Source organism: Aplidium turbinatum, chromosome 4 (genome assembly GCF_918807975.1).
Source record: "Aplidium turbinatum chromosome 4, kaAplTurb1.1, whole genome shotgun sequence".
NCBI lineage: Eukaryota > Metazoa > Chordata > Ascidiacea > Aplousobranchia > Polyclinidae > Aplidium > Aplidium turbinatum.
The window spans coordinates 81,196-225,374 of record NC_137475.1 but is presented as its reverse complement, the minus strand read 5'-3'; the positions used below and the strand labels follow the sequence as shown (position 1 = coordinate 225,374).

At 40.3% G+C, this 144,179-nt stretch overlaps 3 protein-coding genes across 4 annotated transcripts in view; all 3 read left to right on the top strand.

The window, feature by feature from the left end:
* Window positions 1-603: 603 nt before the first annotated feature.
* On the top strand, window positions 604-3,118 carry LOC145769289 (elongator complex protein 2-like). The gene has a single exon (XM_082580878.1). It carries the CDS (start codon window positions 617-619, stop codon window positions 2,960-2,962), a length of 2,346 nt encoding a protein of 781 aa, XP_082437004.1. The 5' UTR covers window positions 604-616; the 3' UTR covers window positions 2,963-3,118.
* Window positions 3,119-45,286: 42,168 nt separating this feature from the next.
* Window positions 45,287-106,859, top strand: LOC145768407 (2-oxoadipate dehydrogenase complex component E1-like). 2 transcript variants are annotated; one of them, XM_082579892.1, is made up of 14 exons: window positions 45,287-45,547; window positions 66,177-66,355; window positions 66,849-67,043; window positions 74,464-74,622; window positions 82,855-82,966; window positions 83,073-83,213; window positions 83,443-83,545; window positions 91,623-91,761; window positions 92,463-92,705; window positions 93,216-93,476; window positions 93,662-93,818; window positions 93,893-94,035; window positions 95,352-95,437; window positions 105,250-106,859. In XM_082579892.1, exons 1-14 carry the CDS (start codon window positions 45,289-45,291, stop codon window positions 105,602-105,604), a joined length of 2,532 nt encoding a protein of 843 aa, XP_082436018.1. In that variant the 5' UTR covers window positions 45,287-45,288; the 3' UTR covers window positions 105,605-106,859. The 2 variants fall into 2 exon arrangements, with proteins under 2 accessions (XP_082436018.1, XP_082436017.1); XM_082579891.1 differs by having other exon boundaries at window positions 93,539-93,818.
* Window positions 106,860-136,746: 29,887 nt separating this feature from the next.
* LOC145768279 (myoferlin-like) overlaps window positions 136,747-144,179 on the top strand; it is a 71,614-nt gene continuing 64,181 nt past the window's right edge. Inside the window, exons 1-3 of the mRNA XM_082579758.1 lie at window positions 136,747-136,834; window positions 141,721-141,773; window positions 142,257-142,348. Of these exons, the coding sequence (XP_082435884.1) occupies window positions 136,747-136,834; window positions 141,721-141,773; window positions 142,257-142,348 (233 nt within the window). The remainder of the gene's footprint in view (window positions 136,835-141,720; window positions 141,774-142,256; window positions 142,349-144,179) is intronic.

The window sequence follows — 144,179 nt, the reverse complement described above, 5'->3', positions numbered from 1 at the left end:
AACATACATCATATAATGAACAACATATATTTTTAGCGCAATTTTGGTGCCACGTTACCCCATAAAGTGTTGTATATGTCCCCCCCGAGGTAATTTTTCCCTAAGTTGGAAACCACTGCTCTGGACAGTGCTTTTTTTGCAAAGAGCTCACCACACGTCAAAAGGAAACTGCTGAGTACTTGCAACCACGGCAAGCCATTGCACACTACCAACAATTGCGATCTAGCAGACAATCAATGTAATCTACATGCTTATTGTCATGAGAAATAGGAAAAATTTCAAACTAGTCTTAGGAACACAAACCCAAAGTTATAGTGGTATAATAATGATTTTTCATGTTTTTTCGGCAAAAGCAACCAAACTATAGCAGTTGTTTCCCAAGCACAAGAAAAAAATTTTTTTTGTTACATAGTGTTATTTAAGTTGAGTTACTGTATGTAATTATTTCATTGTATTAATATTACTTTGGTATTATAGTGTACTTTTGTTTCTTATGATTTAGCAACATACTACTGTATTATGGTATATTCTGGCAGCATATGGCGCATTATTAAAAAAGTATAATACAATTCTAATTCTCCATTTTGGTTCTTTCACAGCTCTGTAGGAATGTAAAATGTGTGATGTTCCTTCTGTTGAGCTGTTGCATGTTGCTCTGTGCGCTAATAAGTCAACTCATTGTGTTGACGTGGGGCCACGTGATCTTATTAGTTTCGGATCGTCACATTCGGTTGTGCTCTACCGTCCTTGTTCATGGGTTCCTCATCACGAGCAGTTTGTGTCAACATTTAACCACCACAAACAAAATGTCAATTGCACTCGATGGATTCGTCGCTCGACCGATATATCTTGTTTATTACTTACCGGGTCTGCGGATGGGAGAATGACCTGCTGGAGACTGGACGACACTGGCACGCCCATCATCGCCCCAGTAGCTGACATGGAGGAACATGGTGGCTCTATTACATGCTTAGATGGAATTCTCGTTCAAGCTGGTAATCTTATCGCCTCGACCTCTGCTGATTCTACTGTGAAAATATGGTTGGCCGATTGTGGTTTCAACAAAGTAGATTGTTTGCAAACAATTGATTTGGTGAACGGCTTTGCGCATGCTGTGTCACTCCACGTGCTCTCCAAGCATGAACTTCCCGTTCTCGCGTGCGCCTTGGACGACTTCACCATCAGTTTATATTTGTTTGACAATTTGGAATCGAAAGAATCTGGCCAATGTCGCCAAGTGGTCAAGCTCCGTGGCCATGAGGATTGGGTTCGGGATGTTGACTTCATCAGTACGGATGCTGATGTTGTATATTTGGCCAGTTCCTCTCAAGATTCTTTCATCCGGCTCTGGAAGATCAGTCCCGAAAGCGACGATCACTCTGATGACTTGGATTTGAAACAAGAGACCTTCATCACTCAGCCCCGGGAGGGGGAGAGTTGCACCTTCACTGTCGCTATAGATGCTGTCTTGTCTGGCCATGAGAACTGGGTCTACAGTGTGAATTGGTGGAAAAGTAAGACAGGAGAGATTCACCTTGTTTCGTCTTCAATCGATAAAACAGTCGTTATATGGGATTACGATGACAATGAAAACGTTTGGGTTGATAAGGTCAGGGTGGGAGAAATTGGGGGAAACACTCTGGGATTTTATGGATGCCGCTTTAGTGGCGATGGACAGCATGTGGTAGCTCATAGTTATAGTGGAGCTTTGCATGGTTGGGACAAAGTGGGCGGTGTCTGGCGGCCCGCGGTTATGATTGGTGGCCACTCATCCGTGGTCAATGATATTGCTTGGGAACCAAAGCTGGGTCGTTACCTCGTCAGTGCAGGCGAAGATCAAACGACCAGATTGTTCACGTTTTGTGCCAAATCATGGCACGAGGTGGCTCGGCCTCAGATTCATGGCTACGACGTGCAGTGCTTAGCTCTCATCAGCAGCACTAAGTTTGTTTCCGGCGCTGACGAGAAGGTCATGCGTGTTTTTGAAGCTTCGAAAAATTTCATCGCGAACATGGAGACTCTGTCCGGCCACGTCATCACCTCTGACAATCGCGAGGCAGCAGAGGGCGCTACAGTGCCTGCTCTGGGACTTTCTAATAAAGCTGTCACTTTGAAAGAAAAGTTTGCTTCATCTGATCGTAGTGAGCAATATATTGAAAACCTTTTTATCCCTTCAGTTCTTCATAATCCCCCTCCCGAGACATATCTCCTCCAAAACACGCTCTGGCCAGAATCCCGCAAGGTTTACGGGCACGTTTACGAGATATTCAGCTTGGCTTGCAATCACGCTGGCACGCTTGTTACTTCAGCCGCAAAGTCGTCTCAAGCTAAGCATTCTGACATCATAGTGTGGGACGTGAAGTCATGGAGCCGATTGTGCAGCCTGGCCGGTCACTCGTTGACTGTGACGCAAATGGAATTTTCACCTGACGACCGGTACTTCCTGTCTGTCTCCCGCGACCGGTCCTGGATATTGCGGCGAGTTGTTGATGCAGAATTTCGGGTGACGGCTCGTAGCGACAAACAATTCGGTCATGCTAGAGTGATTTGGTCGTGCTCCTGGTCACATGACAGCCGCTACTTCGCGACAGGCTCCCGCGATAAGAGAGTCGCTGTTTGGCAGGTTGACAGTGACGTTGTTGAGCGGGTTGTGGTTGTCAGCTGCGGAGAGGCGGCAACAGCTGTCGCGTTTGCGCCTACAACGAACTTGATGCGAAGTCATGTGCTCGCGATTGGTTGTGAAAGTGGAAAAATAAAGATCGTATCTGTCTGCGGGGGTCACGAAATAAAAGACTTGATAACTTTCGACTCGAACTTATCGCATTGTTTGCACGTGAAGAGGTTGCAGTGGCAACCGCGTGAGGACCAACGCGACGAACAGTCGACCATTCTTGCGTCATGCGGCCTCGATCATCAAATCAAATTTTTTCAGTGTAATTTTGATCGCCTTCCAAATAAGTGAAAGTATGCACTGACGCTGGGTTACAAGTGGCGAACTCTAAGCGTTCCTATGAGACTCTCGAGAGCATGTGGACCTACAAAGAGTTTACAATTTTGCTCGTTATCCAAGTGTTACTAGTTGCATGGTGAATAGATTCTGTGAAAAATACAATATGGCCAGGGGAATGACAGTAAGATTCAAGCGGTTTTCATTGTAAATATTTTTTATGTTAGCTTCAATAGGTCACCTAAGTGGCCAGGTACAAAACAGCGAGCAGCTATTTCGGGGGCCCAAGTCTAGATTGTTCTTCAATAGGTAGCCTAGGGCTGAAAAACTCCATGTTTTATCCCAGACCTCTCATTCACCACGAGTGGCTGCCGTCGTGTGGACGGAAGGACCAAACCTCTCATTCATCACGAGTGGCTGCCGTCGTGTGGACGGCAGCCACATCAGTGGACCTTACGTTTCCATCACCACAGTTGCCCCTCCCCCACATGTGCGGCACCCACGGCCCAGGCTCCAGTCCATTGATGGTTGGTTTTGAATCTTTGTCCTCGGACTGACAAAGCCTTGGTTGGTTATTCCTGGTAGTTTCGCATCCTTGTAGAGGCTTTTGACTCAGGGCCGGTCACCGCGATTGGCAGAGTGAAGTTTCCGATTGTTGAAGTGTTGTTGCTGGGAAATTATTCCATTCACTAGGTGCCGCTGAATAAAGAGCAGTCCTTAACGTGCGTTGCTCAAGCGCACACCCCGAGAGTCGAACCAGCGCCGCTTGATCAAAGCGCATAACCACTGAGCAAAAGGGGAAGATTGATCAGACCAACCACTCCACAAATCTTGTCCCCAATTTTCTATTTTAAATACAATTGCAAATCCTGATTGCCAATTTACCTTCTAGCTCAAAATTGCGCAGCTAAACACTAAATGACTGAAACGGAACTTTTTCCCAAAATATCTGCGATACGGCCTTAGCTTATAATCAAATGTCTTGCAAGAGACCACACTTATTAGCTCCAGATCGGTTATAAAGCAGCCAATTGAGAGGTTCCAGGCATCAAAATTCGAGTAGGTGTTTATATAGGGAGACGAAAGTGCACGCTCTTCATGAGTTACTTCGAAAAGTAAACTATCATGCCCTGCCGGAAGATGTCCTTTGTCAGAATGGACAAGGGTCATCTGGTAAAAAAAGCGAATTAGTTCTGTTTTTCCTCACGCAACTGCAGAGTTTAAGCTTAGTTGCGAGGAACAACAATTCAGTTTTTATTTCTGATCATCACAGCAAAAAGGTTACATGCCAACAGAGCAAAGGTCTAAAAAATAGAAGAAGCAACCAAAAGACGCGCACGGCGCTTGAACCACACTTGGTCAATCAGATAAAAGTGAAGGTTTTCGTTAAAAACTTCTGGATGAATGTAGCCTAAAGTAACTTATCACTAAAACCTCTGATTGAGGATTGGATGCACTAACAATCGATATTTTAAGCGGCCGACTAAGCTAACTTTCTGATTAAATAATAAAGAATCTGCGCAAACTTTATTTGTAGATCAGTAGGCATGGTCAGATTTGTGGTTGATCTATCACTGTTCGTGAAGATGACGCAAAACAAGTCATCATCGCATTATACGATCAGAGAGAGAATTACTAACGCAGTAGCCAACAAACAGACACCCGCTGTTACGGACAATTTTTAAATCAAACGTCACATAAAACCGTTGTCTACTGAACCTGACGTCTTACATCATGGACTGTTGCTAGAAATAAGCAAAGATTGCATCACCTTTGTCACACCTGTTGAAACATTACATCTTTGTTAAATCTTGAATTACAAGATATGGTGTAAGCTAGGGCTACCATACGTCCTCTTTTAAGAGGATTTGTCCTCTTTTTTTAAGAAAAATGAATTGTCCTCCGAGGACACAAAAAAATGCTCAAATGTCTTCTTTTTTGACAGTTTGGGTTTTCTTGCTTATATTTTTAACGGGATTATATTGCTTGATGACGTTTCAGCGACGGCTTGTAGGCTATTTGTCTTCAAAACATTTTGCATAGGCTACCAATGTAACATGCTGATTTATAAACTCTACAAGAAATTGGTGTATTTTATGGAACTGTTGTTGAACGTTCATTGCCTGGTTCACTCTAAGATATTAAACGACATTATAAAGCCCATGCTCAGTTTGCTCACACTTTTACAAAAAAATTATTCTTTTACCTACATAGGCTACGTTTTATAATGATTAATGATACAACGCTTGTAGACGTTGTTGATTATCAACTCTGTTTGGTTCGTTTGTTACTTGAAACAAATCGAAACGAATGTCTAAAAGTGCAATGTGTATAACACCTAACCTACAGCAAAAGAAGTTGCGGCATGGATAGACCTACAACTTTGCAAGGAAAGGGATAGATTTTTAGTTCACGCCGCTTTTAGCATCGATTAACGGTTATGTGCAGCTTACTGTTTTAATCATATTTCTTGCAAGTAATTTAACAATTTCGTTAAGGCTGACCGTTCCTTGTTGAAAAAATTAAGGCTTGGCTACCTGGAGATCGTGCCTGATTTGTCACATTTTGCAGATTTGTGCGATCATGGTTGTCTGACTGAAACTGTCAGAAATTAGGTATTTTTTTCACTTTTTGCTGACTCTTAATTATATAAAACCATTTGTTGTCTTAAAGTGCCCCTGACAGGTTGGTTTCAAGTATAGTAACTTTTTAAAGCATTTCCTAGCGCAGAATTACACTTAGCGAACTTTTTAATCTTAACCTCGTAGCTCGACTGGTTAGGGCGTAATTGAATCAAACGACTGCTCCGCAGCGCCACCACAGGCGAAACTCCATATTTCACTGCTCTGGGACGACTTTGGTGGTATTACGTCATCCTAAGTGGACGTCGTTAGCAACGGATGAAACAAACGCTTCCTAGATGTAATTGGTGGATCACAGTTTGGTCGGAGTTGGTACAAGAGGTTGCTTTTTTCGAAGATTTATTGTTTTTTGCAGTTTAATAAAACTGTACTGGATACGTTCCTACAAAACCTAAAATATACTTGAAGTGAAAAATGAAGAAATCGTACGAATCATCATTCATATTTAATTCATCATCACTATTCAAAAATAAATAAAAGTTCTCTCTCTCTCTCATAATGTTCCTTCAGATGGCCATTGAAATCCTGTGTAACTGCCATCTGGATCTGGAAAATTGTTTCGGATTCGCCAAACAATGCATGACGGCATCACAATCCAATTGTTGCTTCCGAGAGCACCACCTTGTAGTATACACTCCAACACATGCCTGTAGGCATTTTTACTTGAGTGGTATTAACAAAATCATCTTCAGTAAAGTGAACATATACGACTAGTTTTGTATGGCCCATCCCACTTTCGAACACTTGAAGAAAACTTTGACCATTTTCTTCTCAGTACCTCGTTTTGTGGGAAAGTGGGAAAAGAAAGCACACGGTCTTTGTCACTGACAATGTCACATAAACAGCAATTTGTAGGCATTGCCTCAACCATAAATTAAAGGTACTGTTTGTGAAATACTGTTGTTACACTGCAAATGGCTATAGCCAGATTAGGACAAATAAAAAAGTATGAAAATTGTAGCCCTATGAAACTGCAATTTCAATTGAATTGAGATGCTGTTTGATAAAAGTAAACTCAACCTATTTGATCGAAACCTGATAGTAATAATAAGTTCACTTTTTCATTTCAATAATTCTTAATTTGCACATGCTTTAGACCAACAGAGCCTCACACATTCACGTTTTGCAGTAACCGTACCATACTATACCAAGTCATCACAGCGAAAGAATGTATCCTTCCCGCTTACTGTAACGTCACAGCGGTGTTGCCGTTTTTATTTTCGCAATTGAATGAGTGCCAGATTTGCGAAAGTTTGCAAGCGTGTAACTTAGTAGCCTGTTGATATTTTTTACGATTTGCTGGTCAGGGAAGTTTGTTAGTGTCATCTTTTTGGTATCTTAGGTAAATTTAGCGAATTTATTTACCTGTCAGAGGCACTTTAAGAAAGCATTAAAATTAAGAAAAAAAATAAGTTAAACGTTCAGTCAATTTGATTCTTGTTTTTTTTTCGTTAACTTTTGCTACGTAAGCCTATACTGTAATGATCTAAAATGATGTAAACGATTCTTCAAGCGTAAAATTTTACTTGCTGGCGAAACGTGTCCTCTTTTTAGGCGATCAAAATATGGTAGGCCTAGTGTAAGCCAAACTTAACAGGTGCTTGAATAGCTTCATAATGCTTATCATTATTACGTCACAGAAGCTGCTTACGTGCGTTTGAAATATTGCAATCTATTCTCGTCATTTTTTAATTTGTTGCTTGAAAAGTTGGTCGCATATTTAACTGTTTTGCTTAGTGCTTGCCAGCTGGACGAAATTTCCGTCTTTATCTCAGTAATTTGTATTGTAGTGACAAGTTTTAGTGGCGTACGGTGTTGCGTTCCAATTTCGACAGCCTTGAGGCTAATTTTACAGAAATACAATTCTTGAATAGACGTTTTCAGAAGAGTGTTTCTTTCGGTCATTATACATACAGACGAACGGATCCGGGAACTTTATGTTACAATTTTCCCACGAAGAGATTATGGTTTACTGTTGTGACCATAAATAATAAAGACGATTTGTTGTTGGTTGGTAGGCTACAGAAGCACAAGAAATAATAAAGACGTGTTGTTGTCAGTTGGGACAGAAGCACAAATAAAATTAAAGACGTTTCTTCTCAGTTGGTACTGAAGAAAATTAAAGACGTTTCTTTGTTGGTTATCAAGAAAAACAACATTGACATTCATTGGCAAGAAAAAAGAAAATTAAAGACAATCGATCTGTGCTTGCAGATTCAAGTGGACGAATCCAAACAAGTTTTGTGGAACTTTCAATAACCTAGATTGGAAGTCTCCGGAAGTGGTAGGACTTCATATTAGGGTGGAGTAAAAAAAAAATTTTTTTTTCAAATCAAAAAATCAGATTTACCAAAAGTGGCGTATGAACTTAAAACCAACTTCTGAGAAGGTTTTGGGTTTGTGCCACCTACACCCAGGTGGCCCATAATTTTTAAAGGTCATCCGAGGGTCAAACTTCATGAAAATCCCATAACTTGGAAACCGGTTAAGCTAGAATGTTGGTTCTTGGCTTAAAACGTTCAGAAGGTCCATGTTTATATATGTTATATTGCAACTTTTGTCTATATTTCAACCACATAAGCCAGAATTTGCCAAAATAAAGTTTTTGCCTTATTCGCATGAAAAACGTAGCATCCATCATCATGTTCGATTTTCAAATGAAATCTTTAACAATAGAATATTTTAATAGCAATGATCATTGATCATCCCTCCCTTTCCTTTGCCATTGCACCATGTGATTTCTATGGAACTACACTGCTCATTAGTGCTTAGTCAATAGTCATTCTGCTAGGCGCACATGGCTCAGTGCAGTTTGCAGTAACCTAGTGTAGGTGTTACTGGTAAGTTTCAGTTTGTCAGCTAATAAACCAATCATTTATTATAAAAGTGCACTTGAAATAGCCTAGAATTGGTATGTTGAGATTGCTGGCCCATATGCTGTATTTCTGTCAATGGGCATGATTGTTAGAAAAATTATGACAGTGCAGAAGTCTGGTTGTACCATCCTGCCCAATTGTATTTTGAAAATTATGTGAACTGTGTATTTTGAACGCTGCACATTTATTTTGTAAAATTCAGACCGTGAAACTATATTACTGAGTTTTGAAATAACCTTAAACCGTTGTTTAAAATGCTTACAAGAAAGGCTGTGACAAAGATTTGGGAACGTCAAGGAGAGTATAAGTTTATGAGTAGGCTACTGGTTCATTCCCTATGGGTGTTCTTCTCACAAAAAGAGATGTACTACAAAGATTGTTGCATGAACGGAACTGAAGAACAAAAGCAGCAATTGTTAACATCGCTTCCGAACTTGTTGAGCGTTGGATTCACTGTAATGTTTATTGCATCACTGTAAATGGTGTAGTTTTTAGACTTCAAAAGGTACGGTAGTTAAAGATTTTAGATACATGGAATCTCGGCCTAAAAAGGAAAATGGGCAGCTACAAAAAGTGAAAATTTAATCTTTTACTCAAAGTTTATTTCCCTAGCTGGTTCCAAATCAAGCTCTAGAGCAAGATTACTGATGGGCCAATAAATTTCTACAGTAGCCTATTGTTGATCGTGTGGTAAAGTTTCCACAGAAAAATGTACGAGATATTGCATTGAAAGTCCTTCGAATAAATGCATATTTTGCGCACCATAAAAATGTTTTGTTGGCAATGCTGGACAATGACGATGAAAGCGTTCGCCGGCTTGGGGTTAATAAGGTGCTTAATTAGCATGTGACGAGCAGCAGGACAGTATGTCATTGAAAATGAGGCATTCAATTGTGTTGATGATGGCAGCGACCTTCAAGAATTGGCAACCACTGAAGAGTTTGGTCACAGTTCAGATCAAAAAGTAGGAAAGTTTCAAATTCCAAAAATTAATCCAACTGCTAAAGTATATTATAAATTATTAATTATCCAGTTTGAATCTGAAAGCCATGTACGAGCCACCTGCATTACAACAGTTGAAGAATGAAGATATTGAAGATTTTAAACAGAACAAGTTAAAACTCAAGCACCCATGTCACAACCAAGCCGTTGAAAGGCACATTAAGTTGGTAACCGAAGCTTCATCAGCTGTCGCCAGATTTGAAAGAAGGGACGGTCAGATACGTCAGAAAGTAAGATCGCGAAAACTTATGAAGAGATTCAATACAGAGCAACAGTTCGCTACATAGCCAAATTCTTAATTTAGTGTTTAATTAATAAACAATCAAGCGTGTATTTTCATAGGATGTTTAGAATAAGCTTAAATTGTTAGGAACCAGTATCAACAAAACTAATATATTTTGCTTTGCTAGTTATTTCAATAAATTTGTGCTGTGTATTGCTATTGGATACGTGTAATTACAAATGAGTTGATGTCATGGTTTCTGTAACACTCATTGCAAACAGTGGTGGATTAAGGTTGGCCAGGGTCTTTACCAAAACCCAGTCAGCCTTGCCCAAATTTGCAATGGATCAGAGTCGAAATATATTTTTTCTGATTTTGATAGTTCTGATGTTTTCAGGTTGAAGGTTTTCAATATTTTTTCACCACATGATAATTTTTATAATGCGACCCTGATTGTAAGTAGTTTCTTATAAACTTCATGGAAACCAAAAATGTAAATTTTGAAAATTAATGTCAAATAACATTGTAACATTATTGCATATGAGTCTTTGCTACATTATTTTTGTCGTTGACTTTTTGTCACATTTCCATGATTGTTGCTTGCATATCCTTTGTACTAACTACTTAGAAAATATTTTAAGCAGTACTTAGTCAGTTTGTACCTATTATGCCTTAAGACATAACTATGGGTGCAAACAGTTCAAATATAGCATTTTCACTTCTTCACGTTACATAGCTTTCAAACTAAAACGTCGTTTTTTATTATTATCAGCTTATGTAGTTAAAATAGAGATAAAAGTTGCATTAGAGCATAATAAACATGGACCTTCTGGAAATTTTAAGCCAAAAACCAACATTCTAGCTTAAGTGGTTTCCAAGTTATGGGATTTTCATGAAATTTGACCCTCTGATGACCTTTAAAAATTATAGGCCACCTGGGTATAAGTGGCGCAAACCCAAAACCTTCTCAGAAGTTGGTTTTAGGTCCATACGCCACTTTTGGTTAATCTGATTTTTTGATTTAAAAAAAAAATTTTTTTCACTCTACCTTACTTCATATAGCCTACTCCTACAACTACGGTATTGTGCATTTAAATTCTTGTGTATTTTTACGGTCTTTGCAGTTAAGTCTTTTATAACTACTGGAATATTTTGTGTGTTTGTGTAACTTAATTTTTTAATTGTTAAATTTAGCCCCAACATTTAATATGTCTACACTCACACTCGGTGGCGACAAGGACTCGACCGCCGTCGACTCGACTGAGTTTAAGCCTGATGATGTTCTTTGCGGTCGGGCAGGCCAATCTGGGGAGGAACTCAGTAACGATAAGGCCAAGTCAGTTCGAGAGGCCCGGCATCTTAGAAGGGATATTTTGACTCAAATTGGGGAACTTTTTGAGCCCTAGGTTCTTTGAGTGATAAGCAGGAACTGTTAATTTTTCGATCTAACTTATCTACGCTAGAAGAGGATTTACGGCATTTCCATGCTCTTTTGACTAAAATTTTCAACTCTGCAATTATGGTAGAACTTCGTAATAGAGTAGATTCCGAATTTAACTCGTTAAGAAATAACTTCGAACAAAAAGTAAGTGAGTTCTCAGATATGTTGGATGCTGACATACATCCTGAGGATATAGCGCCTCAAATGTAAGCACTAGGATGTCTAGGAGCTCGTCACGGATAGTTGCACAAGTTAACCTGCAGCTAAGACGAGAGGAGCTCCAGATAGGCTACAAGCTGAGGCCGAAGCAAGAGCTGCTGAGGCCGAAGCAAGAGCTGAAGCCATACGAACTGAGGCTGCCGCGAGAGCTGAGGCCGAAGCGAGAGCTGCTGAGGCCGCCGCAAAAGCCAAAGCGAGAGCTGCTGAGGCCGCCGCAAAAGCCAAAGCGAGAGCTGCTGAGTTCGCACTCAAAGACGCTCAGTTGAGGGCTGAACAACGTAAAGAGGTAGTTTTACCTGAATATCGATCAGAGTTGGGCTCCCGGCGTAGTTCTAAGAAAGGCTCTTTTAGCCATTCCAGAAGTGGACATCAATCGTAGTTTAGTTTACATAACCTTTTCCAGACGCCTGTTCAATCCGTGAGTGAACCAGTGCAATCCACACGTTTTCAAGTTGTTTCTGGAGGTCTCGGGGCCGCGGCTAAGGGTCTTCCGAAGGCTCTAGGGCCAAGGCCTGCAAATTATAACCGAACTCCTCCCCCAGAGCGTACAGGTCACGGGGCCGCCATTAGCAGTAATGTTTTGCCCCCTTCACGGTTTTCTGCGCCGCTAGTTTTTGATCGCCCAACTACACGTAATTTGGGTGGTTGTGAGAGGCGTATCGCGTCTCCTGATTTTAACGTGTGTGAGGATCGTGATCGGGCTGTGCATGTGACTGAGCCCCCTCAGCCCCCTAAGGGACATAGCTTGTCTTCTCCCGCTAAATCGAGTTCTCAACAACAGGATTGCTTTTTTGAATACCAAAATAGTAGGACGTTTTTCGATAAGTCGGCCTTGATTGGTTACGATGGTAATAATATGCCATTTATCTACTTCAAAAATCGTGTTACGGCCTTGATGGCAGCTTCGCCTTTTAAAGGAACTCGTTTGACTTTGTTACAAGCAGCTTGTGTTAGAACAGCTGCGCAAACGATTGCTAATTTGGTTTCCGACACTCCTGGCTTGTCAGAGGAGGACAGGATAGAAATGTCGTTAGATCGCTTGTCCCAACGTTTTGAAGTTCGTGGAGGTCTTTTTGCCGAACCAGAAATTAGAAAGTATCGCTATGGTTGTTCCCGACAATTTTCACCAAATCAAACGTCATATAAAAACCGTTATGGTCTACTTAACCTAGCTGGCATCTTATGTCATGGAAATTGCTAGAAAATGTCCAAATATTGCACCATCGTTCGTAAGACCTTATGAAATATTGCATCAGCCGCTTTGAACACCTGTTTGAATGACTTCATAATTGTCTTTCATTATTGCGTCACAGTACTGCGTACGTGAGTTTGAGATATTGCAAATCATTCTGGTTATTCTTAAAATTGTTTGTTGGAAGTCAGTCGCATATTTAACTGTTTGCTTGGTGCTTACTAGCTGGACCAATTTTCCGTCTTTTATCTAAGTAATGTGTTCTGTAGTGACAAGTTTTAGTGGTGTACGGCGTTACATCCAATTTCGACAGCCAGGTGGCTAATTTTACAGAAATACAAATTTGAATAGACGTTTCGAAGGAGTGTTCCTTTTTCGGTCATTACATGCAGACGAACGGATTCGGGAATCTTACGTTACAATTTTCCCACGAAGAGATTACGGTTTACCGCTGTGACCATAAAAAAATAAAAGACGTGACTTGTTAGCTGGTAGGCCAAGAAGCACTAGAAGCACATAAAAAAAATAAAAGACGAGTTCTTGTCAGTTGGTAGGTCAAGAAGAAATTAAAGCAAAATAATAAAAGAAAATCTTGTTGGTTGGTAGTCTACAGAAGCAAAAGAAAATTAAAGACATTTCTTCTCAGTTGGTACTGAAAAACTTCAAGTTAAAAATTAAAGGCGTTTCTTTGTTGGTTCTGAAGAAAAAACAACATTGACATTCATTTGAAGAAAAAAGATTAAAGACAATCGATCTGTGCTTGAAGATTCAAGTGAACGAATCCAAGCAATTTGTGTGGAACTTTAGAACTTTATATACCCCTACAACTACGGTAATGTGCATTTAAATTCTTTTTTGTATTTTTACGGTCTTTGAAGTGAAGTTTTTTATAACTTAATTTTGTGTGTTTGTGTAACTTAATTTTTTTAATTGTTAAATTTAGCCCCAACATTTAATATGTCTACACTCGGTGGCGACAGGGACTCGACCGCCGTCGACTCGACTGAGTTTAAGCCTGATGATGTTCTTTGCGGTCGGGCAGGCCATTCTGGGGAGGGACGCAGTAACGATGAAGCTAAGTCAGTTCGAGAGGCCCGGCATCTTAGAAGGGATATTTTGACTCAAATTGGGGAACTTTCTGTAGCCCTAGGTTCTTTGAGTGATAAGCAGGAACTGTTAATTTTTAGATCTAAGTTCTCTATTTTGGAAGAGGATTTACGGCATTTCCATGCTCTTTTGACTAAAATTTTTAACTCTGCAATCTTGGCAGAACTTCGTGATAGAGTAGATCCCGAATTTAATTTGTTAAAAAATAACTTTGAACAAAAAGTAAGTGAGTTCTCAGATATGTTGGATGCTGACATACATCCTGAGGATAGCGCATCAAATGTAAGCACTAGGATGTCTACGAGTTCGTCTCGGATAGTGGCACAAATTAACCTGCAGCTAAGACGAGAGGAGCTCCAGATACGAGCTAAGGCTGAAGCGAGAGCTGCTGAGGCCACCGCGAGAGCTGATGCCATACGAGCTGAGGCCGTACGAACAGAGGCCGTCGCGAGAGCTGAGGCTGAAGCGAGAGCTGCTGAGGCCACCGCGAGAGCTGCTGAGTTTGCACTCAAAGACGCACAGTTGAGAGCTGAACAACGTAAAGAGGTAGCTTTGGCTGAATATCGATCAGAGTTGGGCTCCCGGCGTAGCTCCAAGAAGGGCTCTTCTAGGCATTCCAAAAGTGAACATCAATCACAGTTTAATTTACATAACCTTTTCCAGACGCCTGTTGAATCTGTAAGTGGACCAGTGCAATCCACACTTTTTCCAGCTGTTTCAGGAGGTCTCGGGGCCGCGGCTAAGGGTCTTCCGAAGGCTCTAGAGCCAAGGCCTGCGAATTATAGCCGAACTGCTCCCCCAGAGCGTGCAGGTCACGGGGCCGCCATTAGCAGTAATGCTTTGCCCCCTTCACAGTTTTCTGCGCCGCTAGTTTTTGATTGCCCAGCTACACGTAATTTGGGTGGTTGTGAGAGGCGTATCGCGTCTCCTGATTTTAACGTGTGTGAGGATCGTGATCGGGCTGTGCATGTGACTGAGCCCACTCAGCCCCTTAAGGGATATAGCTTGTCTTCTCCCGCTAAATCGAGTTCTCAACAACAGGATTGCTTTTTTGAATACCAAAATAGTAGGACGTTTTTTGATAAGGCGGCCTTGATTGGTTACGATGGTAATAATATGCCATTTATCTTCTTTAAAAATCGTGTTACGGCCTTAATGGCAGCTTCGCCCTTTAAAGGAACTCGTTTGACTTTGTTACAAGCAGCTTGTGTTAGAACAGCTGCGCAAACGATTGCTAATTTGGTTTCCGACACTCCTGGCTTGTCAGAAGAAGACAGGATACAAATGTCGTTAGCTCGCTTGACCCAGCGTTTTGGGGTTCGTGGAGGTCTTTTCGCCGAACCAGAAATTAGAAAGTATCGCTATGGTAGCAAATTGACTTCGACCTCTTCCAGTGATCTGAAAGAGTTTAAAGATGAATTGTCGCAGTGTCTGCTTTACGCGCAAGCTTATGGTCAGCATGACAAATTGGAAGGACGTTTTGTTTTGGATTTGGCTAAGCGACTCCCGTTTGACGCTAAACAACGCTATATTTTTAGGTGATCAGTATGGTGGTACTGATGAGCCTACTTTTCAGAGTTTGTTTGAATTTGTAGTACGGGAGGAAACGAGCAAGTCGACTGATTTTAGCATTATGCTAATGGGCGATTCTGGTGAGTCGCAGCAATTTAAAAAGTTTGGCAAAGGAATATTGCCTTCATGTCCGGTTAGGCAGACGTCGGTAAAACCCCATGATAATGTGATTTCAGGGAGTTCGCAGTACTCGACTGCTGTTGGCGCACCGCGCGGTGGTTTGGGCAGACGTAGTGACATACCGGCATGTTTTTATTGTTCGTCACGGGGTCAAGTTGAATATCATTTTTTTGTCTAATTGTAAAAAATTTTTGCGCTTGACACTTAAAGATCGGAGAGATGTCATTGTGAAAGCTGGCAAATGCTTGAATTGTTTGCGCCAGCATATGGTTAGGGATTGCGTTCATGCAAACAACTGTCGTCAATGTGGCCCTAACAACGATAGGAAGCACTATTTTCTTCTGCATGATTTTTATGTGACGTCACGTGATTCTCTGGATTCGGTCGGTAAAGATGATGTTGGTGCCAGAGTTCCTGTGCGTGATGTTAAGATTGGAAATGTTAAAGCAGCCTTTAACCGCGTTACTGCTGCTCGTGTTTTGAATCCAATGACTGGCAAATCGAAGTTGGTGTATTGTCAGCATGATCCTGGTTCGCAGTTGACTTTTGTTTCGAATGATTTGGTCTGCGAACTTGACGTTAAACCGTATGACAAAGCGTCGTTTAAAATGGATACTCTGGCTGGTCAGAAACCTACTTGTGCTGACCTTGTTAAACTCAACATTCAGTCGTTAGAGACGAATGAACTGTTTTGTGATATAACTTCGGTGGTTAACCCAGCTTGGGCTGACAATGTTAAAACTTTACCACATAAGCAGGATTTAAGTAGTTTCCATCATTTTCATGACGTGAATATGTTTCATTTGAATGATTGTAGTACTGTAGATGTACTGATTGGCAACGACAACGCTTATTTGATGTGTGCTAAAGAAGAGCGTGTTGGTGAGAATCGTAGTGAACCACATGCTTTTCTCACTCCTCTCGGTTGGTTGGCTTGTGGTGGTAAGTCACTCTTACTTAGATGAAAGCGTTGCTAACGTGTGCAGAGTGCAAACGTCTTCAGAGTCGGATGTCATCTCTAGCTTTCAGCGTAAAATTGAGTCTCGTGATATGGAAATAGCAGACCTGAATAAAGTCATTCAGGATTTCACCTTGCAAAATGAAACCTGTGATTTGTCTCGCAATGATATTTTGGCTAGAGAACTTGTTGAACCGAATATTGAGTTGAAAGATGGTCGATTTGAGACACCTGTATCGTTGAAGGAAGATATTGATTTACCTAACAATTTTGTGTTGGCGTCAGATAGAGCTGCTGCTTTAAGGAAGAAGGCTTTAAAACAACCTGAACTTCGTGATTTCCTTACTGACACCATGAAAGATCTTAAATCTAATGGCTATATTGAGCGTGCTGGTGAAGCAGAAAATGTAAAAGGATTTGAATGGTATTTACCATACTTTGTGACGTCACAATTAAAAAAGCGTATTGTTTAGGATGGCAAGTCTGAATTTCGAGGAACTTGTGTTAATGATGTAATGTTTTCGGGTCCTGACTTGTTAAACCCTCTGGTAGAGGTCTTGGCTAGATTTCGGCTTGGTAGATTTGGTCTCATGGCTGATGTGACTAAATGCTTCTTTCAAATAAAGTTACCTGAGTCGCAGAGGGATTTGTTTCATATATTGTGGTTTGAAGATGATGACCTTGAAAATGGTAGAATGGTACCCTTTCGTTTTTGTGTACACCCTTGGGGAATAAAGAGTAGCCCATATATCGCTTGCTTGGCTACAAAGAAAATGATCGAGCAGAATCCCAGCGGTGCTGGTGAACTAACTCTCTGCAATATTGCAAATAATATGTACATGGATGATTTTATATTTTCGGCTGATAGCTTAGAGGAAGCTCAACAAATCACTCATGAATCAATTGCTTTGTTTGATAGCCGTGGGTTTAAGCTTGTTAAGTGGAGTGCTAACAAGGAGGCTATGATTATCTTGTCAAATTTGGATAATGAGATGCTTTCACTTTTGATTCGTGACATTGACTTTCAGACTGAAAATATGACTTTGCCATCAGCGAAGACATTGGGTTGTGTGTGGCAAACCGAGTCTGACGAGATGCATATCGCATGTTCCTTAAAGCCCATAGCTAAACACACGCGCCGAAGTATGCTCAGTCAGCTTGGACAAACTTTTGATCCGCTAGGCTTTGGAGCGCCATTTTTTCTAAAAGCACGTATGATACTTCAACAATTGGCGATAGACAAGTTTGATTTGGACACCGAGGTCCCTGATAGCTTTGTAAAAGAGTGGGAGTCGTGGCTTCGCTTTTTGGACCTGCTTAAGGATTTTTCGTTACCGAGATATTATTTTGCAAACTCTGGTGTGTGTAGTTCGGATGATGTTGTTTCTTATCAATTACATGGGTTTAGTGATGCTTCGAATCAAGCTTTCTCTTCTGTTGTTTACTTGCGTAGATTGGTTAATGGAGTTCCTAGTGTGTCTTTCGTTTTGGGTAAATCTACCATTGTTGTAAAAAATCAGTTTTCTTGGCCGATAGCTAGGAAAGAGCTTGTTGCCGCTTTGAATACAACAAGACTCGTAAAGCAGGCCTACGAGGCATTGAAGATGCCTGACTGCATTAAATATCTTTGGTGTGATTCTTGGACAGTGTTGCAGTGGGTTAAAAACCCTGATTTACGTTTGAATAAGTTTATCACGCGTCGAGTTGAGCATATTTTATTGTTGTCTGGGGTCCAGGATTGGCGTTTTTGCCTTACCGATATGAACCCAGCTGATGTTGGCACACGGCCAAATCTTATTACTAAGAGAGAATTTCGAGAGTTGTGGTTGAATGGTTCTAGTCTTCTCTATCAGTGTGAAGAAATTCCATCTGTAGAAAATGCCACTCCAGTACCTGTCCATAGCCTATATCTTCGTGACGAAGTGGAGTCGCTCGACGTTGGACGGGATGGCCTTCACAGATTGATCGAGACCGCACCTTCTTTGTATGTTATGAAAAAGAGAATCGCTTATTTGGTTGCTTTTGTTGAATTTTTGAGCTGTAAAACGAGAAAGCGTAGCTTTGTGATGCCAAAACTGGACGCTTCTTATCTTAATAGAGCCTTAGACTTAACTGTGAAGTTTGTTCAGAAAAGCGTGTATGGCGATGTAGTACATTTAATGACCAAACGATCGCCGGATGCCCTTGAGGAAGTGATAAAGCGGGGTAGTGTTGGCGCTTCGCAACGTGAGAAGGAACGCTTGAAAGAATTGCGTTCACTTAAAAAGTACAAACCTTGTGTAGATGACGCTGGTGTAATCCGCATTGAAGGGCGCTTAAGTAATTCTCCTGAGATCTCTCTTGAAGCAAAGCATCCGATTGTTTTGCCTTCGAAACACCCCTTCACTAGGCTTGTTGTACTGTCGCATCATAATGGAAATGCGCACTGTGGAGTACAGCACACTTTGTTGTCCACGCGACAGAAGTTTTGGATCGCTAATGGTAATGCCTCCGTGAAGAGGTATCTTAATGACTGTTGTGTATGCGCGATTGAGAAAGCGCGACCTATAAGGCAGCTCATGTCTGATTTACCTTTGTCTCGCACAACTGCGCATAGGAAACCCTTTTTTGATTGCGGCTTAAACTATCTTGGACCATTGACCTTTATTGAAGGTAGAAGTCACAAAAAAGCTTGGGGACTCTTGTTCACATGTATGGCATCTCGCGCTATTCATGTTGAGCTGGTTACGTCATTGTCGCTGAGTGATTTTTTACTTGCCTTTACTAGGTTTACAGATTTACGTGGGCAGGTTAATGCTATCTATTCCGATAATGGAAGCACCTTTCAGGCAGCATCTAAGAAGTTACCCGAGTTGATAGAATCAGCTGAATTTCACAACGCCCTGAGACAGACGGAGATAAACTGGGAATTTATATCTCCGTATGCTCCGGCGCAAGGTGGCGCCTGGGAGGCAATGGTAAAACAATTTAAAATTGCATTTTTTCACATTTTGGACTCTTCAATACGTAAGCCCAATTTTATTGAACTGCTTACGTACACCAGCAGTGCCGTTCGGATCGTGAACGAACGCCCTTTGGTACCTTTGAGTGACGACCCTAGAGATTTTACTGTCATCACCCCTGCCTCACTTTTGACCCCATACTTAGACCCATACTGTGCTGTTGGGCAGCCACATGATCGTGACCAACTAAGGAGGGACTATCGGTTCAATTTGTCACTTTCTCAGCAGTTTTGGAGTAAATGGATCGATTTTTACTTGCCAGGGCTTCAGGGCCGGAAAAAATGGTTAAAAATGGCCGAGAATTTGGAGCCTGGTCAACTTGTAGTGGTGGGTTCTCTCCAAGACATTGGTAAACGTGGGAAGTATCAACTTGGGAGGGTGCATGAGGTAGTTCCACAAATTAGGAAAGGGAAGCCTGTGGTTCGTAGAGCTAAAGTTGCCGTCTGCAACTATGATGAGAGTACGGGGGAAGTGAAAGTAGACTACGTGTTGAGGGATATTTCGTGCCTCGCCGCCGTAAAGAACACCTAAGTGTTAGGGTTTGAGCTTGGTTTTGTCTGCGGTGGCCGACACTTGTCTGAGCCCAGAACAGTCGGTTATTATCGCAACCATTGTATATAGCGTCAGTTTAGCGTGTACCTATGGTACCAATTTCATGTATCGTCGTGCATTATTCGTATTGTTGTTCATTCTTTGCATGCCCTTTGTATTTACGTGTTAACATAAACGTGAGTGATTCAAACAATTTGTGTATCGTGTGTTTTTATTCATTGGCTCACAATTGTCGTCAATTCTTTTTTAGTTATGCCATGTCAAACTGTCATAACTAGGGGCCGCTATGTTCCCGACAATTTTCACCAAATCAAACGTCATATAAAAACCGTTATGGTCTACTTAACCTAGCTGGCATCTTACGTCATGGAAATTGCTAGAAATGTCCAAATATTGCACCATCGTTCGTAAGACCTTATGAAATATTGCATCAGCCGCTTTGAACACCTGTTTGAATGACTTCATAATTGTCTTTCATTATTGCGTCACAGTACTGCGTACGTGAGTTTGAGATATTGCAAATCATTCTGGTTATTCTTAAAATTGTTTGTTGGAAGTCAGTCGCATATTTAACTGTTTGCTTGGTGCTTACTAGCTGGACAAATTTTCCGTCTTTTATCTAAGTAATCTGTTCTGTAGTGACATGTTTTAGTGGTGTACGGCGTTACATCCAATTTCGACAGCCAGGTGGCTAATTTTACAGAAATACAAATTTGAATAGACGTTTCAAAGGAGTGTTTTTTTTTTGGTCATTACATGCAGACGAACGGATTCGGGAATCTTACGTTACAATTTTCCCACGAAGAGATTATGGTTTACCGCTGTGACCAATGGTTGCAAATTAACTTTGATCTCTTCCAGTGATTTGAAAGAGTTTAAAGATGAATGTCTAGAATGCGTAAATTGGACATCATCAACAATGAAAAAACTCCTATACCTTCCAAAATCACATCATGACAAGCATGACCAACAAAAGGTTACTTGATCACACAAAAATAGAAGATCTTCTAACTATGACAAAACTACATCCAATTGCAGCAATAATAAAATCAAGAGTTTTAAAACTGTTCGGCCACACTAAAAATCACAATTCGGAATCAGCAAAGTTTGCACAGAAGGCAAAGTAGAAGGAAAAAGAAAACGTGACAGACAACCAAAACGATGGCAAGATAACATTCAATCATGGACTGGACTCCACTTGACGACACTGGGCGAATTGGCTCAAAATCGCCATTCTTGGAAGCAAATAAGCCATGTTGATGCGCAATCTGCCGCAGGCGGAGATAACGACTGATGATGATGAAAGATGAATTGTCGAAGAGTCTGCTTTACGCGCAAGCTTATGGTCAGCGCGATAAATTGGAAGGACGTTTTGTTTTGGATTTGGCTAAGCGACTCCCGTTTGACGCTAAACAACGCTATATTTTTAGGTGATCAGTATGGTAGCACTAATGAGACTACTTTTCAGAGTTTGTTCGATTTTGTTGTACGGGAGGAAACGCGTAAGTCGACTGATTTTAGCATTATGCTAATGGGCGATTCTGGTGAGTCGCAGCAATTTAAAAAGTTTGGCAAAGGAATATTGCCTTCATCTCCGGTTAGGCAGACGTCGGTAAAACCCCATGATAATGTGATGTCAGGGAGTTCGCAGTACTCGACTGCTGTTGGCGCACCGCGCGGTGGTGAAACCAGACGAAGTGACCTACCGGCATGTATTTATTGTTCGTCACGTGGTCAAGTTGAACATCATTTTTTGTCTAATTGTAAGGATTTTTTGCGCTTGACACTTAAAGATCGGAGAGATGTTATCGTGAAAGCTGGCAAATGCTTGAATTGTTTGCGCCAGCCTATGGTTAGAGACTGTAATCATGCAAACAACTGTCGTCAATGTGGGCCTAACAACGATAAGAAACACTTTTTTCTTTTGCATGATTTTTATGTGACGTCACGTGGTTCTCTTGATTCGGTCGGCAAAGACGATGCTGTTACGGCCAATCTCTATACAAATCAAACGTCATATAAAACCGTTCAGGTCTACTGAATGTTACGTCATGGAATTTTTCCTAAAAATGAGCCAAAATTGCACCATCGTTCGTAAGACTTGTGTCAAACCTGTTTAAACATGAAATATTGCATCATTACCTTTGAACACCTGTTTGAATTGCGTGACAATGTCTTTCACTATTACGTCACAGTACTGCGTACGTGAGTTTGAGATATTGATATCTATTCTGGTCATTCATTTTAAAATTGTTGCTTGAAGAGGTTGGTCGCATGTTTAACTGGTTTGCTTAGTGCTTGTCAGCTGGACGAAAATTGCCGTCTTTTATCCAAGTAATCTGTTCTGTAGTGACAAGTTTTAGTGGTGTACGGTGTTGCATTCCATTTTCGACAGCCAGGTGGCTAATTTTACAGAAATACAATTTTGAATAGACGTTTCAAAGGAGTGTTTCTTTTTCGGTCATTACATGCAGACGAACGGATTCGGGAATCTTATGTTACAATTTTCCCACAAAGAGATTACGGTTTACCGCTGTGACCAGATGCTTGTGCCAGAGTTCCTGTGCGTAATGTTAAGATTGGAAATGTTAAAGCAGCTTTTAATCGCGTTTCTGCTGCTCGTGTTTTGAATCCAATAACTGGTAAATCGAAGTTGGTGTATTGTCAGCAAGATCCTGGTTCGCAGTTGACGTTTGTTTCGAGTGATTTGGTGTGCGAACTTGGCGTTAAACCGTATGATAAATGGATACTCTGGCTGGTCAGAAATCTACTTGTGCTGACCTTGTTAAACTCAACATCCAGTCGTTAAAGACGGATGAACTGTTTTGTGATGTATCCTCGGTTGTTCACCCAGCTTGAGCTGACGGTAGGCACTTTAACGTAGTACACTGTCCGAATTCCATAACGCAATCATGCGTGACGTATATGACATCACTGGTATTTCAGTCACAATTTTCCTTATTAACTCCATTGATTGCAGTCATTAAGATTCTTCTTGCACTCAGTTCAGTTGCAGAAGAAGAAATGGTATTAGCAGAAGGTGGGATTTGAACCCAGGCAATCGAAATTACTACTCCTTTGCCCTAACCCACTCGGCCACGCAGGTTGTGGGGATGCACTCAGTTAAATTTCTTTGTATCAAAATTTTTCGATAAAGACAACCAGATAACCACGTGTTGAGTCACATGACTGAAGTCAGCTGATTTGCGTGTACATTTTTCGAAGAGTGTACTACGTTAAAGTGCCTACCTGGGCTGACGATGTTAAAACTTTACCGCATAAGCAGGATTTAAGTGGTTTCCATCATTTTCATGACCTGAATATGTTTCATTTGAATGTTTGTAGTACTGTAGATGTACTGATTGGCAACGACAACGCTTATTTGATGTGGGCTAAAGAAGAACGTGTTGGTGAAAATCGTAGTGAACCGCATGCTTTACTCACTCCTCTCGGTTGGTTGGCTTGTGGTGGTAAGTCACTCTTACTTAGATGAAAGCGTTGCTAATGTGTGCAAAGTGCAAACGTCTTCAGAGTCGGATGTCATCTCTGACTTTCAGCGTAAAATTGAGTCTCGTGATATGGAAATAGCAGACCTGAATAAAGTCATTCAGGATTTCACCTTGCAAAATGAAACCTGTGAATTGTCTCGCAATGACATTTTGGCTAGAGAACTTGTTGAACCGAATATTGAGTTGAAAGATGGTCGATTTGAGATACCTGTACCATTGAAGGAAGATATTGATTTACCTAACAATTTTGTGTTGGCGTCAGATAGAGCTGCTGCTTTAAGAAAGAAGGCTTTAAAACAACCTGAACTTCGTGATTTCCTTACTGACACCATGAAAGATCTTAAATCTAATGGTTATATTGAGCAAGCTGGTGAATCAGGAAATGTAAAGGGATTTGAGTGGTATTTACCATACTTTGTGACGTCACAATTAAAAAAACGCATTGTTTACGATGGCAAGTCTAAATTTCGAGAAACTTGTGTTAATAATGTAATGTTTTCGTGTCCTGACTTGTTAAACCCTCTGGTAGAGGTCTTGGCTAGATTTCGGCTTGGTAGATTTGGTCTCATGGCTGATGTGACTAAATGCTTCTTTCAAATAAAGTTACCTGAGTCGCAGAGGGATTTGTTTCGTATATTGTGGTTTGAAGATGATGACCTTGAAAGTGGTAGGATGGTACCCTTTCGTTTTTGTGTACACCCTTGGGGAATAAAGAGTAGCCCATATATCGCTTTGCTTGGCTATAAAGAAAATGATCGAGCAAAATCCCAGCGGTGCTGGTGAACTGACTCTCTGCAATATTGCAGATAATATGTACATGGATGATTTTATATTTTCGGCTGATAGCTTAGAGGAAGCTCAACAAATCACTCATGAATCAATTGCTTTGTTTGATAGCCGTGGGTTTAAACTTGTTTGCTGAAGTGGAGTGCTAACAAGGAGGCTATGATTGTCTTGTCAAGTTTAGATAATGAGATGCTTTCACCTTTGATTCGTGACATTGATTTTCAGACTGAAGATATGACTTTGCCATCAGCAAAGACATTGGGTTGTGTGTGGCAAACCGAGTCTGACGAGATGGGTATCGCATGTTCCTTAAAGCCTTTAGCTAAACACACGCGCCGAAGTATGCTCAATCAGCTTGGACAAAATTTTGATCCGCTAGGCTTTGGAGCGCCATTTTTTCTAAAAGCACGTCTGATACTTCAGCAATTGGCAATAGACAAGTTTGATTGGGACACCGAGGTCCCTGATAGCTTTGTAAAAGAGTGGGAGTTGTGGCTTCGCTCTTTGGACCTGCTTAAAGATTTTTCGTTACCGAGATGGTATTTTGCAAACTCTGGGGTGTGTAGTCCGGATGATGTTATTTCACATCAATTGCATGGGTTTAGTGATGCTTCGAATCAAGCTTTCTGTTCTGTTGTTTACTTACGTAGACTGGTTAATGGAGTTCCTAGTGTGTCTTTCGTTTTGGGTAAATTTACCATTGTTGTAAAAAATCAGTTTTCTTGGCCGATAGCTAGGAAAGAGCTTGTTGCCGCTTTGAATACAACAAGACTCGTGAAGCAGGCCTACGAGGCATTGAAGATGCCTGACTGCATTAAATATTTTTGATGTGATTCTCGGACTGTGTTGCAGTGGGTTAAAAACCCTGATTTACGTTTGAATAAGTTTTTTATGCGTCGAGTTGAGCATATTTTATTGTTGTCTGGAACCCAGAATTGGCGTTTTTGCCTTACCGATATGAACCCAGCTGATGTTGGCACACGGCCAAATCTTATTACAAAGAAAGAATTTCGAGAGTTGTGGTTGAATGGTTCTAGTCTTCTCTATCAGAGTGAAGAAATTCCATTTGTAGAAAATGCCACTCCAGTCCTGTCCATAGCCTACAGTATATCTTCGTAGCGAAGAGGAGTCGCTTGACGTTGGACAGGGTGGCCTTTACAGATTGATCGAGGCCGCACCTTCTTTGTATGTTATGAAAAAGAGAATCGCTTATTTGGTTGCTTTTGTTGAATTTTTGTACTGTAAAACGAGAAAGCGTAGCTTTGTGAAGCTAAAACTGGATGCATCTTATCTTAACAGTGCTTTAGAGTTGGTTGTGAAGTTTGTTCAGAAGAGCGTGTATGGCGATGTGGTACATTTAATGACCAAACGATCGCCGGGATGCCCTTGAGGAAGTGATAAAGCGGGGTAGTGTTGGCGCTTTGCAACGTGAGAAGGAACGCTTGAAAGAATTGCGTTCACTTAAAAAGTACAGACCTTGTGTACATGACGCTGGTGTAATCCGCATTGAAGGGCGCTTAAGTAATTCTCCTGAGATCTCTCTAGAAGCAAAGCATCCGATCGTTTTGCCTTCGAAACACCCCTTCACTAGGCTTGTTGTACTGTCGCATCATAATCGAAATGCGCACTTGGCTCGTTTTTGAACTTTTTTTTTTAATTCTCTCGGGGTAGTGGGGAAATGGTGCCAATGAGTGAGAAAACAACCATGACAAAATTAGAGACTTGTAAAAAATTGTCTTCAGCCTCCTCATGGGGCCCAAAAATTGAAAAATGGGGTTAAAAACGCAATTTTTTTTTTAAATAGATGATGAACTGTTTTATTTTGATCAACGACGCACGAGTACAAAATAATTGACACGACGAGAAGAACACAATAAACATAGCCAGGTTAGAGACTTTAAAGAACCGGCCTGCCACGCCCCGTGGAGGCGGGGAGCGACGTGATTATGGGGTGGCGATGCACCCGGAAGGGAAGTCCACCAGCTTAGGTTGCGGGGGCCAGGCTGGGGAGTCTAGGTACCTGTGGAAGGAAAGTGTGGATCGAGAATTTTGTGCGACTCGTCCGCAAAAGTTAGAATGGCGGAACGGGCCAGGGAAACGGGCTTTGCTTTCTGCAAACGCAAAAAGGTCAGCTCACGACGGGCTGGGCGACAGAGGTTTTATAAAGCCAGGCAGCACCCACGTCTCCATTACGTGACCGTAACACAGGTACGTTTGACTCCTATACCCGGTCTGCCCGTAGGCAGAGCGGATAAACTTTGGGGTCTCCCACGAGGAAGAAAAGCTTAGCTACAAGGACGATTTGAATACTCGTGGGAGACGAAAATTATATAAAATCTGGAGCAAAGGCTCAATTAATTGGTGTAAAAAAAAAGATGGTAAGTGGGAATATATTGTATGCTTTACTTACCGAAAAAATGTTGACGTTGAACCAACGAGCACGGATGTGCACTGGCCAGACGTTGAGGCAGGTTCACCCAGATGGGTCGGGGGGACTAGCGATCGAAGCGTAGATATGACTAAGCTACGTTACCAGGAAAAATATAGAATAGTGGGATGAAACTTTGGAGGTTGCATCGAGTTGATCAGGAAATCATGTTTATCGATGAGTTAAAAGCAACGCGAGGTTGATCCGAGCGGGAAAGAGCAGCATATCGGGAGAAGGTAGTGTGTGATAATCTAAAATATCGAAATATGAAAATACAGATCCAGTGTTGTTAATGATATTACGTCATTGATAGATGATATGAGTCCATTCACAATATGCAATATATACTTAATTCATATATTGCTATTTTATTTTATTGATGATGATTGTATTCTTCATTGAGCTGCAGCATGCTGATGAAACGACAATTGTTTACAGGTAAATTGATAATGAAACAATGGATTTAACATACTATGACGTCACACAATTAGTGGCGGGTTTTGAGGTTTGCTGTCTTGCGCGCTCGCATGCTTACTGCAGAGCTTCTGCTGTTGGGGAAATTGAGCTTCTGATCGCTGGAATCGTCTTTTCTATGACGTAGCCCCTCCACGAGTGAGCCCGGCGTTCCAAGCTTTCCAGACACGGAGGGAACCTTCGATTGAGAGGGAGGCCACTTTTCTAGCCACCTCTGCTACCCCACGAGCAGGAACACCCAAGGCCGCCAAAGCCCGAGAGCTCAACGGAGCATAGCTCCCGAGGGAGCCTACGACGAACGGAAGTGACAGGACGTCCCTGCAAGGGCGCTTCCTGTCTTCCAATATGTTTACACATAACTCGCCGTACTTGTCGTGTTTCCTGTCGGCGGCTTTTCGAAGGGAATCCGCGCCGTAGTCGAACGGGCAAGTGACGTCACATACAACCGTGACACCGTCAGGGCGTTGCAGGACAATGTCAGGGCGCAGATCAGCACCGCCCGCTTCCACATGTTGTGGAACCGTACTATCTATGGTAAGCAAGGGTTGCCATTCGGCAGGTACATGCTTCACGATCTCCCACAATACTGAATTGTGTCGTTCCGTGACAACAGGCATCACGGTAGGGCAGTGGTTCAATATATGAGGGAGAGTCTCTTCCGCTTTCCCACACGCGCGACATATGGCAGGTTTATATGGGTGGCCATGGCTTGGTTTTGATTTCAAGGGAAGTAGGTTTAGGCGGGCTTTATAAGCAAATGCACGGTTCGCGTGATCCAGGAGCTCCGGTCGCCGAGTCCAAGAGTTCGAAAATCCGGACAGACAGTGGGCACTGACCGTCTTGCCTTTGTCAGGTTTGGATTCCCACTGTCTCCTCCACCACAAGTCATTGTGTTGGTGGAGGGTCGGAACCACTTTTTTTCTTAGGGGAGGGGTGATTTTGGAGCTCCCCGCGGTCAACTCGAGACCGCTATCCGGGCGTGCGGACCAACGTACATTTAGACGACGGGTAGCCGCCGGGACGCGGCCCCACAAGCTTTCGCCTGTTGGGCACGGTCGAGAACGGGCACCTTCAGGGGGGGGGTCCTTATTCAAATAACTGGCTAGCTGGCAAGGGGTAGGATCTGGAGTGCCGAACCTCAGACTGGCACAACGCCTAAGCTGCCCGAAAGCGATGGCAGAGACACGGTCGTCAGGAGACGTCAGCATCTTGAAGGCCTGGGCTATCGAAAGCGTGTCGCTTTCGCGACACAGATTCAACACACCAAAGCCCCCCAATGCAGGCTTACAGTAAAAGAAAGCACTGCACACCCACCTGGGAAGACGCCACGCCACCTTCAAACACTGCAATACCAGTCGATCGAGCTTCAGAAGCTCATACTGTCTAAAGCGCCGCACTCGCAGATGGTATGACGCGGACGGAAGAATGATAGAATTAAGTGCCAGAAGCTTCTGGCTTGGAGTAAGGAAAGATTTTAGTTTGGGTAGATACAATATTGTTTAGATATATCTAAATAACCTATAAAAAAAAATTGAAGTCATTTGAACTATTCCTTCAGCTTCCTCACAGCTTCTGAAAGTTTTCATTTTGCTGAAAATTTTGCATTTTTGTTTGTGGTTACATAACTACAAACTTCGTCAGTGACGTAAATTCAAATAAAAGACGTCACTTTTTCCTACCAAATTAACCCAATTCTATTAAAAAATGACGCAACAGCTCAGGGCAGGTCTATAAAAAGAAATACAACGACGTTTTATAGCTGGCAAAATGTCTAACGCAATTAACCCACCCACAAAAATGCGAAATTTTTAGCAAAATAAAAATTTTCAGAAGCTGTGAGGAAGCTGAAGGAATAGTTCAAATGACTCCAATTTTTTTTCTTAGGTTAATTAGATATATCTAAACAATATTGTATCTACCCAAACTAAAAATATTTAAAAAAAAAATTGCGTTTTTGACCCCATTTTTTAATTTTTGGGCCCCATGAGGAGGCTGAAGACGATTTTTTACAAATCTCAAATTTTGTCATGAGCGTTTTCTCACTCATTGGCACCATTTCCCTACTACCCCGAGAGAATTTTAAAAAAAAGTTCAAAAACGAGCCACCCTGATGCGCACTGTGGAGTACAGCACACTTTGTTGTCTACGCGACAGAAGTTTTGGATCGCTAATGGTAATGCCTCCGTGAAGAGGTATCTTAATGACTGTGGTCTATGCGCGATTGAGAGAGCACGGCTTATAAGGCAGCTCATGTCTGATTTACCTTTGTCTCGCACAACTGCGCATAGGAAACTCGATTTTGATTGCGGCTTAGACTATCTTGGACCTTTAACTTTTGTTGAAGGTAGAAGTCACAAAAAAGCTTGGGTCTCTTGTTCACATGTATGGCATCTCGAGCTATTCATGTTGAGCTGGTTACGTCATTGTCGCTGAGTGATTTTTCACTTGCCTTTACTAGGTTTACAGATTTACGTGGGCAGGTTAATGCTATCTATCCCGATAATGGAAGCACCTTTCAGGCGGCATCTAAGAAGTTACCCGAGTTGATAAAATCAGCTGAATTTCACAACGCCCTGAGACAGACGGAGATAAACTGGGAATTTATACCTCCGTATGCTCCGGCACAAGGTGGTGCTTGGGAGGCAATAGTAAAACAATTTAAATTTGCATTTTTTCACAGTTCAGTTCAGTTCAGTTGTTTTTTATTTCTGACCATCATATCAAAACAATACACGTCAACATAGCAAAGGTCGAGAAAAGGGTAGAAGCGACAAAACGCGAACGTTAAAACGTGCTTGTCACCGAAGTAAGTTATTGAGTTGAAAAGAAAATTTGGCACGGTCGCAACACCTTCAGAAAAATTTAAGATATAAAAAGAAAATAAAAAAAGAAAATGTTACAAAACAAAAACAATTAAAATTTAGGCTATAGCTTTATTAGCCCACATAGCTTTAGCTGATATATTTTAAGATTTGTATGGACAGTTGCTATGAAGATCGGCCATGGTGCGTTATCAAGAGTGCTGATGGTCGTAAGGGGAACACGTCTTGATGCGTTTAGCTCATAGCAAAAAAGAGCAAGGCAGGCAAAGAAAACCCCTCAAAGAAATCCTACCACGGGCAAAGCCATTTCAAGCGCAACGCACCAGGCCTTGCACGACTCACAAAATAGAAAGGCTATAACTTGACGACATTGAAAACAATGACAAAAACAAATAAAACAAACTAGCAAGAACAACATCATCATCTTTCGGAAATTCAATTATACCCAGGGAAGTTATGTCTTGAAGATATCAAGCGTGCTTTGATAAAAGTTGCGTTGATAAAGCGATAATTTTAGACCCCAGTCAGCTAAACTCGTCACCTCCACACTGATTCAACGTTGGCAAACGTTGAATTAATGCAAAAACGACAGGCATCGCCAGCTGGGATGTAATAGTGGCATGTCACAGTAATATGATACATTTGGGTTACCGTATGTTTTACACGTTAAACCATAACAAAATAGAAAAAAAATCCAATTCGGCATGTTAGAAAAATAGATAAACCATCAGACAATAGCATGACGATCCAGTCCAAGATATTGATATAAAAACAACTGGTTGGAGCACATGGCCATCGCTTCACCGAAAGATGGCGATTGGTCGGAGTGGATGGAAAACTTCTGAAGACTCTGTAGAACTTCTGTGGACAAAAAACACTAGAACCAGAAGGCCAGTAGGTGTACTAACATTCTAACAACCTTACTATTTTGCTAATGAATCTACACACATTGGCCTATCATTTCTGGGCAAAAAAAAATATATATATATATTAGTATGTTTGGTGCATGTAATACTTAGATAGGATCATTTTAAGGAAGATTTAGCTTGTTCATTTTTGATTTAAAGCCTTTTACAGTTTTGCATTCATTTCTTATAGTAGGGGGAAGCTTGTTCCAAACTGTTGGCCCCATGTACCGTATTGATTGTTTGCAAGTATTAATTCTGCAATATATCGGAATATAAGGAGAATTACTTCTTGTTGTTAAACTACTTGCTCGTTTACACATAATTATATCATTGAATGTTGTGGGAAGTAGCTTTTTTGAATATTTAAACATGAAAGTTGCAATCTCTGTAGTTTTCATGTGGTTAATTGATTTTAAATTGTTGAGTTCCATTACACCTTTTATGCTTTCTCTGCGTTCAATGTTAAATACAGTACGAAGAAAGTTATTGCATGTACGTTGTAGCTTTTGCAATGTAGTTTTGTTTTCATGACACCATGTTGAGATACAATATAATATCTGACTCTCAACTAGAGAATGGTAAATGGAGAGAAGTGCTTGTTTGTTTAGGAAAGGCTTAATTTTTTTTGTCACGCAGAGTGTTGATCTTATTTTTTGAAGCAAGATTTCCATATGAGATTTCCATGACAAATGCTCGTTTACAATTATTCCCAGAAACTTTATTGAGGCAACTTGTTCTATGTTGTTTTTTCGAATATTTAAGGGTGGGTTGCATGATAGTGTCTTGCTTCCTTGACTTGAAAATAATATATGTTTGGTTTTGGTGACATTTAGAGACAATCGATTTGTTGATAGCCATTGATCTATGCATACAAGCTCTTGATTTGCCAAGTCATATACAGCAGAAACGGTTTTATTTTTATATATAATGGTGGTGTCATCTGCAAACATAATTGCAGTTCCGTGTTGAAGGCAGTTAGGAAAGTCATTTACATAAATCAGGAATAGAAGAGGGCCTAAGATAGACCCTTGTGGGACACCCAAAGATATGTTGTTAACGTTAGAAGATAGTGTGCCATTGAAAACAACTCTTTGTTTTCTATTACTCAGGTAACTCATGAACCAATCATAGGCCACGCCTCTTATTCCGAAATGATATAATTTAGCTAGCAATATTTTATGGTCGATGGTGTCAAATGCTTTAGATAAATCAAGAAAGATTCCTAATGCAAGATGGTTGTCATTGAGTATACTGGTGATACTTTCTATTAGCATTGAAGCAGCATGGCTTGTGGAATGATTTTTTCTGAAACCAAATTGATTGTTATAAAAAAATGTATGTCTAATTAAAAACGAGTATAATCTGTTGTACATGATTCTTTCTAATATCTTTGAAAAAACAGGTAGTAGGCTGACTGGTCTGTAGTTGTTTGAATCTTTGCAGCTACCCTTTTTAAAGATAGGTATCACCTTCCCCAACTTAAATGAATTTAAGAATTTTCCACTTGTTAAAGATAAATTAAATATATGAGTTAAAGCATGCAGTATATTGTTTGGGGTTGACTTTACAACTATGGATGGTATTTCATCGATGCCACTGCTAGTTTTTGCTGGCATAGCATGAATAATATTGTTAATTTCATTCAAAGTAGTTTGATAAATATAAATTGTCTCAGAGCATGGAGAATCAAGATATGTTAAAAATATTGTATTTGATTTGGGAATTTTTTTTGAAAGGGAATGGGCAGCACAGGAAAAGTGATCATTGAAGTGATTTGCAATAGTTAATCTGTCAATGACTGTACTATCTTTTATTTTGATGCCATGGTTAGTCTTAGACTGGGATTTACCTAATAAATTGTTGATTGTTTGCCAAGTAGCTTTCATATTAAACTTTTGCTTTTCAAATTTAGATTTATAAAATTCCTTCTTTTTTTGTTGAACTGTATGGAAGTATAAGTTTCTTGCAGAGGTGTAGTTCTTTTTGGAGTGAATAGTTTTATTTGATATGTACTTTTTAAACAAACGCTCTTTTCTTCGTAATAGATGTAGTAGTTCTCTATCAAACCAAGAATTATTCTTTTTTAAGGGTGTTTTTTGTAAAGGAAAATGCTTATTAAATTGACTAGTATATTCTCCTATGAATGACTCATAAGCTTCATCAGCATCAGTTTGATTTAAGCAACAAGTGATGTCCATATTTTCCAGAGCATTTGAGAAATTTTGTATGTTTGAGAGATTAAATGATCTGGTATATTGATGACATGTAACTGAGGGTTTTCCAATATTTGTACAATGCATAACTGGGAAATGGTCTGAGATTGCATTAATTAGAATTCCACACCGACTTTCATTACCTGTTTGCACATTGGACCATATTTGATCTAAGACTGTTGCACTGGTGTCAGTTATTCTAGTAGGTTTATTAATTAGTGGGTAAAAAGAATTTGAGAACATCAAGTCTGTAAAATTGCCTACATTGATGTTTTCATAATCCAGTAAATTATAATTAAAATCTCCCATTATGTAGCATTGTTTTGATGTACCTATGTTATTCATGCACTCACTAAGCAAATCAAGAAATTCCAAATTTGACTTAGCATCCAATGCAGGTGCTCGATAAATGCTACCACAGGTCACTTGTTTACCACCAACAAAAATATCAATAAAAATAGACTCAAATACTTTTTCTTTCATAATGGTTAGGTCATCACGCTTGGTATACATAATATCACTTTTTAAGTATATTCCTACTCCTCCGCCGCGACTGTTTATTCGAGAATTTGATATGAATGTATAGCCCGGTAGGTTTAAGTAAGGACCCTTTGAATTAGGCTGAATCCATGTTTCGACTACAGAAATTAAATCAGGACTGATATTTATAGACATCAGCAGGGCCTCAAGTTTGGTGAAATTTTTTACATTAACAATAGACCGAGCATTGATACATAATGAAGTGAAGACTGGCCCTAGTGAGCAGTCCATTTTTAGTTTATTGACAGTTGTTGAGTCTACATATGTTTCAGATATATTAGGCATAAAAAGGTCATCTATGTCATTGTTGCTTGTGTAAGATGTGCTAGCAAACATATCATTCAGATAGTCAGGCTTGAAGGTAAGATTTGATACACTGTGGCTTCCAACCAGTGTAGCTAATTCGGTGTTGGATAGATGGACAAAAGGAGAAATCCAGTCACTGCACAAGGTACATGTCCAATTTTGTGTGTCATGATAATTTGCACTTTTTTTACAACATTGAACATGAACTTCAATGGGACAAGTTAAACATTTAATAAATTTTTGATTTTTTCTGATTGTTTTCATGCAATAGTTACATTTTGGTTTTAATAACATGTATTATATAAACGTAGAATTGAAAAACAAAAAGGTAGGCTATGTATAAAACAGGGTTGGTTAAAAGCTAAGCTAAGGTTTAAGAGATTGGATAAAGTAAAAAGGTTCCTGAGTTTGGTTTTACAGTCATTGGTAATAATATATCATGTGATATGGTTTGTTTAGCTTCAAAAAGATAAATGAAAACTGCATAATGTTACAGCCTAACAAAATAAGTTAAGATGCCTTATGGTTTAAAACTTTAGGAATATCTGAAAAATCATCTATCACTTGCCTTTTGTTATTCCAGAAGCACCACACTATTCCTTTGGATGTCCAGACGTCCTTGAAACCAAAAGCACCTCTCGCTTGACGAAGCAATGACAGACGTCGCTTGGTCAAGGACTCTGCAATCGATAGTTTTGGACCATCATCAGTTTTTAACTTGCTTTTTAAATAAAAAATTTTATCTCTTGTCATCCTTCTAACGAATTTGATAATTATTGGTTTGTTTAGTTTTTTAGATGGCAAGGGGTGGCATGCATCAATGTCACTCATAGTAAGGCAGTTAGTTGGTTTAACTATTTCATTAATTTTTTTTACCACATATTTCGAGTAATCAACATTACTTCCCTTGTTTGGGCTGTCAGTACATCCATGAAGAATGAGGCAATTGCTTCGCCCATACTGCTCCAAGTCATCCAGCTTGCGCTCTGTTCTGTATACAGAGTGCTGGAGTTCCCAAACTTGTTCTTGCAGAGCATAAACTTGTTTAGATAGCTCCGTCAGCTCCGAGTGTTGGGCCTGCTGAAGTCCATCTGTAAAAGATGAAGACACAGCAACAGCAGGGGGTGCAGCAGTGGTTTGGACATTATCATATTTTTGCTCATACCTTTTTTGGCTTTTCATAATCTCTGCCATTCCTTTCAGTATCTCATCCATCTTTGCCTTGTCCTCAGTAGTCATGTTGCAGTTCAAATATTTCAATATTTTTTTTTTTTTTTGAATTATTTAATATGATATTATCAGTAAAAATACAGGAACCTATACAATGTCTGCTACTCCAGCATTCCCTTGTATTCAAATATTCCCTTGTAGCATTCCCTTGTATTCAAAATTTGGACACTTCAATACGTAAGCCCAATTTTATTGAACTGCCTACATACACGAGCAGTGCCGTTCGGATCGTGAACGAACGCCCTTTGGTACCTTTGAGTGACGACACTAGGATTTTACTGTCATCACCCCTGCCTCACTGTTCGAGTGTTCGTGACATGTAATCACATGATCGTGACCAATTAAGAAGGGATTATCGGTTCAATTTGTCACTTTCTCAGCAGTTTTGGAGTAAATGGATCGATTTTTACTTGCCAGGGCTTCAGGGCCGAAAAAAATGGTTAAAAATGGCCGAGAATTTGGAGCTTGGCCAACTTGTAGTGGTGGGTTCTCTCCAAGACATTGACATAAATGTGGGAAGTATCAACTTGGGAGGGTGCATGAGGTAGTCCCACAAATTAGAAAAGGGAAGCCTGTGGTTCGGAGAGCTAAAGTTGCCATTTGCAACTATGATGAGAGTACGGGAAAAGTGAAAGTAGATTACGTGTTAAGAGATATTTCGTGCCTCGCCCCCGTAAAGAACACTTAAATGTTAGGATTTTGAGCTTGGTTTTGTCTGCGGTGGCCGACACTTGTCTGAGCCCAGAACAGTCGGTTATTATCGCAACCGTTGTATATAGCGTGCACCTATGGTACCAATTTCATGTATCGTCGCGAATTATTCTTATTTTTGTTCATTCTTTGCAACCTTTTGTAATTGCGTATTAACTTAAACCTTTGTATTTGCGTATTAACTTAAACGTGAGTGATTCAAACAATTTGTGTATCGTGTGTTTTTATTTATTAGCTCACGATTGTCCTTAAATTCTTTTTTTAGTTATGCCATGCTAAACTGTCATAACTAGGGGCCGCGATGTTACGGACAATATTTAAATCAAACGTCACATAAAACCGTTGTCTACTGAACCTGACGTCTTACGTCATGGACTGTTGCTAGAAATAAGCAAAGATTGCATCACCTTTGTCACACCTGTTGAATAGGCCTACCATATTTTAATCGCCTAAAAAGAGGACACGTTTTGCCAGCAAGTAGAATTTTACGCTTGAAGAATCGTTTACATCATTTTAGATCATTACAGTATAGGCTTACGCAGCAAAAGTTAACGAAAAAAAACAAGAAACAAATTGACTGAACGTTTAACTTATTTTTTTTCTTATTTTTAATGCTTCCTTAAGACAACAAATGGTTTTATATAATTAAGAGTCAGCAAAAAGTGAAAAAAATACCTAATTTTTGACAGTTTCAGTCAGACAACCATGATCGCACAAATCTGCAAAATGTGACAAATCAGGCACGATCTCCAGGTAGCCAAGCCTTAATTTTTTCAACAAGGAACGGTCAGCCTTAACGAAATTGTTAAATTACTTGCAAGAAATATGATTAAAACAGTAAGCTGCACATAACCGTTAATCGATGCTAAAAGCGGCGTGAACTAAAAATCTATCCCTTTCCTTGCAAAGTTGTAGGTCTATCCATGCCGCAACTTCTTTTGCTGTAGGTTAAGTGTTATACACATTGCACTTTTAGACATTCGTTTCGATTTGTTTCAAGTAACAAACGAACCAAACAGAGTTGATAATCAACAACGTCTACAAGCGTTGTATCATTAATCATTATAAAACGTAGCCTATGTAGGTAAAAGAATAATTTTTTTGTAAAAGTGTGAGCAAACTGAGCATGGGCTTTATAATGTCGTTTAATATCTTAGAGTGAACCAGGCAATGAACGTTCAACAACAGTTCCATAAAATGCGCCAATTTCTTGTAGAGTTTATAAATCAGCATCTTACATTGGTACCCTATACAAAATGTTTTGAAGACAAATAGCCTACAAGCCGTCGCTGAAACGTCATCAAGCAATATAATCCCGTTAAAAATATAAGCAAGAAAACCCAAACTGTCAAAAAAGAAGACATTTGAGCATTTTTTAGTGTCCTCGGAGGACAATTCATTTTTCTTAAAAAAAGATGACAAATCCTCTTAAAAGAGGACGTATGGTAGCCCTAGCATTTATGTACTGAACTTGTCATTTTTTAAATATTCTCTTGTGTGTAGTAGCCTAAAGTTTTATCGCCCTTATTACAAACGTTAATTGAAGTTGTGGGCCTACATTGTACCATCGGCTTTCATTTTCTAGGTTTGCAGGTAGAAGCAGCTGACTCGATGACTGATATAGTCTTTCGCTGCTTCCTGTCTGTTGTGGAATCTAGATTGTTATGGCGCTATTTTCTTCATATTGTTTATAATTGTAGGCTACCGTAGGCTACTACTCTCGCAACAGAAAAAATAAAAGTTTTCTCTCTCTCTCTCCCCGGGCTGACAAAGCCTTGATAGGTTATTCCTGGTAGTTTCGCATACTTGTAGAGGCTCTTGACGCAGAGCCGGTTACCGAGATTGGGTGCAACCTAGTTCGTACCTTGAACCATTCGTACAGTCAGTTCGTACCCTGAAAAGATCGATAAAAAAAAAAAGCCAAAGTCGCTGATCGCAGTTTAATAGCACAAAGCCGAAGTCGCTGATCGGAGTTTCCCCAAACAAGTGGAAACAAACTTGAGGGTTAGGGTTAGCGGAAACTGCGATCAGCGAGGGTTAGGGTTAAAGCATAGATTACTCTATGGTTAGAGTTAGGGTAAGCGGAAACTGCGATCAGCGAGAGTTAGAGCATGGATTACTCTATGGTTAGGGTTAGCGAAAACTGCGATCAGCGAGAGTTAGAGCATAGATTACTCTATGATTAGAGTTAGGGTAAGCGGAAACTGCGATCAGCGAGGGTTAGTGCATTGATTATCTATGGTTAGGGTAAAGATTAGCGGAAACTGCGGGAAAATGTTTGCAGAAACTGCGATCAGCGAGGGTTAGAGTAAGAGCATAGATTACTCTATGGTTAGAATTAGGGTAAGGGTTTACGGAAACTGCGGAAAAATGTTTGCGGAAACTGCGATCAGCGGACTTCGGTTTTGAGCTTATTTTTCTCTCTATCTTTTCAGGGGGAAAATTTTAAAATGATCGCGGAAAGTTTCCGGAAAATGCGATCAGCGACTTCGGGTTTTTTTAATTTTTTTTCTCGATTTTTTCAAGGTACAAACTGACGGTCCGAACTGTTCATGGTACGAATTAGGTTGCATCCACCGAGATTGACAGAGTGAAGTTTTCCGTTTGTTGAAGTGTTGCTGCGGGGGAATTATTCCAACCATTAGGTGCCGCTGAATGGAGAGCAGTCGTTAGAATGCGTTGCTCAAGCGCACGCCCCAAGAGTCGGACCAGCGCCACTTGATCTTGAAGCTTCTTCTTCGTTTACGAAGTCACGCTCTGACCAACTGAGCTATTGGGGTGGACAACTGCTGAGCTATCGGATCTTGTTTCGACGCACTACATGTTTGCTGTTAACAAGTTAGGCCAGTTTGGTGGCTGTAAAAAGTACGGTACGGTCCATATGCCATAGGCCTACACAGCAGAGGTCTAGAAAAAGGTAGAAGAAACAATCTGCGGACGTTAGCCTACAGTGTAACGTGCTTGGTATCAAAACAAGACAATCAGGTTTAATAATGGCCACGGTCGCAACACCAAATGTCTAATTTCAGAGTTTTAGTTTTGCAATTTGTTTTGTTGTATTGCTGGCACCTTCATATGTTTATTATACATGCGCGACTGGACGTTTCATAAAAAGATGCGGAGCTGACGAATTAGCCTACAGCACGCTTGAGCGCATATTGAGGTCAAACGTCATGCTCGACTGAACGTGTGTAATGTACATTTAGCCTCAGCCCTCAGAGGCTATTTTCTATTTCAATAAGGACTTTCTTATGATACCACTTTATAGGGTGAAACAGGTGTACCGGTAGAGGTTTTAGAAAGTACAGTAATGACCATATTCACAATATATGGTAGATATAGCCTCTGCCTATTATTGATTGCGATTTGCTAACCATAACGGGTGCAACTACTTGTATAATTCCGTAAGAATAGCCACTGCATATAATAATAATAAATATTTGATGTTGTAAGCACCGAGATGCTTTTTTATCATTCTGATATACATAACGCATTTGCTGTTAATTAGGTTAACAGCTCGTTTAATAACTAATAACTCGAATCGTCAATAACATCTGATAACATATATAAACTTTTAGAAGACATATTAGTGGGACCAGAAAATAATACGGTGATATATACATGAAAAATACATACACAATAGTATATACACATATAGTTTTAAACTGGATGGCCAGCCCAGGGATATCTAGAGAAGGTGATGCAAAGGCTCACAGCGATTACCTTATTCTTATGACACTACCAGGGCGGTATTTTGTAGCGCGTTAAACAAGCGGTTCTTCTCAAAATTGCAGAAAGTTTTATAGTGTAGCTGGTACAGTCAGCTACAGAAGACAGTTAGTAGTAAATGCTACATAGAGCATATTCACAGAATACTTGTTTGAAAAGACAGTTGAAAAGTTACCAGTAAGCTGTTTCTCTTAACAAAGCCTTTGCAGTAGGCTAGATGTAAAGCAAGTATACGGGTAGTTGAATTAACAAGTAACCATGGGCATGCAATTAGTATCAATGACTGATGCTAGTAGCGCATTGCAGGTTATCATAACAAGATTTATTAAACTACTATCGGTGCCAATTGCCATTTTACGGTAAACAGAGATTATTTACAATAAGCAGAAACCCTTCTATTATCAGACGTATTAAAAGCCTTCATATCCCCTTCTTTAGATATCCCTGGGCCAGCCTGATGTATAAAAATTCGAAAAAAGTAGATTCTGCTAAATTATTTTCAATAATTGATGCAGCTGATGTGATAAACTATAAAATTTGCATTTGACAAGATCTAGACTACGTACTTAGATTGTCTACTGATTGAGATAAATTTAGGCAGTGGCTATTTGACCGGCTCCGGTCTTTTAATCTGAAACACTATTTGACCGGTCATGACGTCACTATCTTGGCATTTTTTTCTTTTACTCTTTCAAAGCAAAAGACTAGAGGAGAAGAAAAAAGTGCCAATATAACTTCTAAATTCAATTGTTTTATTTAACTGAGTCAGTGGCGTGTGCGATCTTTCTCGGGCTGGTGGCCGCAAGGGTATGAGTTTGATACTACCCAAAAGCGTTTCATTTTAAATTAAAATTGCCTGCTGTAAAACACTGTCTAAAAGTTAACTGAACAATGATGAAACAATTTTTTTAAAGAAGTATTGTCACTTTTTACAGCCACCAAACTAACTTGTTGAGAGCAAAAACGTAATGCGTCGTTCGAAGCAAAAACGTAACACGGTCACATCCTCTTATGACGAACGGAAACTCACCTAGAGAAATTCTCAAATTCCAGCAAATTAAAAATAACTTACTCTAACTTTATTACTTATATTTTGAAAAGACATAAAAAAGCTACTCGAATTAAAAATTGACCACAAAAAATGCAGCAGCCTAACAATTGAGTCACTTCAGGTCAAAATTTAGTTAAAAAAAAAAACCTTCCGGGCAGTGTCACAATCAATGTGCAAAGCCTCGCGTCGGGCTGCTTTGCGTCTTGACAGAATGTGCTGTTTTCATTATGGAATTCTTGAGCAGTATATTATTATCGGTCGATGACCAGTAGTAACCTCTAATTGTGAAGTCGTTGTTATGTAACGTAATTCTAGACCATTCTGTATCTGGAACATTCTGTTGTTTTCACAATTGCCAATATCGTTTGTCATGATGTCACAAGGTTGTTTACGAATGGACCTCTGATTACGAAATCTGTATTATGTAACGTGTGTTTTCTAGAATCATTTTCCCTACGTGACAATCTAGAGACTTCTGTTGTTTACATTTAAATGCTGCTTGATAGAACAATGGTTCTTTATGATGTAACCTTACGTAACCTTCTCGAAGTTACTACACCGAAACAACTTTCTATAAATAGTGGTGTAGTTTGCATTATGATGATTATTGAGTTGATTATTATGAGAGTTGTGTTATGAGTTGTGGATTGATAGTTTGGTGCAGAAATTATTGGTGACTGAAACTTGAAGTAATCGAATACAAGTAGATGAGAGTTGGTGCTGATATAAATTGTGTTCGAAATTAGAGTTACTTGAGAAGCCGTTCGTTAAAGTCCTTCAAGAGGTTAGATTATCATTTCATAGTAGAACCATTCGACATTTAATTGACTGCTTTTCGGTTATAACCCATTAAACTACGTCATTGAATCTTTCCAAGTCTTTTTTCTGGTAAGAGATAGAAAGAAATCGTGACATATTATCGTATCAAACTCATTCTCTCGGGAACACCAGCCTGAGAAAAAGCGTATGATGCACTACTGACTCAGTTGAATGAAATTGTTGAATTAAGAGGTTATATAGGCAGTTTTTTCTTCTCTTTTCGTCTTTTGCTTTGAATGAGAAAAAGAAAAAAAAATATGTCATGACCGGTCCAATAGTGTTTCAGATTAAAAGACCGGAGCCGGTCAAATAGCAACTGCCATAAATTTATAGGCTAGAAATACAAAAAGGAGTTTTAGGCATGAAACAATAGGGTCTGCTACTATTCGGCGAGTCCGATTCGGCTAATCCGATTCGGCGAGAGCCTTTTTCGGCGAGTGCCCTATTCGGCGAGTTTTTAAAATTTTATTTTTGAAAGGGAATTATCGGGTACCGTAGCCTAATTATAATTGCCGTTTTTACATCGTGAAACGTTGAAATCGTGCAGAAAGGAATAAAAATAAAATGTTTGAACTACCGTATTAAATTAAAATTCGTTATGTCAGTTCAGTTGAGTTGTTTTTATTTCTGACCATCATATGAAAAACAACATAGCAAAGGTAGAAGCGACAAAACGCGAACGTTAAAACGTGCTTGAATTCATCATATCAGTTCAGTTGTTTTTATTTTTGATCATGATATCAAAAACAATACACGTCAACATAGCAAAGGTGTAGAAAAAGGTAGAAGCGACAAAACGCAAACGTTAAAACGTGCTTGTAACCGAAGTAAGTTATTGAGTTGAAAGAAATTTGGCACGGTCGCAACACCTTCAGAAAATTTTAAGAAATGAAGAGATAATAAAAAAAAGAAAATGTTCCAAAAAAAAAATCATGTTTATATTTATAAGTTAGTACTTTTGAATAGTTAAAATGATTAGTTTGGATCAAGAAATGTGTGGCCTACAGCTTGGATTGAAAGGAAATTATCAGGTACCGTACCGTAGCCTAGTTATTCCGACCAGCAGAAATTGCCGTTTTTACATCGTTTTAACGTCGCTAAACGTTTAAATCGTGTAGAAAAGAGAACTTTGCTGACTAGGATACGTTGAAACTGGGAAACATTCACAGAAGCCCTTCGATATGTTCGAAGAACCCATTTAGCCTAACAGTTCATTTGTACATTGATTCCACGTCTGAATACATTATCTTAAAAATGCATAGCCTAATCTTAAAAATGAAACATATCGAAGGGCTTCTGTGAATGTTTCTCAGTTTCAACGCAGGCCTTAAAACTCGTGTTTTTTTCCGGCAGCCATCGTGCCCTACCGAGAGCTCCTTCTCGGCGGCCAAATCTGCGTGCTTGGAGGCCAAAATACAATAACGATAGCACAAGTAAATAGCATTAAACTTGCAACAATGATCACTTAGCGTTGTTGAAGTCTGGGCGATGTCCTGCAATAGAATCGTTGTAGGGCAAAGTGGGGCGTGTAGTCACAATTTTTGCAAATCAGCATATATCTTGTTCTGTACCAATAGTATCGAGATGCTAGATAGTGCAATTGAAAGAGGTATCATCCGACTTCTTTTTGCTACAACTTAAGTTTTTCTGGATTATTTCATCTTTACATAAATGCATGTTTAATGCAAGTGAATGGGCTGTGACAACACGCCCCCACCCCGGGGCGTGTTGTCACAGAGCATGGGGCGTGTTGTCACAAAATTTCTGCACATGCTTTATGACTAAAATATGACAGAAACCAACAAAAAATGGTTTTAATACAGGCTGAACGAATAAAAAAATATGCAAAATGCAAAAAAATTTAATTTCAACATATTGGTAAAAATTTTATGCCCATTGTCAAAAACAATAGAAATGTCATCTTGAGAATTATGTGTCACTATCGAATATATGTGTGTATCATTATCTAATATTAATTTTTATTACCTAAAAAAGCGTTGTATTTTAACAAATACGCATATTACCTCGTTGTATAAGCATAAATAATTTTTTATGTTTCTTAATATTAAAAATGCACACCACGAGGCGTGTAGTCACAGCTGTGACAACACGCCCCATGGTATGAAATCACGTGGTTTCAACAACCATGTGTACATCTCTACTTGCATGTCTTATCTGTTTGGTATGATGAAAAGAACAGGCTTAAAGCTAACGAATGGTACCTTTCCTGATCAATTATGATCATACCTTAGTTTGCCAGACCATTTTTTAATTTGGTTATAAAACCTGATTTTGCCCAAAATTCAATGGCACTCCTCATAATTTCTGCTGTGGTGACAAATTTATTAACCTTCACTGCTTGTACAAAAGAGAACTGAAAACTATGCGTTCCATTGAAAACTCGTGGTTATGCGCTTGGGTTATCACATGGAAATCGTGCTGTGACAACACGCCCCTGTGACAACACGCCCCATTTTGCCCTACCACGCATTAAATGCTTTATCGGGATTGTAATCCGGTATTGCTGGACCATCTAACGACCCTAAATGGTTTTAACTGCTCGCAGCTCAGTAAATTGTTTCAACTGCATACCGCCTTTCATAAAACCTGACCATTTATTCCGTTATGATGTCACCATTGAGGGTGTGAAGTCACTAACCCACAGCGTTCTCAACTATGAAGACACGTGTTTTACCTACGGATGTCAACTCACCTAGTTCTCCTCTTTAACAATGATTTAATGTCCGACAACATTGAATCGATATAAAAACGACAATATTGCCAGCTGATGTAAATTAGCACTTAGGATTAACACTTTGTTAAAATAAACATCGGGAATTGCAAACAAGACTTACAGCGCTGGTGATCGCAGCTGGATATATTCAATACAACAGTAGTGACTATGATGCGCTGACCTAATTCTGCGTCACTCTTTGATACTACATATTTTCGACATTTAATCCACGATCATTCTAATGCGAAATTAAATAATTGGCCAGAAGAAACCGGCTGCCAAACTTGGCCGACGGAGGAGGTAGCACAGGCGGTCATTCAAGCACTACTTAGCGGCCATGGCCGCCGGCTGCTTTAAGGCTTGCAACGTATCCTATTCATCAAAATTCTCTTTTCTACACGATTTCAACGTTTAGCGACTTTAAAACGATAGGCCACACATTTGATTAGCCTTTTCATTCTGTTACTACAATGTAAAAATGAACTGTTAGGCTAACTGGGTTCTTGGAACAAAATTTTGCTGGTAGGGATAACTAGGCTACGGTACCCGATAATTAGGCCACACATTTGTTGATCCAAACTAATCATTTTAACTATTCAAAAGTACTAACTTATAAATATAAACATGATTTTTTTTTTTTTATTTTCCCTTCACATCTTAAATTTTTCTGAAAGTGTTGCGACCGTGCCAAATTTCTTTCAACTCAATAACTTACTTCGGTCACAAGCATGTTTTAACGTTCGCGTTTTGTCGCCTCTACCTTAAAAACAACTGAACGGACATGACGAATTCAAGCACGTTTTAGCGTTCGCGTTTTGTCGCTTCTACCTTTGCTATGTTGACGTGTATTGTTTTTGATATGATGGTCAGAAATAAAAACAACTCAACTGAACTGACATGACGAATTTTAATTTAATTGTTCAAACATTTTATTTTTATTCCCTTCTGCACGTTCAGCGACGTTAAAACGATCTGAAAACAGTTAGGCTACGGTACCCGATAATTCCCTTTCAAAAAGAAAATTTTAAAAACTCGCCAAATAGGGCACTCGCCGAAAAAGGCTCTCGCCGAATAGGGAACTCGCCAAATCGGACTAGCCGAATCGGACTCGCCGAAACGGGCCATTCCGGAAACAATAACCCTAACCCTAACTCACTTTTGATCATAGCTAGGCTATGCATCGTTGTGCAAAGTTTGCTGTTAGTAAGCGATTGCATGGCCATTTGTGTGGGCCAACTGTTGCATTTTCAACAAAGCTAGATGAGAATGCTGCAGTTGCATCGCAACGCTTGGAAAGATTGATTGAAGCATACCAGAATTATGGTCATAAAGTTGCTAACGTCAATCCTCTCTATAAACTGCCTAGTGGTGGATGCAAAGAGCTTGATCCATCAATGTATGGCTTGTCAGTAGATGATGCAAATGGTTACCAAGGTATGAGGTTTTTCATTGTGTTCCACTTTTGTTGGATTATTAGTATTGTACTGAGACTACTGGTACTACGTACCCAGGGTTGGTTGGGTAAAACCTCTGGGAGGTTTTTCCCAGTTTCCCCCGGGTAAAACTGGGGGAAACCGGGTAAAACTGGGGGAAACCCTCAAAACTTCTAAATGTGTTGTTTGTGGAGTTTCTTATGCAATATAATGACTAGCCAGCTGTTTATCTGTTATCTCATGACATTTTCCATCTGAATTGCATTCATCATCATAATCCATCGTCGGTTTGTTCCCCACTAGTGGGGGTGGCCGATTGTTTCCGCGCAGCAATTGTTTTAATCCCTTTTCTCCATTTCACCCTGTCCCTTGCATCTTCCTCCTTCAGTCCGACTTTTTTAAATTCATCCTTCACTTGTTGTTTCCACGTTCTTCTTGGACGACCGCGTTTCCTCTTCCCATCCACCTTTAGATCTAGTGCCTTTCTAAGAAAACTTCCTTCCTCCCTCCTTATCACATGTCCATACCATCTTACTCCATTTGCCCTTGCCAGTTGGTCTATGGTCTCTCTCATCTCTAGCATATCCAACAATTCTTCAGTCCTTTTTTCCCTTCTCGTTTTCACTCCACACATTGCTCTCACCATTGACCTTTCCGTTCTTCTCAGGATTGCCAGTTCACTCTCTCTCAATATCCATGTCTCGCTACCATATAGCATTGCAGGCCGCACACAGCTCCGATATACTTTCCCTTTCATCCTTAGTGAGAATTTTCTGCCATACAACATTTCCCCACATTCCCTGAACTTTGCCCAGCCCAATCTTGCCCTTGTTGTCACCGCTGCTTCACATCCACCACTTCCATTTATCCGATCACCCAGATAACAGAAGTCTGTCACTGTTTCGATGCCATGGCAGAACTCATCATCATGGCCTTCCACTTCATTCCTTCCTTTACTGCATTTCCCACAAACAAAACACTTCGCCAATCTTGTTGCGGCTCTCTTGACATTAGCACATCTTGCATGTACCCACTTTCCACATTCCTTGCATTGCATTGAATTTCTCATCACTCTCTTGCCACATATTCCACAGGGATCTACTTTGCTCTCAACAACTGTTCCTTCTGCTCCACTCACCATCACTTTTGTTTTTTCAAGATTCACCTTCATACCCTTACCCTTACCCTTACCATACCCGCATTAATACTTAGATAAAATCAGGGATATCTATAACTACCTATAGATATCGACCTGTAGTTATAGATATCTGACTACCTGTAGTTATAGATATCCCTGGATAAAATAGATAAAGCTCCGGATCATAGAGTGATATTTCAGGTTTTTCTTTTGACACTCTCTCAATGTGTACTGACTCACTGTCTGCTGGCAGTACCAAGCTACCAATTGTAATTTCTTATTGAATTCAGATGGTCTACCTCCAGCCCAAAGACCACGCCAGTCAGTGTTGTGCTGTTGTGACTAAGTGCTTCAATTTAAATTGCAGCTTGCAAACCAACTGATATCTTCCAGCACTTGTCGGAAAGCAGTAGGTGTCGTCCACATAGCCTTCCCAGTCCGAGTCCCTCAGTGGCAAGCACTTTCCTAAAAGGCTTCCTCCCACAGAAAAAAAAGCCTCAAAAACGATGTCTAGTGTGCTACTCTCCTGGAAGGAGAAAAGTGAGAAGAAAAATGAATGAGAAAATGTTGATCAGTTTCAAAAATATATGACTGTCTGCAGATGAGCAAGAAACTGCACGCAACTTTGTTTTTGAAAAAGATGACAATTTCATTCTCATACTGGCAGGATATGAAACTAAGGATAGGCCTACATCTATTTTTTCAAACATCTCTTTTATCAAATCAGTGAAAAAATTGTCACCACTTAAATATTGGCAATACATAAGAAAAGTTGCAAACAAAGAGCCAGTAAAGAAGTTTTGTTCATCGATGATGGCAATATCATCATGTCCACCATACAGTGCTGGAATAGAACCCTTGTTCAGTAGCATGGCATTAATCCACACAAAGCAAAGAAATAGACTGGGCAATGAGAGGGTTGCCGAATTAGTGCATGTTTATAGACACTTTGGATGGAAAGAATCTGAAACACCAGATGAAGAGCTGTTCAAAGTGGACAATGAAGACTGTCGACATGTTATCAATGACTGAGGTTATACCGGCTCTTAATCTTTCTTTCTTTGGCTTTTGTTGTTCAATGTTGTTTACAATTTTGATCGCTGACTGCATGTTAGGCACAGGGGAGCATCTGACTTGATAACATACTGGTATGTTCATCTATGTAAACTATAATGATTGGACCTATCTATTATTAGATATTAGTAAATCACAATATTTTTCTTTTTTTAGGACGAGCACAGGAAATCTTATAGGTTCATTCAAAATATGATCTTTAAAAATTTCTTATTTTTATTTATTTATGTTTTCTTATCAATTGTTATTTGCGAGTATGTTAATGTTTTTCTCTGTAGTACCATGTGTACTGGACCAGAATACAATATTATTATTATTATTATGATGGTAATAAACATTAACTATGAGGAGTAATCATTATTTCATTCACATTTGCAAATTTTAACAACTCAAGTTTTTCCCAGTTTCTCCCAGTTTTTCCCAGTTTCCCCCAAAAGGTTTTCCCCAGTTTCCCCCAGAGTTTTACCTGGGTAAAACTAAAGTGGGGGAAACCTCCTTGGCCAACCCTGTACGTACCTATCATTGCTGGGATAATGCATTGTTGTTGCTTGCTAGGTTTGATAATAATTTCAGAGTATTTTGTGACTCATCTCGACCCTTTTGTCAAGACTGCACCTTTACATCAGAACACGAGCAAAAATAACTTTTCACAGGGATATTCAAACCGCAACATCTTTGCTTTTTTGCTTAGCATTGAGCACTTTTTATAGTATTAATAGTTTTCATTGTTTCATTATATTTATATACAGTCGACTTCGCTTAATTCGGACACTTTGGTTCCACTCACTTTTGGCCAAATTAAGAGGATAAACGGCTTTGTCCGAATTAAGCGGAAAATCAATTGTTTGTTTCATGGTATGCGTGAAGGCAGACAACGCATTAAAAATACCATTCTGTTGCGTGATAAATGAATTGCAGCTGCGATATTCTGCAGTAATTGGCACTGATCACATGAAACGCACAAGAATTATACCTTCTGGTTAGATGAACTGTACAGTATTTCGATACCAAGCGACAACAAATATATTACTGTGTAACACACACATATACAGTCTTCGAAATTAGCATATTTTTACTTCGGCAAAAACGTTGCCGAGGCCAAATGGCAAAAGTTGAATTTGCCTCGGCAATTGCTGTGAACGTTTATTACGAAAAAATTGTACCCAAACATGTGAAACGAGAAGCGAAAAATGTAATAGAGTAGTCTATCAAGACCACATTGTTTGATTTGTTGTGATGTAATAATACCAAAAATAGCGATAAAGCGAGCAACGCGATACGCACGCTGTTACGATAATTCATGTTAAATAACTCACGGGGGAGGGGGAAGTATGTTAATTTTGGGTTGATTTAACGTTCGAGTCAGCACAAATCGATTTAATTTTCCCGACCGGTTGTATTGCATAACAACAATGCCCAATAAGAAATTTACATTTGTTTTACATTAATTCGACATCTAGCAACATTGAATTATCATAAAATAACGTTAATTGCTCAACCAGGTACTGGCAATAAATTAATAAGTCCCTGCGAGAAGATTGTTTCGATTTACGTTTACACCTGGGTTTTTTTTTCGCTCAGGCTTTTCGGTCATTTGTCCGAAATGACTTGAAAAAATTTGCTTTTTTTTATTTATATCGGTCATTTTTCTGATGAAAAAAATTTCCTTTCAAGTAGCTGATACAAACCAAAATTTGCACTTCCTGACTAGCTACAACATTAAGTTTCGCTGAGAAACGTTGTCATGTTTTATCTGAGAAAAGTTAGAACAGAGATTTTGACCGAATTGACTGTTTATATTTTTTTTTGAACATTTTGACCAAATTGGCTATATTTTTTTGGACATTTTGCTAAAAAATTAGTCAATGATCGAAAAAAAAACCAGGTGGTTTACACTAACATAATTTCGGCACAATTGGAATACTGCGAGCAACACAAATACTATTTGATAAAGAAGTAGTCAGAATCGGAATCATCAGATGCTGCATAGGAGGATGAGGTTGTCTCGTCATCACTGGAATCAGACACATCAAGAGGCTCAACGCTTGGCTGTAAATCTACACTGTCTTCGTCGTTCGCAATGAAGCGGCCACGTTTTGCAGCTTTTGTGCTTTGATACCCATCAACACGCCTCTTTCTCTTTCGCAAAACTCCATAAGGGTGTTGACTAAGGAACAAATCTGGCTGTAGCATATCGACTGGGAGGAATGTCTCTTTCTGCACATCGCACTCGCATTAGTGCTCTTTGGCTATCATTGTTGAGATGCACTCTAGAGAAAAGAATAACACAGTTTCAACAACACAGCCTAACTATTTTTTATACATTTATCCTTGATTTAGTACAGTGTAAACCAAAAAGTACGCAAAAAATTACATTTCATTGGTAAATCTTTGTACATATAGATTATCAATTTATCATACGTAATTTTATTACTCCCATGTACCTGTCTTTGCTGAGCATTCTTGCAAATGAAGAAAACACACGCTCAACTTCCGCATTGGAAAGAGGCAAAACGACGCATATGGTGAAGAATGCTACTGTGGGTACTCGAAACAGCACACGCTGCAGTCTCCCCTGGAGTCAAACTTTTGCTGCTGGTGCTAGTTTCTTGAAGATGCAAAACTGCCCGTTCATGAACGCGTGATGTCATATGATCGGAAGCATTACTTTTCTTTACTGCCGAAGTATCATTTATCCAATTTTGTACTACTTTTTTAACTGGGCCCGTAGCTTTTCTAATTCCGATTTGTTTACGTCATAAAATTCTTTACAAATTTTGTAAAATACTACACTAACTTTTCCTTCTGTCCCCTCTGTTTCATAACGTATAGCAGGTAAATTCCACTTTGTAAGTGTATCTTCCTTTGCCATGATTTATATTGGCAATGACACTGGTAAAGAACAAGCATTCGATGAAAGAATAACTTTTGCGTAACAATTAAGCCAGTATTTATAAGGTTGCAAACTTTTTTTTATAGTTCACATGAGCATTGTCAGCGCATAAAATTGCACCTGTTGTTGTTACGCAACCAGACATCTATCACAAACGCAATTAACAAAGCTCACTCTAAAGGTTAAAGCGTTAACCTATTACTTACATTTATTCGACGTCTGTTGATGTTGTGTGGTTTGTTGTGAAAGCGGCGCGATTGTTTCTGATACAGCTGGACGAGATAACGGAAGGCGAAGCGCGATAAGGAATAAATGCTTACAATAATTTGACGTCTACTGGCATTGAATCAATGCAAATAGGTTGATATTTCTATAAAAGATTCAATTGTCCCAGCTCGGCACGTGTCTAAGCGCCGGCGAAGTAGAAAGTAACCCAAATAAAAACATCAAGCAATAGTAAGATTGAATCAACTTCCTAGTCTGGTGTGGTCTAAGAAAATTACGGTTATTTTTGTAATCTTGTGGTCTTTACAAGCGCTCGTGTGGCCTCAGCATTTTTATTGCCGAGGCTAATGTGCCATTCATGCATCTGCCTCGGCAATTGCCGAGGCTAATTTCGAAGACTGCATATAGGGTTGAAATAGTACAGTAATTTTTCAAATCCTGTGTCCGAATTAAGCGGAGAATTGTCCGAATTAACGTGAATTTTTTACGTGTAATTTTTACTTTTGTTCCGTACCCGAGCCTTTTAGCCGAATAAAGCGGTTGTCCGGGTTATCCAGTGTCCGAATTAAGCGGATTCGACTGTATATTATATTATACAGTGATTTCCCTAACAACAAATATTTAGTGAAATAACCCGAAACACGAATTTCAAAATGAACAGGCTAATGTTTGTTTAAACTCAAAAACTGAAATGGCACAGGTGAGAAGATTGCTATCCCTATTTCGGTACTAAAATTAGACCAAAACCGCTTTTCAGATTTCAGCAAATGTTTCACCTAGCCCAAAATCCTTTCCCAAAATAAATTGAAAACTTTCTGACCGTCTGCACTAACTTTGCTGTAAATTCTCTTCTATTGAGTAAATTTATTCCAAAATAAACATGCTATTGAAATAAACATGCTATTGGAAGATTTGTAGTATCCACGAATTTCCCCAACTGCGCAATTACGCATTAGAGATTTTTCCCTAAAACACGAAATCCTTGCTCTAAATCACGATTTTCATTGGTATGTTTAAAGTAGTTGGAGTTTTCAGCTGAAATTATTTTTTTGTAAAGTAGACGCAACTAGCTAGAAGTGATTACCACCAAAAATATATATATATTCAGAATTAAAGAGTGATTAAGTAAAGAGGAAAGAGTAAAGAGTTAAACATTTTGCCATACACGTTTCGTGCTATTTGCCACAATGGGTTTCTTTTATAGATAAAATAACCTAGACTGCTTTTAGTTGTCAACGTCTATACCAGTTGGTATTTCGCTGTATGAGCCAATTAACAATATTACACTGTTAAAAATGACTCTGTTGGATACCTGTTACGAAAGTTTTTCACATGTAGAAAACAGCCTAGTTTCTGACCAGATGTTCAGAAATACAGATGAAAAAAAACGCTATTTTAATGGAAAGGAGTTCTCTTCCAGAAGAACATTTTGAACACTGCGGAAAAATTCTTTGATTGAAGTTCTAACGCTTGGTAATCTGCATATTTCGCTCCTAATTTAACTGTGTTTGCGTGCGGGAGCCGGGTACCTGTATAACCATTTACGTACTAAGCGAGACTTAAGAGATGCCAAAGGAAAAAAATCTCGCAGTAGGTTACGCTAGCGGCATAGCCTAAGGGCTTTTTTCTTTTGCAATACTCAGTTTCGCATTTACAACATTTCTCTTCCTGGAGCAAAACAATTAATATATGATACACGTCTGGTGGGTACACAACTTAGCGCTGGATAGTGGATACTCCTTTGCAAGCACTCAATCAGCGACTCAGCGTTAAAAACTTAAGTGACTCTGACGTACATCCACACAACTTGTGTGGTAATTCACGGTCAAACGCTTCTCTGACTCTTATGACGTCATATTACTATTCCACAAACAAACGCAGAATTTTTGGTTGTTCGACAAGAAAGAAAAAATTGCAGCCCTGGCTTCAATGTAAAGGTATGGGTGTCAACATCAAAAAGACAAAGATTGCAATAAGTGGAACGGAAGGGAAAACCACAATGAGAGAAAACGACCCTTGTGGCATATGTGGAAAAAGAGTAAGGAAAAATTCTGTTATGTGTACGAACTGCAAGAAGTGGGTCATGGTCTCATGGAAGATGTGCAAAGATGAAGAGAGTGACATGCAGATCCGGATACGGCTTTGCATGAAAAAAATGCAAGATGATTGAAGAAGGAATGGTTGGTCCTGTTGAAAAGCTGAATGACGAAGTTGAATGAATGCCTTTTGCTATCTTGAAGATGGATTGAATGCCAGTGGTGGTTGTGAAACGGCACTGCGGCAGTGACTGCAAGAGTAAGGTTTGATTGGGTGAAATTCAGAGAGTATCGAGAGTTGGTTATGTGGTAGAAGATTTCCGATTTGGTGCTCACAGGAAAACATATTGGCGATTTTAAGAACTGAGAGAGCGATGGTGAGGGCAATGTGTGGTGTGAAGCTGATAAACCAAAGGAATACCGAAGAACTTATGAACTTGCTTGGGTTGAATGAGAATGTTGATAAGTTGGCGAAAGTGAATGGAGTGAGGTGGTATGGGCATGTTTTGAGAAGGGATGAAGATGATGTTCTGAGAAGAGTGCTGTTGCAAGTGGAAGGTCATAGAAAGCAAGGAAGACCCAAGAAAACGTGGAAAGGGCAAGTTGAGGAGGAAAGCAGCAAGGTGGGCTTGACAAGAGAGGACACGTTAGACAGATCGATGTGGAGGTATGTGTGAAGGCGATTGCGGCACTTGGAGGTAAATCCGGCCACCCTCAGTAACAAAGACATCAATTAAAACTGGTCTACTGCTACTAACACGGAGAAGTTTAAAGATTTGCAGACATTATGTTTTTTCAAAGAATTTCCTAAAAATTTAAATGAGTTACGTTTTTATACTTCATACAATACATACTTCATAATTTAACCTATAACTTTAGTTTTACCTTTCATAAAATTAGGAAAAATTCACTTGCACCCGTGCTGCCAGGTTGTCTCATGTTGAGTTTCAGCACAACTACTAGAATTTAATCTAGTTGACATTTTGTATGTTGCCAGTGGCAAACAGGTAGTACAACATAACGTAAAATATATATACAAACTGTATTTATCAACTACAACTCAGACAAGTAGCTTACTTTTGCAATTTAGCCACCCATCAAACGCAAGCAAGTCTGCCTTAAATCGAATTGAAAGCTTGCACGATGTATTATTGAGGCCTGTGTTGAAGACTGCAATAATTCTAACATTCTAAACTAGATACCTTGTTTCAAACGTTTCTTTATTCATATGCAGCAATGATTTTTGTCACAGGGTTTTGTTTTAACTTTCATCTTATGGGTTCACGTCTTTTAGGTGCAGACTGTTAGGCGCCGTTCAAATAGGTGCGCACACTGTGGCGTCACGGTCAGTATAAAAAAATTTCATACAAAGCACACACTGGTTTTGTACGTCGATGGATCAATCGGACTCACCGAAACAGGCCATTTGGGTTTTTTAATGCCGTTGGAAAGAAAACTGACAAATCCATATTTTACATAGGATTCCAAATAACCTTGCTTTTTGCCATAGCATGGTTGCTGGTTAACTTTAGTCTGCACAAAGCATTGTGCAAGTACTGTATATGATGGGTCTGCTACTATTCGGCGAGTCCGATTCGGCGAGTTCCCTATTCGGCGAGAGCCCTTTTCGGCGAGTGCCCTATTCGGCGAGTTTTTGAAATTTTTGAAAGGAAATTATCGGGTACCGTAGCTTAATTATAATTGCCGTTTTTACATCGTTTTAACATCGCTAAACGTTGAAATCGTGCAGAAAGGAATAAAAAGAAAATGTTTGAACTCATCATTATCAACTATTAAATTAAAATTCGTCATGTCAGTTCAGTTGTTTTTATTTCTGACCATCATATGAAAAACAATACACGTCAACATAGCAAAGGTAGAAGCGACAAAACGCGAACGTTAAAACGTGCTTGTGACCGAAGTAAGTTATTGAGTTGAAAGAAATTTGGCACGGTCGCAACACAGGGGTCGATCTTAACTTTTTTTTTCACTAGCCCACCGGACTAGTTGCTCCCCGTTTTCACTAGCCTGCACGATTTTTCACTAGTGCGGCCAGTTTACTGACTTTTCACTTGTCTGATGACGTATTAACAATAGCGATAACTACTTAGCTAACACTCAGCGTTAGACACTTTGTAGTAACGTTGAATCAGCATTTGATCATCAGGATTTGCTTCTAGTTTGCATACTTCATTCATTTAATCGTATAATTGTGCCTGTTAGCGAAAAGAGAATGTCTCTTCTTTGCTTCGCATAATTGTCTTCAATGTTCAAAGGCGAAATGAAGCAGAGGTGAGACATACGCATGCGATCAAAACAAAGACAAGTGTCTGTAATCCCAGGCCGCCATAAGCTAATAAACATCGCACTACAAAAAAAAACAATTTTCGCACAGCTGGGCTTCATTAAAACAGAAGAGCACACAAAAGGAATAATCACACTTCCCAATAAAGAAGTTTAAATGCTTTTGATGTCATCCGTAGGCGACTGGCTTTCCAAGGAATGGACACGGACAAATTATTTCGGCTTGAGAAGGAAGTGTTGGAAAGCATGTCCAAAAGTTTAAACCAGAAAACTTTGGAGAATTTTTTTTTAAATTGCTGAAAAAAAAACAGCCTACTGTTGTGAAAAGCAGTGCATAATTTCATTTGTGCAGTTTCGTTCAGTTGAAGAACATTGCAAATTAATTATTTTACCAGACAGCGCAAAAGACTTGAAAAAAAAACTTTGCGATTTCAAAACAAACAATGAGTGTGAGCTGTGTTTTCTACCATACCACTATTTTCGTAGGCCACGTTCCATACTCAAAACTTCACAGCTGGCACGGAGCTAAAAATAGCACTCTTGAATCAAAAACATCAACGTCAAAGTTGGCGTTGTGACATCACAGATATCGTTGAGATGAAAAGAAGTCCGATTGCCACAGTTTGCAGAAAAATGCTTTCATCATAAATGCTCTCCCAGTCAGCAAAGCTGGTCTTTTTAACATTGTTTCAACGTCTGCAGATAATAAATCAATGTAAAAAGGACCAGTTTTGCTGGTTGGAAAATACAGCATAGTGTTATGTAACACAGAATTAGTAAACTCTTTAAAGTTTAACCAGAATATTGTAAACAGCTGTAGGAAGTATCAGTTGTAGTGTGGCGACCGCCGACCTGGAGGCTGGCGTGCTCAATGCGAGAAAAAAGTAGTCACGTGCTCAGTTGACCTACTTTGCAGCCTTGTTCGTGCAATTTCGCCTCTGGCAAGCAAATTTCTGCAGTATTTCAGAGTGAGAGTGACCTCAGTGACGTCGCCAATCGCCATTTTGTAAATCAAAACTTTTCACCAGCAAATATTTTCACTAGCCAATCGGACTAGTACTGCAACATTTCTACTAGTCCGCGCAAATTTTCACTAGCCATTGGCTAGCGGACTACCGCTAAGATCGAACCCTGCAACACTTTCAGAAAAATTTAAGATATGAAGGGAAAATAAAACAAAGAAAATGTTACAAAAAAAAAAATAAAATAGATTATGTTTATGTCTATAAGTTAGTACTTTTGAATAGTTAAAATGATTAGTTTGGACCAACAAATGTGTGGCCTACAGCTTGGATTAAAAGGAAATTATCGGGTACCGTAGCCTAGTTATCCCGACTAGCAAAAATTTGTTCCAAGAACACAGTTCATTTTTACATTGTAGTAACAGAATGAAAAGGCTAAACAAATGTGTGGCCTATCGTGTTAACGTCGCTAAACGTTGAAATCGTGTAGAAAAGGGAGCTTTTGCTGACTAGGTACTTTGAAACTGAGAAACATTCACAGAAGCCCTACGATTTGTTCCAAGAACCCATTTAGCATAACATTTCATTTGTACATTGATTCAACGTCTGAATACATTATCTTAAAAATGCAACGTATCGTAGGGCTTCTGTGAATGTTTCTCAGTTTCAACGTATTAGTCCAGTCAAATTAACCAAAAAAACTGGCAAACCCGGAAAAAAATAGTACAAAGCTAAAATTTTGCCACAAGCATCAGTGCATGGTCTGAAACAAAATATCAAAAATCCGCAAAAATCCACCTTGGGCAAAAAAAGTTATGGGATTTTTGAAAAATCGAAATTTATAAAAAAAATTATCAAAAATGACTGAATGACAATATAGGCAAGTGATATATGAAATTGAAGCTAATGATGAGGCAAATACAATAAGGATAAATTTAGGTCAAAATGAAGTTATTTCAACGAGTTATGGTTCTTTCAACATAAAAAGCCTATACATTAAACCAGGGGTTACCAAACTTTTTTCTCTGAGGGCCGGATTGTTGCGAGATTAACAACTGCGGGCCGGATGCAAATTGCGAAAAGATATACAACTATTTAGAATCTCTATTGACTTGAGCACAATAAATAACAAAGTCAGCGGTGGAATAGCAAAGTTGTGATGAAAATCGAAAGGTTGCTGGAAAAGTTATCCCCTGCTGCGATACACTACAGGGCATCGTGCTCTTGAAAAAACATTACATCTTTCCAAATTTGGCCTAGGCTGTCCCCATTTGTGGTGGCCTAATGATAAACAGCAACGTCAGTCCTTTACAAAAAATTTGGTAACTTTTTACCTTAACAGTTGTAGTGCAGCTGTTGTTTCCGCAGCACGTGGCGGGCCAGATGAAATCAGTTCGCAGGCCGGTTCGGGCCCGCGGGCCGTAGTTTGGTGACCCCTGCATTAAACTAATAGGCCAGCAAATATTTTCGTCTTACACATTAAAGATATCAAATATATTTCTGTGTATTTCAACAGGAGTAGTAGTGTTTTCGCATTCTTCTGATTCAAGTGAAAGAGGCTCAACATTTTTACACATTCCTGTGCAAAAGGTACAGGCTGAAACACACTTCAGTCCATTCCTCTTGCAGGAACATGCTGCATTGCACCCTTTCTTGCATTTACACCTAATAATGTTCAACAACTCTGGAGGTGCTGTGGTTCCATGTCCGTCATGATAGGAAAGTATTTTCCACATACAATCTTCCACCCCCAGTTTTCAGGATTGATGACCGTAGCAGGGATAGGATGCCTCCATTGCAAGACATGTAGATGCACCCGCTGTGCATGATACTTGGCAGCACATTCTGTTGGCGGTAACTTCTCTGGACGAACACCAACAGTTGAAGATGCGACTGCAGACATGTAGCGATTGTATCGTAGCTCACAGAGTTTCTCGTCCTTACCACCATACATTAAGACAAACAACTTCTGACCTGCAGTTGAAATTTCTTCTACGTTAGCGTTTGTTGAATAGAAAAGCTGGCTTATTGATCTGATCTCCTCTTTACTTTTTACATGTTTCAGGAGTGCCACTTTGCCATGTCCAAATGTAGCCGAGGTGGTGTCACAACCACTCCATGCATGCAGAAATAAGATGTTTTTTACTATTTGTTGACCTATGCTTTCCGCAATGTCACGAATTCGGAACATCTGTAAACCAACCTTCGACTTTTTTGTTGCGTGTGAGAAAAAATATATATCATGTAGTATATCCTGCACATCCCAGTGGTGAATGAGCAATACAAGAATGTCAGTATCATCTGAAACAACCACTGTGTTATGTCCGGCAGTAGAGAGTGTTAATGCTTGTTTCGCTATCATGGTGTCTGCATCATTATCACTTTGGTACACATCATGACCATCTTGTTCCAGACCTTTCATCAACATTGCTATGAACTGAGTCTTGTTTGAGTCATTTTTTAGAAAAGCCTGCTGGTTATCTGGAACGATGAGATGTTCTGCAATCTTTGTGTAAGCAGCTGTTCGTCCACCTTCTCTACGGCTGTGCTCGTGATCCTTCGTTGAAGCTGCGTATCCATCAAAGACAACAGTAGAACCACCTCCATAATTATTTTTCATATATCCCACATACTGACTTACAACTTCCTTGTATGAAGAAGCTGCTTTCCAATAGACACGATGCAATAATGCGCCTCCATCTATAACAAATTTGGCATCTGTTAACTCGGAAAGCTCCACTGGTGGCACACCCTCTTTTAGAACGGAGGCAAGTGATGATTTCTTTCCTTTTCTCATCAGGTCATCCTTGAACAGAGAAGTTGGTATAGGAGCTAACTCATAAGCAAAAAGGGACTTAATATTGTCACTCCTTTCAACTTGAATCAACAATCTGGAAAACAGCAGCATCGGATCTATGTGTATGGTGTCATCTGCAATTTTTGTTCCTTTTCGAAGATTCTCCAGAGTCCTTACTTGGTCAGCTCGCTTAAAGGACATTTCCGTGTAAGACTTGTTGTCCATTTTCTTCTGCATCATGATTCCAACGTCTTCCACAATGTCGCAATTAATGCCGTCTTTCTCATCTGATGCTTGTGCAGATGACAAGGATCGTAGAGCCGGGTCAGTGGCATCGAATGGGTTGTGATTCTGTAACCACGTGATCATTTTGCTAATGTCTTCAGAATCACGTTTAATTCTGCTGACTCCCATTTCGGCGTGTTGTTCACTGGTGGCCACGTGCAGTTCAGTGAAATCACTCATGGAATGATGGATTCCAGCACACCGGTGCATACTATAGATCCATAAAATCCTAACCGCTTCTGTAAATCCACGTCCCCGTGTCAGTCCACCTCGGCTTTTTAGGGTTCTCATCAAGATCTGTTCTATCGCAAGGTCTGTGGAGATGCCACACCAAAATTTGTCAGACCTTCTAACAGTATGATGTCCATGAGCTATGAATTGATTGTACAGCCATGGATGACTTTTAGGAAGATCGTGCATTAGTTGTAGATACAGTCGACTAGATTTGGCATAATTGCTGTGGCCTGTCGCTGCAAACAGATTTATCATTTGTGTAGTAGCTACAAGGTGCATGTTCCAGTCGCCAGTTCTTTCTGCTCTAATAAACAATTTCAAAACGGAAATGTACTGCAAATATTGCAACCACAGTTTAGCTGTGCGCGAAACATTTGACAAATATTGCTTGTAAAGTTCAATTCCATTTTGCAAGCGGTCGAATGACGTGCACATAATAGCGTCATCAATGCTGATCGTACCCTCCATAAGTTTTTGCAAACATTCGTGTATGATTTCAATGTCCTCATATTTCAAAAATTGAGAAGTATTTTCTTGTTTCAAACACCGAGCAGCGGGGTCTTCATATAAATATGCCGTTTGTAAATTACTATCAGTAGGCCTATCTTTGACGCTTTGTGGAACAATCGCTTGTAGAAGTTGAGTCATTAAAGCAGATTCAACAAGTATGTACCCTCGAAGAGCTCTTGCAACTGCTCTTCCACTCATCATTTGAATGACTGAATTAGTGCCGTAGCATGTTTCCAAAAGTTCAGACAAACCTGATCCAGACATCATTTTGCCAACGCTACCCAAAAAACTCATTACTGTGTGGAAACCTCCAAGACGGCAAACAATATTCATTTTTTTCGAAAGGATAATTTCAACTGCCTTTACCCACAATGGTTGGTCAAACGTGATACATGGTGTTATTATATTCAACTTCTTTGCTTGATCCTCGACAAATGATAATGTGGAATATATACACGTTTCATCGGTTGACTTAAGGTCAATGAGAGGTAGGAAGAGTGGTTCAGATTTATAAAAGTCACTCCCAGCTGACAAACTCTGCATGAATCCAGACCAACATGGTCTTCTTGGGGACAAATCATTGAACACAGCAATGGAGTGCCAAATATCTTCAGAGATCACTTTCCCTGTCAGTGTATACGGTATCTGAAGCTCCACTGCTGGTTTTATGACACAACTGGAAAGAGCAGGTTTCAAGCCGGCTTGGTAAAATTTAATAGGAATTCCTTTATTTACAGTAAGATCCTTAGATCCGACAGTCGTTAACCTTTTAATGGGTTTTTGGCTGGTCACACTGCCGGTGCTATTTTTTGTGGGAGTTGAAATGACCATGACTCCCATTCCATGGAAGGAACCGCAGCCATCAATCGTAGCAAGATTATGGTCAACATTATCTGCCACCCACTGAGAGAAGCTTCCTGGAAATGCCTCAGGTAATAGCTGTTCAATGTTCTCACTTTGAACAACTGCTTGCTTGAAACGGTTAACTTCACTGTACGATATGGAGAATCCCAGTCTGAAGAGTTCGTCAATGAGCCACCTGGAGCCAAACATATGATCCGCCTCCACACCAAGTCCAAACAGTACAGGAGGTAAAAATGACCGTGGTTTTGCAGCTTTTATGATACACTGACCTATACTGATCTGTTGTTTGACATTAGGAACCAGGGCCTGCAGCGTAAGTAATAGCAGAGGTGGAAGTAGCTTCAAGCCCTTTTCAGTGTTCTGAATGTCATCATCACTTGGATACATGTCTGCATAATATGTGGTATTCTGAAGTTGTGCTCGAATTAATTTGGCAGCTGCTTTAACAATTCTTCTTGCATCATCTTCAATATTCTCCTTTTGCTCGGAATACCAGGAACGGTGCAAGATGTAATTGGCCATGTTGCGAAAACAAACAACATTTTCCTTTCCATCCAGCTCAGCAAAATAAATGTGATTACCGAAGTGTACTTCAAATTTTTGTTTGAGTCTTTTAACCGAATACACATTGGAGCTTCCCGCCAGTTCAATCATTTTGTCACGTAATTCTGCCAATGTGTATAGTTCTGAATCCCCATAATTTTCAAGCCAGTTACACAAAGCGTTGAAGTGCTCAACCATTACAACATCAGTTGGACGACCTGAAGGTGACTGAAAAGCTGCATCTGGTGATTTTCCACAAGAAAACTTCAACTGACAATTATTATGGTAAATGGCTTCTACTGCAACCAAATCTAAACAATCATGTAGGCGAATTTGAACTTCTGCTGCCCATGGGTCAGATCGCTTTTCACATGCTTCAAGGATTCTCTTTCGAAAAGGAATAGTTGTTACCTCATGAACTTGAGTGTTACGATCTGGATGCTTCCGATCGTAGTTAGCACTTTTTCCACAGAAGAAGCAATCACGCTTCCAATCAAAACCAGACGTATGCGATCGTCTCCATTTCTTGGAAGTTCCTCCTTCATCAGATGCAGTCATTCTTCTAATCCTTTTCCTGTCAGTGTAGTTTCGACGGCATTTATCATGCACAAGAACACCGGTTTCTATCTCTAATTCTTCGACCATTCTGTCGTCACAGCGGAGATGAGCGAAATGTAACATGGTCCTTTTACCCTTATCTCCAACTTGCTGCCGTTTTCCATATTCTTGGCACTCTTCCTCAAATCCTTGAAAACAGATGATGCATTTCTCATTCTGCTTTATTGCGCCTGCCATATCACAGCCTGCAAAAAAGAAAAGATTTCAAGTAGTGTAGGCTATAGTTAGGCCTATATAATAACATTTTTTGAGCACTCTCTATAAATTACGCATAGGCCTACTTACAAGTTTTAACTTGTTTAAAAGCACAAGCACAACTTCAAGACGTGTGCTTTACAATAATTTTTTATACTGTAGGTGAAGTGGCTTTGGTCTAAAGATGTACCTTGTTGCGACAAGTGAAGCAGTAACTGCAGTGATTCTAAGACAAGACGATGATCCTGTAGCTTCTAGCGACGTAATCTTGGCAGTTCCAGTATACATTTAACAGATCAAACCTCAAATAGAATATTACTCAACTTACTCTTACTCAAAACAATCTTATTGAAAGAGAAACCTAGAATCAATGAAACAGGATTAGCAGTAAAAAATAGTGGATATGTCACATGCCTATGTTGCCATTCGGTCATTTTTGATAATTTTTTTTATAAATTTCCTTGTTTTTTTGAAATTGCCATAATTTGTTTTGCCCAAGGTGGATTTTTGCGGATTTTTGATATTTTGTCTCAGACCATGCACTGATGCTTGTGGCAAAATTTCAGCTTTGTACTATTTTTTTCTGGGTCAAAACCTAATTTGACTGGACTATATCCTAGTCAGCAAAAGCACCCTTTTCTATACGATTTCAACGTTTAGCGACGTTAAAACGATAGGCCACACATTTGGTTAGCCTTTTCATTCTGTTACTACAATGTAAAAATGAACTGTTGGGCTAACTGGGTTCTTGGAACAAATTTTTGCTGGTCGGGATAACTAGGCTACGGTAGCCTACCCGATAATTTCCTTTCAATCTAAGCTGTAGGAGTGTAGGTCACACATTTGTTGATCCAAACTAATCATTTTAACCATAGGCGCCTAAGCCGTGGGGGCCAGGCCCCCACGCATATTTCCATGTGGGAGCAACTTTTTATGCGGCATTGATACATAAAACAATAGATGAACTAGCGATCGGCAGCAGAAAAACATTTTTAAATGCAAACCGCAACAGCTTCGCAGTAAATAATCACTAGAACGAGTAGCGATGCTACAATTCCACCCCAGACAAAAAAATTTGTCATTTTTACGTTGATTTAACGTCTGCAGACGTTGAATCAATGTAAAAATGACTGATTTTGCTGCCTGTGACATAGCAAAAATCTACCATTTTGCGTCGATTCAATGTCATCAGATGTTGAATGCACCCAAAAACAACATAATTTGCTACGTTGACGCAGCGTGCGTTTAACTTAATGCGCTTGCAAACAGCCTCGCTGTCGCTTTCGAAACCTCTGCAGAGAATTGTCGCGGCAGTGAATCGGTTGCTGTGAAAATGAACTTGAAGTCTCGGCCCGAGGTTACCACTAACCAACGTAACAAGGGCTGGTATAAACCGCACTGCCCACAGTCGCACAAGCGGCATAATCAACGCAACAACGAACTCGCGCAAACTGCATGGCGCACACACGTCCGTTGCCATAGAAACCCGATCAAAGGTGGGGAATATGCGCATCTTTTGTGTCATCTGCAACGCGAAAACGGGCGTATTACAGCGAATTGAAACTTGAAAGCTGGTCAGCCATGAGTTGCGATATTGTAGTGAAAAGGGAGCAATGTCAAGTCGAAAACTTAATCAAACGTCTCTCCGTAACTATTTTTCAAGGGCTGTTTACGGATGTCAGCAACTTTTAAATTTATTAAAGGTGACGTGCTGTTGAATTGATGTAAACATGAATGATTTTGCTTTCAACAGGTATATTTTCAAGCATATGATCAAGTTAGTATTTTCATTCCATTTACAGTATACCTTTTAGTAAACCTTTTCGTCTCTTGTTTCATGCTAATAAATCTAGTTCGTTGCTAAACTTTATGTTGTGCTTAGCTTAAAGAGTCGCAGTCCATCAACCGCTAGCCAACGCAGACGCATAGCATGTGTTTTGGTCGAGCTTTGTTTATAATAATTAACGGTCGAACGTAGCGATAACTCCGAGTGTGGCAAAAAGCAATCCTAGTGTGACGACATAATTACGTCATCCATCTGCGTGACATTTCGCCGAAATTACCTTGCTGCTGATAAAACACGCTTTCGCCCCCACGGCCAAAAAAATAGTTAGGCGCCTATGATTTTAACTATTCAAAACTCAAAAGTACTAACTTATAGACATAAACATTATTTTTTTTGTAACATTTTCTTTGTTTTATTTTTCCTTCATATCTTAAATTTTTCTGAAGGTGATGCAACCTTGCCAAATTTCTTTCAACTCAGTAACTTACTTCGGTCTCAAGCACGTTTTAACGTTCGCGTTTTGTCGCTTCTACCTGTTTCTACACCTTTGCTATGTTGACGTGAATTGTTTTTGATATGATCAGAAATAAAAACAACTGAACTGACATGACGAATTCAAGCACGTTTTAACGTTCGCGTTTTGTCGCTTCTACCTCTGCTATGTTGATGTGTATTGTTTTTGATATGATGGTCAAAAATAAAAATAACTGAACTGACATGACGAATTCAAGCACGTTTTAACGTTCGCGTTTTGTCGCTTCTACCTCTGCTATGTTGACGTGTATTGTTTTTGATATGATGGTCAAAAATAAAAATAACTGAACTGACATGACGAATTCAAGCACGTTTTAACGCTCGCGTTTTGTCGCTTCTATTTTTGCTATGTTGACGTGTATTGTTTTTGATATGATGGTCAAAAATAAAAACAACTGAACTGACATGACGAATTTTAATTTAATAGTTCAAACATTTTCTTTTTATTCCTTTCTGCACGATTTCAACGTTTAGCGACGTTAAAAGGATGTATAAACGGCAATTGTAATTAGGCTAAGGTACCCGATAATTTCCTTTTAAAAATTTCAAAAACTCGCCGAATAGGACACTCGCCGAAAAAGGCTCTCGCCGAATAGGGAACTCGCCGAATCGGACTAGTCGAATCGGACTCGCCGAATCGGACTCGCCGAAACGGGCCATTCCGGTATGATACATACTAGGTGAAAAATATCGAGTGCTTTCCTACTGTTGAAGCGTTTTTAATACCTTAAGGCTTAAATAGTAGGGAAACTCCAGGTCGAGGAAAGTTACTCTTTTCTCAAAACAGAAAATAATTGAAAAAGATAGGCACTGGATTTTCAGTCGTCTCGCGGCGTCCTGAAAAACGGTATGCAACCCCCATGTTGAAAACCACTGTCGTAGAATATGCATTTCAGAGATTGTGACCACTAGGAAGCATAGAAGATGAGCTTCCAGTCAAATTTGAAGTTTTCTCATTGGCATGGCCTGTGCAGTAAGGTCGTTATGGGTTAAATAAATGAAAGAGTCTATGCAAACAAAAAGCAAAATCCCTGTTAATATTACAATTACTCGATTTATTCCTTTAAATGATATTCTTTAACTGATATCTTTTAGCCGTGTGTTCTATACAACCATAGATGGTTATGTTTGAGTATGAAGTAAGGTTAACAGAATTTCATGCGGGAACACCTCAAATTGGCAATGCAATCAGCGTGTGTGTGCTGGTACCACACATTTGTTGAGCATAGTCCACAATATATCAGGCATAACAAACCATAGTGAGTGAGACGTGTTCCTAAAAGCTTCAAGTGGTTTCGAATTCCAATAGATTCGAATTCTGTATTTTAAATGTTTTATCCCAACTTTTATCATTATCATCATCGGCCATGCCTGAATAAGGTGTCGGCTACCGTGAGTCTCCACGACGGTTGATTGTCCGTAGTTCTTACTACGTTGACAAAATTTAAATATTCAAACTTTAAATATATTCTCCCAAAACTGTTTTACCATTACTTAAAAAGTTCACTAGTTATTGATTTTTTGATTCAACGGGTTTGCTTTCGATTGAATCTCTGCCTTTTTTTAAACAACTTTTTTTAACAGCTGTTAAACTGCAGCATCTACCGATGTTACTGTTCATTAATTTTGCAGGTAGTGGCAATGTGAGCGATTTACAGAAGATCTATTGTGGCCAGTTGTCCATTGAAACATTGGTTGTTGAAAAGGCTGAAGAACGGTCATGGCTTCACAATTGTTTTGCCAATGTTCTCCTGCAGTCTATTGATGATAAAGAGAGGAAGAAAATTTGCAAAATTCTTCTTGAATCTCAGGTGAACGCATTGGAAAGTCATTCTGACAAATATATGCCTTTTCTGCTTTTCAAATTTTAGCCAACATATTTTGCCTTGTTGCAGATCGGAAAGCTCATCTGTACGTAATTAGTTTAAAGTTTGGAAGAAAAGAAAGTTAAACTCTACACCACAGATCGAATAAAAATCAATACTTTGCGACCCATGTGCAATGTGCATCTTTCCATGACTATTTATAATATCTGCACTTTTTTGATGTATGGAAAACTATCTAAACGCCTTTTGAAGACAAATGTGCAAACATTATACCTCTGTGGCAAAACGAAAAAGTATTGAAATGTGGGAAAACTTAGTTTAGAGTTTTAGTATATTCATAGCAATGGCTGATTAGACTTAATTTACTATGTATTGTATGTGTGCGTGCAGTTATGGCGTCTGCATGTTAAGAACATAGGTTGGCTAGGCTACCCTAAAAGAACAAAGTTCAAAAATACAGGTATTTCCTTTCCAACAGACTTTCGATAATTTTCTTGCAACAAAGTTTCCGACATTGAAGCGTTACAGTTGTGAGGGTGCGGAGAGCATGTTGGCCTTCACGGAGCGCTGCATCCACAGTTTATCTTCCTCAGGAGTCCAACAAGTCTTCATCGGTATGCCTCATCGAGGCCGGAACAATCTTCTGATCGGGTTGCTCAAGTACCCAGTTGAAGTGAGCAAGAGTAGACGGCTTTGATGTTTACAAAATTGTTTTTTATGTTTATGTCAAATCTTCATTTGATCTTAGTTGTTCTGTTTTATTAATGCGTTCTATTCTCCGACCATCATCTCATGGTAGCAATGTTTACTGGACTGCACTGGAGATTTTAAAAGACCAGTCAATCTTTTATCTCATTACTAATAAGGAGGTATGTTAAAAGACGAATTTTGAGTACAAACTCTGAGTACCCCCCAAAATTATGCCACTGGGAGTAAAAAAACATATTAGGAAAAAAGTTTTGGATTGCCCCTTCGAGAACTCCCTGCTACCGGGGAGTTTTATGAGCGATTGTCAAAATACATGTGATTTGATACCTAAAATTTGAACCGGTTGTCATAGAAGGCTGGGACCAGTCTCAAAAGTTTCGTTTTGAAAAGTTAAGATAGGAAAGTAACTGTTTCAGAAGTGTCAGGTGTATGGACAGGCCCATTTTGGCCCAAAACGGCCTATTTGGCCTATCACAATAATTGTATGAAATTTAAAATTTTACCTCAATAAGTTTGAAACCGGGGTAATATTTTGTTTAAAACGTTATGATTCGAATTAGTACTTTTAAATAAATTATATGCATGTCTAGTTGTAGAAAATTGATTGATTATATGACGTCATTTCGTTTAAAATCAGAGACATTTTGGGTAACGTCGTAAAGATTGTAATATAGGCATACAGCCAGTCATTATAAAGCATTTTCAATTTTCTTGCCCATGTTTGCTCTTTTGGAATATAAATATAATATGTACGTGTCAGTTACCAATGCGACATATTATATATATTCAGTATTATATACTGATATACTGTAATGTATATAATACTGATAAAATAACAAGAACAGGATGCTATGTAATATTTAATGATAGTTTGTTTGTGCATTTGCAGTTTGTGTATTATTTCGTTGTTTTGTTTTGGATATGGACAGCTTTGTCTGACGCAAATAAGTATATAATAATAATAGTTATGTTTCAAAGGTCCAATGTTATGGAAGTATTGTGTAGTTCTAGATATCAAATTAGTGTTTTTTATCTTTTCATTAAGAGCTTCATTCAATAGTTGAACTGTTTCATTTGAAACACAGCATTTGATTCGGGCAGATCTGACATATGACACAGTAACAAGAAGTTCAGGATTTTCATGGAAATCCATTCCATATTTCTCCATCTCTACTGTTGCCAACCTTCTTGAAGTATGTAAGTAGTAAGGCATCATCATTCACAAATTCAACAATGTTGGCAAAGTACCAGTGTTAATAGCTTCCTTCAATCCAGATGGCAGCTACGAACTCACCAACTTGATAGGCTGGTGCTGCAAAATCAGATTCCTGGTCATTTGATGTGGAGCTTGAATTTGCCTCTGTAAGCAAATACATAGCAGAAAGCACACTTTGGAGGTCTGACATTATTATAGTTGCACATGAACGTGAATTATCTTACTAGCTGATAAGGTTGTTGGCATAGTCTTCAAATCTGGAATTTTTATAGTCTCGCTTCAGTCGGAATATTAAAGCACTTGATTTTAGGGAGAGGCATGTCTTCTTTGCATAGCGAACCTCAGTGCAAAGTCTTTTGTTCTTTATGTGATCTGTTACAGCATCATTTTGAAGGTAAGCACTCACTTCCTCAGAAGCGGTAAAAGGCCCTGGTGGATTTTGCGCTTTCAGGAAATCTAAATCAGCAAGTTTACTTTGCTCTGCTCTGATATTAAGAGCTTCTTTTTTAGAGTAACCTTTTTCTTCATAGGCTTTCATCATTTCATTCCATTGCAGTCTAATTTTTTTGCTGTCTTATTTCTGTACTGGTTTTTCCCATTTCTTTTTGTCAATCTTCTGAATATTTTCAAGTAAATCCATGCTTTTATTGAGAACTACGCTTCTGGAGACTGTATCAAGATTTCTTTCACCATAAATATTTATCTTGTAGTTCGATAATCCGACACTACTTTCTTCACCCAGGTTGTGAACTGGCAGATCATCCAGTTTCTGTAGGGCATCATCACATTTTCAACAGTGATCCTGTGTCCTCATTTGCAGCAGGACCAAAACCAAACAGAGACTCTTTTTGAGTTGCCAAGCCTTTTGCAAAAGATTGAAGGAATAGAGCAAGCAAGCTCTTAACTTCGTTATACAGTGTTCTTGCAAGCAAACATTGATCGAGCTGAGAATTGTTGGTTTAGGCAATGTCGATTTGAACATATCAATTGACGAAAAAGAAGTAACACACTCTGATGTTTGCAGGAAATGATGTGCCTGAAGTCAAGTCGGGCATATGTGACTCATGAAAAAATATTACAACCCTATCATAGCTTATTAATCAAAAATTTTAGGCCCATTGCCAACTCATTAAGGCCAATTATTGCCAAATTTTCGATTTTGTACCATCGCGGTAGGCTAAATGGGTCATTTTGGGCCAAACTTGGTTTGTACGGACCAAAGTATATACACCTGACACTTCTGAAACTGTCACATTCCTATCTTAACTTTTCAAGACGAAACTTTTGAGACTAGTCCGAGCTTTCTATGACCACGGTTCAAAAGTTAGGTGTCAAATCCCATGCATTTTGGAAATCGCTCGTTAGACCCCCCGGTAGCGGGGAGTTCCCGGAGGGGCAACCCAAAAAATTTTTCATAATATATTTTTTTACACCCAGTGGCACAATTTTGGGGGGTACTGAGATTTTTTTAATTTTAACATACCCCCCTATTACTAATCATACGTGGACTTTCTTTATTTGTGGAGCAAAGGATGGTATGGCCGCTGAAGATGTGGTATCTAATCTACTCTTTGGGCCATTCTCCCAGAAGTGGAAAATTTTCACTTCCCGGAGAAGTTAATGCGTCGCAATTGATTTATCATCTGCATTTGATGTGATCGACCAAACGACCGTTAAGTTCTTCTGCTTCTGCTACTGTACAACATTAGTTTCAAGCTTCTGGTTCACCTCTTGGATGAATTCATATTTTGTGATTCGGACACAGAGCATGGTTTTAAAAGAAGTTTTTACTCAACCACACTACGTTTTCAGGTTCCACATTGATTGGCGATCAAACTGTTGCTGTATGTGGGACATTAAGCATTGCCGTCATTTTACTTGTGTCCAAATTTGATATTATCCTCCAATTCATTGATATTGAGTTAGTTGATTAATTGTGAGAATCTTTAGTTGGACTGAGAATTTCCACACCAATTTTCAAGATACTTTTCACGGCATCCATGTGTTATCATCCATCAGTCCTTTCCTCTTCTAGCTGGTGGAGGATAGTTATTGGGGTGTCCCAAAAAAAACGACCTTCTCTGAATGTGCTGTCAGTGGTTCCAAATTGGCATTTGGGTGAAAAAATGACTCTGTAAAATTGTTTTTGAAATCCGACATTGTTTGAAGCCCTAGAAGTGAAGTCATATTTTTCAAAATTTTAGCAAAAGACAAAATTAGCTAAAAATTACGTTTCTCGAAAAGTAGCCTACTGAACATAGAGACCTGTTTGAAGGCTCATTTGAATCAGAAGATACGATTTCCTATACGACTTTAAAACATTGTAGAGGTCTAAATGCTGTCCTTGATAATGTGTTTTTGTTAAAAACTGTTTTTTCCTTAAATTCTTGTAATTTCAGTCCTTTTTCAGATATTTTTCCAATAACCATTGTTACAGTCATTTTCAAAAAGCCATTTTCATTCAAAGCGCCGGAGCTGTTCATCATGCAAGGTGGATGGCCAAGGTGCTTTACACTTTTAAGATGGCTCTTTTAACCAGTAACTCCTGGCAACTGGGTTTGCAAGTGAAAATTTTTTGACAGAAATGTTATCCTTGGCATCATTTCTTGCACTATTTTATGTGAAACACTGGTGCACAGCATCTCAAATCGCAAGTGCCCCAGTTAATGACCTTCACTTCTGGGAGGACTTGAGCATGATCAAAAGCTCTGACCAACGCACTATCAAATCATACCCTACCCTGTATTATGATTTTGCTGTATCAGCACAGAAAAAATCACAAAAGCACATGTAGTATCTCCTTGAAAGAAATGTAATGTTTTCACTTTTTAGCAACCAGGTATCCATATCAGAAAAGGTTACGGTACGATATGGAGGAAGCTGAAAGATCACAAAGTGAAGCAAAAAGAAGGCACTGTTGGCAAAGGGTTGATCAAAATGCCAGAAATTAGGCACACAACACATATTAAACATTTGATTGGTCAAAATTCATATGCAATAGCAGAATTAATCCCAAGTACATCACGCTTCCTTCAGAATCATCCCAAAGAATGGGCTCAAAATCCTGATACAAAACCACGAAAAAGCTAATCAAAAAGATACCTTGTATCAATGATGCTGCTGAAAGGGCCTTGTCGCTTGTGACAAACTAAAAAAGCATGCTGAAAATGCCATTCAAAACCGTGATGCTGCTTGTAGTAAAACGTTTCTGCGTAACTTTAACTTTTGATTGTTTTGCTCCAAAATCAAACTACATAATCTATTTTGTAAACTGGAATAAAGACTGGGATTGAGGAGGATAAGGAAAGGGTTATGATTTACTCGTACGGAAAAGCAAGAGCAATTAATATTTTATTTTTTAACACAGATTTTATCAATACTGTAGTTTTCAGATTTTATCCCAATTTACACCATAAATTTGGACTGACAATGTGAATGTTTAGTGAAGATTTATCTTATTCCTGATCTTGAGCAATCAATTGCTGCTATTAACCTTTCAGTGCAGGCCGCAGGGCTATCATAAAATCAATTTTTAGCTTTGGCTACTCTTTGTTGAAACTTGATGACTTGGACAGCAACGTAAACTTATTCGTAAATGTGTCAAATCAAATCATTTAACCGCTACACTTTGATTTTGGTTAGTTAATGGAAAAATGGCAGTACCAGTCCCAAGAAATTGATGAGAAATAGTTATTTGACAAAAACACGTAAATGAGAGCATTTAGACCTCTAAAATGTATTAAAGTCGTATAGGAAATCGTATCTTCTGATTCAAATGAGCCATCAAACAGGTCTCTATGTTCAGTACTTTTCAAGAAACGCAATTTTTAGCTAATCTTGGCTTTCCCTAAATTTTGAAAAATATGACGTCACTTCTAGGGCGTCAAACGATGTCGGATTTCAAAAACAATTTTACAGAGTCATTTTTTCACCCAAATACAAATTTGGAACCACTGACTGCACATTTAGAGAAGGTCGGTTTTTTCGGGTCACCCTAATCCTAATGGTTATTGGCCTCATTCCTTATGTGCAAAGCACCAGATGCATTGATTGATCGGTTTCGGTGACAGACTACTTGTGTTTATTCTGCTGCACATTGTGGAATTCAAGAACTAAATACACATTCTTATGTACTGGTAAACCTAGTTGCACTGAGATTTTTTTTAAAGTTAATTTTACCTTTTGTTCTGTATATATTATTTCTGTTGTTTCGTCTGATGACTGGGTCATTCCATGCCAAACCTTCTAAAAATCATAAAGATCCCAGTTTGACCCTCTTCGATTTTGTTCAAACTTGGTCACAATGTTATTTGGCATGATATAGTCATACATTACAAATTTTAGCTCAATATCTGTTGTAGTTTAAGAAATATGATGCTTTAAAGTTTTAGGTACCCCTTAAACTTTTCCGCATTCGGTTTTTTGGACTATTTTCAATTAACCATATTATGTACTCCGAAGCTTGTATAAAGTTTATTTTTGGTAAAATGGTTCACTTTTAGCTATATTACATGATTGCCTTGTCAAAATGCAATTAATTTGCAGCATAGTGGAGTAATCAAGCCTCAAAGTAGCTCTTTTCTTCACCAAAAACAAATTTTGTGCCATATTTGGAAGTCTGTAACTCTTTTATGAAAAGTAGGATGGTTATTATATTTATCGTGTATGCTCTTTCACTACCAGGCAACAACTTCACCAAGTTTGATAAGTAACATTATATTTATTAGAAAGTTACAATGCATCAAAATATGCACCCCAAGCAAAAAAGCCAAAATAACGCCATCTTGTGGTATAAAAATGCCCCCGTAAAAAAGTGTTTACAAAATAATATTTTTAACCTGTTAAAGAACATTACCTAAAGAACTTGTGTACAAAGTTTTAACTTTGTCACTCAACTATTAAGAGGTAAGTTGGGGGCCAATTTTAACTCCCCATAATAAAAAATTGGCTTCTTTGCAGAGGAGTCATTCCATGCTTAATTTAGGGAAAAAAATATTAGTACACCCATGGTTCCAGAATTTTATGATATATTGTGTTCAGATAGAGCTCATTGAGACAACTCTTTAAAAAAAAAATTAGCGTTCTATGACCTTCGGTTCTCGCGATATTGAGGCTTGCAATTTCGCCACACGAGGTGCAAATCCTGGTTACGCATGAGTGATTTTTAAGTATATTTCTTATATAGATGGTAGAGGAGTGGGGAAAATTGCTATTTGGGGGTTTTCAGGGGCACTGAATTCAATAAAAACAGTTCCAAATGGCTCAGAGCAGTAGTTTTGTCCCTACAGTTATTTTTTGCTCCTTCACTTTAACCGCTTAAATGGTCGAGTGACAAAGTCAAAACTTTGTACACAAGTTCCTTAGGTAATGTTTATCAAATGGTTAAAAAGATTATTTTGTCAACACTTTTTTACGGGGGTATTTTTATACCACAAGATGACATTATGTTGGCTTTTTGCTCGGGGTGCATATTTTGATGCATTGTAACTTTCGAATAAATATAATGTTACTTATCAAACTTGGTGAAGTTGTTGCCTGGTAGGGAAAGAGCATACATGATTAATATAATAACCATCCTACTTTTCATAAAAAAGTTACAGACTTCCAAATATGGGACAAAATTTGTTATTGGTTAAGAAAAGAGCTACTTTGAGGCTTGATCACTCCTTTATGCTGCAAATTAATTGCATTTTGACAATGCAATCATGTAATATAGCTAAAAGTGAATCATTTTACCAAAAATAAACTTTCTATCATCTTCGGACAAAAAAATATGGTTAATTGAAAATGGTCTAAAAAATCGAATGCGGAAAAGTTTAGAGGGTACCTAAAACTTTAAAGCATCATATTTCCAAAACTACAATAGATACTGAGCTAAAATTTGTAATGCATGACTATATCATGCCAAACAACATTTTGACCAAGTTTGAGCAAAATTGAAGAGGGTCAAACTGATAGGTCTAGGACGCTTGGCATGGAATGACCCAACTTTCTGATTTTGTAGCTCGTGCGAACCATTGTGGGTGGGATTGGATAGAGTTCTATGAGTTCATGCGTGTCATCATCTTCCTGCCATTTCTATTCAGTCTTATATTCACTGCTTCAATTATTTCATTATAGATGCTTAAACTTTTTGGTGAACTTCTTTGACAAAATCGATTTTCTTCAGACAATGCTACGAAAGATAAAAGGTCTAAGTGAATTTCCACCCGAGGCGCATTCGGTGGCTACGGGTGATGTACTTTCCCATCTTGGGGTTTCAACAGACCTTAACGTCGATGGGTCAAGTGTGCATGTCAACCTTCTTCAGAATTCTTCATTTTTGGAGGTGATTAGCTGCTTGAGACATAGTTGGGAGTCTTGTGAATAAAGTTCAACATTAATACTTTGCTTGATAAAATGCTCCACGTTCAGCCATGACTACGAAGTGCGAATGCTCGGTGGTTGAAGAATTAAATAAAAATTTGAATGCACGGCAACTAACCTTTGTATCACCTTCAGGCAACCTTTGTGCCCACCTTCAGGCAACTACCTTTGTGCCACCTTCAGGCAACTACCTTTGTGTCCACCTTCAGGCAACCTTTGTGCCCACTATCAGACAACCTTTGTGCCCACCTTCAGATACCCTTTGTGCCCACCTTCAGACAACCTTTGTGCCCACCTTCAGACAACCTTTGTACCCACTAAGGCGATGTGAAAATCAAACAATTTAAAAAAATCAAAAATCGAATTATCACACATGGTGACTATTGCTATGTAGAGTATTTCTGTAAAATTTCACGCAAAAATATTTAGTAACCTTAAACATGTAGTCGATTTTGTCCTTGGCATTTGTTGCCAGCACAGAGTTGCCAGGTACAATTTTTTTGAAGAAAAAACTTTGTTTATCTTTTTTAAATTGTAAAAATTTCCAACTTTAACAACCACAACAACAATTACATATGATGCGACTGCTAGTTGCCCTTTTAGGTAAAGGCTGGCGGTGTACGGTAAGATATTAAACAATCACCTGGCAACCCTATTTTTGCTTGGTCAGCAAAAACTGATGATATTAAAGCCTTTTTCACTTCCATGGCAAGAGTAGGAATGCACTGTGCATAAGATGACACTTTGGTTTTGTTGTAGTAATAAGTATTACATAATCACACAACGCACTGCATTAATATTCGATTGTTTTCGCCGATTTACATTTGTTTTTTGACAGATATAGTAACTGCAACTCTCCAATGGTAGCTTACACATCAACCAACCAACTTTATATGTGCTTGTAAAACGTGCACAAACGAATGAAGAATAAAGACAATGAACAAGAAACAGTGGTGAATATCAAAATATTATACTGCAGCCAATGAAAGAAAGTCAGATTTTGTGTCTGCTTTCGGCAAGACCCTACGCGAAGCAATTCTCGCCCGAATGAAACCATCCCGTCGTTGATGGCCAGCAATACTTCCACAGTCGTTAGTGACTTCCCAAATGAGACGCTGCACAGCCTGAGTATGGGCAGGAAAATGAGGGTATTCAAACTTTGTGTTTATCAAACCCTTTAGTTCATCCATGGTCAAGTGTGAAGTAAGGATAGACTCAGTAAGCGTGGCATGGTCTCAATCAAAGAGAACACTGAGCTGGCATCCAAATTTAATTTTGGTTGGGTAAAAGTGCGGACAGAAACATCACAAGAGTTACGGTACTGCTTTTGCGAATATTTTCTAACATGTTCACAGAAAAAGATCGCAGAGCAGGATCATCACTGAATACCGGGGCATTGTCACATTCAGATGTACCAAGTGCAGCTGGTTCGAAAGGAGAGTCAATTTCTTCATCAATTGCTGCAGAAAACTGCTGTTTTTTCCAGTTCTCTTCCTCTATCACTTGTGACTTCTTTGCTGCAGCGAAATCATCTCCTCGCTGTTGTTTGAGGTTCTTGAAAAACAAGTTTTTTGTGTGATTGATAAATGTAAAGAACACAAAATAATCCATGTAAATCAGTTCAGTTTGTTTTTATTTCTGACTGTCACAACGAAAAACAATATATGCCAAACATAACAATTAATACTCTTTCGGACAAATGGCAGTAAAAATCAGTGATAGTCAAGAAAAATCTTCTCGCCATAGCACGACTAGCTTTAGTCAAAGCACAAGCCTGCCTTTACAGACATAGAAATCAGAACATCTGAATCACTTTCCCACGACGAAATGCTTTAGGAAATCGAAAAATCCTTAAACCACCTACTATCTAGAGTTGGTTGAACTACATCTGCAATGGTGAAGTGGGGTTGTAGAATTGGCAGTAACCCATTCTCCTTCTCATATGGCTCCATTCAACAAATATAACAACAGACCAACCCCAGTACACAACATGGGACATGTCTATGCATGACCCTGTTATCAAAGAATATACTTATAAAAGCCTTCCATTTCATAGAAAATTACTAGACAAAAAAGTTTGAAAAGATACTGTATGTAAGAACTTACCTTTTTGTTAACTCTCTTTTGAAGCGTTTTCGTTGTCCTTTTGTCAAGAGGCCCAATTTGGTATAACGGTGCTTCTACTCTACGATAACGTTGGGAGAGGAGAAACCTCAATTGTTTTAGGAATGCGATCTTCATTTGAAAAGAGAATAGTTAGCTTTTCTCCAGCTTCCTGAAAAATTAATTCCTTATGAGTGCTCTCTGTCTCTGTAAACGTGCAATTAATTATTTCAACACATTAAGGTTTTGAAAACACATTAAGGTGTCTTCTAGTTGGTTATTGTAGCCTACGTGTACTGTTCATTCATGCAAGCTATATGTTAGTATTTTTAACAACTACCCTTCATCCATACGAAGATATACGAGTTGGTCTATGTTTTATGTCACTACCAAGCTTAATTAAAACCAGTCAGAGAAAAACTTGCAGTAATAAAGTACTTGAGTATCACCTTCAACAAAGTACAGAATGCAAGAACATATCGTAGTGTTGGTAAATCAGCAGTGGGAAGCTCCTTGGAGGGTCCAATGACAGAAGAGCTTTCCATGCTTCTTACTCTCTTTTTAGAACTTTTAGGCATGATTTAACAGTTAACAATGCTACCCACAACAAGGTCAGCTTTATGAACTAAAGATAATATGTGAAGAGATTAATGCATTTTTTGAAGAAAAAAAACATAGCCCACTTACAGTACGGTACACAGAACTAAGAATTTAAGTGCTGAAAACTTAGTTGTCTGAGCCTTCCGTAATACTATGAACTTTATTAGTGTCATTCTCAAAGCTACATATAAAAAATACAGAACCACAAACAGCAACTTCACCTGAATAAGCAGTTCTTATTCCAGAAGACCTGATAATTACACACACTGCCTCTTAGGCCTACTTTACACAATTTGGAAAACCTAGCCTAAACTAACTTTGAACCGAAGCCTGAATGATTATTTAACAACCAAGCATAAAATCATAGCAAACATTTCGGCTGACCACAACTTCTTATCTGAATTTTGCAGCCTTATCTTCAATAATAATCAGAAATTCAGCATCTCAAGGTATAAATCTCTCAGCAGCAGACAGCAATCGCTTGCGCACGCGTGTGTGCGGCACACAACGCGTTTTCCCTAACTAGCCATTCAGAGCGCGCTATCTGGATCACGTGGATTGATGCGTTGTGATAGTATTTTTTGTGGAATCACCTTGCAAGAATTAGAAAATACTAACCTTAAAACGCTTACATGTTTACGGATACTGGATTTTATTGCATAAAACTTCACAAAAATACTCTACACAACAGTAGTCACCCTGTGTGATAATTCGATTTTGTCCATTCAAATTTCACATCGCCTTAGTACCCACCGTCAGACAACCTTTGTGCCCACCGTCAGACACCCTTTGTGCCCACCGTCAGACACCCTTTGTGTCCACCTCCAGACACCCTTTGTGTCCACCTCCAGACACCCTTTGTGCCACCTTCAGGCAACTAACCTTGTGCCCACCTTCAGACACCCTTGTGCCCACCTTCAGACACCCTTTGTACCCACCTTCAGGCAACCTTTGTGCCCACTTTCAGACACCCTTTGTGCCCACCTTCTGACAACCTTTGCGCCTACCTTCAGACAACCTTTTTGCCCACCTTCAGACAACCTTTGCACCCACCTTCAGACAACTAACCTTTGTGCTCACCTTCAGGCAACTAACCTTTGTGCCCACCTTCAGGCAACTAACCTTGTACCCACCTTCAGGCAACCTTTGTGCCCACCTTCAGGCAACTAACCTTTGTGCCCACCTTCAGGCAACTACCTTTGTGCCCACCTTCAGACACCCTTTGTGCCCACCTTCAGACAACCTTTGTGCCCACCTTCAGACAACCTTTGTGCCCACCTTCAGACAACCTTTGTGCCCACCTTCAGACAACCTTCGTACCCACCTTCAGACAACCTTTGTGCCCACCTTCAGGCAACTACCTTTGTGCCCACCTTCAGACAACTAACCTTGTACCCACCTTCAGGCAACTAACCTTTGTGCCTACCTTCAGACAACCTTTTTGCCCACCTTCAGGCAACCTTTGTGCCCACCTTCAGACAACTAACCTTGTACCCACCTTCAGGCAACTACCTTTGTGCCTACCCTCAGGCAACTACCTTTGTGCCCACCTTCAGACAACCTTTGTGCCCACCTTCAGGCAACCTTTGTACCCACCTTCAGGCAACCTTTGTGCCCACCTTCAGGTAACCTTTGTGCCCACCTTCAGACAACCTTTGTGCCCACCTTCAGACAACCTTTGTGCCCTCTTTCAGGCAACCTTTGTACCCACCTTCAGACAACTAACCTTTGTGCCCACCTTCAGGCAACTAACTTTGTACCCACCTTCAGGTAACTACCTTTGTGCCTACCCTCAGGCAACTAGGCTACCTTTGTGCCCACCTTCAGACAACCTTTGTGCCCAACTTCAGACAACCTTCGTACCCACCTTCAGACACCCATTGTGCCCACCTTTAGGCAACCTTTGTGCCCACCTTCAGACAACCTTTGTGCCCACCTTCAGACAACCTTTGTGCCCACCTTCAGACAACCTTCGTACCCACCTTCAGACAACCTTTGTGCCCACCTTCAGACAACCTTTGTGCCTACCTTCAGACAACCTTTTTGCCCACCTTCAGACAACCTTTGTGCCCGCCTTCAGACAACCTTTGTGCCCACCTTCAGACAACCTTTGTGCCTACCTTCAGACAACCTTTTTGCCCACCTTCAGGCAACTACCTTTGTGCCTACCCTCAGGCAACTACCTTTGTGCCCACCTTCAGACAACCTTTGTGCCCACCTTCAGACACCCTTTGTGCCCACCTTCAGACAACATTTGTGCCTACCTTCAGACAACCTTTTTGCCCACCTTCAGACAACCTTTGTACCCACCTTCAGACAACTCACCTTTGTGCCCACCTTTAGGCAACTAACCTTTGTGCCCACTTTCAGGCACCTTTTGTGCCCACCTTCAGACACCCTTTGTGCCCACCTCCACGCAACTAACCTTCTTCATACACCCTTTGTGCCAACCTCCACGCAACTAACCTTTGTGCCCACCTTCAGATAGAGCTCGACCAATATCACTTTTTCAGGCCGATACCGATATTTATGAAATTTTTGGGCCGATACCGATATATATCGGCCGATATATATCAGCTACGAAAAATTTGTTACTAACAAATTTATTAAGCAACAAACCAGTCCAAGAAAGTTTATGCATTTGTTGCTGTAATGGAAAAATCATTCTTAACACTAATCACAAAAAAACATGAGAAAAAAAAACAAAAAAGAAACAACCTAGGCCTCGAAATTCGTTTTTGTTGACGGCGGACAAACGTGTCCGGTTTGAATTCTTCGCCATTTAAGAGCTATGGCTATTGGCTACGGTTTGGAAAGCTTTTTAAAATTTTAGCGAAGGTTTTCATCAGACCAACGAGGTGCGCTTGGAGAGTCACAGCGCCGTGTAGCTGCAATACGCCGCATAATTGATTAACTTCTACCGAACGAGGTCGTGTGGATTTTTGCGTCACAAATTGGACATGAGTCATGCTTTGGACACGAGTCGGAAAACTTCTACACTACCGCTACTATTTTCTGCTGTGCAAAGTCACTTGGTATTTTTCTTTAGGTATATTTTTGCGTGTTATGTGAGCAAAAGTAAATTTTCCATGGGCCTTTTCTTTCTTACTCTAATACCAAAACTTAACAAATTTTGCTTCATCTTGCTGTAATAGGCTACTCGTATAATCTAATTTAGTAACCAACCTTGCCTTATCAATATTATTCGGAGATCAAAGCCAGACATTGTGACGTAAGACTTAAACTAAGTTGCGCGTGCTCCCATCGATTCTTAGCGAAAAATTCACTTTTGTTACGTTGATTCAATGTCATCAATCGTTAAAGCAATGTAAAAATCGAACGTTTTTCTGCTTGAATGGAAAGGGATACAGTATTAACATTTTCTAGATGCGCGCACTAGAATGAGCGGGAAATTATATTCTCGCAACAATAATATTGTTCGTGCTATGCAAGCACGTATGAGCAACTTGTGTTTGTTCTTCTAAAGGCATTTATGGCTGGTTTTGAGTGTGCTTTTGCTGGCCGATGTTTATCGGCGAAAAATAGCCGATACAATATATCGGCTACACCTGATATCGGCCGATACATATCGGCTGACCGATATATCGGTCGAGCTCTACCTTCAGACACCCTTTGTGCCCACCTTCAGGCAACCTTTGTGCCCACCTTCAGACACCCTTTGTGCCCACCTTCAGACAACTAACCTTTGTACCCACCTTCAGACAAGCTTTGTGCCCACCTTCAGGCAACCTTTGTGCCCACCTTCAGACAACCTTTGTGCCCACCTTCAGACAACTAACCTTTGTGCCCACCTTCAGGCAACTAACCTTTGTGCCCACCTTCAGACAACCTTTGTGCCCACCTTCAGACAACCTTTGTGCCCACCTTCAGACAACCTTTGTGCCCACCTTCAGACAACCTTTGTGCCCACCTTCAGACAACTAACCTGTGTGCCCACCTTCAGGCAACTAACCTTTGTGCCCACCTTCAGACAACCTTTGTGCCCACCTTCAGGCAACTAACCTTTGTGCCCACCTTCAGACAACTAACCTTTGTGCCCACCTTCAGACAACCTTTGTGCCCACCTCCAGGCAACTAACCTTTGTGCCCACCTTCAGACAACCTTTGTGCCCACCTTCAGACTACCTTTGTGCCCACCTTCAGGCAAACTTTGTGCCCACCTTCAGACAACCTTTGTGCCCACCTTCAGACAACCTTTGTGCCCACCCTCAGACAACCTTTGTGCCCACCTTCAGGCAACCTTTGTGCCCACCTTCAGGCAACCTTTGTGCCCACCTTCAGGCAACTAACCTTTGTGCCAACCTTCAGACAACCTTTGTGCCAACCTTCAGACAACCTTTGTGCCCACCTTCAGGCAACTAACCTTAGTGCCCACCTTCAGACAACCTTTGTACCCACCTTCCGACAACCTTTGTGCCCACCTTCAGACAACCTTTGTGCCCACCTTCAGACAACTAACCTTTGTGCCCACCTTCAGGCAACTACCTTTGTGCCCACCTTCAGACAACCTTTGTGCCCACCTTCAGACAACCTTTGTGCCCACCTTCAGACAACCTTTGTGCCCACCCTCAGACAACCTTTGTGCCCACCTTCAGGCAACCTTTGTGCCCACCTTCAGGCAACCTTTGTGCCCACCTTCAGGCAACTAACCTTTGTGCCAACCTTCAGACAACCTTTGTGCCAACCTTCAGACAACCTTTGTGCCCACCTTCAGGCAACTAACCTTAGTGCCCACCTTCAGACAACCTTTGTACCCACCTTCCGACAACCTTTGTGCCCACCTTCAGACAACCTTTGTGCCCACCTTCAGACAACTAACCTTTGTGCCCACCTTCAGGCAACTACCTTTGTGCCCACCTTCAGACAACCTTTGTGCCCGCCTTCAGGCAACTACCTTTGTGCCCACCTTCAGACAACCTTTGTGCCCGCCTTCAGGCAACTAACCTTTGTGCCCACCTTCAGACAACCTTTGTGCCCGCCTTCAGACAACCTTTGTGCCCACCTTCAGACAACTAACCTTTGTGCCCACCTTCAGGCAACTACCTTTGTGCCCACCTTCAGGCAACTACCTTTGTGCCCACCTTCAGACAACCTTTGTGCCCACCTTCAGACAACTAACCTTTGTGCCCACCTTCAGGTAACTACCTTTGTGCCCACCTTCAGACAACCTTTGTGCCCACCTTCAGTCAACTAACCTATGTGCCCACCTACAGGCATGTCATTAGGTCTTGAGATACATGCTCTTGTCGAACCTATGTTCTTATTCGCTTCGTGCATGATCGTCATGAGTCACGTCACCACAGTCACCATGCGTCAAGTAACCACGGTCACCATGATTTAAGTATCCATGGACTCAAATATTCATGATTGCTTTGTCATAATAATTAATCACAAAGAACTATGTTGATGATAATAAACGACAGTATTGTTGACAAATAATTGCATATTTGGTGACCCCGTTGGTATTCAGGGAGTGAACCCCGTTGCCATGGGAAAGTGCCGGGCTCGCCAGCAGACTCTAGATGAGGAGAAGGCGGCTGCTTGCTTGGTCATTCATGGCGACGCCTCCATCGCTGGACAAGGTATGTTGTCACTTGTCATGACGTCACTGGACTGCCATTTGTTGCCTCCTCCGTGTGATGGTTGGCATGGCAACGATGATTTCTAACCTCAGTTTTAATATTGCAGGTGTCGTTATGGAATGCATGAACATGTCAAAGCTACCCATGTTCACAGTTGGAGGAACTATCCATTTGATTGTGAACAACCAAGTTGGATTCACAACTACGTCAGACTTGGGGAGGTCCAGCCGATATGCAAGTGACATTGGTAGGTCTTCTCCCGTTGCTATGACAACGTTACCGCGCTGAGCATTGTCTTGAAACGGAGGAAGCGTCGATTTTTTAAGTATATAAACTTAATTTGATTACTTCTTCTGGTATCATAAAATTGCAAACATAATTAGTACACGGTTGTTACATAATTATCAAATGAAATGTGAGGCTCCTTGTTGTTCGATGACGCTGGTGGGAAAGTTTAAAGTGTAAATTGTATCAAGGGAAGATGATCGGATGTCCTGTGCTCCATGTGAATGGAGATAACCCGGAGATGGTTTGGAGAGGGGCAGAAATAGCCGTCCAATATCGTACCAAGTACAGAAGGTTGGTTGGTGTTGTTAAAATCTTGTGATTTGGTGTGTTTGAGAACCGTGGATAAAGAACTGTAACTGCAAAACCCATCTGTGCGATGGTCATCAGCGTGATACTCATCAACACAATACTTATCAGTGCGATGCTCATCAGCATGATACTTATCAGTGCAATACTCATCAGCATGATACTTATCAGAACGATGCTCATCAGTATGATACTTGTCAGCATGATACTCATCAGCATAATGCCCATCACCGCAATGCCCATCACCGCGATGCCCATCACCGCGATACCCATCACAGCGATACCCATCACCGCGATACCCATCACCGCGATACCCATCACCGCGATACCCATCACCACAATTAGGGGTGTTCAATTTCGATTATTTGAATATTCGAAATTCAATTTGTTTTCGATTTCCGAATTTCGATTTCGAATGTCACAACTATTCACCTAACTGCAAAATGTGATTTTATTGAAAGAAACGACATGAAAATTCTCTAGAAAACGCGAAAAAAAGCCATGAAAATTTGCGAAAAAAGAACACAAAATAACGTCTACAGCTCCAGGCGGCCGTCTTTAAATGTAGCGAACCTAGCAAACCTCGCAAACCTAGCAAACGTAGCAAACCTAGCAAACGTCGCAAACCTAGCAAACGTAGCAAACCTCGCAAACCACAAGGTTGCCAGATGGTATTTTTTATTGTATTCTTTTAAATTTCTTGGCTTTTTATTTATCGGGTGCATGTTTTTTAAAACCCTTTTGAACAAGTTACTTGTTTAGTGTTGATGTTGCAGAAGTTCTATTCTCATCTATAAAAAGATATCAAAATCTCTGCTTTGTTGGGTATGGTTAGTTTTGATATAAATACATTTAAAGCAATGCCTTTGCGATCAACATTTGTGAGATAGCCTATTGCAAGTTAATATTAACGCAATATTTAGTAGTCAGACATTCGGGAATCAGTACTCCATCCCTTAATTAGCATGGTTGTGTGAGTTCACTAATTACTGGTTTTCTAAAAACCGGGCTGCAGACGATAAATAAAACCAAAAGTTTAATTTGAGGCTTTGTAGCTGATAATGCACACCTCAGATCGGCTTCACAATCAATAAGTTTGTTTCGATGTTTTGTTTTTATGTTCAAAAGTGTAGAAAAGCCACTCTCGCACAGATAAGTAGACGAAAACGGAAGAAGTGTGCGTATCGTGCAAATATTCAATCCAAAAATCAGTTAGTGGCATTGCTTCATAATCGTCTTTTGCAGTGGAGTTACACTTTATTTCCAAGAATTCCTCTTGCAAACCGTCGGGAAGAATGTCCTCGTTAACACGAAAGAGATTTCTTGTCATCTTCCATTCTGGAAGGTCGGTGTCACCCAAGTCTGGGAAATAGCGTTCGAATTCTTGTTTCAAAAGCTGAAGGTGAGCCTCCACTTCAGCCTTAAGCTCACCTTCCAGTTCAAGTTGCTTTTTGTCAAGTGCAGTATCTAGGTTGGGAAATGAAGCTGCATTTCCTATTTGTATTCGGTGGTGCCACAACCCCAGCTTTGCCACAAATGCTCGAATGGAATCATAGCTATTAATTCGGTCAGTATTTCTGCCCTGCAAGAGCGGATTTAAGTTATTGAGGGCCTCGAAAATGTCCACGAGGTATGCCAACTCCAGCTGAAACTTCTCCGATGAAAATGGCAGAAGGAGATCTTGCTTCCCATGAGCTTCCAAAAATAGCATCAGTTCATCTCTCATTTCATACACGCGGGCTAACATATTACCTTTCGATAACCAACGAACAGATGTATGGAAAAGGAGAGTCTCATGGTTCGAATCCATATCCTTGCACAGCTTGGTAAACAGTCTCTTATTGACGGCACTGGTTTTGACGAAGTTGACGGCTCGTATGATTACTGTAGGCCTAAGCTTATCTTTCATTGCAGCTGGTAGAGTCCTGGAGGCCAGAGCCTCACGGTGAATCACGCAGTGAGATCCAATAGCATTGGGACTTTTTTGCTTTATCCTGGCAATAAATCCACTTCTAGATGGTCAGCACGTTACAGCAATGATAACGTAACAATGCATCAATTGTTACGATTGGTTATATTTTATCGTTCGACATTTCATACCGACGGTTGCGGTCAATTGACATCATGGCAAGACTACAACCTACCGGCACTAGACTAAATTAAACTATTTCATTACGACCCCAAAATTTCATTACGCGACGTTTAGTCACATGCGTTTAGTCACATAGTTTGAGATCGCTCGCGCCCCCCTTGTGAACCTTTCGCGCCCCCCAGTTTAAGCACCGCTGATCTATTGTTTTATGTATCAATATTCAATACAACATAAAAAGTTGCCCCCACACAGAAATATGCGTGGGGGCCTGGCACCCACGCAGGCCCGTAGCCAGCCAGGGGGGCCTCGCCCCCCTGAAAAAAATTTTGCCCCCTTTGGCAAAATCTCAACATTCTCGAGCAACAGCTACATTGCTACAATTATAATGATTTTGCCCATTTAAATTTTTTCTCCCCCTCCCCCTTAAAAAAAAAGTTGCCCCCCTTGCTCTGCGGTCTGGCTACGGCCCTGCCCCCACGGCTTAGGCGCCTATGGATTCGGTAAAAAATGGATAAAACTGCGACAAAGCTCAGCCTACACTTTCTGCTATTGCACAACCTAGCTAGTAGCTATCTTCATTCTTGAGAGAAATTTGGCATTAAGAATGCCAACCTGGCATCCCTGGTGCAGGACTGCCCGTTGGACCCGCGAGAGCGTGTGGTAGTTACGTGATCGTCGATGCGCATGCGTCAGTCTTTTTTCGCTTGCAAAATGCGACAAGACAGATTTCGCGCCACTCGCGTTACTTTCAACCGCGTTCAGCCGAAAGGGCTGCTATAATTTCGAATATGTCCGATACGAAAAACGAATTTCGAATATCACCATAATCGAAATCGAATCAAATCGAAAATCGAAATTGAACACCCCTAACCAGCCCTCGAAATTAGCTTCCATCTACGACGGCAAAAACATTGCCGTCGCCAAATCAACAAACCTTGGGTTGCGGCGGCAATCGCCGTATGCTGTAATCAAAAAAAAAAAAATAGCCCAGAGCATCACACACGCTATTTTATACGCTGACAATGCTCTTGCGAACTGTAAAAAATTTGCAACCTTATAAATACTGGCTTATTGTTACGCAAAAGTTATTCTTTCATCGAATGCTTATTTTTGACCGGTGTCGTTGCGAATATAAAAAGTGATACAAAATTGGATAAATGGTTCTTCGGCAGTAAAGAAAAGTAATGCTTCCGATCATATGGCATCGCGCGTTCATGAACGGGCAGTTTTGCGTCTTCAAGTATTCCAGTGACAACGCGACAACCTCGTCCTCCGATGATTCCGATTCTGACTAGTTCTTTATCCAACAGACTTTGTGTTGCTCGCAGTATCCTAATTGTGCCGAAATTATGTTAGTGTACTCACTGTACTGTATACGTAAACCGAGGCAATCTTCTCGCAGGGAGCTATTGATTTGTTATCGGTACCTGACTGAGCAATTAACGTTATTTCATGATAATTTAACGTCGCTAGATGTCGAATTAATGTAAAACAAACATAAATATCTTATTGGGCATTGTTGTTACGCGATATAACTCGCCGGAAAAATTAAATCGACTTGTGCTGACTCGAACGTTGAATCAACCCAAAATTAACTTACTTTTCCCCCCCCCAATGAGTTATAACGTGAATCACCGTAACAGCGTGCGTATCACGTTGATCGCTTTATCGCTACTTTTGGTATCATTACATCACAACAAATCAAACAGTGCGGTCGTGATAGACTATTCGATTATTTTTTTCACTTCTCGTTTTGCATGTTTTGGTACAATTTTTTCGTAATAAACGTTCACAGCAATTGCCGAGGCAATTTCAACTTTTGCCGTTTGGCCTCGTCAACATTTTTGCGAAGTAAAAATATGCTAATTTTGAAGACTGTGTGAGTGTTCACAGCAAGTAAAATAGTCCGAGGTGAGGTCTTGGTGCGATGTTTCTGCGATTAAACTCACGCTGCGAGTAAATCAAACAGGAAGAAATTTTGAAAAATTTTTGTCCTAATCAAGTGCTCATTTTGCGACGGCATTTTTATTGCCGTAACAGAATGGCCATTATGACGTTTGCGGCGGCATTTACCACGGCAATTGCCGTGTGCTGCCGCTAATTTCGAGGACTGCCTAACCACGATACTCATCACCACGATACCCATCACCACGATACCCATCAACGTGATACTGATCACTGCAATACCCTTCAATGCCATGCTCATTGGCGCGATACTCATCACCTCGATGATCATCAGCACGATACCCATCAGAGTGATACTTTTAAGTGCAATGATCTTCAGCACGATACTCATCAGCGCGATTCTCATTAGGGTGATGCTTCTCAGCACAATCTTTACCAGCGCAATTGTCATCAATGTGATGATCATTAGCGCGATACTGATAGCTTGTTGTGGTTGATTGAGTGCTCCGACACTAAGATAGTTTTACTAATCGTTTGCACAATTACGTTATTTTAGTTTTCTTCATTATTGTGCTCAAAACGAATGATACATTGTTACTTATCAGCGTGATACTCATCAGCATGATACTCAGCTAATACCCATCAACACGCTGCACATCAACACGATACTCATCAAGACTATACTCATCAACGCGATACTAATCATTGCAATACCCTTCAACGCGATGCTCATTAGCGCGATACTCATCACTGCGATGATCATCAGCATGATACCCATCAGCGTGATACCCATCACCGCGATGCTTTTAAGTGCAATGATCTTTAGTACAATGATCCTCAGCATGATGCTTATCAGCGTGATACTCATCAGCGCGTCACTCATCAGTGCGATACTCATCAGCGCGATACTCATCAGCGTGATGCTTATCAGCACATTTTTACCATGCGCAATGTTTATCAACACGTGGTTCTCATCAGTGTGATGATCATTGATCATTAGCACAATACTGATAGCTTGTTGTGGTTGATTGAGTGCTCCGACACCAAGATAGTTTTACTAATCTTTTGCACAATTACGTTATTTTAGTTTTCTTCATTATTGTAATCAAAACGAATGATACATTGATACTTATCAGCGTGATACTTATCAGCATGATACTCATCCAATACCCATCAACACGATACTCATCAATGCGATACTAATCATTGCAATACCCTTCAACGTGATACTCATCACTGCGATGATCATCAGCATAATACCCATCAGCGCGATGCATGATACTCAGTGCGATACTCATCAGTGCAATACTCATCAGTGCGATACTCATCAGCGCGATACTCATCAGCGCGATACTAATCAGCGCGATGCTCATCAGCGTGATGCTTATCAGCGTGATACTCATCAGCACCAGGGCTGCGATTTTTGCCTTTTTCGGTGACGAGGTCACTCGACACACGCCATCACTATTCGACAAACGCCGTGCCTTACGAAAAAAAAAAACTGAGAGAGGACTAAACGTCGTCAGGTTGAGGAACAATCGGGGGGGGGGGACATCACGTGATGCAATCATAAGAGTGCTGACTTACGTAAACTTTCTTGCGCCAGGTACTTCAAAGCAAAGTCTAAAAGCCTCGATTCACACGAGAAACTCCCAAGGCGTCAGCGCCGCCATTTTCAACACTGCGGGAGAATGCTTTGATCGAAGTTCCAACGCCTGGCATCAAACATTTCGCCACACACATTTTGCGCTATTCGACACAACGGGTTTCTTTTATAGATAAAATAACCGAAGTAGGCTACTTTAATTGTCAACGTGTTTGCAAGTTTGGATTTATGTCTGACTTATGCACTTGTTGTTCCAAGATTGCAGAAATGTTTTGCAATGTGAATAAAGAATAGTAGACAGATAAACACGGCTGCAACTTGACTTCCATCCACTAAAAGGGTTTCTGTGATTACGTAATGAGCGATTTTGCATTCACAAAAGCACACAACCCAGCTGGCAAAACCCGTCGTTTTTACATTGATTCAACGTTTGCAGACGATTCAACGTCTGCAGACGTTGAATCGAAAAAATGAGAAGCGAAAAATATACTAGAGTAGTCTATCACGAGTCACGACCGCACTGTTTGATTTGTAGTGATGTAATAATACCAAAAGTAGCGATACGCACGCTGTTACGTTAAATCATTAAATAACTCAGGGAGAAAAGTATGTTAATTTTGGGTTGATTCAACGTTCGAGTCAGCACAAATCTATTTAATTTTACTGGCGGGTTACATTGCGTACCCAGACAGCAAAAATCATCATTTTTACATTGATTCAACGTCTACAGACGTTAAGTCAATGCAAAAATAACGAATTTTACTGCCTGCGTAACAATGCCCAAGAAGAAATTTACGTTTGTTTTACATTAATTCGACATCTAGCGACTTTGAATTATCATAAAATAACGTTAATTGTTCAACCAGGTACCGGTAACAAATTAATATCTCACTGCGAGATGATTGCCTCGATTTACGTTTACACTAACATAATTTCGGCACAATTGAGATACTGCGAGCAAACACGAGTCTGTTTGATAAAGAACTAGCTGTCAGAATCGGAATCATAAGACGCTGTATGGGAGGATGAAGCTGTCGCATCGTCACTGGCATACTTGAAGACGCAAAACTGCCCGTTCATGAACGCGCAATGCAATATGATCAGAAGCATTATTTTTATTTTCTGCCGAAGAACCGTTTATCCAATTTTGTACTACTTTTTTAACTTGACCCCGTAGCTTTTCTAATTCCGATTTGTTTCCGTCATAAAATTCTTTACAAATTTTGCAAAATACCACACTAACTTTTCCTTCTGTTTGATAATCTATAGCAGGTAAATTCCACTTTTAACTGTATCTTCTTTCACGATGATTTATATTCGCAACGACACCGGTAAACAATAAGCATTCGATGAAAGAATAACTTTTGCGTAACAATAAGCCGGTATTTATAAGGTTGCAAACTTTTTACAGTTCACAAGAGCATTGTCAGCGCATAAAATAGCTTGCGTGATGCTCTGGGCTACCGCCGTGTGACATGCAATGAAGAAGCGCATAAAATTTCTTTTGATTAAACATTAAAGCATACGGCAATTGTCGCAGCAATCCAAGGTGTGTTGATTTGGCGACGGCAATGTTTTTGCCATCGTAGATGGAATCACTCAACCAGCGTGCGATTAAAAACTTAAAGTAAGTGACTCTGATACCACACAACTTGTGTGGTAACTCGCGGCCAAACGCTTACAATATGACTCTTGTGACGTCATATTACTATTCGACAAACAAGCGTAGAATTTTTGGTCGTTCGACAAGAAAGAAAAAATCGCAGCCCTGATCAGCGCGATACTCATCAGCGCGATACTCATCATCGCGATACTCATCAGCGCGATACTCATCAGCACGATACTCATCAGCGCGATACTCATCAGCGCGATACTCATCAGCGCGATACTCATCAGCGCGATACTCATCAGCGTGATGCTTATCAGCACATCTTTACCATGCGCAATGTTCATCAACACGATGTTCATCAGTGTGATGATCATCAGCGCAATACTGATAGCTTGCTGTGGTTGATTGAGTGCTTCGACACTAAGATAGTTTTACTAATCTTTTGCACAATTGCGTTATTTTAGTTTTCTTCATTAACGTGCTCAAAACGAAAAAAAAATAGTGCTAAGTACTAGCTGCAACAATCGATAGTCTACCAGCACGTCAATGAGGGGGGGAAAGGTGGTGAAGCCTTGAAAGCTTTATTATGTAGAAACTAACCACCTGTTGAAACCTTGTGCTGCGAGTTCGCTGTGGTAGTAGCGGATTGCACTGGCTTTCGGATCACAGTTCTCCTGTCATGTACTATGACAAATGTTGTTAAAGCGTCAGTGTGTTGTTGCTTTATGTGGCTCTTGTTTATTTTTGAACTGTTTAGACTTTGACCAAATCTACTTCCCCTTCTGAAAGTCTTCTCGCCTTCATCTTGGTTTAAAATTGAGCCCCCACTAACCAGCACGACTCATTGCAGTGACATCATTGTTGACATGCTGTGCTTTCGACGCTGGGGCCACAACGAGATGGATGACCCCACCTTCACCCAACCCCTCATGTATAATCTGATACAAGATCGGGTTTCAGTTCCTGACTCGTACGCTTCGAGATTAACGGTACTACGACAGTTTATCGAACGACAGTTTATCGAACGACAGTTTATCAAAACGACAGTTTATCGAAACGACAGTTTATCAAACGACAATATATCGAACGACACAGGGCCGTAGCCAGACCGCAGAGCAAAGGGGGCCAACTTTTTTTAGGGCGGGCCGAAAAAATTTAAATGGGCAAAATCATTATAATTGTAGCTGTTGCTCTTGAATGTTGGGATTTTACAAGGGGGGGCGAAATTTTTTTCAGAGGAGCGAGGCCCCCCTGGCCCCCGGCTGGCTACGGGCCTGGAACGACAGTTAATCGAAAACATAACCGTAACCCTTCCTCCAACCACTAACCCCTAACCCTACCCCTTAACTCCCAACCTTTAACCCCTAGCTTCTAGCCCCTTCGATGAATTGTCGTTCGATGAACTGTCGTTTCGATAAACTGTCATTTGATGAACTGTCGTTTCGATGAACTGTCGTTTCGATAAACTGTTGTTTCGATAAACTGTTGTTTCGATGAATTGTCGTTCGATGAACTGTCTTTCGATAAACTGTCGTTCGATGAACTGTCGTTTGATAAATTGTCTTTCGATAAATTGTCGCGTCACGGAGATTAACAGTGAGTGTGTGTCATTGCGCATTCTGCGTGTGTACGATTCTGATGAACCATGGTTGTGTGCAGTCCAGTATTACATCACGTGGTTGTCCTGCAGGAGGATGGCGTCATCGATGACGACCAAATACAAACATGGAAGGATGATCATACCTTGATGTTGAACGCGGCCTTCAGGCGGTGCGAGACCCACGTCCCCTCCTCATCTTATTTGTCTCCCAATTCAAGTTGGGCCAACATGAGTATCCCCAAAAGCCATCACGTGACCTTATGGGACACTGGCTGTCCTGTGGAGGAGCTCAGGTTTATCGGATCGAAGAGCTCAGAAGTTTCTGAGGAATTTGTAAGTTCCACTATAGTTTGACCTTTCTGCCGTTGTGATGTCATTAATGACGCAACAATAATTAAACAAGCTAATAGTTGTAAGGATTTTGACCAAGAACTCCCATAGCTTCACTTGGCATTACTGCGAGCAGACTTATGCCAGTATCGCATTCATTAGTGAAGCTCGACAACCTTTTACTTACACTTTTCATAAGCTGCAAACGTGAAATCTAACCCTTTGTATCAAGAATGTGACGTCGTTTGTCCCTATTTTGTTGTTGCCCTTCAATATTTTGTCTTTGAATTACTTTTCTCAACCTTTCATGTAGCACATGATGAAACGAGAGAGGGATCTTATGAGGTCACAAGAACGCTTTATCACCTTCGTACGTATTATGAAATATTACCAATAAGAATTATACTGAAAAGACATCAACAAACACTTTTATGTATCCCATTCCCACCATGCGTTGCATTGGCAGGAAAGCTTAGAGGTTTAGACGGAAACTAACTTACGTTGCCATGACAGCTGATGCACGATCACTTGAAGAAAAGTCACGCGGACGCTCGTTTGAAGAAGATCGAGATGAATCTGACCGTGGACTGGGCGTTAGCAGAAGCGCTGGCTTTTGGGACTTTACTCAACCAGGGATTCAATGTGCGACTGTGTGGGCAGGACAGTGGGCGCGGCACCTTCAGCCAGCGACATGCCTCGTTGACTTGCCAGGGTAGTGGGCGTTTGCATCAGCCTCTCAACCACATGCACCCTAACCAGACGGCTAAGATCGAGGTACATGCCGGTTACGTTGTTGCCATTGTTCAAAGAGTTGTGCTTGACCATTGTTGTTATAGATTGTGTCCTCGCTTCTCTCGGAAGAGGCGGCTCTCGGCTTTGAGTATGGCGTGAGCATTGAGAGTCCGAATCGATTGGTCGTGTGGGAGGCGCAGTTTGGTGACTTCTTCACCACTGCTCAGGTCATGGTGGACACTTTAGTGATGTCGGGAGAAGCGAAATGGATGTACCAAAGCGGATTAGTGCTCCTCCTGCCCCACGGATACGACGGAGCGGGTCCAGAGCATTCTTCTGCTCGCATCGAAAGATTCCTGCAATCCACAAACAGCAGCGAAACAGGTGATCATCGTCTTCATCATCATCTCTTTTAGTTCATTTTGATAAAGAATCGATTCATCGCTTGCTTCCTACAGAGATCGATGGAGATGACGTGAACGCTTCAGTCTGCCACCCGACGACCGCCGCTCAAATCTTCCACTTGTTGCGTCGACAAATGGTTCGAGATTTCCGAAAGCCTCTGATTGTTGCGTCACCAAAGATGCTGCTTAGATATCAGGTATGTGCTGCCCTCTAGTCATTACGGACAGCTGTGACTCCAACATCTTTACTTTGAAACGTCACTCTGTCAATCTCGGTGACCTACGTCAGCCATTCAAGGCCTCTAGAAGTAGGCTATGCGAAACTGCCAGAATTAAGCTCTCAACGTAGCTTTTCAGTCCTAGGATAAAGATTCAGTCAATCAACCAGTGAGCTTCAAACCTTACAGCCTGTAAAATTAGCAAGTTGAGGCGTTTTTTGGCAGTGCATCGTATGGATCCGTAATTGGGCCTCTCGCACCAGTTTGCTGGGCGTGCAGTTGTTCTCTTGCGTTATATTGCCTTTTTCATTATTTTTGCGTTTAATTGATAGTGACTGTATCATTTTGATCCGTTATAGGGCAATTTTGTGTCACTTTTGTGCGAGGATGGCTTGCCTCCCCAGAATCCCTTCCTGGCGTTGTCATTCCGTTTTACTAATGTAGGCTATGACTTAATTCCCTTCATAATTTACATAATATTGTCACTACTGCTTGCAGACTAAATTTATTTGTTTCTTAGCAACCGAAAAACACTATTGTTGATTTCTTTTTAAACTTAACTGCTGCATTCTTAAATTGACCTACTGAAGATTTTACTATGCTTGTTATAAAGTTGTGCTGAAGAGAATTTAATATTCGAAATCGCGATACACAACAAGATAACTTGACATTAATTGGACTGGTCATACATTTGTCTTGAATTTATAATTATTTGGCAGTGCATCCTATTGATCCGTAATTGGGCCTCTCTCTTGCACCAGCTTGCTGTGCGTGCAGTTGTTCTCTTGCGTTATATTGCCTTTTTCATTAATATTTTAACTTTGTAAAAAAAGTTTGCTGGGTTTACTCGCTTGCTTTGTTACCTTCGTCAAAGGTTCTGTGAGTATTCTGAGCTGGTGCAACTACACTAGATCCTAAACGAATGCAAAATTAAACCAGAAGAAAACTTTGCATGAGATTACCTATGACGCCGTGAAGTGTAAGCTCAACACTTTCAATGAAAAACCATCAAGCCGCACACAATCCTAAAAAATAGCCCTAAAACTCGCGACTTCTGAAATTTTCCCTGAACTCTGAAGCAAAACTAGCCCAATTCCGAGGGAAATCCGCGGAATTGGCAACTCTGATTATAACTTTATTTGCGGTTCGCTTTGGACACTGTATGTCATTTGATTCTCCTTATTCTTTCCGTGGGGTGTGCGGATTCCCAGCATTTACGCCACAAATGTTACCAGTGGCCCGACTTACACCCCGTGTTTTTTCAAATCATCATTTTAACAATTTTGTTTTACCAGGGTGCCACCTCCCCGCTTAGTGATTTCACAGAAGGAACTCGCTTTCAACCGATTTTTGATGATTTAACTATTTCCGTACCACAAAGGTAAGAATTATTTAATATTATTTATGTCAAGAGTTTTCACGTTAAGTGTCCGGTGATGAGAGTATTAGGCTCCCTCTTCAGAATAAATGTCTGTTGAACAGCCGAACCCAAGTGTCTGAGGACGATGATGTGAAGTTTTGTGATTGTGACATCCAGTGTTTCCACAAGTGAGGGAATTTCCTTGTTTTAAGGAAATTTCGATGGTTTTGTGTTCTAAGAAAGAATTTAAAGAAAAAGTGAAGAGATTAGTGAGCCAGACGATTTAGTTGTTATTGCGAAAGTGCTGAAATAAATAAAGAAAAGGCTACAAAGAAAGCTTAAAGTTAGATTCAGATCACCGTTCTGTCGTGCGAATAACTGGATGCTTAGTTCCAAATCTCAGTCAAGAAAAGAAAGAATTTAAAGAAAAAGTGAGTTGTTCTAAAAACCCCTCCTTTTTTATCCCCACCCCCATCCTAGTTAACTATTTCCACCCCAATCAAACCCTGGGATCTGCAATTCCAGCCCGGGCTTGGTATCCCTATCTTTTCCCCCGAAGAACAAGGTTTAAGAAGAAAAGGAAAAACATTTCACAAGAAAGGAATCATATAAATCTGTAATCATTTATGTCGTGTTAATTGTATACTACAGTAATTGCTATATGTTCATTGTTTAACCTAAATTTAGCTTTATCGACTTTTAAAATAATTCCTAGCCTATTTTTCCATTTCACTTTGTTGTTTCATTTTTAACCTTAATTCTAATCAGTTAGTATCTGGCTACTTAAATTAATTAATTCGTAGACTTGTGCCTCTATTGCAATAATAAATCCATCCGAAAATCCTTTTTTTTTTTTTACCCAAATTAAACACCCTTGTTGAGTTAATTTTCGAAATCTCGGCATTCAAACTCCTGCATTGGTAACCTAGTGTTGCCAGTTGTCTGCCAAATCTTCCTTTTCTTGCATCTGAAACACGCATCTTCCATAACTTCCTTTCTCCTTGAAGTGTTCACTTGAATCATAACCTTATCTTGTTAAAATTCTATACCGTATAATTTGAACAACAATCCTCTCTTTATCTTTAAAGTATTTTGAACAATTATTTATATCGATCCTAACTAATCGTACTTCAAATCAAAGGGTCACCCTATTTGTTGGTTTAAGTTTTCAGTAGTGACGTCACAATTGACTTTTTAGTCAATTGTTCTCAAAGCATTTTTTTAACCTTCTAGCTCATCAAACTTATTTGCAGTACCGTAATTAACTGATATTCAAAGCCTAATTGCATTTAGTAACGTTGCGTCTATGTAAAAAAAAATAATTATCAAATTTTAAGTAGTAACCTCTGATTCAACCCTCTTGTAATCCGCCAGTAGTTCTTTGTTTTTGTAATCCGTTACTTTCAATTTCTAAACTTTGAGCTGTCGCTGTAAACTCCGAAACATCTTAAACTTAACCAACTTTTTATATATTATATTTATTATTTATACATTTCTACTGAATATGTCACGCCCTTTAAGTCGCACAGGTTCAAAAACTTTTCAAGATAACCTGGCCGGTGTTGATTTTACCTCCCCGTCTGCTGAGTCCACTAGTTTAGGCTGGCCGACGAGGAAGCAGGTTCCTGTGAGTGGGCACTCAGTCCCACTCAACCCAGATGGTGAAGCCTCACCGGTAAACTCTATTGCTTTCACGAACTCGTTGCTTCGTCGTGGCGACGAGTGTCCGATCCGTGATCCCACACCACACAGTGGCTTACCTGTCGCATGCCACGAGTCAGCTTTACTATATCTGAGGTCGAATAGACTGCAGTCCGTCTGCCCTATTCGCCTCACCCTCCCCAATCTATTTCCCCTTCTCTGTCCTTTCTCCACTTGCAGGAGGGCATCTCGACCTTACCGAGATGTGCAGGCGTATCAGGACCATATGCGAGCATTCCATGGTTCGCGCGCCGAGTTCCTGATCACCTGTAGCAGGTGCTGCCGTGTTCTCCCTCGAGCTTACAAGTTGGATGGGGCCTTAGAGCACTGGCGATCCTGCCCCAAGGGCCTTCAATTGCCAACCTGCCTTCCCTGGCCGAGCAATGACCCGACGCCGTCGGAGAGCCAAACCAGGCCCCCTATGATGACCAAGCCTGGGCCTTCCTACGCCTCTGTTGTTAGGCATGGAAGGCGCCGGCCCTCGACTACAGGCGCATCGGTCGAGGGGTCATCCCTTCCTTCCTCTTCCTCTGTCATCCGCTCTCAAGTCTTCTGGCGCCAAGGCCTGGATAGCACTTCCACTTTGCCCCCCCACCTGACTTTATACCAGAACTTTTCCGTACTGTTCTATCCCATTCAGGCAAGACTTCGCTCAGCCCAGCTGATGCTGACAGCTTGCCTGATCTAGATGTGCTGTTTCTTGCTCGCCTGTCTTCGGCCGGACCTGGGTCGGAAAGTGGGGACTCTTCCGACTCGTCGAACAGCAAATCTCTTTCCTCTTCCTCCACTTCCTCGCCTGATAGCTCAACCACGGACGGTTACGGCCCTACTGTCAGTGCAAATCCTTTTCTATATGCACCTCTGCGCAAGCCGACCTCCACCGGAGCCGTGGCAGTGGACTCGCTTGGTTTATCCAAGCCGGCTTCGCGCCCATCTTTTCTGCCTCGGACGGCTACCACCGGAGCTGAAGCTGGGGACTCAATCAGCTCTTCCAAGCCACCCATGCAGACCTCTTCTTCCAAGTCTCTCCAACACTACCCATCTCACTCCTCCTTATCTTTTAATCCTGTTTCCATCTCTCCTATACAATCTTGTACCTCGTTGCTGTCTGCCGAAGCCCGACCCTTTACCCCACCTACCCAAACCACCCACAATGAATTCCATTCAACTATCTCTTCCCAAACCTTGACTCGACCCCGAAGCGACACCATGGCATGCAACCAAGCCACGCATGACCCCGGACTCCCTCAGACTACCCCAGGGATGTCCATCACACCCAACACTCAACGATCCATCCAAGACCCTGTTGAACCGGTCAGAGAAAGTAAGACGAAGAGCTCCAGGCGGGCTCTTTGCAGTTTAGTGAACCTTACTTTAGCGGGTGGCATAAATTTCGACCAGTTCTGCATTGAATTGGAAGAGTGGACCGCTGGCACTTCGCCGCCCAAGAGGACACGTCCACGCTTCAATTGTGGCGCCCAGGCTTCAATCGTGGCGCCCGGGCTCGCGCGGCTCGCCGTCATTCGAACGGGGGTTCTCCTCGGTCGGACGGCGGGGGTTCACGCGGGAACGGAGCCCGATATCGTAGGGGAGTGGAGTTGCGAGCCGCCTTCTCGCGGGACGCGAAGGGAACGGTCCGTCGGATTGTTGAAGGAAAAAACTGCGACCTTCACTGCGAAATTCCCCCTCAAGAAATTGAGGAGAGATTTCGATGTGACATGACCGCTCCTAAAGCTGGGAGTTGCTCGCGGATGCCTGAGTGGATGAACGCCCACCGTTACGAGTATGGCAATGTAAACCTCTCCCTCATCGCTGACGGTGAAGGTCCCATTACGGCCCGGGAGGTGGAGGCGGTCCTCCAGTCGCTTGATGTCGGTTCCGCCCCTGGTTCTGACGGATTGTCCTACGGTTTCTGGAAGACCCTGGACCCAAGAGGGGGACTCTTGGCCAGCCTTTTCGAGACCTGCCGGATCAACCGTCGTGTACCGGACCAGTGGAGAACCAGCAGGATCACACTCATATGCAAAGACCCTGAGAGTGATCTGCACGACGTCAGCAACTGGCGGCCCATCTCCATCTGCCGAAACATATATAAGATTTACGCCGCCGTATTGGCCCGACGCCTGCAGCGATGGGCGGTGGAGGGGAATGTTATCAGCCGAGAGCAAAAGGGATTCATGCCCACGGAGGGCGTCTACGAGCATGTGTTCATGCTCGACACCATCCTCTCCGATGCACAGTCACGCAAAAGGCCTGTGTCGGTTGCGTTTCTGGACATTCGAAACGCCTTTGGCAGTGTCCGGCACGAATGCATAGCCGAGGTCCTGCGTCATTTCGACGCCCCCACAGACCTTATTGAGTGCATCTCCGACATATACGTCGCTAACACCTGCACCGTCCGCTGTGGCAATGGTGAAACCGACCGTATCCCTGTGGGGCGGGGAGTCCGTCAGGGCTGCCCGTTGTCTGGGCTGCTATTCAATTTGGTCATCGAGGTGCTCCTCAGGGGCGTCCGTGACAAAACGGATTGCGGCTACAACCTTCCTGCTAAAGAAGACATCAAAGTACGTTGTATGGCATATGCGGACGACATCTGTCTCGTTTCTTCCGATCGCGAGCAGATGATCTCCCTCTTATCTACTACCGATCCCTTCTCTTCCTGGTCCGGGCTACGGTTCAACCCACGCAAGTGTGGCACCTTATCCTATAGGAAAGCGTCGGCGTCCCGTCTGCGGGTCGACCCGGAACCTTTCTCCCTAGCCGGGGAGGAAATCCGAGTCATCCCCAAAGGCGAAACGTACAAATATCTTGGCGCTCGAACCGGTTACGCCTCGGATGCGTCCCTTACCCAACCTTTCATCTCCACCCTGGAGAAACACATTTCCTCTTCAATGAAATCTTTCCTTACTCCAAGCCAGAAACTTCTGGCACTTAATTCTATCATTCTTCCGTCCGCGTCATACCATCTGCGAGTGCGGCGCTTCAGACAGTATGAGCTTCTGAAGCTCGATCGACTGGTATTGCAGTGTTTGAAGGTGGCGTGGCGTCTTCCCAGGTGGGCGTGCAGCGCTTTCTTTTACTGTAAGCCTGCATTGGGGGGCTTTGGTGTGTTGAATCTGTGTCGCGAAAACGACACGCTTTCGATAGCCCAGGCCTTCAAGATGCTGACGTCTCCTGACGACCGTGTCTCTGCCATCTCTTTCGGGCAGCTTAGGCGTTGTGCCAGTCTGAGGTTCGGCACTCCAGATCCTACCCCGTGCCAGCTAGCCAGTTACTTGAATAAGGACCCTCCCCCTGAAGGTGCCCGTTCTCGACCGTGCCCAACAGGCGAAAGCTTGTGGGGCCGCGTCCCGGCGGCTACCCGTCATCTAAATGTACGTTGGTCCGCACGCCTGGATGGCGGTCTCGAGTTGACCGCGGGGAGCTCCAAAATCACCCCTCCCCTAAGAAAAAAAAGTGGTTCCGACCCTCCACCAACACAATGACTTGTGGTGGAGGAGACAGTGGGAATCCAAACCTGACCAAGGCAAGACGGTCAGTGCCCACTGTCTGTCCGGATTTTCGAATTCTTGGACTCGGCGACCGGAGCTCCTGGATCACGCGAACCGTGCATTTGCTTATAAAGCCCGCCTAAACCTACTTCCCTTGAAATCAAAACCAAGCCATGGCCACCCATATAAACCTGCCATATGTCGCGCGTGTGGGAAAGCGGAAGAGACTCTCCCTCATATATTGAACCACTGCCCTACCGTGATGCCTGTTGTCACGGAACGACACAATTCAGTATTGTGGGAGATCGTGAAGCATGTACCTGCCGAATGGCAACCCTTGCTTACCATAGATAGTACGGTTCCACAACATGTGGAAGCGGGCGGTGCTGATCTGCGCCCTGACATTGTCCTGCAACGCCCTGACGGTGTCACGGTTGTATGTGACGTCACTTGCCCGTTCGACTACGGCGCGGATTCCCTTCGAAAAGCCGCCGACAGGAAACTCGACAAGTACGGCGAGTTATGTGTAAACATATTGGAAGACAGGAAGCGCCCTTGCAGGGACGTCCTGTCACTTCCGTTCGTCGTAGGCTCCCTCGGGAGCTATGCTCCGTTGAGCTCTCGGGCTTTGGCGGCCTTGGGTGTTCCTGCTCGTGGGGTAGCAGAGGTGGCTAGAAAAGTGGCCTCCCTCTCAATCGAAGGTTCCCTCCGTGTCTGGAAAGCTTGGAACGCCGGGCTCACTCGTGGAGGGGCTACGTCATAGAAAAGACGATTCCAGCGATCAGAAGCTCAATTCCCCAACAGCAGAAGCTCTGCAGTAAGCATCCGAGCGCGCAAGACAGCAAACCTCAAAACCCGCCAGTAATTGTGTGACGTCATAGTATGTTAAATCCATTGTTTCATTATCAATTTACCTGTAAACAATTGTCGTTTCATCAGCATGCTGCAGCTCAATGAGGAATGCAATCATCATCAATAAAATAAAATAGCAATATGTGAATTAAGTATATATTGCATATTGTGAATGGACTCATATCATCTATCAATGACGTAATATCATTAACAACACTGGATCTGTATTTTCATATTTCAATATTTTAGATTATCACACACTACCTTCTCCCGATATGCTGCTCTTTCCCGCTCGGATCAACCTCGCGTTGCTTTTAACTCATCGATAAACATGATTTCCCGATCAACTCGATGCAACCTCCAAAGTTTCATCCCATTATTCTATATTTTTCCTGCTAACGTAGCCTAGTCATATCTACGCTTCGATCGCTAGTCCCCCCGACCCATCTGGGCGAACCTGCCTCAACGTCTGGCCAGTGCACATCCGTGCTCGTTGGTTCAACGTCAACATTTTTTCGGTAGGTAAAGCATACAATATATTCCCACTTACCATCTTTTTTTTACACCAATTAATTGAGCCTTTGCTCCAGATTTTATATAATTTTCGTCTCCCACGAGTATTCAAATCGTCCTTGTAGCTAAGCTTTTCTTCCTCGTGGGAGACCCCAAAGTTTATCCGCTCTGCCTACGGGCAGACCGGGTATAGGAGTCAAACGTACCTGTGTTACGGTCACGTGATGGAGACGTGGGCGCTGCCTGGCTTTATAAAACCTCTGTCGCCCAGCCCGTCGTGAGCTGACCTTTTTGCGTTTGCAGAAAGCAAAGCCCGTCTCCCTGGCCCGTTCCGCCATTCTAACTTTTGCGGACGAGTCGCACAAAATTCTCGATCCACACTTTCCTTCCACAGGTACCTAGACTCCCCAGCCTGGCCCCCGCGACCTAAGCTGGTGGACTTCCCTTCCGGGTGCATCGCCACCCCATAATCACGTCGCTCCCCGCCTCCACGGGGCGTGGCAGGCCGGTTCTTTAAAGTCTCTGACCTGGCTATGTTTATTGTGTTCTTCTCGCCGTGTCAATTATTTTGTACTCGTGCGTCTTTGATCAAAATAAAACAGTTCATCATCAAATTTCGATGGTTTTGTGTTCTGTAATCTTGCATTTTAAATGTTTAATGAAACTTAAACCCTATTTTGATTTATTTTATAGAAAAGAAGCATACCGTACATTCAATAATAGTTTGCTATAATAGTTCATAACCTAGAAGACGAAGTAAAATCATTACTCAGGTCTTTGTGTGGAGATTTTCTGGAATTGGCATACTTGCGAAGCGTTGATCCATTGCTCGTATATGTAACAAATGCACAAACTTTCGTTTTATTAGACCAGGGGTCACCAACTGGCGGCCCGCCACGCTGTGATGTGCGGCCCGCGGGAGGTATCAGCGTACAAGTATAACCAAAAATACTTTTCTTGAGGAGTTAAAGAGCATGAAGGCAAAAAATACTTTCCGGAAGCATATTTTCGCTTTGCTTACGATTCCACCGACCGACCAATCAGATTGTTGTTTTAGGTGGGGGTCGCTTATTCCAATGCGATGTCCAGCCACACTGTCCCAGTGGTTGATTAAAACGTCTGTTTTCGAATTTTGAAATTGTATGTGATCGAGCATAGGTTGCTTATTTTAGGTTTGTAAATGTCATGTAAACACTATTGTGCGATTCACAGTTATTGTGTTTCATGAGCAGTGTTTCCTTTATGCAAGTCTTTGTTGGCAAAATAGTTGTTAATCAACAATTCTTGCCATCCTGGTTAGCACCGCAAATGACAGTTGTCTAATAATCAAAGAAAGACGGTTTTATAGACTCTCACAAAAAGGATGAAAAACCAATTCATTGCTTTTTTAGAGGGAACACTGTTCATGAGTTACGATAGAAACGTTTTGTTCGGTGATTTCCACAAGCGTTTGTTTCATGGTGCCTGGTTTCTTCTTGTTGTTGGAGCCTATTTTTCACTGATATGTTTGCAGGTCACTATTGTTGCCTGTATCGCGATGTGTCAAACATTTCCTTGTTTACTAAAACTGTTAACTGCAAGTTATTTTTTGTGAAACGAAGTGACAACACCACTCTTGTTTGGTGATGAATATTCTAATGAAACCGCTCGCCTCGCTGGTACAAGTGCACAAAACAAGTGGCCTCGTTTATTAGACATTAAGTCAAAAGTGTTGTTAAAGGAGTTTGGCCTGGCAGTAGCATTTTTTGTTGCTGCGGTATTCTAAGATAAATATTAACAACATGTAACGCTGGATACTGAGTACGAAATGCGTTCTTTTCTAGCATAAGAGTCAGCCTACCTAAAATTTTATTAGTGCGCCCGCCAGCAACTTTTGAAAAGGTACCATTATAAAATCCCCTTTCAACTTGGTTTGGTAATTACAGAAGAAAAAAGAGCAACAGCTGTGGTGGGAAGCAAACCCACGTCAATGTAATTACTACCACCGCCCTAACCCAATGCGCCAAGCCAGCCGATGGGGAACGAATGACTAAACTGAGCTAAAATATACGTTTTCCTTTGTTGCTCAGAGGGGATTTTTTATGGTACCTTTTCAAAAGTTGCCGCCCGCCACGGCTCTCCTTAGTGCTAAAGTGGCCGCATGCAAAAAAGGTTGGTGACTCCTGTATTAGACAAAGTGTATGTAGGTACAAAAGCAAAATGCGCTATTCGTAGTATTGGAAATGATGTAGGAAAAGACCACAAAGACGTGAAGTTGTTCTTAACTCACTGCTGTGATTTCTTATTAAAGCAGTGAAGCAAATTTTAACAAGATTTGCTTCAAACGAGTTTTGTTTTCTTTCATGCTTATCTCCAACTGTTGCATTTAATCTGGAAGCAGCTTCATTGTCTGCTCTTTATGAAGAGTTGCCATTTTTAAGTAAAGTGGCAAAATTGGAAAACGTTGATGCAGAATGGAGAGCACATGCACTGTATGGACAATTAAGTCCAAGCATGACTTTCAGCACATACTAGCAAACAGTACAGTACCTAGGCTACTGTACTAGTGCTTATGCGACAGTACGGTACCTAGGCTACTGTACTAGTGCTTATGCGACAGTACGGTACCTAGGCTACTGTACTAGTGCTTATGCGACAGTACGGTACCTAGGCTACTGTACTAGTGCTTATGCGACAGTACGGTACCTAGGCTACTGTACTAGTGCTTATGCGACAGTACGGTACCTAGGCTACTGTACTAGTGCTTATGCGACAGTACGGTACCTAGGCTACTGTACTAGTGCTTATGCGACAGTACGGTACCTAGGCTACTGTACTAGTGCTTATGCGACAGTACGGTACCTAGGCTACTGTACTAGTGCTTATGCGACTATATTTTGTAAGGAAATTTAAGCTCTGTGCAAGCAAATTGTAAGAAAATTTTTAGCCAATTTTACTTGTTTGTGAAGAAATTAAAAGTTGTGGAAGCACTGGTGACCATCTAATGTTGCCAAGTTAACAAAAATATGTGGATCATACAAAGCTGAAGCACCGAAGTCTGTTCGGCAATACTGCTGAGTAAAGGAAAATTACTTTTAAGAGAAAGTTTTGGAGTCGATTTACAGTGAAAAAAGTGTTGTTGAAATGAAGGTGCGTTTTGGAAATTTGTTAGACAGGTGTTGGGAAATGTGTTTGCTTGCGTCTGGCAACGCTGTTAACTACTTGGTTGTTGTGTTTACAGAAAGAGTTTGAAATGTTTTTGCTTTCCTTTTAACTTCATTTTTTTATATTTAACAGAGTGAAAAAAGTAATATTTTGCACGGGGAAACACTACTATGCACTTGTTCAAGAACGAACTCAACGAAACTTATCCGATGAGTTGGCGATCATTCGAATTGAAGAACTTTGCCCCTTCCCTGCGTCTTTGCTGCTTGCTGTGCTTGAACGGTACTCTGGAGCAACATCTCATATCTGGGCACAGGAGGAACCGAGGAATATGGGAGCTTGGAGCTTTGTTTCACCAAGATTTGCAAACATCTTGGGCGTCAACTTGAAGTATGCCGGACGGGCAGCTCAAGCCGCCCCAGCCGTTGGCATAGGCACGGTTCACTTGGAACAATCGAAGCGTGCCATCGATGACGTATTTGCCTGATTGGTGACGTTTTTACCTTTTTATTTTAATTGTCGGTAGTTGATATCGGAGCCTGATGGAGGTCTCGTTGTAGTTCGAATGAAATCAGGATGTTGGGCGTTAATTTATTTTTCCCTATTTCGATATGTGCCGTGTCGTGGCAAACCTTCATCATGACGTCATATGGAGCGGCACATCGCAGGTGTATTTCTCCACGATCCGATGTTCCGACAATAGGTTTTCCACTTGACACACTGGCTAATGGTTGTAAGGATAATCCTACATGGCCACCTGTTTCAATTTATAAACCCCGCTCTAGCCTACGTACGTTGTGTAGCTCGTGAAAAAATCAAGGTTTTTGTGCTGTTTGAATTTCTCTTTTTGTCAACTTGGTGCAATGATTTGCAGACATCATGCTTGCAGGGCTGTCTTGTGTTTGGTTGAACCACAATTACAATTTCCATCGCCCATTCAGCGCTGTGTGTTTATCGCAGCAGAACCCACGTCATGAAGAGGTCGTGACGCCAGTCGCTAGTAACGCGGTGTGCTCATTCCGATCACATTGTTTTCTATTTTAACTTGAAACCTCGTTGAATATGAGAATAATAATGAAAGGAGTGATGTATCGGCCCAAAATTTACCCGTATTTCCATTTTTGTCTATTTTCATGAAAAGAACCATTTTTTTACCTGCGACAAACGGTTTTACGTCCTTCCTCGTATTGCGAGTAGGATTTCAAGACCTAGATTTTGTGTTTTTTTGATTTCACGATTTTCTCGAGTAAAAGTAGGATGAGAACAATCAAGTGTGGATGGTTCACAGCGATCAATGAGTTGATGGCCTTTTTGAAAGGCTTCAAGCGCATATTAGACATTACACACACACACACACACATTCTGTCTAACACACTGTTTAACGGTAGAAACCGGCTCCAAGCCATGACAAAGCAAGAGATGAGATTACTGGAAGCTGCTGGATAACGACCAAGTAAAATGGAGTGGCGTTTTCAATGGTTTATTGAGCACCCCACCAACTTCAGTGGAAGCAGAACGAGCTTTCTCTACACCAGGATTGTTTGCCACGAAGCTGCGATCACGGCTGAGTGGCAGACCTATCAATGCCCTGTGTTTTTAACACTGTCGTTACATGAAAAATGAATAAAACAAACTTGGACGCAGTATTCGTTAGGGTTGATTCAATATGCGCTCTACTGTTTGTATTTACACGTTGATTACTGTCATTAGTAGCCAGTGTTGTACGCGTCAACGAAATAAATTGGTGGAGTCAGCGCGAATTTCCTAAAAACTTTACGGCGCTAATTTCTAGCGCTATTTTAGCCAGGGTCTCACGAAACGGAAGTATTTCACCTTTCCTAATTTTCAACTAATTTTGCTTAATTGTTACGAAAGGATTGTTACGTTATGAAAAGTTACAAAAAAAAGTTGCAGCAATAGCCTATGGATTATTAGGATGCTAATTAAGAAGTGTCATCTTAGATTATATCGGAGGGCCATATATGGCTCGCGAGCCAGTAGTGTAGTCATATTAGGGTTTGACCCGGAAAAAATTCGTAACTTAACAAATTTGGTACGAAAAGAAGCGAAATTTTATGTAGATCATCATATCCAAAATCCTCTTTAATCGGCTTTGAGCAAATAGAATGGGGGCATTTGAAATTTGCGTCTAGCGCCCCCTAACGGAAATGAACTATAATCATCTTTTCTAATACTTCCATAATGATTTCTGATTTGTTTTTTCAAATATCGCAATCTGTAGCTTTGTGAAAACATTTTGGTAAAAAATTCTGGATGTAACGTCACAAGAATAATTGGAATATCGTAATTACTCTTCAATACTAGTGGATGAATGGAATGCAAGAATACTCCCAGTAAAGCCACTTTTTTTTTCGTTTTTTACTTTGTTGAATACAATAAGTTTAATGGGGAGTGATGGGCTACTTAAAACACATGTTGCGCCATCTAGTGCAGAAAAAATGTAAATGTTGACAATCGAGAATTTCTAGTGAATGCAATCGTTGGTTTGTGCATATTGTTTTGTGTTCACTTACTTGAGTAAACCTTTCAGAGCATATAGAAAATCAATGAAAAATTGTAATACTTGCAGTAGCAATGGCGTCATAATGCACTGGTTAAAAGGAATGTTTTTTGGACGATCACGAATATCACTGTTATAAGGTAAATAGTAAAATTCAATACAATATCAATCTTTGCAAATACTTATGAACAATAATCTACATGTCTAACCAAACATATCATATTAGTAGAAGGCGTTTGAAATTAATTAAAATTGTTTCAAAAGTTTTGTTTTCATGATTTCTTTTCCTGACTTGTAAATCGCTTTTTTTTTGCAACCAACACTTCAAAAAAGCTAGATTTTAAATAATTTTGACCAAATTTGAGTTTGATATTTATTTTTCAACATCAAATATGTTTCTATCCGCTTCCTCGTCACTTCCAACGCTGTCTTCGTTTGATGAAACTTCATCTTTGTCATTATTTTCACAATCCACTCTATTGCAATTACCACACGCAGAAACACATGGTAGCCCGTGCCGCCTGCAGCTGCAAACGTTGGTACTGCAAGGACTTTTCTTGGTGACGTTACAGTTACATCGTACAAAGCGAAGAATGTTATCAGGAGCGCACTCAAATCTGTCAGAATAGGATCATAACTCCCATTGGATAATTTCCAACCCCAATCGATCGGATTTAGTTCAACGCTCATCAGTGTTTTCCATTCAATCACCTGCAGATGGATTCGAAGAAGATAATACTTTGCAGCATTTTTGGTTGGAGCGAGAGACTGTGGCTTGATTGTCGTTTTAGATGTTGCTGCTGCCTTCATAAACTGATGGTAGCGCAAATCTTCCATCGCCCAGTTTTCTTTCCCACCATAGCAAAAAAGATAAAAATTTTATATTAAAACTGAACACACTTCTCAAACTTTTATCGATGATTTGGTGGTAGGAACTTGACATTATCTTTATAATACTAATGTAACTTTTTAAGTTACCTAAACATTAACAGTTTAAGTCCTTTTTGTTCTACTTCCTCTGCAGTGGCTGTTTCGTCTTCGACTACGTTAGCAGTTTCTTGGAACACCTCCCTTGTCCCAAACTTCTTCAGGGTACTAGTTTTTCCTGACATAAAAGATTATAGATATAAGTAGCCTGTGCATAGCTTAACCGAAAAATTAGTAAAGAACGAAGGCAATTCCGAATATGTTCATCGTGTACAATTATATTAAAAAGAATACGATAAGGCTTATCTAAATACAATATTTCGTAAAGTAACATTTACATCATTCAAGCAAGTAAAACCAAGTTTATCATGAAAGTTCCTAGTTGCCAAGAACAAATTGTAGGTTACCTTGTCCAAACAATGCACACGTAGTATCGCAACCCGACCAAGCATGGATGAACAAAATATGACTTGTAATGGCATCTCCAGTTGATTTAACCAAATCTTCAACTTTCCACATTTCTTTGTCACCTTTGTTGCTAGCATCAGAAAGCATGTAGAGATCCATACCATTTTTCTAGTGAAACATCAACAACACTAGAATATCAGTGTCAGCCGCTACTACGACCACATCTTTGTTGTTATCTTCTGCATACTCCAATGCTGCTGAAACGATTTGAGTGGAACATCATGACCTTCTCTTCGCAGCTCGTCTGATAGGAAAGATATGAATTGTGATTTATTCTGCTCGTTCTTCAAAAATACTTCTTGGTTGAATGTTGGGATCATTTCTAAGTTATCCAAACTTACAAAGGCACTCATTTTCCCTATTCTTCGTTTGTGTTCATAATCTTTTACGTAGGACCATTATCATATCCATCAAAAACTATACACGATCGTCCATATTTCTTGTTCACATACTTTGTGTATTGATCCAAAATTGACCGATATGGACGATTTTTGAGCCACTTTACTTTATACAGCAGAGCACCTCCATCCAGTATATGAAATGATTGATCCCATATGTAGGTGGAGGATGTGACATCTTTCTCTAAAGCCTGTCCCAGTTTTGGTTTACTTGATTTTTGCATCATCGAATTCTGAAACAGCGAGGTAGGAACGGCTGTCAGCTCATATTGGAAATAGCTTTGTAGCCTATATCCTCTTCTCTCTCAATCAACATAAGCAACCTGGGAAATAGGAGCAATGGGTCGACATGCACTTTCTCCTTGTCGATTCTTACACCAATCTCTAGTGCTTCCAGCGTCTTGATCTGATCTCTCTTCTTAATTTTTGCTTCTTTATACGAAACACCGTCTAGTTGATGCTGGATTGCTTCACTAACACTTTCTGCATCATCACAATTGATTCCATCTCCTTCTGTTGCTGTAACTCCTGTTGCAATATTTCTTAGTACAGGCTCACTTTCATAGAAGGGGTTATGGCTTTCAATCCTAGATCGAATCTTCACCAAATCATCATTGTCTCGCTTCATACGGCTTGTTCCTAATTCTGCATGTTGATTGCTTGTTTTATGTGTGTTCCCAGTTAATGTTGACATAGCGTCATGTATTGAAGCGCAAACATGCATCGTGTGTACCCAGGTTAGCATTACATTTTTTGTCATCCCTCTTCCACGGATTAAGCCACCACGTGTCTTCAGTGAGCGCATCAACACCTGTTCAATCGACAGATCAGTCCAAATTCCGTTCCAACAGCGAGCGCTTCGTCGGACAACATGATATCCGTTGAGCGTGAACTGTTCATGCAAATCTGGGAATGTTGATGGGAGGTCATTCATCATTTGCAGATAAAGTCTGGCACTCTTTGCGTAGTTGATATGACCTATTGCAGCAAATAAATTCAACATTTGTACAGTAGCAGCTAGATGATTTTGCCAGTTAACAGTCCTTTCCGCAGCAATGAATAATTTAACGGTGTTAATGATACAGCGGATATATTGTACCCAAAGCTTGGCTGTACGGGAAAGAGCACCAAGTCTACTCATTATCTGTTCCATAGCACTGTTTAACTTCTCCAATACTTCACAGTTGTTGATTTCATCAGGTGGGATCTCATTATTGATAAGATTGTGGTAGATGGCCTTCAGTTTTTTCAAATCGTTTTCCGATATGATCTCTTCTTGTAGGAGTCTGCCAATGATTGTTAATCGAAGAGCACATTGTAAGAGAAAATGGTCTCTTGCTGCTATCGCCTTGCCTGAAATCATGTGTTGAACCGCATTTTCACCATAAACCAGTTGCTAGCATTCTACAATACCGGATCCTTTCATTGTATTACCGATGCTTCCTAAGTAACTTATCAAAGTGCGGAACCCTCCAAGACGGCAAAGAATCTTCAGAAACTTTTCTGTTATTATTTCTACTGCTTTCAACCACAACGGCTGGTCGAGGTGATGCATGGTGTTCCCGTGTTGGCTTTCCTCGACTGGTCAATCACAAATGATAATGTTGAGTAAATACAGCTGTGAATGTGATCATTTGGATTAAAATTGATAATAGGTAGAAGGGTAACGTCACACTTTCTTGGGTAGGTACCTTTGCGATACGTCTGCATAAATCCCGACCAGTTTGGTCTGGTAACATCAGAAAAAGTAAACGACATTTCCCAAAAAAGGTCAATGTTCTTTTCTAGAGTTATATATAAGTGAAACTTAAGTTCTCTGATAGCACAGAATATTGAAGAGTAATTACGATATTCTAATTATTATTGTGACGTCATCATGACGTCACATCCAGAATTTTTTACCAAAATGTTCTCACAAAGCTACAGATTGCGATATTTGAAAAAAACAAATCAGAAATCAGTATGGAAGTATTAGAAAAGATGATTATAGTTTATTTCCGTTAGGGGGCGCTAGACGCAAATTTCAAATGCCCCCATTCGATTTGCTCAAAGCCGATTGAAGAGGATTTTGGATATGATGATCTACATAAAATTGCGCTTCTTTTGGTACCAAATTTGTTAAGTTACGAATTTTTTCCGGGTTGGCCCTGTTTTTGAGCTTAGATGACTACACTAAAGGGATATCTAGAGAAGGGGATATGAAGGCTTTTATGACGTCTGACAATAGAAGGGCTTCTAATCTCTGTTTATGGTAAAATGGCAATTGGCACCTATAGCCTAGTAATTTAATAAACTTTGTTATGACAACCTGCACTGCACTATTAGGCTACAACCAGGTATGGATATTTAATGAATGCTCATAATCACTTGTTAATTCAGCTACCCGTATACTTGCTTTACACCTAGCCCTCTGTAAAGGTTTTGTCAAAAAAAAACAGCTAACTGGTAACCTTCCAACTGTCTTTTCAAACAAGTTTTCTTTAAATATGTTCTACATAACAATTGCTAACTGTCTTGTGTAGCTGAGTGTACCAGCTACACTACAAAACTTTCTGCAATTTTAAAAAGAACCGCATGTTTAACGCGGTACTATACCGCCCTTCTAGTGTCATGAGAATCAGCAATCGCTCTGAGCCTTCGTATCCCCTTCTTTAGATATCCCTGTCACGAGCCATGGGTTCCCGACAGGGATAGACCATCATCTGCTGGCTGATCGTCTTTGTTGATTAGCTACGCCCTTCTACTTCCAACGGTTGAACCTTCTTAGGCCAGGAGTCACAAGGTGACAGTAATTCTTATTTAAACAATTGTTACAGACAATATCTGTACAACATTCTCATTTTGTCAGCGTATCAGACGGACGTATTTTTCAATGGAAAGCAATTCATACTCGCAAGCTGTTAAGAGCAATGTTAAAAAGAAAGTCAAAACTAGACCAAACTGTTTAAGATTTAAAAGCAGAAGTCAGCTTTCTAGAACAGAAATCTACGAAGTTATAAAGAAATGCAAGTTTGATATAAAGAACATTGTCGGCATAGCTGAACGAAAAGGTTTTGTCGAGGTTACTTGCACCGAACGACAGCACGTGCTCAATCTCCACAGTGCACTTCAATCGGTAGATGCAATCTTGAAAGTGGGGTTGTACCACTACGATCAAATCGATGTGAAAATTAGATGGGTGCCAATCCCATTAGAAAATCAAGATATCGCCATGTATCTAGAAGAAAATTTTGGAAAGCCCATTTCCATCAACTGCGTGAAAGATCAAAATGGACTGCTGACAGGTTTGAGAATAGTCAAAATGCAGCAAAAAGACTTAGAGAATAAACCGATTCCAAGTTACATATATGTTGATGGAGAAGAACTGTACGTGAATTACCCTGGTCAGGAGCTAACCTGTAAAATATGTGGAGATACAGGTCACAAGCTAATAACCTGTCCAAAAAAGAAATCCAACGGACGATTTCCATCCTTACCGTTAAAAGAAAAATCTGATATCGTGAAAAGCCCTGAAGAAGTAATTATCCCAACGTCTCATACAACGAAGGCAACAAAACGACCCCTGGAAAGCCCAGATAACAAAAAACCGAACTCCAAATTGACAAACAGACGCCAAGAAACAACTATGAAATGCACACACTGTCAGGTAGAAGGGAAGATGATGAACAACTCTTCGACCTACCACTGCCCCAGCTGCTCAACTAACTTCAAGGTGATGAAAGCATGCTGTGACCCTACAACTTCATTTTTAGTTCCAGAGACCCAAAAAGGTAACACTTTCGATTGTGGTATATGTAAGAAGCAAGGCATTGTTTGCTTTTGTAACACGCTGAACACCTTGCCACAAAAATCTAAAAGTAAGGTTTGCCAAAATATAAAATGCAATAGAATAATTTTGTACTGTAAATGTGAAGAATTTCATGTTTATGAATGTGATAAGGAACCTTTCCTGTGTCAATGCGGTTTTCAGTGTTTTCAAAAACAAGATTGATATTAACGACTTTATGTGCTGCACTTTTATTACAATTTAAATGGCTATGTCAAACTTAAAGATTGTCACTTATAATGTAAATGGCCTTGGAGATACGATGAAGCGAAAAATTGTTTTTAATTATTTGAAAAATAAGGCTTGTGACGTTGCTCTCCTTCAAGAAACCCACAGCACGCCGGACGTTGAAAAGCGTTGGCAAATGGAATGGGGGGGTCAAGTGTTGTTCAGTCACGGTACTTCAGCTAGCAGAGGTGTCGCAATTCTATTTTCGAAACGCTTTTCAGACAAATTGGATAGCATTACGGACAAAACTATAGATACAAATGGAAGATACGTTATCTGCAATATCAAATTTGGAGAGTGCAAGCTCACATTATTCAACATTTATGGCCCAAACCTTGACCAACCGCAATTTTACGACAACCTGTTTTCAATTCTTGAAAGCATTGATCACGAAAGTTTAATCGTGGGTGGAGATTTCAATCTCGTTTTAAACGAAAATTTGGATAAGCAAGGAGGTGCCCGAAAACATAATAACTTCCGTTCCAGTCAAACACTCCTTCACCACATGGAGCATTTACAACTGCTTGACATATTTCGACTTAAGCACCCAAACAAAAAGCTTTTTACACGAATACAACCAAATCCCTTCACTGCCTCTAGATTAGACTTTTTCCTCGTATCAAAGAATTTAACCCAACAGTGCGAAAGCTGTTCTATTCAATCAAGCGTAAAATCTGACCACAGCGTAGTCAATTTATTATTGAACGTATCTCCAAACCAGCGCGGGAGAGGATATTGGAAATTTAATGGCTCTCTGCTGAGCGATCGCTTGTTTACAACTGAAACAAAAGAGTTCATTCGGGAGTTCATTAGTCACAATGACACACCAGATGTTAATCCCAACACTCTGTGGGACGCCTTAAAATGCGGTCTGCGTGGCCATATCATCAAATATAGTGCTTATAAATCAAAACAATTAAAGGCAAAGCAAACCGACATTGAAAAACGACTTGAAGACATCAAGCAACGAATCTCTGACGCAAGCCCCGATGATGAGTTGTTGAATTCATTGAAGGCTCTGCAGCTTGAGTTTGATAAATTTGCGGAAGCTCGCACCCGCGCAGCGATTGTTCGAAGTCGAGCCAGGTGGGCCGAGGAAGGAGAAAAAAACACTGCGTATTTTCTAAATTTGGAAAGACGACAAGGCGTCAAAAAAACGATAACGTGTCTAAAATCGAATGATTCACACGTGACTAACCCAAAAGAAATTCTTAAAACTCTAAGTTGTTTTTATGGAAGTTTATATAAAACACAAAGTACATTTTCTATGACACAAAAAATCAAAAAGTTTCTCTCCTCGTTGTCCATCCCAACTGTAAACAGAGACAACTTGCTGGTTAATGAAATCACAGAAGATGAATGCTTTTGTGCTATTAAAAAAATGGCAAAGAATAAATCTCCTGGTTTAGACGGTTTTTCTATCGAGTTCTACAAGGTGTTTTGGCCTGAAATAAAGCAAGTGTTTATGAAATCTGTCTGTTTCACAAAACAGCATTCTCAATTAACGCCTACCCAGTCCGAAGGAGTTATAACACTTTTGCTCAAACCAAACAAAGACCCACTATTGCCAGATAGTTACAGACCTATTACCCTCTTGAATGCTGATTACAAAATTCTTAGCAAAGTAATCAATAACAGAGTAAAACGGCATCTAAATGCGCTTGTCGCTCGTGACCAATCAGGCTTCATTCCTGGTCGATATATTGGAGACAATATTCGTTTATTGTTTAACATAATGGATTACGCTGAACACAAACGCATACCCGGAACAATACTCTCAATAGATTTTTATAAGGCATTTGATACCTTAGAATGGGATTTCATATTCGAATGCTTGAAAGCGTTTGGATTGGAAAACGAAGTTATAGAGTGGGTCAAAATCTTTTATAAAAATCCTACATGCGTAATTACCAACAATGGTTTTTTCTCAGAAAAGTTTGATGTTCAGCGAGGCGTGAGACAAGGCGATCCTTTATCGCCGACAATTTTTGCCCTATGCATAGAGATGCTTGCAACAGCGGTGCGATCCAATGACGATATAAAGGGGATTAAAGTGCTAGACAATGAGATAAAAATCTCTTTACTGGCTGATGACACTTTATTGTACACTGATGGTAACGAAGAAACGATAAGTAATGCGTTAACATTGTTTGACAAGTTCGGCTCACTTTCCGGGTGTAAAATAAACCAAACAAAATGTACAGGTTTTCACATTGGTACAAACTTTGGAACTAGCAAGCCTTTAGCTTGCCCGAACCTAATTTGGGCAGAAAACAATTTTACTTACCTTGGCATTATTGTCCCAGTCAGACAGGCATCACCGACAACTATTGGCACTCTAAATTTTGACCCTTGTCTACAGAAAATTTCAACTTTGATAAACATATGGTCTTCGCGAGGCTTAACATTATTGGGGAAAAAAACAATCATTAAAAGTTTGTTGACGTCCACGTTGATGTATAAACTTAACGCTCTTCCTGTTTCGATGCCTAAAAAACTTTTGTCTAACATCAACAGAAAACTTTTCCAATTTCTGTGGGGTTCGTCTTGGGAACGAGTAAGTCGCATGACTCTTTGCTGTGATATACATGAAGGAGGCATAGGAATGCCAGACATACAGTCTTACATCTATGCGTTCCAATCTCGATGGATAAGCAAACTGCTCGATGAAGATTATTCTGCTCCTTGGAAAATTGTTGAACAAGCTTTGGTATCCCCAACCATGGTCATGTGTCTAGCAACCAGCACCTTTACTTCAATAAACAAAAAAATCAAAAATATTATACCCTTCCAGTCAACCTCTGCTTGCATGAAGTCTCTGCAAATATTATACTGTCACCACAACGCATCACACGCCGAGACTTTGCATCAGCCCCTATGGTTAAATAAGTCAATAAAACTCAATGGGAAATCTCTGTATAATAAAGAATTAGCTGAGGCGCAAATTCTCTTTTTTGGCCAATTGCTAGACCATAACGGACAGTACCAGTCTTACGATGACATATGCTCAGCTTACAACTTGACACCCAGCAACGAAACATTTATTAAATTTATCGAACTCATCTCATCATTACCTCCTTCCTGGGATGGAGACAACGGCAATTTAAATCGCCCAAACTACACCACCAACATTACCACACTCACATCCAACCTAAACACAATATGCGAGTCAACAAAAACTGCATATCACTTTTACCTTGACAAAGTCAAATTAATTCCTACAAAGCAACAAAACAGATGGCAGCACATTGCTGGAATGAATTGGAACCTGACGCGGTGGGAAAACATTTACAAATCTGTACACTACTGCACGCTAGAGAGCAAACTACGAGCATTCCAAATAAAGTTGAACCTCAGAGCAATTGTGACCAATGACGCGTTGTTTGCGTTTGGTCTGAAGGAGAGCAACCTCTGTACATTTTGCAAAATTGCTACAGAGAATACCTTTCATTTGTTTTGCGAATGTCATGTTGTAAAGAATTATTGGGAAGATGTTTTTTCTTGGATATCAGAAAAACTGAGATACCCTGTCATAGCTAATGACCAGTTGATTCTGTTTGGAACTGTGAATTCTAATTTGTTGAATTGTTTACTTTTATGCGCACGTTATGTTGTTTATCGATGCAAATATGCCGAAGCTTACCCGACAATTTCCCAGTTTATTCAAACGGTGAAAGAAACTCAGCAATCAGAGCGAGTGATCGCCGTAAAGTCTAAGAATTTGAAAAAACACCAATTGAAATGGAACCACATGACATAGATAAATTGTGAACTAGAACTTGCATGCATCTTGCTGATGTGCTGATGAGTACACTATTTTTGTGTTTGTTATCTGTGTTGTTATTGTTGTGTAAAAAAAAAAAAAAAAAATATCTGTACAAATCAAACGTCACATAAAACCGTTGTCTACTGAACCTGACGTCTTACGTCATGGACTGTTGCTAGAAATGAGCAAAGATTGCATCACCTTTGTCACACCTGTGAAACATTACATAATCGTTCAATCTTGAATTACGAGATATTAACCCAAGACATGATAAACAAACTTGAAACTGCATAATTGGATAGACGAACAGCTGCCACAGAAAAAGATTGTTCATTGCTATCAGTCTGAAAGTCAAAACTTCAAACAAAATTTAACTCTCATTGTGAAACGAGATTTTCCATGAAAACGAAAAATGACTCATAGCGCTTGACGCTTAAAATCGGCAAAATAGTTACGGCGCTATCACTTTCGTTAGACGGCGTCAACTTGCAACATTGTCAGTAGCAGTAGGCTAACGACGAAACCTGAGGCGGTGGTAGGATAGCTCAGTTTCTATATTGTATTTAGGCCACTGTGTAGGTTATTTGTGGCCTTTTAATCATTTTCTGTTAGGTTAGACCAGGCATGCACAACTCAAAACAGTACACGGGCCGTTTTAGGAAAAAATGTTTTTTACGGGCCGCGTGCTAACGTTGTTGTAACTAGCGTGTAGCCTATTTTATATAATGTGACCGATTAACCGTCGAATAAGAGATATCGTTGAGAAGATGGTTACTATCAAGAGACGGTTGCCTCTCGCACTACAGTATCTAGTTGTTTTTAACACTTATCGGCGGTAAAGCATCGGATTCGTTGATTATGTAACTGTGGAGAAAAGTTTATTACTGTTTTGTTCTATTTATCTCTCATAAGAGCTTGTAACTATGTTTCGACGGTTTTACAATAAAAGTAACCCCTCGACGGTGACAAACAATAACAAATCCAACGAAGTATAAATTCCTAACATTAACAAGAAATTCAAAAGTGAGAAAAACTAACTGGTATAGGTGATCAGGTACTATGACACTTCCTCAAATGGGCGATCAACCTAACACAGAAAGCAATCATTAAGAAAATAAATCAATAGTTTTTTTTTCAAGTCTAAACCATTTGACCAGGTTAACACTCACAATAGTATTTCAAAAATTTTTTTAATATAATTTATGTTGTGGAACCGGTTTTCTTCCTATAGGATTCATCAGCACAATTGGATCGAAACGAAAAAATTACAGAAGATTACTATCAGCACAAAATTACAAATATTTGTACACATATTCAGCACAAAATTACAAATATTTGTGCTGATAGTAATCTTCTGTAATTTTTTCGTTTCGATCCAGTTGTGCTGATGAATCCTATAGGAAGAAAACCGGTTCCACAACATAAATTATATTAAAAAAAATTTTGAAATACTATTGTGAGTGTTAACCTGATCAAATGGTTTAAGGTTTAGACTTGGGAAAAAAAACTATTGATTTATTTTATTAACAAGAAATCTACAAGTAAGACTAATATCAAAAAATGAAATTTAATGAGAAACGTTACATTGTTTGTTCGCAACAAGCACGTCATAATTAGGCGAGATGCTGGAACTTGATATTTTTAAGATATCTTCCAAATGTCCATCAGTAATCAAGGATCGTTGCTTAGGGGAAGACGGGGCAAAGCGGGACACTTTTCGTAAAAACGTAATTTCAGCAACAGTGATGGTTAAATTTAGTTAATTTCTTTTTTAATCGAAAGCCTTAGTTGGTCAGCATATTTGGTTTGAAGATCAAGCGGAATCTTTCTACTGTTACAGTACAAATCAAAAAAGAATTTTTTTTAAATGTCTCGCTTTGCCCCAGCCGTGGGGCAAAGCGGGACACTTCGTTTTTGCATGATTTGGTACTGTTTAGCCGCTTCTCCTCACAGACAACTTCTTGCTTTTCACATCTTCCATTGCATTCTTAATATTGATAGCCTGTCCGTCCATTTACCTATATCAGTTTTTCTCTTATAGCGACGAACCATTGTCAGAGTTAAATTGTGTAGGTCTACCGGTACAATATAAATGAATGCTGTTAAATATTTTACAATCTTGAAGGCTAAAAGAGGTATAAACAAAAATTCAATTTACAGAAGAACCACAGATACAATCTAGACTTCTAGAGTCTCATGTTGCCCTAATGCACTGTCCCACTTTGCCCTAATACAGCTGTCTCACTTTGCCCCAAAGTATAGCCTTTAGAAAATAACATCTCTGCTGAAACCTGTAAAGTTTTAGGTAAAAGTTGCTTTTGTTACCAACAAATACTGTCTCAATGTCTAAGATAAAAACAAAGCTACCAAAAAATTCACTTATGCTAACGAATGTGGTAGCTACTTTTCCATCTCTTTCTTATAACAAACCATGCCAAAACACATTTTACTTCCTCACGACACGCGTTGTGCTCTGCCAGTCGCCATTTTTTCACAGCAAATACAGTTTATAGTTGCCTAACTAGTGCTTCCGGTTAGAGGGAGCCAAAGAATACAAAACGTGAGAAATCGCGATGTTCCCGCTTTGCCCCGCGTCCCGCTTTGCCTCGTCTTCCCCTACTCTTGTTTATAGTTCATTACCGAGAACGTTTGTTCACATATATAGCCTATGTGAACAAACGTTTCTGCAGAAACAAGCAGAAAACAACACTGCGAACCAGGATCATGCTGACAATACACCAACTTCGATTTGCCAGTCATTGGATTCAAAACACGAGCAGCAGTAACGCGGTTAAAGGCTGCTTTAACATTTCCAATCTTAACATTACGCACAGAAACTCTGGCACCAGCATCATCTTTACCGACCGAATCCAGAGAATCACGTGACGTCACATAAAAATCATGCAGAAGAAAAAAGTGTTTCCTATCGTTGTTAGGACCACATTGACGACAGTTGTTTGCATGATTACAGTCTCTAACCATATGCTGGCGCAAACAATTCAAGCATTTGCCAGCTTTCACAATGACATCTCTCCGATCTTTAGGTGTCAAGCGCATAAATTCTTTACAATTAGACAAAAAATGATATTCAACTTGACCCCGTGATGAACAATAAAAACATGCTGGTATGTCACTACGTCTGGCCACACCACCGCGCGGTGCGCCAACAGCAGTCGAGTACTGCGAACTCCCTGAAATCACATTATCATGGGGTTTTACCGACGTCTGCCTAACCGGACATGAAGGCAATTTTCCTTTGCAAAACTTTTTAAAATGCTGCGACTCACTAGAATCGCCCATTAGCATAATGCTAAAATCAGTCGACTTGCGCGTTTCCTCCCGTACTACAAATTCAAACAAACTCTGAAAAGTAGGTTCATCAGTGCTACCATACTGATCACATAAAAAGTCAAGATAACGCTGCTTAGCGTCAAACGAGAGTCGCTTAGCCAAAACAAAACGACCTTCTAATTTATAACGCTGACTATAAGCTTGCGCGTAAAGCAGACACTGCGACAATTCATCTTTAAACTCTTTCAAATCACTGGAAGAGATCGAAGTTAATTTGCTACCATAGCGATACTTTCTAATTTCTGGTTCGGCGAAAAGACCTCCACGAACTCCAAAACGCTGGGACAAGCGAGCTAACGACATTTCTATCCTGTCTTCTTCTGACTAGCCAGGAGTGTCGGAAACCAAATTAGCAATCGTTTGCGCAGCTGTTCTAACACAAGCTGCTTGTAACAAAGTCAAACGAGTTCCTTTAAAGGGCGAAGCTGCCATTAAGGCCGTAACACGATTTTTAAAGACAATAAATGGCATATTATTACCATCGTAACCAATCAAGGCCGCCTTATCAAAAAACGTCCTACTATTTTGGTATTTAAAAAAGCAATCCTGTTGTTAAGAACATGATTAAGCGGGAAAAGACAAACTATATCCCTTAAGGGGCTGAAGGGGCTCAGTCACATGCACAGCCCGATCACGATCCTCACAAACGTTAAAATCATTAGACGCGTTACGCCTCTCACAATCACGCAAATTACGTGTAGTTGGGCGATCAAAAACTAACGGCGCAGAAAACTGTGAAGAGGGCAAAGCATTACTGCTAATGGCGGTCCCGTGACCTGCACGCTCTGGGGGAGGAGTTCGGCTATAATTCGCAGGCCTTGGCTCTAGAGCCTTCGGAAGACCCTTAGCCGCGGCCCCGAGACCTCCTGAAACAGCTTGAAAACGTGTGGATTGCACTGGTCCACTTACAGATTGAACAGGCGTCTGGAAAAGGTTATGTAAATTAAACTGCGATTGATGTTCACTTCTGGAATGGCTAGAAGAGCCCTTCTTAGAACTACGCTGGGAGCCCACATCTGATCGATATTCAGCTAAAGCTACCTCCTTACGTTGCTCAGCACTCAACTGTGCGTCTTTGAGTGCGAACTCAGCAGCTCTCGCTTCAGCTCTCGCGGCAGCCTCAACTCGTATGGCCTCAGCTCTCGCGGCGGCCTCAGCAGCTCTCGCTTCGGCCTCAACTCGTATGGTCTCAGCTCTCGTGGCGGCCTCAGCAGCTCTCGCTTCGGCCTCAGCTTGTATCTGGAGCTCCTCTCGTCTTAGCTGCAGGTTAATTTGTGCAACTATCCGTGACGAGCTTCTAGACATCCTAGTGCTTACATTTGAGGCGCTATCCTCAGGATGTATGTCAGCATCCAACATATCTGAGAACTCACTTACTTTTTGTTCGAAGTTATTTTTCAACGAGTTAAATTCGGGATCTACCCTATCACGAAGTTCTGCCAAAATTGCAGAGTTGAAAATTTTACTCAAAAGAGCATGGAAATGCCGTAATTCCTCTTCTACAGTAGTGTTCCAGTCAATTGTTCACCTAATCAAACGTCATATAAAAACCGTACAAGTCTACTGAATATTACGTCATGGAAGTTGCTAGATATCTATTCTGGTCATTCGTGAAATGGTTGCTTGAGAGTTAGTCGCACATTTAACTGTTTGCTTAGTGCTTGCTAGCTGGACAAAAATTCCGTCTTTATCTAAGTATTTTGTATTGTAGTGACAGTTTTTAGAGGTGTACGGCGTTGCATCTCGATTTCGATAGCCGCGGGCTAATTTTACAGGAATACACTTTTTGAATAGACGTTTCAAGGAGTGTTTCTTTTTCGGTCATTACATACAGACGAACGGATTCGGGAATCTTACGTTACAATTTTCCCACGAAGAGATTATGGTTTACCGCTGTGACCATAAAAAATAAAGACGTTGTTGTCAGTTGGAACTTAGAAGCACATAAGAATAATAAAGAAGATCTTGTTGGTTGGTAGTCTACAGAAGCAAAGAAAATTAAAGACATTTCTTCTCGGTTGGTAGGCTACTGAAGAACTTTAAGCTAAAAAGTAAAGACATTTCTCAGTTGGTACTGAAGAAAAATAACTTTGACATTCATTGGCAAGAAAGAAGATTAAAGACAATCCATCTGTGCTTGAAGATTCAAGAGGAAGAATCCAAGCAAGTTTTGTGGACTTTTGGACTTCATATACTCGTACAGCTACGGTATCGTGCATTTAAATTCTTTTTGTATTTTACGGTCTTTGCAGTTAAGTTTTTTATAACTTAATTTTGTGTGTTTGTGTAACTTAATTTTTTAATTGTTAAATTTAGACCCAACATTTAATATGTCTGCACTCGGTGGCGACAGGGACTCGACCGCCGTCGACTCGACTGAGTTTAAGCCTGATGATGTTCTTTGCGGTCGGGCAGGCCATTCTGGGGAGGGACCCAGTAACGATGAGGCTAAGTCAGTTCGAGAGGCCCGGCATCTTAGACGGGATATTTTGACTCAAATTGGGGAACTTTCTGTAGCCCTAGGTTCTTTGAGTGATAAGCAGGAACTGTTAATTTTTAGATCTAAGTTCTCTACTTTGGAAGAGGATTTACGGCATTTCCATGCTCTTTTGACTAAAATTTTTAACTCTGCAATCTTGGCAGAACTTCGTGATAGGGTAGATCCCGAATTTAACTCATTAAAAAATAACTTTGAAAAAAAGTAAGTGAGTTCTCAGATATGTTGGATGCTGACGTACATCCTGAGGATAGCGCATCAAATGTAAGCACTAGAATGTCTAGGAGTTCGTCTCGGATAGTTGCACAAATTAACCTACAGCTAAGACGAGAGGAGCTCCAGATACAAGCTGAGGCCGAAGCGAGAGCTTTTGAGGCCGCCACGAGAGCTGAGGCCATACGAGTTGAGGCCGCACGAGCAAAGGCTGCCGCGAGAGCTGAGGCTGTACGAGCAGAGGCTGCCGCGAGAGCCGAAGCGAGAGCTGCTGAGTTCGCACTCAAAAACGCACAGTTGAGGGCTGAACAACGTAAGGAGGTAGCTTTGGCTGAATATCGATCAGATGTGGGCTCCCGGCGTAGCTCCAAGAAGGGCTCTTCTAGCCATTCCAGAAGTGAACATCAATCACAGTTTAATTTACATAACCTTTTCCAGACGCCTGTTCAATCTGTAAGTGGACCAGTGCAATCCACACGTTTTCAAGCTGTTTCAGGAGGTCTCGGGGCCGCGGCTAAGGGTCTTCCGAAGGCTGTAGAGCCAAGGCCAGCGAATTATAGCCGAACTCCTCCCCCAGAGCGTGCAGGTCACGGGGCCGCCATTAGCAGTAATGCTTTGCCCCCTTCACAGTTTTCTGCGCCGCTAGTTTTTGATCGCCCAGCTACACGTAATTTGCGTGGTTGTGAGAGGCGTATCGCGTCTCCTGATTTTAACGTGTGTGAGGATCGTGATCGGGCTGTGCATGTGACTGAGCCCCCTCAGCCCCTTAAGGGATATAGCTTGTCTTCTCCCGCTAAATCGAGTTCTCAACAACAGGATTGCTTTTTTGAATACCAAAATAGTAGGACGTTTTTCGATAAGGCGGCCTTGATTGGTTACGATGGTAATAATATGCCATTTATCTTCTTTAAAAATCGTGTTACGGCCTTGATGGCAGCTTCGCCGTTTAAAGGAACTCGTTTAACTTTGTTACAAGCAGCTTGTGTTAGAACAGCTGCGCAAACGATTGCTAATTTGGTTTCCGACACTCCTGGCTTGTCGGAGGAAGACAGAATAGAAATGTCGTTAGCTCGCTTGTCCAACGTTTTGGAGTTCGTGGAGGTCTTTTTGCCGAACCAGAAATTAGAAAGTATCGCTATGGTAGCAAATTAACTTCGACCTCTTCCAGTGATCTGAAAGAGTTTAAAGATGAATTGTCGCAGTGTCTGCTTTACGCGCAAGCTTATGGTCAGCGTGACAAATTGGAAGGACGTTTTGTTTTGGATTTGGCTGAGCGACTCTCGTTTGACGCTAAGCAGCGTTATCTTGATATTTTAGGTGATCAGTATGGTGGCACTGATGAGCCTACTTTTCAGAGTTTGTTTGAATTTGTAGTACGGGAGGAAACGCGTAAGTCGACTGATTTTAGCATTATGCTAATGGGCGATTCTGGTGAGTCGCAGCATTTTAAAAAGTTTTGCAAAGGAAAATTGCCTTCTTGTCCGGTTAGGCAGACGTCGGTAAAACCCCATGATAATGTGATTTCAGGGAGTTCGCAGTACTCGACTACTGTTGGCGCACCGCGCGGTGGTGTTGCCAGACGTAGAGACATACCGGCATGTTTTTATTGTTCGTCACGTGGTCAAGTTGAATATCATTTTTTGTCTAATTGTAAAGATTTTTTGCGCTTGACTCCTAAAGATCGGAGAGATGTTATTGTGAAAGCTGGCAAATGCTTGAATTGTTTGCGCCAGCATATGGTTAGGGATTGTAATCATGCAAACAACTGTCGTAAGTGTGGTCCTAACAACGATAGGAAACACTATTTTCTTCTGCATGATTTTTATGTGACGTCACGTGATTCTCTGGATTCGATTGGCAAAGATGATGCTCGTGCCAGAGTTCCTGTGAGTAATGTTAAGATTGGAAATGTTAAAGCAGCCTTTAACCGCGTTACTGCTGCTCGTGTTTTGAATCCAATGACTGGCAAATCGAAGTTGGTGTATTGTCAGCATGATCCTGGTTCGCAGTTGACTTTTGTTTCGAGTGATTTGGTGTGCGAACTTGGCGTTAAACCGTACGATAAAGCGTCGTTTAAGATGGATACCCTGGTTGGTCAGAAACCTACTTGTGCTGACCTTGTCAAACTCAACATCCAGTCGTTAGAGACAGATGAACTGTTTTGTGATATAACCTCGGTGGTTAACCCTGTTTGGGCTGACGATGTTAAAACTTTACCGCATAAACAAGATTTAAATGGTTTCCGTCATTTTCATGACGTGAATATGTTTCATTTGAATGATTGTAGTACTGTAGATGTACTGATTGGAAACGACAACGCTTATTTGATGTGTGCTAAAGAAGAGCGTGTTGGTGAGAGTCGTAGTGAACCACATGCTTTGCTCACTCCTCTCGGTTGGTTGGCTTGTGGTGGTAAGTCACCCTTAGATGAAAGCGTTGCTAACGTGTGCAGAGTGCAAACGTCTTCAGAGTCGGATGTCATCTCTAGCTTTCAGCGTAAAATTGAGTCTCGTGATATGGAAATAGCAGACCTGAATAAAGTCATTCAGGATTTGACGTTGCAAAATGAAACCTATGAATTGTCTCGCAATGATATTTTGGCTAGAGAACTTGTTGAACCGAATATTGAGTTGAAAGATGGTCGATTTGAGATACCTGTACCGTTGAAGGAAGATATTGATCTACCTAACAATTTTGTGTTGGCGTCAGATAGAGCTGCTGCTTTAAGGAAGAAGGCTTTAAAACAATCTGAATTTCGAGGAACTTGTGTTAATGATGTAATGTTTTCGTGTCCTGACTTGTTAAACCTTCTGGCAGATCTCTTGGCCAGATTTCGGCTTGGTAGATTTGGTTTCGTGGCCGATATGACCAAGTACTTTTTTCACATTTTGGACTCTTGAATACGTAAGCCCAATTTCATTGAACTGCTTACGTACACCAGCAGTGCCGTTGGGATCGTGAACGAACGCCCTTTGGTTCCTTTGAGTGACGACACTAGGGATTTTACTGTCATCACCCCTGCCTCACTTTTGACCCCATACTTAGACCCATACTGTGCTGTTGGGCAACCACATGATCGTGACCAACTAAGAAGGGATTATCGGTTCAATTTGTCACTTTCTCAGCAGTTTTGGAGCAAATGGATAGATTTTTACTTGCCAGGGTTTCAGGGCCGGAAAAAATGGCTAAAAATGGCCGAGAATTTGGAGCCTGGTCAACTTGTAGTGGTGGGTTCTCTCCAAGACATTGGTAAACGTGGGAAGTATCAACTTGGGAGGGTGCATGAGGTAGTTCCACAAATTAGGAAAGGGAAGCCTGTGGTTCGTAGAGCCAAAGTTGCCGTCTGCAACTATGATGAGAGTACGGGGAAAGTGAAAGTAGACTACGTGTTGAGGGATATTTCGTGCCTCGCCCCCGTAAAGAACACCTAAGTGTTAGGGTTTGAGCCTGGTTTTGTCTGCGGTGGCCGACACTTGTCTGAGCCCAGAACAGTCGGTTATTATCGCAACCATTGTATATAGCGTCATTTTAGCATGTACCTATGGTACCAATTTCATGTATCGTCGTGTATTATTCGTATTGTTGTTCATTCTTTGCATGCCCTTTGTATTTGCGTATTAACTTAAACGTGAGTGATTCAAACAATTTGTGTATCATGTGTTTTATTCATTGGCTCACAATTGTCGTCAATTCTTTTTTAGTTATGCCATGTCAAACTGTCATAACTAGTGGCCGCTATGTTCCAGACAATTGTTCACCTAATCAAACGTCATATAAAAACCGTTCAAGTCTACTGAATATTACGTCATGGAAGTTGCTACAAAATGTGCCAAAATTGCACCATCGTTCGTAGACTTGTGTCAAACCTGTTTAAACCTGTTTAAATCTGTTTCAGTTTGAAACCTGTTTAAACATGAAACATGGCATCAGCCTCTTGAACACCTGTTTGAATGACTTCATAATTGTCTTTCATTATTGCGTCACAGTACTGCATACGTGAATTTGAGATATTGATATCTATTCTGGTCATTCGTGAAATGGTTGCTTGAGAGTTAGTCGCACATTTAACTGTTTGCTTAGTGCTTGCTAGCTGGACAAAAATTCCGTCTTTATCTAAGTAGTTTGTATTGTAGTGACAGTTTTTAGAGGTGTACGGCGTTGCATCTCGATTTCGATAGCCGCGGGCTAATTTTACAGGAATACACTTTTTGAATAGACGTTTCAAGGAGTGTTTCTTTTTCGGTCATTACATACAGACGAACGGATTCGGGAATCTTACGTTACAATTTTCCCACGAAGAGATTATGGTTTACCGCTGTGACCAAGTAGATAACTTAGATCTAAAAATTAACAATTCCTGCTTATCACCCAAAGAACCTAGGGCTACAGAAAGTTCCCCAGTTTGAGTCAAAATATCCCTTCTAAGATGCCGGGCCTCTCGAACTGACTTAGCTTCATCGTTACTGGGTCCCTCCCCAGAATGACCTGCCCGACCGCAAAGAACATCATTAGGCTTAAACTCAGTCGAGTCGACGGCGGTCGAGTCCCTGTCGCCACCGAGTGTAGACATATTAAATGTTGGGGCTAAATTTAACAATTAAAAAATTGAGTTACACAAACACACAAAACTAAGTTATAAAAAACTTAACTGCAAAGACCGTAAAAATATAAAAGGAATTTAAATGCACAATACCGTAGCTGTACGGGTATATGAAGTCCTAAAGTTCCACAAAACTTGCTTGGATTCGTTCACTTGAATCTTCAAGCACAGATCGATTGTCTTTAATCTTCTTTCTTGCCAATTAATGTCAAAGTTGTTTTCCTTCAGAACCAACAAAGAAATGCCTTTAATTTTTAACTTGAAGTTCTTCTGCACCAACTGAGAAGAAATGTCTTTAATTTTCTTTTGCTTCTGTAGACTACCAACCAACAAGATTTTCTTTTATTATTTCGTGCTTCTAAGTTCCAACTGACAACAACGTCTTTATTTTTTATGGTCGCAGCGGTAAACCATAATCTCTTTGTGGGAAAATTGTAACATAAGATTCTCGGATCCGTTCGTCTGTATGCAGTGACCGAAAGAAAACACTCTTTTGAAACGTCTATTCAAAAAGTGTATTTCTGTAAAATTAGCCCGCGGCTATCGAAAATGAGTGCAACGCGATACACCACTAAAAACTTGTCACTACAATCCAAACTACTTAGATAAAATACGGAAATTTTGTCCAGCTTATTCAAGCAATAAGCAAAACAGTTAAATATGCGACCAACTTCCAAGTAACAATTTTAAGAATGAGAGAATAAATTTCAATATCTCAAACTCACGTAAACAGTTACTGTGACGTAATAATGAAAGGAATTGTGAAGCAATTCAAACAGGTGTTCAAAGTTGATGATGCAATGTTTCATCAGGTCTTACGAACGATGGTGCAATATTTGGACATTTTCTAGCAATTTCCATGACGTAAGATGCTAAGACTCAGTAGACCTGAACGGTTTTTATAGGACGTTTGATTTGGTGAAAATTGTCCGTAGCAACTCTTGACATAATTAGCGTAAAGAAAGCACATGGATCAAGTATTATTGAAACTCATCGTTGTCACTCTCGATGTCATCGTCTGTAATTCTGTGATTGTTGTATGGGTTGACACATGAACCAGTTTGGCATGGTCCACATCCAGCATGGCATGGTAGGCCATATCTCCGGCAACTACAATGAGGTGGACACGTTTCGCAATTGCAGTGTATCATTTTCAGTAGGTTGTCCGGGCCAGCTTTCATGTCCGTCATGATTGGAACTATCTGATTATTGTCTACTTTCCATCCCCAGTCTAGAGCATCCATACAATCATCAGTACCCATCCAGACCATAATCAGGTAGTAAACTCTGAGGCAGTGGAATTTGACGTTCAGGGTGAACAAAGGACTTGGCTGTTGTAATTTTCTTGACCAATGCATTGTAGCGCAGTGTTTCCAGGTCACTACTGCCATTGTTGCCAAACACAACGGTCATAGCTTTGTTTCCAAGATCCTTAATGATGTGGTCTGTCTACTTTGGGAGAATGAAGGGATTTGCACATTCTTTGATTATTAGTTGACCTTTCACTAGTTTCTTGGAAGCCGTCTTCTTCCCGATACCAAATACCCTTGACGTTGAATCACAACCGGTGAATGCATGAATGAAGAGGAGCTGTGAGCATATGTCTGGTCCAATGATTGCTTTCAGTTTGTTAATGTCGTGTATCTTGGTTGCGTAAGCTTTGTCGGAGCGGAAGTAAAGGTCTTTTATGTCTGGAGAATGGTCTCATTGACTTCACAAGTTCACAGGGTATAAAAACCTAGATATAGACACCAAAACTACATGTTTTGATCATATGATGACCGAGTTATGATCAATTTACTGTTATTTTAATGGTTTGGCGGCCATCTTGGATTTCCATATTGAATTTATAAGCAATCAGATAATTCAACAATTCTAAGAATGGTCTCATTGACTTCACACTGTTCACAGGGTATAAAAACCTAGATATAGGCACCAAAACTACATGATTTGGTCATATGATGACTGCGTTATGGTCAATTTAGCCTACTGTTATTTTAATGGTTTGGCGGCCATCTTGGAAGCCATCTTAAAAATAACCATTTTCCGGAAGTTGGATTGCTTAAGATTTTGAATATGTCAATACTGACACCCAATACTAATCAAATCAGTTGAAAAACCTTTTGTTGCAATTTTTTTGGGGTAAGGGTACAAAATGTCATATATTGCCGTAACTATGATGTTGATCTCCAAAATGGATAGCTGCAATATTTTACCCGATTGAGAGTTGAAACTCCGTCTCCCGACATATAAACGAACGTTGTAACATATAAACCTAACCCTAAGCAGGTAGCTAGCTCAGAATATTGTCCTTCTCAGTTTTCCAGAATTTTTTGTAAATCCGAAACCCTAATTGCGAAAGTTGGACGTCAGCAAATTTCGATTTGGCTTGATGGCCGCTTTCCACGTACTCCTAGCTTGAATGTGGACCGCCACAAGGTTCCCCTTTCGGAGGTCGCTCCGCACGTTAACGCACCATCTCTTCTTTGGTCGTCTTTGTGGATTAGCTACGCCCTTCTACTTCCAACGGTTGAACCTTCTTTGGCCAGGAGTCACAAGGTGACAGTAATTCTTATTTAAACAATTGTTACAGACAATATCTGTACAAATCAAACGTCACATAAAACCGTTGTCTACTGAACCTGACGTCTTACGTCATGGACTGTTGCTAGAAATGAGCAAAGATTGCATCACCTTTGTCACACCTGTGAAACATTACATAATCGTTCAATCTTGAATTACGAGATATGGTGTAAGCCAAAGCCAACAGGTGCTTGAATAGCTTCATAATGCTTATCATTATTACGTCACAGAAAATGGCTACGTGCGTTTGGAATATTGCAATCTATTCTCTCATTCTTAAAATTGTTGCTTGAAAAGTTGGTCGCATATTAAAACGGTTTTGCTTGTGCTTGCCAATTGGGCAAAATTTCCGTCTTTATCTCAGTAATTTGTATTGTAGTGACAAGTTTTAGTGGGTACGGTGTTGCCTTCATTCTTCGACAGCCTTGAAGCTATTTTTACAGAAATACAATTCTTGAATAGACGTTTTCAGAAGAGTGTTTCTTTCGGTCATTGCATACAGACGAACGGATCCTGGAAATTATGTTACAAATTTCCGACGAAGAGATTATGGTTTACCATTGTGACCAACAATTAATCGTACACATACTTTGCATGAGGCAGAGGGATGGTAAAATGCCTAACTAAAGTTTAGAAATTTTGTGCAGTTTAATACTTAACTCAATCATTGGACATTTCTTGTACAGCAATTAACTACCCAGCGCATCAACAAGAATATATTAAACTTAGATTGAGAAAGTAAAATTTTCGCAAACTGCATAATTTTTTGATTTTTCCTTTGAGTTTCTGGGGCCGAGAATATCTTTTTACCATTTCAGGTTCACAATCTTTCCAGACCACATTGGAAGGCTATTAGAGAGCAACTAGTCTTTGGTTTCATCATCCAAGACGCGTAGACCTTCCGCTTTGTCAGGTGACTTGAAAATGGTACAATCGTTGATGAAATGTTTTTTCTTCAGCGCCGTCGTCATAAGAATTTTTCCTTAGTTTTTAGTTTTTCACATGTTGTTGTCACCGCTCGAATGAAAGAACTGGAGCTTTCCAAGTTTAGAGGTTAGCAGATCGAAAGTTTACTTTATATTCAAACTATTAGCTCTGACAACATTATCGGTCAAAACTCCTCCTCAAATGCAAACAATCAACAAAGAGTCACTATGAGTCCACAAGACGTTTTTATTTCAACACAATGTGAAGGAGTTCTGCATGATTGCGTTTGTAAGTTCCCAGACGATTCAATTATTTGTTTAAAATGCTGCGAGTGAGATTCCAACCTCAAGAAAATTGATCATTTATCAAACTAGTACATTCTAAAGGCTGAAGCGACGTCATTGTGATGTCATACTTTGACGCGTCATTAGCATCAAATCAAAAATAGAATATTTCAACAGAATAAATACGTTGAAGTTGATGTGCAGCTTTGTATTCTCTCAGGTTGTTACTTGCTGGACGCTGAATTAGATCTCCAAACGAGTCGCTCCTGGCGCTCTTCTGAAGTCAGAATTGTGTTTTAGAGATTCGGCAGGAAGTGAAAATTGCATTTTGGTCGTTTTATGTAGATTCTAGGCTTAAGTTGAAGATTAAGTAGGCGAGAAAGCAAGGAAGCCCATTTTCGTATCCACTTTCAGGCATGCCTGTTTGTCAAAGAAAAAGCTTCATGCTCTTGAGCGGTGTCGAACCGGCGACCTTTCGAACTCCGAACCAGGGTTCTCACCACTCTGCTATGCAGCCGGCTAATGGTCTATGCCAGTGATTTTTGTCATGGCGGACCCTTTTTGTTGGCTTCGAAGCGGACGCAAACCCCTAAAAGAATTTTATCTGAAATTTTGATATATCGCCTCCCCCAATGGAATCAAATGTTTCATGTTTCGGTTTTTGGTGATAGGCTGGAAAAGGCAAACAGCAACACAGCAAAAATTTTGACTAAATCAGACTTTCTTCAACTGTATTACCGTATAATGTAGACAAAGACCACAAGTTAACTCTGTTTATTAAATGAATTTCATGTTAGCATGCAATGCTTCATGTTAGCATGCAATGTTTCATGTTAGTATGGAGTGCTTCATGTTAGCATGCAGTGCTTCATGTTAGCATGCAGTGTTTCATGTTAGCATGCAGTGTTTTATGTTAGCATGCAGTGTTTCATGTTAGCATGCAGTGCTTCATGTTACAGTAGCATGCAGTGCTTCATGTTAGCATGCAGTGTTTTATGTTAGCATGCAGTGCTTCATGTTAGCATGCAGTGCTTCATGTTAGCATGCAGTGTTTCATGTTAGCATGCAGTGCTTCATGTTAGCATGCAGTGCTTCATGTTAGCATGCAGTGCTTCATGTTAGCATGCAGTGCTTCATGTTAGCATGCAGTGTTTCATTTTAGCATGCAGTGCTTCATGCAGCGTTTCATGTTAGCATGCAGTGCAAGACGATCTCTATAACAGGCCTGGACACCGTGCGCCTCCAGTCGAAAACTGGAGGCGGATGGTTCAAGCGAGGTTTTTAGCTATCACGCAAAGTGCTTTTGATGTTTGCGAGTGCATTGTTATTCAGGGAGCTAAATATGCTTAATAACAATAAATTTAAACTAGGCGCTGCAGTTTTTTCAGAGAATTTGAAGTTTTTATGTGTGAAACTAGATTAGCCTGGCAGTAAAGCTTGAGGCCACCAGCCAGCAGGCTAGTGTGTTAGGTATGTTTAGTACATGAGTTAAAATTGAATCCAAGCTAATTAGTCTAAATTGTGTGCTTTTTAAAGTAACATATACCGGTATGTTTCGTAGTTTAGAGACGCAGCTAGCCCTAATGTGATACGGTAAGTGATATTGGGCAGAAAGTGTTGTGTTACTGGATGCAGATCTGGTTACGATGGAAATAAACAAATATTAATGTATCACTTACCCAAGGATAGTGAAGAAAGAGAGAGAGAGAGCGCTCTTACTAGAATTGCATCAAAAGTTAATAATATACAAGGTTTTAACTTAAAAACTATTTTAGATACATTGCAGAGTCGCCAGAAACAAGTACGGTATTTCTTTTTATAAACTAATTATGGTATAGGCCTATGTCAAGCCTAGTATGTCTTACCACGGAAGAAAGATTTTTTGGAAAGCTCAATATAATTCTAAACAATTAGCAACCACTGTTCTAGCAGTTATGGTTAAGTATTTTTTGGCGGTCACGAATTGTTATTAAAAATGATACCAGTTCCTTATTTAATAGCAGACTTTCAAAATGATCTAATCATCATTATTATTGATAAACTTGAGCAGTGCTGTTCACATATTGGTGATACAATCTGTGATCGAAACCAAGTCAATAGGTATTTTTTCAAACATTTTGAAACAATTTGAAACAAACCTTGGTTGACAAAACACAAAAATATGTTCATAAAAATGTTTCTTCAGTTTTGGAAGATTGTCAATGTGAAAGGGTTTGGAGCTAATTTGTGCTTTAAGAATCCAATCAGAGATGTTGTAAGATGTGACAATGACATTCAGCTGAAGATTTTAACACAGTTGGCTAATTCAGTTGAATGTATGGGTACAGTTCAAAGAAAACAAGTACAACAGTTGTCCAGTTTAACAAGCTCAGCTTTTCATCATACCTGCTTAGGTCTACTGTAGTTGATCTTGCTCGAAGCCTTTTATCAGCAGGTCATGAGTTTGCTATGTTCAGTGAGTTTTTAACAGATCCTCTTGAGAAATTGGCAAGGTTGTGGGGGAACATATTTTATAAATGTTCAGCAGGTCTCCGAAAAATTTTCAATAAGCAAGACCAAGCTTGCTTTGCATCAGGGAATTGACATTTCTTCTGTATGTGCACCAGCAGGGCATGTTTGCAATCTATGCTCATACAGAATGGTTTTATCAGAAGTGAAAGTGTTTGAGGGATTGCCAAGTATGATATAGAAAATAATTTATCATTTGATGAATTGCAAGCCATTGTTTAGGCTACGGTACTTAGTTGGATAATGGATATGTTACAATGAAAGAGGAAATTTGTAGTGACGACACTTTCTTTTACTATGAAAAATTTGGCTCTTATACCGAGTACTTTGAATCGGAGAGGATTAAATGTACCAAACGATGCAACATGTCAGATTGTCAGTAGTGTGGTTTTTGCTATAGCTTATTATTGGTTGTAAAATTAAATGTTTGCCAAAAGTTACTTAGCACAATTTTTCAGTATATATGTAAGTGATTTTTATGAATATGACTTCATTACATTGTAGTAGCCTACTACTTTGTCCAATATTTTGCTCAATAAGTTATGCAAAGCATTGACTCCATTGTCATGCAAAGAACCATCTCAGAAACTGTTAAAGTTGCAGTAATCATAATATGCAGTACGCTACTAACAAACTGTTCATTCTGAAAACTTGTGATTCTAAAAACACATAACTTCTAATGTTGGCCTCGTATTTGGTAACACAGCAACCCCCTAATATGTGTAGACCCATTGAATGCATATCATAAATCGTTGCTCAATCACACCCAACAAGTGTAAACATTAAACAATTGGCATAACCTACTGTATTTAAGTGATTCCCTTGAGAATTGTATGTCAAATGTACAAGTTTGGCCTAAAAAGGCAGAAGCTGCATATCAAGTAGACTATGTGTTAATAAGCATTAAGCAATGTTATATACCCTGTATGTTGGGTGTTTGAGGTACGAAGTTTGTTGCATTAATTAATAAGTGCTTGTGTACTGAAAAATTTGGTTGTTCCTGTTCTATGTGGAATGCAATAAGCTGATTTACAGTAATTTCAAGGTTTTGTGTTATTCTCTGTTTTTCTTGTGCTGCCAACAAGCAAGGCACATTCATGTAGCCTACAAGGTATACAGTATATTAAATATAAACGCATCAATTAAACAAAATATTTTAATCTTCTGTGATGTCATAAACAACCTGCATCACCCCCAAATAGTTGCCATTGACCCGTGCTTAGCAGAAAATATCTTGACTCCAAAAATATGTAGTCTTATTGAGGAAATGTGTATTTATACCATCCGCCTCCAGTTTTTGACTGGGGGCGCGTGGTGTCCAGGCCTGTTATAGAGATCGCCTTGATGCAGTGCTTCATCTTAATATGCAGTGCTTCATGTTAGCATGCAGTGCTTCATGTTAGTATACAGTGCTTCATGTTAGCATACATAAGTGTATATTTTATGAAACGAAACCCCTTTCAATGATCTATAACCGAACATTGAAAGCCTTGAAAATATCTTGTGATAGTCTTGCTGCATTATTGATAAGAGATAGTTTTACAAGCCATAGGCTTACTGCTTCCATGCTGTTTCAAGGCAGCAAAAAAGAGAGTGATTGATTTAGGTCACTGTCATTAGGAGATCGTCTTGCAAGACTAGAGGGCTCTCTTGCCCTGGTCGGAGGGCTGTGTTTTTTCTGGCCTCTTCCTTCGACCAACCTGGCTTGGCTGGCCCTTCCAGGAGCAAATGCTCCCGCAGTACAGCTCTAGAAGTAATTGGGGCACCGAAACTCTCTCATCACGTTTACGGTAGTAGTCTAAGAGAGATTGTTCTTGTTGTGTTCTTCATTACTGAAAACTGAATAGAACTTGTGAAAGATCATGGTTTGGTTGAAAACATTGACAACCATTTTGTAGTAAGCTAATCAGCAACTCTGCTGCTTACGTCACTACGTTGCCAGCCATTTTCAATCACTAGCGATTTCACCTCGATAATGGATAAATTTATGAACGTACCGGTAATGGAAAGTTGGAGGAAAAGGAATTTTAATGTTATGTTGGCGGTTAATATATTTTTAAGAAAGAAATGAAGTAGCCTTAGCTTTGCTTCGAGCAGAAAATCTTCAGTGAGAAACATAATGAAGGCATGACGTGTCGTTTTGGAGTTGAGGAGTAGTTATTCAAATTGTCATTCATAGCTACAGCGCAATCAAGTTTGGCTTTTGAGTCGATTTCAAACAACTCCAAACTGCTTCAAATTTGCAGATCAGGTTTCTCAAAATTTGTCAAAATCGAAAATGTTGTTTTAAAAATTCAAAAATACCAAATGCTCTTCCAATCACATCACATTAAATGTCTTTTTTCGACGTTAACGTCATTGTTATGTCTATGTGATGTCACAATCAGCTTGTGGCGACTGAAGGGCAACGCAAACAACGGAAATGTCATTAATAGCTTGCTTTGAATTTGTTCCTTTAAAGGTGCGACTGACAGAGGAAGTCGCTTATATTGCAAGAGGTGTTGAGGTGAATAGATGCTGCCTAGCTAAGTGATGCCGCAAATCAAATTAAAAGTTGTACGAGCCGACCTTGGGCAAGGAGCAAAAGTGAAGTCACCTTTTGTCTCAGTGACTTTCAAAGGTTAGTGTCATTCGTGGTTAGGCCAACTAAACATCTATTTTATTTGTTTCCTTTTCTATGAGAACATAAGTCTTTAAAATAGATTGACAATTGATCTAAAAGACACCATTGTGCGCACACAAAGAGCATTATATTTGTGATCAGTTCAAAACAATTAACTTTTCTTTGGAAAGCAACAAAAGGCTTAATGCTAATGAATGTGGTTTATTGCTTTTCGATAATATTATTAAAATATCGTCCAACAACTAAACCACAGCTCTGAACAATGGTTTTATATTCAATTAGCATAATGAACGGCTTGATTGTTAATGACTATAGCAGGGTTACTCAACTAATATTAACAAAGGTCGAGTTTGACAAGTTGAATATTTTTAGCGGTCTGGTGAATAAGTTATTTTTCACGCAACCACAAAAGTTAAATTATCTGTACCAAACCGCTCTTTTAGGTAAAATGTAACTCGAATTGGATTTCTGAGAAAGTGTTGGGGAGTCTGGGGGGCGCAGCCCCCCAGCAACTAAGATAATCACAGTAAAAATTACTTCCTCCAAGTAGAAATCTGTTTAAAGAAGCCCTGAAAACGTGGCTATGAGGTTATTTTTTCCAAAAGCACAAGGTCCACCATGAACACCCAGAAGGTCCGGATTCGGACCGCGGTCCGCCAGGTGAGTAGCTCTGGACTATAGATTGTTCTCCTTAAAATCGGTAGCAATGGATTCGATACCCGGTCGCTTTACACTTACACTTTTGAAAAGTGGTGCAGAATCGCACTTCTGTTCGGAACTCAGCAAAGGAATGGACTTAGAATAATAATATACTCTGGCTACGCCTTACTACAGCTGCACTGACACTGTCTGCTTTGTAAAACGCCGATAGCAATTTAAATAGATTCGCGATAGACACAAGCGCTATATTAAAAACGTACATTATAATGTAATAGTTATTATTACTTGGGGTAAGCATGGCCACCTGGAGATGCGGCCTGATTTGTTACATTTTGCAGATTTTGATTACAGCTACTGCTAGTGCTTGACTGACATTTTTTGAGATGTTTTTGCTTTTTGCGGTTTCCTAATGACATAAAACTTTTTTGTTGCCTTGGGGAAGCAGTAGCAAATGAGAAAAAGTAAGTTAAAAAACCCAAAATCAGACTGTTATTGAAAATTAACAGTCTGACTAAAATCTTCGAAATCAAATTTTCTTTGGTTTTGAACATGTGAGGATGTTAAAACCTATTGTGTCATCTGGGGAAAAGAATAAAGAAAGCGTAAAAATTTAATTTTTAGAAAAATTTATTTAAACGTTTGCCCAAAGTTAGAAAAACCTGGAAATGTCTGCAAAATGTGACAAATCAAGCCGTATCTTTAGGTGGCTATGGGGTAAGTGTTCAAATTTTGCTAAAAATTGTAAATAGGATTATCAGACATGATCTTTTTGATCAAAGCAAAATAGGCGTTAGCTGAAGCCAGCGGATCCATGGAAGGTGCGTGGCCGCATGGCCTCTCAAGATAGTGGATAAGTAAGATTTTTCTGTCGTTATAAAAACAAGTGTGTAAACTGAACTTTAATTTCAAACCAATTATGCAATAGATTGAGTTTCGCTTTTAGTAGCAAGATCCTTGTTCACATTTGTGAAGTAAAACTCTTAAGTACCCTACTGATATAGACTCTTGACAGCCCCCCCCCCCCCCCCCCCCCCGACAGGGTTAAGTATTGATATATACTCTGACGTATCTCAACCTCTGTTCTGGAATTTCTAAGAAACCAGGTTTTGATATTAGTTGATGGCCAAATTCATGTGTTACCATTACCATACCTTGTGTCTCAGACAAAAGGTACGGTACTATTGGGTCAAGTAACACGCAATCATCAAAACAAGGTAAAATTTGTGAAAATTTTCTGGAGTTAACTCGCCAGACGAGCCACACTCTAAAACATCTTTGCTCCTTCGGTTCTCAACTTTTACTTTGTTTTAGTTTTGTTTATTCGAAGAGTTATGTTTCTGGAGCCAAGGACGAGCATCTGGAGCCGAGAGTTTATCCTTTTACCAGACTTGGACAACTAGAATTTTTGCAGTCTTTAGAAATTAGATTAGAATTATGATTTGAGTAATTTAAGGGGACACCTCTAATGAAATCCCAATATTCGCTGATGGCTGAGAAGCTTGCCTCAGATAAGCTAACTATTGTGGGAACCCCCAGTTACCATATATTTCTGAAAAGACGCATCTGAATATGCAAGTCTCATGAAATAAAAGTTTAATTTGATGCAATGAGCTTCCTTCAAACACAGACCATATTTCAATAATTACTTTTTGTCATGCTAATACAAAATACTGATTCTCACTACCAGCACCATATAGCAACAAGAAATGTTATGAAGTGCTAAATCTATCTTATATGCAAATACCTATGAGAGCTTTTTTCTCTAAAATGTTACTTTCCTAAAAAACAATTTTTTTTTGAAATGCTACTTGTGTGTGAAAATATTTACACATTTTTTTCAATAAAATGGTCAAGAAATAAAATTTTAAAAAAGATCTCTTATAGTTTGATGCAATACCATTGTACCAGCATGCATTCCAATTTTTAGCCAATTTGGACAAGAAATAAACAAATGAGTTAACAATTAGGATTAGAATTAGAGCTCACCAAGTTTTCACAAATTAAAGTAGAACTTTAACTAGATTAGAATTAGTTGGACGCAGTTGTTACATATCTTTTTTTTAGTTGGATAAAAACGCCAATGTGGCAACTCGGGATGAAAGTGTCATTTCACCATCACAGCGCCAAAACCACTTACGTCATAGTATACTTTGTAACGTCAGTAAATTGATAAATTAATAGAATTTTTCATGACTTTGCTGCTCAAGGAATGGAATTACACTTTGATCTTGATCGTTTTATTGCATTTTTTGTATAACGTTGATAAGAGCACTGTATCCTTCCATTTGCCAAAAAATACTTTTGGACAAACTAAAATTTTTAGCAAAACTGGAGATTGGATAAATGTACTAAGTACAATTAGAGCAAACAAGTTTTTACCGAATTAGATTAAATTAGAATTACCGACATTTCGCTCTAATTTATCGAATGAGACAGCTAGAATTATTTAGTTGCCCAAGTCTGCCTTTTACCACCCCATATTCACGATGTTCCCGGGCTAAGCTAGAAGGCTACTAGAAAGCAGCCAGTATATTTTGTTTCATCATCCAAGACGCCCAGACCTTCCACTCCATTATGTGGCTTGAAGATGGTGCAATCGTTGATGATGTTGTCTGCGGTCTGTTCCTCAGCACCACATTTATAAGAGGAAGAGGCCATTCCCCATTGGTGCATGGTTGACTGGAAAAGTTCCAGGCTCGTACAAAGATGGTTAAAGCATACCCATTTCAGTTTTTGAGCTGTTAGGCCGATGGGATCGCTGTCGGGGATGAACGAATGGAGTCTGGTGGTGCTTGACGTATATTTAGATTTCCATTTATTGTCCGCTCAATTAGTCGCAGAGATGTTTTGTTCAACGAGACTCGAGCTCTAGATCATGTTATCCAGAAAATATTTTTGTAGTAGGCTACCGTACCAAACCTGAAGCGACATCTTGTCATGTTGAAACGACACCAAGTCAATTAGTGTTCCATCGGGATTAGATGAAGCATCCTCCAATATTGAAAGAGCTCGACTGAAATTAAATTCTGCAAGTGACAGTAAAGATTTTTCAGAAACCAATTAGATGAAAAGATGTTTGAAGTCTTAAAATTAAATTTTCTACTTTTAAAGTAATTTAGTTGGACCACATAAAACGTTTCAGGAGGGCATATGTTTCGAACTACAGTCATTGGAACATGCTCAATAAGATCATGTCATTAACAAGGCAACCATTCTCGTGGTAATCCATCAAGTGACAAAAAAATTCTTTGTTTAAGACTATAAGAAAAATGTTTCAATGTTTATTTACTTTTCGTAAGTCTGATTTTTCACTTTATCTTTTTTTCTTCTGTCACCATGTCCCTGGCTCTTTATGCACAATATCGATTACTTTATCATCCCATTCCTCTTAAACAAAAATGTTGGACTTGCTCATGCGCATGGAAGATTTCTTCCACATCCCAACGTTCCTGCACATAGAGCATTGCCTTCATATCTCAATCTTTTTGCACGTGGAATTTGTCTCTTAATCTTCCAGTATGTGGAGGATTGCTTCAGTATTCCATTTTTCCTGCATCGGACCATTTCAAAAACTCAAACAAAATTCTTCGCGACTGCTTTGCAAGTCAGACTCAGTCACATCTCTGACTTTTCGTTTGGTTTTGAATCTTTATCCTCGAACTGACAATATTATTGACAAAGCCTTGGTAGGTCATTCCTGGTAGTTTCGCATAGGCTACTTGTAGAGGCTCTTGACGCAGGGCCGGTTACCGAGATTGACAGAGTGAAGTTTTTCGGTTGTTGCCGAAGAATTATTCCATCCAATAGGTGCCGCTAAATGGAGAGCAGTCGTTAGAATGCGTTGCTCAAGCGCACGCCCCGAGAGTCGAACCAGCGCCGCTTGATCTTGAAGCTTCTTCTTCGTTCACGAAGTCACGCGCTAACCAACTGAGCTGTCGGGGCGGACTTTTCGTTGCGACGGCGATCAATTTGTTCGAAAAGTTTTTCGCAAAAATAACTAGTCCAATGTCTAACGTGTGTAAACAACCTTACTTAGGTGCTGGGCTACTTGGTGTATATGAGATCTTGGTGACATCAATACTGTTATGGTGTGGTTTGTTCCCTCTTATGTACTATGACGGCTGCGTGTGCCTCATTTGCCACAAACACGGGATTCGGTTGCTCACACCTGTCAGAAGTAAAAGTTTCAACTACAAAGCTTTGACAAAAATTTTGCTTTCCAGGACAAACAAAAAAGACTCAAACCAAGTCCGGATCGAATCCTGCTTGGAACGAAGTAAGTGATCATGCTTTGTTGTCATGCAAGGATAAAGACTTACAATGTGCAGTGTGTTCCAATAATGACGAACCGGGTCTTTTGCTTTATATTTTCCATTATGTTGGCAAAATTATTTACCTGTAGCCTACAATGCAAAGTTTCAAACAATAAATATTTTTCCCCGTTGTTTGTAATGTTACAGTATTTTGGTCTATATTTGAGTTTTGTTGCTGAGCGGTATAGACGTTCGTATAGGTTGCTACAAACAACTGCTTTTGTTATTAGTCTTAGCCTGCAAGGTTGCTGGGTGGATTGGTCTTGCTCTGGTGCATTGCTTGTTACAGGCAGCAGACATTATCTTATTGGTCTTGACAGGTTGTTAGAGATCAAACAATGTTGGGTTGATTGTTGGGTTGATTGTTGAGTTGATTGTTGAGTTGATTGTTGGATTGATTGTTGAATTGATTGTTACTGTTGAGTTCATTGTCATTGTTGTTTCAGACGATCACCTTTGACCCATCGCAAGCCCCAGCAGCTTCTGATGAAATTAAGTTCGAAATCTTTGACAATGACGGATTCCTGGGAATTGACAAGTAGGTTATGTTGCTTCTGATCTGTTGCAATATTGCCAACTCACTTATGTATGAACTACCTGATAGAAGTTGTTCAACTGTCGTGATTCCATTGCAGCAAGTGGCGACTTTCACATAACACCTTTGATAGCACCTTCACATGTCACCATCGATAAAACCTTCACATAACACCGTCGTTACCCAGTGCTGTATTCGTAAAAAAAGCACAGGGTGTATTGTCAGATTTGCCAAAATGATAAATAATACACAATTACACAACTTGCAAAATACTAATCTATATTCTACTATAACTTCTTCGTATATCGAGTCTTCTAAAGTTCATTGATACACCACAGATTGACACATTCTTCCGCAACGGAGTTATACACTGACAGGTCCCACCTACTGCACCGGGTGGCAAGCCGAGGGCAAACAAGAAGGTGGTCCGCTGTTTGGGGCTCGGTGCCACAGATACATGCAACTGGGCCCGTGTCGTAGCCCCACTCTACCATTGCAGACTTAGTGCGTCCAACACCGGTTCGGAGTCGATTTAATGTTTTCCACTTTGCCCAGGGAGCGTTTGCTCCTGGGGAGAGGGACTCTGATGGTGGGACCTTCATTTCAGTGTATGATGGGTCATTTTCAAATTGTTGTTTCCATTGCTTAAGTCTTGTTTCTTCTTTTGATGAGAAGACTATAACGATAACATAAATTATTAACATCAAAATTGGACTAGAAGTGCAAATTTTTTTATTTTTCTATGAATACATTCCAAAAAGCCCGCCAAGAGGAATCTATATCTTTAACCTCTTTACAAATTTGGGATCTAGTATCCTTAGCTGATCGGTGGTTTAGCAGCCAGGATCTTACATATTTTATATTATAGTGGTAAATTGAGCCACAGGTGGTCCATTGCAATTAATAAACATCAAAAAGCTCACATTATCAATGGTCTTCAAAGGGTTAAGTAGTTAGTTAGTGCGTTACCGTAGTTGTCAAGAATCAGTAAGGATAGCATAGACAGTAGACACTCTGTTTGGAAAGCCAGAGGGTATACTATAGTTGCTCGAAAAAGCAGAGTATACTGCGTATACTGCCGTATACCCTCGAATACAGCACTGTTGGTAGCATCTTTACATAACACTGTCAATAACAACTTTTCATAACACCTTCGATAACACCTTCATATAACACCTTTACATAACACCGTCGATAACACTTTTTTATAACACCCTCGATAATACATTCACACAGCACAGCAGGAAAACGTATTTTTGTTACTTCTGTTGGTGACAGACAGAACGAGACGGGACATACAAAACACTGAGCATTCACGTAAATTGTTTTGAAATCAAGAAGATATTCAAGCTTAAATAAACGAACCATTTATGCGCCCACCCAAAGAATCCCTAATCGGTGAACATGTTTAGTAGTAGGTGTAATAGTGGTTTGACAATTTGAACGAACACAGGCTATGGTTGCGTGAGCCTACGCGTATGATGTAACTGTTTCAACTATAGTTCTGTGATTGGCTATGGTTAGCGAAACACAATGCTCGCTGTTCTATAGTGAATAGTCAGGTAGTGCTGACGACAGGAAGGTCGCTCCTTTTCAACAGAAAAATATACAGTACATTAGGTAGAGTAACTTCTTAAACACAGACTTTACTTTAATCGCCGATTTTGCAGTAATTGTTAGCAATACCCGTCATATCAATTTACAAGAGAACAAGCCCAACGACATGTCTCAAACAACTAATCAGAATTATAACTAATAGAATCAGAATTTTAAAACTAATTATTTTTTTTATAGAGTTTATTTCAGCAACTTTGTTCCATGCAAAGTTATTATC

Bases quoted from the DNA above. Each gene is read 5' to 3' on its own strand.
- LOC145769289 (XM_082580878.1), top strand. From the start codon at position 617: ATGTGTGATGTTCCTTCTGTTGAGCTGTTGCATGTTGCTCTGTGCGCT.
- LOC145768407 (XM_082579891.1), top strand. From the start codon at position 45,289: ATGCATCGTTGTGCAAAGTTTGCTGTTAGTAAGCGATTGCATGGCCAT. The intron at 66,356-66,848 runs GTGAACGCATTG...CCTTTCCAACAG, and splicing joins AAATTCTTCTTGAATCTCAG to ACTTTCGATAATTTTCTTGC. The intron at 82,967-83,072 runs GTATGTTGTCAC...TTAATATTGCAG, and splicing joins CGCCTCCATCGCTGGACAAG to GTGTCGTTATGGAATGCATG.